We start from the raw sequence: 129285 nt of genomic DNA on the forward strand, positions 1-129285 counted from the left end.
GGGTTTTTAGATTTTACCTGAGTTACAGAAAGTTAAATGTTTTCATATAGTTTGTTTTCATATAGTTTCTTTCCCCCAATTATCCAATTTCAGGACTTCTAAAGTAGTTTGATAAATAATAACAGCAGTGGCAGCCAACATTTATTGAGTCTTGTGCCCGGAAAAAGTCTTATCTTGATATCCTTATGAAGTATATATGCCTTATTATTACTCCCATTGCAAAGATTAAGTAAATTGAGGTCAGAGAGATTTAAGAACTTCAATGAGATCTGATCTGGACTCAGGTGTACTTTTTTCCATTGTTGGTACTCTTTTTTTTTTAACATTTATTTATTTTTGAGAGACAGAGAGAGACAGGGCATGAGTGGGGGAGAGGCAGAGAGAGGGGGAGACACAGAATCGGAAGCAGGCTCCACGCTCTGAGCTGTCCGCACAGAGCCCAACGCGGGACTCGAACTCACGAACCGTGAGATCATCACCTGGGCCAAAGTTGGACGCTCAACGAACTGAGCTACCCAGGCACCCCCCATTGTTGGTACTCTTAACCTCAACGCTATAGTGTCTTGACACAGCATTTCAAAACATGCTTCTGATTCCCTGGGGTAGAATTTCAAAAGAGATTTGCTTTGTTTTTAGGGGGGAAGGTTCTGAAATTGTTTCTCATTGTAGTTTGAGACCCTAACTGTTAAGATTTATATTTTAATAACAACAATATGTTCCAGAAGATAAGAGCATTCAAAATTTTATTGTAAAAACAATATAACATTAAATTATTGAAAAAAACACCATTCATAATCCCAACACCTTCACGAATAGTTTCATTTTTATTTCCTTGCAGATTTTCTCTATATGCCTCACACATATGCCTAACACATCCATACGGACAGGGGACACTCACTTTGCTTTCTGGCAACAGCAAATGGACTCTTCAAAATCATTTCGACCAACGGGGGCTTTCATTTGGCTTCTTTACCTTTGTCACATAAGCCTAGGTTTTAAACCTAAACGCCAACCAACAAGGATGGCCAAGAGCTCAGAGGAGTGCCGTGAAAACACCCAGAATCGTCTGTGGAATGAGATGAAAATAAGTGAAAGAAGGGGAGAGAGCCATCTTGTCCTCACAGACAGAGGGCAGCGGCCTGCGGCCACTTCCTGCACCTTTGGTCAGTTCTTAAGAGCCAAAGAACTAGTATTTGAATGACTTTATCTGTGTTGGCCGCAGCAAAGATCATTCATGCAGAGATCTTATTCTTCCCGGATTCCCTTCTGCATTATAGGATGAGTATAATCATACTGTACAGAAGCAGTTGGAAATTTATAATTCTGGGGTATTTCTACATATCTCTTTATATGTAATGAAATCTGTGAAGGGTAAGAATGTTGATCAGGACATTCACTTCAAATGTGCATAAAAAAGATTAAGAATATATATATATATATTTAAAATCATAAAAGTTGATAGCTGAATCATTTGAGGGTGCCTATTTTTTTAAATACTCTTCTTAACGTTTATTCACCTTTTGAGAGGTGGAGACAGTGTGAGCAGGGCAGGGGCAGAGAGAGAGGGAGACACAGGATCCGAAGCAGGCTCCAGGCTCTGAGCTGTCAGCACTGAGCCCGATGTGGGGCTTGAACTCACGAACCGTGAGATCGTGACCTGAGCCGAAGTCAGACGCTTAACTGACTGAGCCACCCAAGCACCCCTTGAAGGTTCCTTTAATGACTAAGTTATAAATGCTTCACATTACCTATTTTACTTAATTAACAATTTTCATTAGATCATCATTCTAACAGTTGACATGAAGCCTTTAATTCCACGTGGATCTGATGCCTCGTACAAAGCAACCCCTGCTGTGCTCACATTTCACATCAGGTGGCCAATGCAGTTACAGTGCTGAGGGCACCAGGTTACTTACAGAACAGGATTTTCCCAGCCTCCCTGATAAGTGACAGGGTTTCACATCTGTCACGTCGCAGAATCAGGTTAGGTGGCCTGACTGCTGGGTAAAACAAAGTGTTTAATATATAAATAACTAGGCTTTCTTGGACTCAGGCTTATAGTCGGAATTTAAATTCCGAATCTAATTTAAATAGTATACATAAGTAGCATTTACACGAATTTACTTTCAAGTCCAGCCACTAATCCTGATAGGCAGGAAAACAACTGTAAGCTCAGTTCATTCTGATTTTTAAAATGTCTAGGGAATTTTACCAATAGACTAATTTTAGAAAATAACCACCACACTGTGATATTTTGTTTTAATGTGTAGGGAAACCAACAACAACCCGAATCCCCAAACAAAGTAACGCTTTCTTGTTGAACTTCATTCTGTTAAATGTTTTAAACTCTGGGAGAGACCTTTGCAACAATCGGTCAGGACTCCCCCAATTTCTCCATTGAGGGAACTGAGGCACAGGGAGGTCAGCGACTTATCTGAGGTACTTGGAGAGAGAGGCAGAGCCCCTGCCCATCACAGCTGGTCTGGCCTTGAGGGAGGAGGCAGTCCCCAAAGGAAGACAAAGGCCAGTCCTTCAGTTTCTTTACTTAGGCTGACATAGGGGCTCACACTTTGGGGCTCGCACCTTGAACAAGCATTCATTACAGAAAGGACAGGTGCATCTGAAAAGCTAACGGCACAGCTAAAAATGTATCCATATGCAGGTTGCAAAGGAAAATGCAGCATTACCAGGATCTTCACGCAAACCCAAACTCTCTAACCAAAACTACTTGTCATTTGACATCATACATGTCTTACGTAGCTTACTGTAAACCTTGTAGGTAAACCTACTGTAAATCGTGCAGGTTATACTCTGAATTTTACTTGCCAAAAATATTTCCCTTGCAGCATTTAAAAGCCTAAGTTCTTAGAATACATAAGAAAGAATTTTCCAGGCGTTTTTTCTTTCCTACAAACATTCCTGTTTTTTTAAACTACTAACAATAGTTCAAAGTTTCCGTAAGTGCCATGACATTCCAATTGTCTTCTCAGTCAGATAAAACTGTACTGTTTTCCCAAAAGAGAAGTCAGTGATATTTTCTCTTTACAGGTATTTATCATAAACATTTAACTCTGGAAATAAAGATCTATCCTTTAAGTTGTACCTGTAATTTGGGAAACTAGCTGTTTTTTGCCATAGTTTCTAGCACTGACCTCATCATGCATACCCTATATTAAACATTTTGAATTTGGGTTTTTTTTTCCCCTACGCTTGTATCATGGTATGAAATACCAAATGTTTTTAGAAAATTAATGACTTTGATATCATACATCTAAATTGAATCAGGCTTCTATCAGAAAGCGATGTCTTGAATTATATACATAGAAAAGAGAGCAGAGAGCTATAGTGAGAGCAGCCTATAGCTCAAACAGAAAGTGATTTTGCTTGCCTCACATAGCAAAAGTTCTAGTAGGCAATGTTTTAACTCCAAATAATACCAAATATTCCTAATGCTTAAAACTTCCAAACTCAGAATTGTTTAGGCTAACAGGTCCATTCAGCTTTTTTTGTGTGTGCAGATGCAACATTTAATCACTGATTTCAGTGAGCAGAGGACTCTCAGAATTAGGTACACATCTGATTGCACATATAAATACCCAAGGATCTGCCAAGTGAAAGGCCCACAGACCATGGCAAGAACAAAGAAACGTGTCCTAGTTGCTTTCTATGGATTACACAATGTCTGATGGATTTTGTTCTCCAATAGGTTCTGCTGAACAATTTTTTTGTTGTTGTCATGAAGCAAAACAGTTTGGTAAGAACAGAAGAGTTACTGTATTAGAAACAGAAGAATATACTCAGGGCGTGGTTTTAAAGGATAATTTCCAACATTGGGTCACAGAATGCCCCAGCCTCCTCTTGTCTGGGAGAACTGAGAGTTTGGGGAAGGTAATAGAGATTCCATGTTGCCGTTGTGTATGGGAGGAGCGGGAGGGTACTTAGGAAACTTTTTGTGTTGTCTCTGAAGGTACCCTGAACCTTCAGATGCAAAAGAATTTGAGCTGGCCCCTATTCAGATGAGGCAGAAGGTGTTCCTTTTATTAGTTAAGGTCATAAAACTTTTAATCGGCTTAAGACCTTGTGGGTGTTTTAAAACCATTATCACAGACACGCACACAAACAGATCCCATACTTTCACTGTGAGGTACTGGAATCTGTGTGCTCAGGAAGGGTGGGAGGAAGTTGGGCTGGGAGGGTGGCCCTTAGGACCGCCAAGGCTGTAATACTTGTATCTGCCCCTACTCCTTGGGCCTCCAAGCTGTCCTTGTGAAACTGTCAATTCCCTTCTCTGGTCCCCTTTCCCACCTTTAGGGTACAAAAGAAAAAAAAAAAAAAATCCTTGTCAGTTTTCAGCCAAACCAAAGTCTTGGGTTTTATTCCAAATTACCCTTGGAGAGTTAAATGCGTGCGTTTTCTCAGCCTTATTTCCCCAACGATGTTCTCTCTGCACCACAGGCAGAGGTGGTGGCACTGCTCAGCTAAATTCCAGCCTGGGTCCCAGGGTTTTCCACGTTCTTTATTGAGCGAAAGAAGCAGGGGCCACTCAGCTTCTGTTACCCACACCGTGGTTCCGGTAGTTTATGCTATAAACTGCCTTCGAGAAGGTCTATTTTAATAATAGACGTAGATTTACTAACTTAAGCATGTAAGTAAAGACCACGATGTTTGACTCATTGGCACGTATGGATTTGTGGCCAAATGTCCTTTACCAAAAAACCCAGCTTTGATAAGACAGAACAAATGTCATATGGTTTTTCTTTCAAATGGTTATTGTTTTTAAAAAGCTGCTGAAATTCTGAGCCGAAGCTTTTGCATTCTAACCCAGTCTCAGGGCTAACTGGCTCAAACTGACATGAGACAGTGAGGTTTCCCCTCTCAGGGTCAGTGTGAGGGTCAGGGAGCTATGCAGCTTCCTCCAGAGCCAGCTCTCCTACTGGCTAGCAGGCAAATTCCAAGGGATAGATAGGATTAAGGGCTCCAAAGAGGATTCTGCAGCCCTCCCCCAAAGGAGGATCAAACACTGGTCTAGTTTTGGAACAAAAAATAAACCCCAGCAAAGGAAAAAGTGCCTCTTTAAACAGCATGTGTCCCTTCCCAAAGCTCGTGCCCCTTCCAGGCTGGCTGGGGAGAGCCCTTTTTAATAGGCAAGTGTGTGCAATGGATCCAAGCATGTGAGGGCAGGCTCCACATGCCTTCTCTGGTTTCCTAAGTAGGGTCATAACTTGGGGGGAGGTCAGCATCCCAAACCTCTTCCCGCTGCTTTTGGTAACTAATGGATAAACTCTGCCAAGAAGCTCAATCGTGCACCATAGAGATAGCACTTTGCATGAATGTCTCTGCACACTCTCCTAAGCTTAGGCCCCAAAGGATTAAGGTAATAAAACCTGCTTACATCTTCTTACAGTTTTGTCCAGGAAACAAAGTCACCACCCACACAGAGCAAAACAACCCCACCCCCACTCATTTCACCTCACCCCCCTTTCAAACTGCCCCCCTCTGCGCGGACAGTGGGAATCGCTGGTAGAGGTGGGGTAATCCGACTCAGACTCCGTTGTAAACGCGCCCCAGCTGCACAAACGGTAACCCATTAACTTGGAATCTAGGGTCACTGTGGACGGTTTTCTATTAATAGGGGATAAAGCTGCTGCATACATTAGCGGTAATGCCCTGGCCGCCCGCGCAAAATTAACTCCTCACAGGCCAGCACCAGGCAACCACGTTCTGCCCAGGCAGATGTGTTCACACACACACACACACACACACACACACACACACACACACACACACACGGCTTTAGAACCCCTTCCCTTAAACATGCCAGATCCCACTCCCATCCAGAGTGCAGGCAGTGTCAGTCGTTCCTGAAGGATGTCTTCGGGGAGGGAGCGGCGGCGGCGGCGGGTAGAGTCTTCTGTCGGTCAGCTCAGCTTCGCCACGCAGATGGCCAGGGCCACGGCCGCCAGCAGCACGGCGCTGAAAATGGTGGCGGCCAGGGCCTTGCTCACGTCGCAAGGCCCGGTGCGCTCCTGTACAGACACGACGCCCACCGAAGAGGCGCCGACGCTGGACAGGAGCTCGGCGCCCGCCGTTTGGCGGGCCTGCACGGTCCAGCGGGGCACGTTGACCTTCATCTCCATGTCGTTGACCATCTCGCTCACTTGAAGGATCTCCCGCTCCAGCTCGCGCAGGTCGTCCACGTCGAAGTCGCGCTCCGCCTCGTGCCGCAGGCTGCGGGCGCTCAGGGCGCGCGCCGCTACGCCCGCGGAGCCGCCCGCTACGCCGGTGCGCACCAGCGGCCGCCGCGGCGCGTGCAGCGGGAACGCGGTGCCCAGGGCCAGCGCACGCCGCATGTCGGCTTCCAGCAGGTCCAGGCAGCCAGAGAAAGCCACCCAGAGGCGCTCGAACTCCGCGCGCTCCTCGGCGCCCAGGCCCCGGTCGCGTAGCGCGGCCGTCAGCTGGGCGCGGATGGCCACCGCCAGCTCCTGCGCCTTCTGGCGCGTCTTCTGCAACTCCTCACGCAGGTTCTGCGAGTCTGCCGAGCCGCCGACGGTCAGCACCAGGTGGTGGTAGCATGCGGTCGTCTTGTTGAGAGCGTCCAGCAGCGCCTTGCACTCCTCCCTTGCCATGGCGGTGCGCTCGGGCGCAGCCCGGCCGCCCACACCCTTCTTCGCCCCCAAGCTCTCAGCGCGGCAGGACGCGGCCGGCCACGAGGGCAGCCTGGGGCCGGGCGGTCCGCGCGCTTCTCATGGCCCGAGACAAGCTCGGCGCTGCCGCTGTAGACAGAACCTCTCCAGCCCCACGACGTGCGCCTCCGCGGACCGGACGCAGAGACAGAGCCCCGTTAGCTATCTCTCATCCCCTCGTCCATCATTTCCTGATGCACTCCAAGTCACACGCCGAGTCTCTGCACCGCCCTCGCCTCCACGATGGTCCTCTGCGAAGCCCGGGTTGCGGTCCCCATCCTTCTCCCGTGCCGTCGCCAGCGCTAGCGGCCGCCGAGCCGCGCGCGGCGCCTTAGCCACAGCCAAGGGCTGCGGGGTCGGGTTTCTTAGGATCCGCCCACCCCCGCCCGTCCTCGCGGAGCGCTTGCAACTCTTGGATCTGGGATAGGCGGGGCCCCGCGCGGGGAGGTCACGTGTAGGTCCCCCATCTCCCCCTCCTCTGCACCCCATTACAGATTTGGAGACTAGCCCTCGGCAGTTCCAACCCTCCAGTATCGTAAAGATGGGGAAACCGAGGCACAGGTAAAAGGGAGCCTAGATCACGCGACGTCCGTACAAGTGGGGGAACCAGAACCCAGGGACCGTAACTCCTAGACCCCTTCACTGACGTAGTGGTGTCCCTTGTAGGACAGGAGGACTTCGTCCTCCGAAGCTAGCAGTAAAGGGCGATCCATAGGGCGAGACGACTCCCTGATGCTCCCTATCCAGATCCCGCCCGCTTTCTAGGGACCAAGCTTGGACCCCACCTCTAGTGTCAGATCAGCTTTCGGCCCCACCCCCTCCCGTTCCGGGCACGCGCAGTCCGCGGCTCCAGGCTAGTCCCGCCTGAGTAGGAAGCACTGTGCGCCGCCTGAGCCCCACCCCGGCTGGGCGGGCTCAGTGATTGCTCTGTGCACACGTCACTCTGGGTAAGGACTGTCGCTCATTGGCCTGACCAGGCGCGGCTCCGCCCAACGGCGGAGTAAAGGGGTGGGCGGTGGAGCTGAACTGCTGCGGTGAGGTGGTGGGCACCGAGGTCCGAGTCGAGGGCCCGGGAGGTGTCGCCGCCGCTCCTGGAAGGGCAGGGAGTGAAACTATGTAGCCTTTTAAGTAAGTGTCCTCCCTCCTGTCTCCTTCCGCGCCTCCCTTCCTCCGGGACGGCTGCGCCTCGGGGCCTAGTGGCCGGGCGGGGCCCCAGAGCTGGAAGGGGGAGGGGCTCTTTTCTCACCGCCGCGGGAGCCCCGCGGCGCCCCAGGCTGGGCTGGCTGCCCCTGGACGGCCACCCCAAGACCCCAGTCCCTCGCTAGCTGGGCCGCCCGCCCGCGCTCTCCGGGTCCGATCGGCAGCCGGGCTCTCTCTGCCCTTCGTGTGCGGAGTGGGGGATGGCGAAGAATGCGCCCTCTGATCCCCATGACTACGGGACGGGTCAGCGGGTGCGGGGACTGTGAGCTCGGACTTGGGGGCAGTGGGCGGGGCCGTCGCCCCAGCGCTGAGTGTCCTCGGTGGTTTGCTTACTGCCTGACCCGGCGGCTGGAGGGGGAGGATGTGGGTGGGGGTCCGGAGCCTCTGGCCTTGTGGTCCCGGGGGAGTGGGGGGGGGGGGCGGTGAAGGGGCAGGGAAGGAGTAGGGAATCCCTGTCAGTCAGTCGTCTTTCATCCTGCTGGGTAAAATTTACTCCAGGAAAACTTAAGCACCAAGAGATGTTCCAGATTCTGGGTCTGTTCAGTTCTTTTCGTTGAACATAGACTACTGTGGGCTCTTGAGCCAGGCATGGCCCCTGGAGATGTTGGGGACTTGGGCACTGGAAACCGAAGCCTGTGCTGGGCCATCACGGAGCAAGTGACCCGTCTTCCTTGAGAATTTAGGACATACAGGGAGGGAGGGGCTGGCGAGACTGGAGGGACTACTAGTTTGCATGCGAACTGGCGTTTTCCAAGTTTATGGGTTTCGTGGGGGAGAGTACCCTATTTTGATTAGCGTAAGCCTCCCTCAAGCCCCAGAGAAGAGCAGGGAATCTTGGTGAGATATTAGCGTTTTGAGTCTGCCTCCCCCAGCATGGTATTGAGGCAGTCCAGAGGATCCGGAGCGCTTCACCCCAGGGTTCCCTCTCACTGAGCTCTCTGTCCTTTTATCTATTGATTTGGGGCCATTTGGGGCCAGGGCTTGGATGATCCAGGCCGTGGCCATTCTCTGCTGTGTGGCTCTTAGCCGCCCACTGGCCACATGGGGCCATGGCAAGGGAAGAGTAGTTTTCAAGACAAAATGGACAGGAGGGAGAACCCATCACTTTGGGGAGCTGTGGGGACAGTGGAGGGAGGTGAGGCTACTGAGATCGGTGGAAGGCCAGAATGAGAGGTCCTTAATGCCAGGTGGAGAAATTGAGAGTTGGTCTAGTAGGGAGTTCAAGTATGTAAGTCCTTGAAGAATATAGTAGCCCTCTTTAATCTGTGGGGGATGTTTTCCAAGATCCTTACTGGATGCCAGAAACTTTGGATAGTACCAAATCCTATACCTACATACCTATGATGAGTTTAATATATAAATTAGGCACAGTAAGAGATTAACAAAAATAACTAATAAAAAAGAACACTTATTCATGAGGCACTGTGATAAAAGTTATGTAAATGTGGTCTCTCTCAAAATAACTTACGGTACCGTACTCATTCTTCCTGTGATGATGTGAGATGATAAAATGCCCACGTGATGAAATGAAGTGAGGGGACCAGATACAGGTTATTATGATACTGTGTTAGCTACTGTTGACTTTCTGACCGTATGTCAGAAGGAGGATCTTCTGTTTCCGGACTCCAGTTGACCATGGGGAACCAAAACTGGAAGATGAAACTAAGGGTAAGGGGGACTACTGTACCATACAGACCTCAGTGTTGCAAAGATCACTTTGTTATCTTTTCATGTGGACCAGTGTGAGTAAGGTCAGGAGGCAGAAGCCCCTGAGGGAGAAGTGCAGGATGGGAGCAGGGACAGACACTTGTGACTAGCCCCAGCGACAGGAAAGCAGTCGGGGCTCTGAAGTGGAGAAGCTACCGGGGTGAGCTCTCTTGACTTTGGCTTGCCATCTGAAATCATCCTGCCTGGCAGCATTGCCGGGAGAGCAAGCAGTAGTGTCTGCGGTCAAGGTCTTCTTGATTGTGTCTCCTTGTGGCTCTTGGACTGCATTGCCCTCGTGAGGGCAACCGCTGGGTCTGTGCACCGTTAGTGTTTCTGTGGGGGCTCTCCCTCCATTTGTGAATTGTCAGAATTAGATTGGTGGCCAGTAACTTAATCCTCTCCTAGAGGAGCTGAGGAATGTGGCCATGTGATGATAGATACCAGACCTCGAAAGGATTCAGACCCAAATCCAAACCTTCTACGTCTGCGAGACACCGAGACGCGGCCCTCGGAACTCCCGCCTTTCTGCTCAGGATTCTGGCAGGGGTTGGGTGCTGGTGCCTCCTCCGGTAACTTCTGGAGCGGGGTGATGGAGTGGTGTTCTGAGGGGCGGTTTTGCTCCTCCGAACTCTCCTGCTTAGTGGTCACACCCCTCTTCCAGCTCTGAGGCCTTCTCTCCCTGTGTGGCCCTCCACATTCCAGCTGTCACTGCGTATGGCCAGCTCTGAGCACAGTTTGTTTCTGGCTTTTTGCCAGTGCCTGCATAGCTAGCTGCCTGGGGCCAGCTCCTCACCCTCCCCTGGATATGGGCAGTGGACTTTCAGCTCCTATGAGAGATGACGCCTCCCGGGGAGCTTGAGCTTCCTCTAACACCCCGCTATCATTTTGTTCAAGTGGACGACACAGATACAGCATGCCTACGGAGAGCCAGCTGGCCACAAACAGGCTGGAAGCTTTGAAGGAGAGCTTTGAGAAAAGTATAGATAGGATCCACAGATGTTACAGGCCGGAAGGACATAAGTGACTGTAATGCCATACGTTACACCATCCAGCTGCTTCCATTTGCTATTAAATATAGATGAATTAGAAAGTTTTGCCCTTTTGCCTTTCCCTTCTGAATCACAGATGAAACTAGTTGGAGAATATTGCTCATCATTTGGAAAATATGCCTGATCAAGACCTTTGGTGAGGGCCCTGTAAGGGTGGGAGCAGCCAGAGCAGTGACATTTCAGCCGGGAGTTTATCTCTGGGAGGCACAGACATTCCCGTGTTGGATTCTGCTGAGCGAAGCTGCACGCTGTCATCAGATGGTCCCTGACCACCCAGCCTCATCTAGGCTGATGGGACGGTTGAAGACCACAAAACCACAAGTGTGCACACCACATCTTGAAATGTCCGGTGCTAGTTTGAGACCTTGCCTGGCTCTCCTGTTCATAGGGTCACCTCAGATAACTCATGTTCAGGGGTATTTGTTATCTGTGACTAATTTCACATTGGAATTGCTGTAAATCATCCCATCATTTGAGCTTCGTCAGGGGTGGAATTTTTTTCTTAAAGGAGTTTTATAAGAGGATTTACTCCTCTTTCCAGTTTTATGAGGAAGAATCCATTTACTTTGCACGTTATTTTAAAATCTAAAGCTAATTCTTGCAAGTAAACTTGTTCAGGGTGTTAACCTACTTTAAGTATTTACCTCTGTATGAGAATTCCATTCTGGCATTAAGCACCAGACCGCATCAGATTATTATGTGTTTTTAACACTGGGAGGAAAAGGTGGACAACAGTTCTGGACAGAGCTCTTGGAATCCTTACTCCTGGACAGAGGGTTCAGTCCTTGGCAACCAGGAGGAATGATGTCCAAGAGAAAACAGATGACTTGGGACTGAAACACAGCGAGCTCTGTCCCATTCACCAGCAATGCTTGCTCAGTCTTGTGTGTTTCGTGCATTTGAATGGAATGCTTTTCTTTTTATAAATGTTTTTTTCATTTTATTTCTTTTTAGAGAGAGAGAACACACAAGTGGGAGAGAGGGGCAGAGGGGGAGAGAGAGAGAGAGAGAGAGAGAGAGAGAGAGAGAGAGAATCTCAAGTAGGCTCCACGCTCAGCACAGAGCCCAACGTGGGGCTCGATCCTATGATGTTGGGATCATGACCTAAGCCGAAATCAAAGTTGGACGCTTAACCGACTGAGCCACCCAGGTGCCCCTGAATGGAATGTTTTGATGTGGCCTTCAGGGGCCTTCCTTTACCTTGCTGCCCCTCTCTGACTGGCACTATTTGGATTCTTGTATTTCCCTGGACTCACTCATCTGTCAAGAGAAGTTTACTCTTGGGTTTCTGTTCCTGCTTGTCTTACTCTGGTCCTTGCCAGGGAGGCCTTCTCTGCTCCCCACCCCACCCCCTTTCTTTGCTTCTCCCTTCTCTTGTCTGGTCCTTACCTGCCGCAGCGCTGCTCTGGGTTGGTTTTACTCTGCTGATATACATTCCTTGCCTCCCAGCCAGGTAGTCACTTCCTCCATCAGAGTTTGCCCTTGTCGCCTCCATCTTGGGCATGGAGGTGTGGACGCTGAGCCGGCACCTTGTCTGAAAAGCAGAAGGAGTGTCCCTTCCCAGCTTCATTCTGCCCAAATCTCATCCTGTCTCTCATGCGGTTTCTGTCCAAGGGGTGTTTACTTTTGCACTCTGCTGTGTAGAACCAATTGTGTCAGAAACCAGGAAGAATTTTTGTTTTCTTGTGACTCTGTCCCAGCAAAGTCACATTATCCAGTCGTTCTGGTAGGGACTTGGTAGGGACTCGTAAAAGGATTATTTGGACTCTGGTAATAATTGAATTCAACAATTCAGATACCTGAATTGTTCAGGTATCTGAATTGTTGCAGAGCCGTCTCTGGGGTCCAGGAAGGGATTATATGTAGCCTTTTTCATGCTAGGCTCTTCCCCTATGAGGATTTGCAGGGAACTCAGGCAGTCCCCAGGGTGGAGCTGTCCCCTGAGGCAGTCCCCAGGAGGGTCTGTAGCAGAGACTGTTCTGGCTGGACTAGACCGGGGGAGTTCAGCGTAGGGCCTGTGTGGCTTTCTGTCATGGTGACTTTTCCTTTGGGGGAATCTGTGCATCTGTGACTCATGAAATAACCCTTAATCCAGGCTTATTTATTTTACACGATGAGTGTAGTTGTTGAAGGGGTGCATGTTGGAATAAATTCTGACATGTGTGTAACCTCGAATGGGCCAAACGTGCCTCAATGTCTTCATCTGCAGCATATGGGGGCTAATGATACCAACAGTTGTTTTGAGCATTAATTATAGTTAGTTACCTATAGTTATTACGAACATTAAAATGGGATGAAGATACATAGAAGTTATCACAGTGCCTGAACGAAAGAGGCTTTCAAATAGTTGCTGTTTTTGTTTTTTAATGTTTGTTTATTTTTGAGAACGTGCAGGCAGGGGAGGGACAGAGAGAAGGAGACAGAGGACCTGAAGCGGGCTCTGTGCTGACAGCAGAGAGCCCGATGTGGGGCTCACACTCATGAACTGCGAGATCATGCCCTGAGCCAAAGTCACTCAACCTACAGAGCCCCGCAGGTGCCCCATCAAATAGTTGCTATTTTTATCATTAGCGGAAACTGATAGAATTCATAATGTATGTACTTATGTCTACTGTCCTGGTATTTTCCCAAGAAGGCATTTTGGAATATTGTTATATAGTAAGAAAGTAATTCAGTTTTTCATTCCTATTTCATTCATCTTATTGTATCAGGGTAAGTTACTTGATGTTCTTTGATAGTTGCTAATTCTCCCTTTTCAGTGAAGGGGTCTCAGGCTCGGGTTCAGAGTGTTTGGCAGGTAGTGGTATTTAGCAAGGTTTTAACGTCAATTGTTTTTATAATTTTTAAGATTACATATTTTATAGGAGTGATACTGTTTTTATATTTAAAGTTGTAATAAGGGTTCTTTTTAAAATAAATTTTAGAGGCGCGTAGGTGGCTCATTTAAGCGTCCAAGTCTTGATTTTGCTTGGGTCATGATCTCACTGTTAGTGGGATCGAGCCCCACATTGGGCTCTATGCCAACAGCAAGGAGCCTGCTTTGGATTCTCTCGCCTCTCTCTGCCCCTCCCCTGCTTGTGCTTTTCTCTTTCTCTTTCTCTCTCAAAATAAATAAATAAACTTAATAAAAATAAATAAAATAAAAAAAAATTTTAAACGTTTATTTATTATTAAGAGACAGAGAGAGACAGAACATCAGCATCGGAGGGGCAGAGAGAGGAGGAGACACAGAATCCAAAGCAGACTCCAGGCTCTGAGCTGTCAGCACAGAGCCCGACGCGGGGCTCAAACTCACAAACCGCGAGATCATGACCTGAGCTGAAGTCAGACGCTCAACCGACTGAGCCACCCAGGCGCCCCTAAATAAAATAAAATTGAAAAGACAGTAGGTGTTTAAAGGAATATGTCAAACATTAGCAGTAGAGTCATTGTGTATAATTATGCAGATTATTTACTACACAGGTGCCCTGCCTAGGGGAGGGAGATATTGGCAAACTGGGGCTGATAAATAGCCTGTGAGCTACTTACCAAGCCATGTGCCCTGGCATAGGACTGTACCCACTGAGAGGATGGGGTCCCTTTTTCTGATTCTCACAAAGACACCACATGGGCCAGCAGTAGGTGGTGGTATACTGGTATGCAGTATGGCAAAAATACTGAAAGCGGCATGTAAATGGGAATCCTGCAAGACAGGTGTTTATATTCTTCATTGCACTGCCTGAGATGGAGGCTCAGATTCTTTTTCTGTACCCATTTTTCATATTCCTCTCTGATAGCTCAGAGACACCACACGGATGTATGGTAAATGGAGCAGACAGGGGCAATGGAAGCTCCATTCACAACAGGAGAAAATCTATACAGAATATACAAATAATGTTTAATAAAAGTTGTATATAATCTATGATTTTGATGGAGAAAATTTAATTGGAGGGCATAGAAGAAGACATACAGGGAAAGACATACCATGTCCATGGATGATGAGATTCATTATCATAAAGATGTTGACTTTCCAGTCCATAAATTTAGTGCATTTCTAATAAAAATCCCAAGGGGATTTTTCGTGGAATTGATGAACTGATTTTAATTTATGTGATATTGCAAAAAGTTAAGAAGAACCAGACAATTTTGGAGAACAAGGAGGGAGGCCTTTATGAGACAGCAAGGCTTATTATGAAGCTATAGTCATGTAAAACAATGTGGTGTAGCCCTACTCTGTCCAATATAATAGCCACTAGCCATATGTGGCTATGGAGCACTTGAATGTGGCTAATATGAATTGAGAAGTGAATGTAAAGTACACACCAAATTTTGAAGATTTAGTAAGAGTAAAAAAGAATGTAAAATGTGTCATTAATAGTTTTAAAAATTGATCACATGTTGAAAATATAATATTTTGGATATATTAGGATAAATATATTATTAAAATTAATTTCACTTTATATTAAAAAAATTTTTAATGTTTATTTTTGAGAGAGGGAGAGAGAGAGTGAAAGCAGGGGAGGAGCAGAGAGAGAGACACAGAATCCAAAGCAGACAACAGGCTCTGGGCTGTCGGCACAGAGCCCGATGTGGGGCTTGAACCCATGAACTGCGAGATCATGACCTGAGCCAAAGTTGGATGCTTAACTGACTAAGCCACCCAGGTGCCCCTCATCTGTTTCTTTAAAAAACAATTAAAAACAACTTTTTTAATGTTTATTTTTGAGAGAGAGAGAGCAAGCAGGGGAGGGGCAGAGAGAGAGGGAGACACAGAATCCAAAGCAGGCTCCAGGCTCTGAGCTGTGAACATGGAGCCCAGTGTGGGGCCCGAATTCATGAACCGTGAGATCATGACAAGAACAAAAGTCAGATGCTTAACCCACTGAGCCACCTAGGCGCCCTGAAAAAGTAAATTTTTTTTAACGTTTATTTATTTTAAAGAGAGAGAGAGAGAGAGAGACAGAATGCGAGAGGGGGAGGGCAGAGAGGGAAACACAGAATTGGAAGCAGGCTTCAGGCTCTGAGCTGTCAGCACAGAGCCTGATGCGGGGATCGAACTCACAAGCTATGAGATCATGACCTGAGCCGAAGTCAGATGCTCAACCAACTGAGCCACCCAGGTGCCCCTGTTTCTTTTTTAATGTGACTACCAGAAAATTTTAAGTTATATGTGTTTATGCATAGTGTGTATGTAATTACATTTCTCAAGTGTTGGATGGCACTGGTTAGACTGTTGAAATAGTGTAGAGCTCAGAAACCAGCTAAACATATATAGGGACTTGGAATATAGCAAAGGTAGCATTATTGGCCAGTGTGAAAGTGATCGACTATTCAAAAAAGCATGATGGGACAGTTGGCTTATGCTATGGACTGAATTTTTGTGCCCCCTCCCTGCCATTCATATGTTGAAATCCTAATCCTTAATGTGATGGTATTTGGGGGTCAGGCGTTGAGATTCATAGAGGTTAGATTAGGTCATGGGGCCCTCGTGATGGAATGAACAGTCTTGTAAAAAGAGGAAAAGACAGGAGAACTCTTGCCATGTGAGGACCCAGTGAGGTGGTGGCAGTCTACAAACTAGGAAGTGGGTCATCAAGAACCAAATCTGCCAGGACCTTGTTCTTGGGCTTCCAGCCTCCAGAACTATGAGAAGTAAATTTAAGCCTCCCAGTCTGTACTTTTTGTGTTAGTAGCCCAAACAGCCCAAGATAGCTTACCATAGAGGAAAGAAATTAAATTAGATGCCTAATTTATAGTATATATAAAAACGAAGATTCTTAGGAATTATAGTGATTATATTTATGGTTTTGGAGTTGAAAGGATATGATTTCAAGTAGTCTGTGTTGCATAGTAAACCAGCCCAAAACTTAGTGGCTTAAAACTGCCACGATTTATCGTTTCCTACTATTCATGGGCTGGCAGACTGATTCTTCTGCTAGTCTCACCTGGACTCACATGGCTGCATTCAGCTGGTGGGTGGGCTGGCTGGCTGTACTCACTGGACCACATGGGCCTCTCTTCCCCTCATGGTCCTTCATCCCACGGGCTGCTGCTGCTTCTTCTTCTTCTTCTTCTTCTTCTTCTTCTTCTTCTTCTTCTTTTAATTTTTAAAATGTTTTTATTTATTTTTGAGAGAGGCAGAGCATGAATGGGAGAGGGGCAGAGAGAGAGAAGGAGACACAGAATCTGAAGCAGGCTCCAGGCTCCGAGCTGTCTGCACAGACCCTGACACAGGGCTCGAACCCACAAACCGTGAGATCATGATCTTAGCCAAAGTCAGATGTTTAACTGACTGAGCCACCCAGGCGCCCCTCACAGGCTTCTTCATAGCATGGTGGTCTTAGGGTGCCAAGAGAAAGGGTGTGGAATCTGCAGTCTCTTGAGGCTGACACTCTAAAATCCCAGAGCATCACTTCTGTCTGTTGGTTGGCTAACGCAGTCACAGGGCTGGCTCAGATTCACAGGGGTGGGGAGGTAGACTCCACCTTCTGAAAGGGAGAATGATGAAGTCACTTTGCAGAAAGGTACTCCAGATGATAGGATTTCCTAAGAACCACAAGGCACTGACCATTAAGGCAAGGGTTGACAGGTTCAGCCACATTAAAATCAAACACCTCTATTTCTGAAGACATCCATTTGAAAAAATGAGGAGACAGGTCACAGATCGGGAGAAGATATTTGCAAGACCTTTTAGTATCCAGATGCATAAAGAACTATAAATGGTAGGAAAAAGGCCAACAACCCATGTAAAAAGTGGGCGAAAGACGTGATAAGGCAATTTATAGAACATAAGGAAATGACGTTCAATTTCTTTTTCTTTTTCTTTTTTTGTTTAAGTGTATTTAGAGAGACAGCGTGGGCAGGGAAGGGGCAGAGAGAGAGGGAGAGAGAGAATCCCGAGCAGGTGCTGCACTGTCAGCGCAGAGCCCGATGTGGGGCTTGAGCCCATGAACGGCGAGGTCATGACCTGAGCCGAAACCAAGAGTCAGACGCTCAACCAACTGAGCCGCTCAGGAGTCCCGATGTTCAATTTCATTAGAGAAATGAAAATTAAAAACAGCAAAATACTATTTTATACTCCCAGACTGGCAGAAATGAGATAATTGGACGATACTAAAAAGGGTTGGCTAGGATGTGGTGTGAGGGAGGGGTGCACCCATGCTCTTTTCATGGAAGTAGAAAGCAGGTGGGTGTACCTTAGACTGGCTCTCCTAGGGACGTTCCCACATATGTGCTCAGGCTATACACATAAGGGCATAAGCGAGTTCACTCCAGCATTGTTTGTAATCCCGAAAATGTGGATGCAATATAGGATATCAGATAAATAAATTGTGTCATGTTCCATTAAAAGAATACTAGACATCAGAAGTTAGTGAAGGAACGTCTGATCTGTATGGATCAGCATAGCTAGGATTTGAAAACTTGATTGGAAGAGGAGTGTTCCAGGATACTTGCAGCGTGAAGCCAAGTATGGAAATTCTGAAGCTCCTAAAAGAATATTTTATATTACTTATGAATGCACGTGTATTAAAGGAATAGAAACGTGAACAAGAATAGTGGTTGGTTCTGAAAGAGGAGGAGGGAATGGGATCAGAGGGGCATAGGGGGATTCCAGTCTATTCTGATAGACTTCTTAAAAGAAACTCTGAAGCAAATACGCAGTGTTAAATTTGGTAATCCGGGGTGGCAGGTTTCCATTGTTCCTGTAGGCTTAAAGTGTTTCATTCAGAATACACACATATATTTAAAATGTCATAATTTTGGTCACAGAGGATGTTCTAAAAATAGCCATTTTTATTTTTTGCAATGATTTGGAGCTTAAGATTTTCAGGATGTAATGTATACAGTTAGCTAGTAAAACAACTCATCTTGGAATTGGTGGGCTATCTTTGATATTTCCTGATGGGGTGTTAAGTCTGTAGAGTAGAATAATATGTGTCAGAGATGCTTTTTAGAAGTTGCCAGAACAGGACTTTTCTGTGTTATATAAATCTGAAAGTGGTCATTTACTGCTTTTTCTTTCCTTGTCCCAGGAGACGGTCCCTGCCCCATCTGAAGTCCATATGGCTCTATATGACGAAGATCTCCTGAAAAATCCTTTCTATCTGGCTCTTCAGAAGTGGCGTCCTGACTTATGCAACAAGGTGGCCCAAATCCATGGCATTGTAAGTGCCTCAAGCCTGAGGGTTATCCTTCTCCGTTAGGCATGGACCAGGCAGCGCCGACGAGGCCAGACATACTGTCGAATTTGGTTAAGCATAGAGGGAGTCAGTTACAAACTTGCTCAGTATAACAGGCCCCTGGCCATGCTCAGTATGTGAACAAACAGAGAGGGACCACCACGAGCTGCCTCCTCCAGGAAGCCTCCTGGTGTTGCACCAGCCTCGGGTGTAATCCTTTCTCTGATGACATTATTCACAGCCCCTGATGACGTTGATCTCATGGTATTCACCTCTGTTTCTCTTGTCTCCATGTTGACCATGAGGGCCTCTGGGGGCAGACGTCATATTTCCCTCAGGGCCTCAGGCTCCTTGTCTGTGAGGTGTGTGCTCACTTGCATGGAATAAGGGAGCTGTAAACGCATTCGTACGTTGCTGTGGAAGGCATTTCCTAAAGGGGAGGACCTGGTGGAATAATCGAGGCATCCAGATTGCAGGAGGAGGGAAGCGCATAAGAGAAACCACGGTTTGTCGCTGGGGCGCCTGCTGCCTGCAGGGAGGCAGGCCCCGCAGCGCAGACCTTTCCGGTGCTCGGGTGGTGACGGCCGCGGCCTCTTGTGTACACGGCCTTGCGCCACACAGAATGCTCGGTGCCTTCGGGCTGCTTCCTGCTCGTTTTCTTGCCTTTGTGCTTCTTCATGTGTGTTGCCCTCTTCTCAGACCGGGTTCCTGCTTTGCGGCCAAGGATTTGAGCTGGAGGAGAAGGCAGCTTACTCGGGTTCACTGCACGTTCATTGTTGGCTGCCTTGTCTGGGAAATGGGAGCTGACTTTCACCTTCCCCTTTCTGTCCCGCGGCCACCACAGCCTGCTTTCCCCAAGTTCCTCCCCGGTTTTAGGGTCCACTTTGTGATTCATAGATTTGTCCCAGAGTTACTTTACTTCGGTTTGAAGAAGTCACAAAGTTCATTATGTATAACGTATACATGTGTGTGTGTCTATATATGTATGTTCGCGCGTGCACACACACACACACACACACACACACACACAAAAGCAACTGAAGACTATAGCTGTTTCCAAGAAGAAAATAAGAAGCTTCTAAAGTTCACCAGAGACACTATCATCTGTTCATTTCACGGCAGTTATTAAATGCTACTCTGAGCAAGGTACCATGTTTAATGCTGAGGGTTCAACAATAAATAGGATTATATAGGAATATGTTTTCGCCGTCTTTACCCTTATGGAGCTTAAATTCTAGTGGGGGAGATGGCAAATACGTACTAATTACAGCTGTGGTTCATGTCACAGGGAAGAAGTACAGGACACAAAGCAGTCGTGTTAACTGACCGAATATGGGATGTATGTCCTCCCCATCTCTGTCCTATATTTGAAAAAATACTGTCTAGATAAGAGCATACTACGTGTAACTTTCTCTTGCTCTTTAAGAACGCCATGCTGTGAATACCCTGTGGGACCCGTCTGTCTTGCCAGATTGTGTTGCCAGCACGTAGCACGGTTCCTGTCCCCAGGTAGATGCTTTTCCGGCTGCCAGCAGTGGACTCCCCCTCGAGCTCAGTGCAGCGAAAGGGAAATCCTGAATGTGAACTCTGGCATCTTGGTCACCTTCCTTCTGGCTACCCCAAGGAACGGGAGATTCTTCATAAACTGTGTCATCCCGAGCTCCCGGTGGCCCCCAGGTCCTTACTCCAGCCGCTCCTGAGATCTGCAGGGTCCGGCAGCAGCTGTCTGGGGCCCACATTTCGCAGCACTGACTTTCTGGCCTTCAGTAGATGGGAGAGAATCAGTGAGGCCAGCTTGCCAGCAGAAGTCACAGCGGGAAGGAGCTAACCGCCGCTGTCTGCCTCAGCCTGGTCACATGTTGATGGCTCGTTCCTGCCCCTCTCAGCTGTGTGATGGGCTAACCCATAGTAGTATTCCGTCCACTTCTGTTGGTGGAATGAGAAAAGAATATTCCAGTAGCCTCTGGAAGAGTACTTAATTGTTTCTGCCGCCGCTCAGGGATCCCTGCCGCCCCAGTGGGTGAAAGCTGAATTTCTTCCCATGGGGTTTGGCCATCGGGCCCAGTTTGGCTGTCCCTGAATCAGCCCTGGGCATCAGCGTTGTTTATTGGGCTCTAAAAAACTGTGATCATCACTTTTGAACATGTGTTCCCCCCACCCAGGTTTACCTGCCCCTCACACTCCTTTCTAAAGCACAGCTGGTTGGCCGCCTCATCCTCCTGTGACAATGTGTGGCAGCTGAGGGTGCACCTGACTGCCCTCCTCCCCTGCCCCCTCCCTCCTTGAGTTTGACTCCTTTCAAAGCCTTCCCATGATTCAGATGCCTGCATCCAGGCAGGCGCCTCCTGCCATCACCTGCTCTCTGACTGGACAGGAAGCTCTTACTCCCCGTGTTTCCCAGATTCCAACCCCAGAGGCCTGTGACACCCCACACTGCTTCTATTTAATTAGCACCTAGCTAATTATATACTGTGGATTCTTCAGAGTGGGCTGGGCAGGCCCGCTGCTTCCCTGGGGCTCTTGTCCGTGGGGTATCAAGGATTCCCAGGTGGATTAGGGGTGGGGCCATTTGCCTACAGGAAAAACACAAATTTCAAAGGGAGATTAAATTTGTTCCTCTCCTTGCGATCTTTTAATTATGGGGTATGTAGGCTTTTGAGGGCCCGCCTGGGAACCTGTCAGCATGTCTTCCGAGTTCCAAAGAACTGACTTCCAAGTAAAATACCTAGACAGGCCAGCTGAGGGCACTGAGGTCTGTATTCCAGTTCTCAGCTCTTGTTTAGTGTAGATCCAGCCAACAAACTTTTATTGAGCACCCACTACGTGCCTGGAAACATGCTGGGTTTCCAGGATTACACAGGTGGGTGGGGAGCACGGCATGCCTTCAGGGAATTCCAGAAGCAGGCCGTTGGTAGCTCAGAGGAATGAGTGTCAGGACAGAGGTCATCCTGGGCTCCCGTGGAGTGCCTAACGTGGCCTGGAGAGGAGTCCGGAGTGTACCCTGGAGTAGCAGCACGCTAATGCTGATTCTTGCTTTTATTCTACTGTCCTTTATTTAATTACTGTTGTATAAAAATTCTTTATAAAGGGGCTAGAGTAAAAAGTTTTATTGTTAATCTTTGAAATAAGCAGGTCCCCAACCTAGGGTCTACTCAGAGACTCTAAACTTTGTGGCCTCCATGTAGACTGTAATCTCCATGAGGTCTGCTCCAGAAGTCTCAAGCTCTGTCTTGGGAGGGCCCCTGAGGCACTTGCACTTGACCCCGCGTCCTGTGGGCAGCTTCACTACTGCTCCTCGTCTCTGCCCTCCAGGGGCTGGCTTCCTTACCCCCCTCTCAGCCAGGGAGCCCGGCTCCTGCCTTCTGCCTGTAATGAAATGCTCCAGGCAGCATCATCTACCTGAAACTGGGGGGCCCTTGATGTTAGAGGACCCCTGCTCACTCAACAAACATTCATTGGGTGCCTACTGTATTGTCGAACAGTGAGCAGGAATGGGGATCCAGTACAGCAGGAGCCGGTCGCGCTTTATTCAAATCAGGGAGGCAGAGAAGGCGCACGTAAACAGGCAAATAGAGTGGAATCACAGTTGGGGTGAGGCTCTCCGAGGCACCTCAGAAGTTCCTGGTCTCTCACGTGGGACTGTGGGACTCCTTCATCCATGGAGCGGGCATGGGACCATCTGTGGGCCTCCCTGAGTTTGGGCGATAAACAGTCCCCCTCCTGGTTCATGGTGTTCTCTTGCCTGTGCCAGCTCTCAGGTCCCCAGGCTCTTCTTTCTGTGCTCCCTGCGACCATGAGGTTGTTTCTCAATTCATGCTTCTATCTGATGGCCTCCCGTTTCTTTCTTTAAGTTTTACTTGTATTAAAATTTAAAATTATATGTGTTTTAAAAATACCTTTTGTTAAGTAATCTCAGTGCCCAACGTGGGGCTCAAACTCATGACCCTGAGATCAAGAGTCACATGCTCTATGGGGTGCCTGGGTGGCTCAGTCGTTTGAGCGTCTGACTGTGGCTCAGGTCATGATCTTGTGGTTTGTGAGATCGAGCCCCGCGTTGGGTTCTTGCTGAGAGCTAAGAGCCTGGAGCCTGCTTCAGATTCTGACGCTCCCTCTCTCTGCCCCTTCCCCACTCACACTCTGTCTCTCTCTCTTCCTGTCAAAAATAACACACATTAAAAAAAAGTCACATGCTCTACCAACTAAGCTTAATATCAAACATTTGATAAGAGAAGAAAGAGTAATATAAAGAGCCCCATGCATCTGTCACCCAGCTTCAGGAGTGATCAGTTCAGTGGCTGGTCACATGCCATTTCTGCTCCCTCCTGCCCTCTGCTCTCAGCTACTAGATTCTTTTGAAGCAAATCCGAGAAAAATTGTGTCAGGTTGTCATGTGGTTTTGTCTGCAGATATTTAGGGATGTGTTTTTAAATGATAAGGACTCTTAAAAAATGTAATCACAATGCCATTATCACAGCTAAAAAGTTTCCTTAATGATTCTTCAGTGTTGTCAACTATCTAGTCAAATTTCCCAAACCATCTCGTAATTGTTTGTCTGTTTGTCTGTTTTGCAGTGGGTTTGTTCAGATCAGGATCCAGAGGAGGTCCACAAGTTATGTTGGATTGAGGAGTCTTTAAGTCTGTCTTTTCTCCTCACTGCTGAGCTAAACTGGAGCACGCAGAGCCACACATACTGCGTGTGTGAGATGCGGTCAGTTTTGACATTTGTGTAGCCTTCTGAAACCATCACCACAGCTTTGTGTGTCTTTTTAGTTTTATCTTCCCCTTTCTTGTTTTCTTTCTCTTCCTTCCTTCTTCCTTCCTTCCTTCCTTCCTTCCTTCCTTCCTTCCTTCCTTCCTTCTTTCCTTCCTTCTCCTTTCCTTTCCTTTCCTTTCCTTTCCTTTCCTTTCCTTTCCTTTCCTTTCCTTTCCTTTCCTTTCCTGTCCTTCCTTTCCTTCCTTTCTTTCCTTTCTTTCTTTGAGATTCATTCCCCTGGGTCATTCACCTTGTAGTTTTCTGCATTTTGACTTTTGCCAGTGGCAGTCCCATGGTGGTGTTGACAGTGGTCCTCTGTTTCCTGCGTTTCCTGAAATTGGTAGTTAAATCTAGACGTTGATCTGATTCAGTCTTGATTTTTTTAGGAGGGGTGAGCCACTTCATCGACAGGGCTGTGTTCTTTTGTCAACAAGTGCCTCCTTTTTCTGCTGCGAAGAGTTGGCGTGTCCCCCATGGGGGGCGAGGCCATGCTGCTCTTTCTACCCTGCCTGAGGAAGCCCCTGATGACAGCCGCTTTCGACGGCTGCAGAGTTTTACAGTGTCTTTGCAGGGGGACGTCCAGCCAGCCCTGGGCTGAGCTCCCAGCACTGGCTCCAAGAAGTGACAGGACTTTGAGTCATGGCACCGCCACTCACTGGCTGTGTGACCCTGGACAGTTTCCTCAGCTCCCTTGAGCCTCAGTTTCCTTGGGCATGTATGTATGATGGGGATATGTGCAGAAGCCGTTTGCTTTGTGCTGGGTTGCTTTAGGAGAGGGGGCTCTGAGGGACTAGGCCGTCATCTTCCTTCTGGGTACACTTGAGTTTGAGAGAGTCCCTGAGCCATGCAGACTCGCTTGGTGGTGCCCAGTCGGCGTGGTGGCCACGGTCGGGCCAAAGTTCACATCTCATGTCGAGCCTGCCCCAAAGACAGAGTCTGGCACGCCAAGGCACCTTGGTGACGGTGAGAGTCTACACAGGAAGTTGTGTTTCTGCGGCTCACATTACAAACTATGATCATGACTAGGCTTAAAAAAAAAAAAAGGCAGGGAAAAAAGACAGGAAGGAAGCTGTCTTTGAGGTGCAGGGTTTCTCGTTCAGGTGGTGGGACTACATGTGCCTTTTTAGTTTCACTTTCCCAAACTACCCCGTCTTCATCTGGAACCATCCCTGAGCCTGCTGAGAATACAGTGGGGCACCTGGCACTGGCCATGGGGCAGGACCCAGGGCGCCTGTGACCGCCTGCCCCTTTTCCCAGGTGGGGAGCGCAGCTTTGTCACCAGGACTTCATCACCCCCGTCACTCGGCTCCGTCAGCCAGTAGGTCCCCACAGCTGGATGCAGCCCGTCCTGCCAAAGCTGTACGTGGCCCATCTCTTAGCATTCACCCTCGTTGTTTTTTCCAGGTCCTGGTGCCCTGCAAGGGAAGCTTGTCAAGCAATGTTCAGTCTACATGTCAGTTTGAGTCCTATATTTTGGTACCAGTGGAAGAACACTTTCAGACCTTGAATGGAAAGGTATTCATCTCTTTTTGGGTCACCCTGAGTCACTCTCTCAGTGCTTGGGAGGTGGGGGTGGGGGGTGGGGAGGAGGGCAGGGAGACCTGCTTCTCACCCTGTCCCATCTGTGTTAAGTGATGGCTCTGACACACACAGACAGCAGCAGCCCTGTGGGGTGGGAGGAGATACTAGTCACGAGCAGGGCCTGGCTAGACCTCTGCCTGGGACAGGGAGGGTGGGGTGAGGGGTGGGGAGGGCGGGCGTCTCTCCCTCAGCCCGTGGGCCTCCTGCTGATAAGTGCTCCTGAGAGCTCATTGGTTTCTGGGCCACAAACTGGACATCAGGGATGAATTTTAAATCTTTAAAAAACACGGTTTTGAAATTTTCTCAAACCTACAGGAAGTTTCAGTAAAGTACAAGGAACTCTCATATACTCTTCCCCCAGCTAGCTCAACTGTTAGCATTTTGGCCCCATTTGTTTCGTCTGTCCCTCTCTCCCATCCCCCACACACTATCATTACTTTTTCTGAACCTTTTTCAGAAAAAGTAAGTGTGAGTTACAGACACCACGTCCCTTTATTCTAAAACGTGGATTTCCTGCATCATTACAGCAGAGTGATCACGATCCAGAAATTTAATAATAGGATACTGTTCAATATTTACCATCAATAGGATACTGTCCTCATACAAACTGTGCTAATGATACAAATAGTTATTCCCTTTTATAGAAAAAACATTTTTTTTTTCTTTTTAGATCCAGGATCATGCAGTGCATTCAGTTGTTGGTCTTTTTAGTTTTCTTCGATTTGGAACAGTCCTCAGGCTGTCTTTGTCTTTCGTGACATTGACAGTTATGTTTTGCTTTGTAGACTGTTCCTCAGCATGGGGTTCTCAGAGGTTTCCTCATGGTGAGAAGGGTATTTCATCTTTCTCAGTGTATCGTGACAGGAGACACGTTGTGTGTCTCATTGTTGATGTTTAACTTTGGGGTCTATGTTTTCGTTCATTATTTATTTTGAGAGAGAGAGATTGAAAGGCAGAGGGGGAGAGGGGATCCTAAGCAGGTTCTATCCTGTCAGCGCAGAGCCCGACGTGGGGTTCAACCCCACCAACCGTGAGACACGACCTGGGCCGAAATCAAGAGTCGGATGCTAAACCAACTGAGCCACCCAAATGCCCTGCATTTTCTTATTTTTTAGGTTGAGATAGAAAGATTCTGAGACAGGGAGGTCCGTTCCTCGCCAGGCCTGGCGTGGGTCCAGGTGCACTGGTGTTGGTGCTGTGGCTTCGTCCCTCGGACCCGGCAGCCAGGGCTCGTCAGCCCTGTGGTGGGAGGGGAGGGACGGGACACAGGGTCACCGGTGCACCAGCCCAGGGTCGGCAGCCCTGTTAGCCCTGCTGGTCACTGTGAGTTTGTTGTCTTTGAGGAACCCAAATCCACACAGAGAACATGGGAGTCAGGCTTATGGCTTGTCTGCCTGGGCACCCCGGCCACGGCCAGAGTGGTGAATGTGGGCAGGACTGCCGCATGCATGCTGGATCATTCTAGAAGAGCCTTCTTCCTTCCTCCTTTCCCAGAGGCACTGGTTTTCTTCTGCTCTGAGAGCAGCATGTTTCTCTGCCACAATATTTAAAAAGGATCAGAGTACTAAGGAGCCGCAGCTACAGGGTGAGCAAAGGGGAAAGAAAACAGTTTTGTATCAAAAAGCAAAACAGAAGAGTATTCATGCGTGCCACCCCCCCCCCCCCCCCCCCCCGCCGGCCCCACTGCAAACCCCACACTGGAGTGAAGGCGGGAAGGTTAGAAGTGCGCTGTAGGGGCCAGGCTGAGAGCGGATGGACGGGCACCACCGGCTGTGGGTGCAGGGACGCCTTTCTTGTTCCAGGATGTCTTTATACAAGGAAACAGGATCAAATTAGGAGCCGGCTTCGCCTGTCTTCTCTCAGTGCCCATTCTCTTTGAAGAAACTTTCTACAATGAGAAAGAAGAAAGTTTCAGCATACTGTGTATAGCCCACCCTTTGGAAAAGAGAGAGAGTTCAGGTATTCTGGGAGAAAACCCCTTTCTCCTGATTTGGAGAATTGTGTTTCTTGAACTTCCTCCTGACAAAGCTGTTATTAACATCCTATAAACTATTCAAGAGCCCACTGGAAACCTGCATAACGTTATAGTAACTCCCCCAGGACTTAATCAAAAAGTCATCCAGAGCCAAGACAATGTGGCTTGGGTCTGCCATGTATGGTTGCACAGGTTGGATGTTACACAACTCCAGGAGGCAATATTGATGTAGATCTCTGTGTGAATGTTGCCCCCTGGAGTTGTGCAGAACGGGAGTCCTGGCTTTGACTGGGCCTCAGCTTTAGAGCTGCTCTTTACTGTTATTGCCCTCCAGCTTCACTATTGTGCCTCTCTGAGAGTCATTAAAAAAAAAATTTTTTTTGAATGTTTATTTATTTCTGAGACAGAGAGAAAAAGAGCATGAGTGGGGGAGGGGCAGAGAGGGAGGGAGACACAGAATCCGAAGCAGGCTCCAGGCTCTGAGCTGTCAGCACAGAGCCTGACGTGGGGCTTGAACTCACGGACCGTGAGATCATGACCTGAGCCAAAGTCGGTCGCTCAACCAACTGAGCCACCCAGGCACCCCAAGAGAGCTAATTATTTTTAATAAATAATAATTCTTCAGTTGTTCCAGGAAATCGAGATAACAGTGTGCCAGATGTGCTCTGAGGCCTTTATTGTTAGGAGTCAGGGCTTCCTCACCAAGAGCCTCATGGGTCATGCCCATGGTCCCAAATTGTTTTGTCCAAGGAAAGGGCTTCAAGAGGACCGGGCTCTCTGGACCCTGAGCTATCCTGTAACTGGGCTGCTCTTGGGTAGAATCTTGAAATAATTCCTATCCTCCTCTGGGAGATGGGGCTCCAGATCCTGGGGAAGCAGGGCAAAGGATGTGGTACTTGCCCCATTAGGAAACTGTGAAGGCTTCAGCCATTCTGACCCTCTGTTTCTTTTTCAGAAGAGCCTTCAACATCTTCAGATCCCTTTTCCCTGAAAACCATCGAAGATGTGAGAGAGTTTTTGGGAAGACACGCGGAGAGATTTGATAGGAGCATTGCCTCTTTCCAGCGAACATTCCGGGAATGTGAAAGAAAGAGCCTGCGTCATCACATAGTCAGTAGCTGTGTCTTGCTTTGCCAGACATGCTCTGTTTCAGGCCAGTTCAAGAGCACGGGGATCCCTCTCAGTTCACTCTGAAACTTTGCTGCCTCCGCTGTTGGAAGTTTTGTTTAAATGTTTCTCTCTAACTGTAAAAGTAGTACAAGCCACCGGAGAACGCTTGAACATGACAAATATAAAGATGAATATTATTATCACCTATGTTAACCCCAAAGGAAATTTTCTCCTGCCCTTCATGCATATACAGCTAAAAAAAAAAAATTGAAAAAAAAATCACATAATTTATTTGATAAGCTTGTATTAGGACTTCAATACAGGAAATACATCTTGCGAGATGTTCTCACTCCGGGACACATTACACGTTCTGGGTTTTGTGTCGTGGCCTCAGACTGTGAGAGTGACCGGTTTCTCTGTGTTGCACAGGACTCGGTGAATGCTCTCTACACCAAATGCCTCCAGCAGCTTCTGAGGGACTCTCACCTGGTAAGCAGCAGGACCTCCGAGAGAGAGAGAACTACGGTTTGCCCACATGCCGATCTAAGCCCTTTAACGGTGGTACCTTCTTGTTCCGCAGAAAATGCTTGCCAAGCAGGAGGCCCAGATGAACCTGCTGAAGCAGGCAGTGGAGGTAAGAGGTCAGGGCGGTGAGGGGCGAGAAGGCAGCGGTGCCAGGGGGCGCTCCTTGTCACCTCTGCACACCCCAAACGGGGGTCTGTTCGTTGATTCCACAGATGTACGTCCAGCATGATATTTATGACCTGATCTTTAAATATGTGGGGACCATGGAGGCAAGCGAGGTAGGTTCTAAATCGCTGTCATCCCGGTTGGAAGCCGCCTTCGAAACTTTTTAAGAAATCTGAAGCCTCGTTAAAAATCTGTTGTTAGGATGCTGCCTTTAACAAAATCACAAGAAGCCTTCAGGATCTTCAGCAGAAGGATATTGGTGTGAAACCTGAGTGCAGGTAAGGGTATGTGCTGCAGGAACTCGGCGTCCTCAGCGGCGGGGGCTGCTTCTTCTGGAAGCAGGGCTCTCAGTGGCAGGGGCCACACGCTGGTTTGACTTAATTCATACTGAGGAGCAGTGCGGGGTATTTGTGACCAGAGATAAAGGGCCGAGGTTGGCAGATGAGTGTTTTGTGGCTGTCACCCTCCTGCACCTGTCATGCCAGCTGGTTGGGAGCTCCAGGGTGGGATTTGGCACAGCTGGTCTCTTGGCAGGCCCACTGCTCGCCCAGGTGGGTCCTGTGTGCGGGCGTCTCTCCTCACCTGCCTGTCTGAGGGAGGCCTGCCAGAGAGGCACTGGCTTTTGAGTTAATTTACGTTCCATTAGGAAACAAAACTATCTAAAGTGGTTATGTTTAAGCTGTTTTAACCCCTTGGAGCTATTTCACTCTGGGGCTAAGGACTTTTTTTTTCCCCCCTGATTTTTCTGGTGCAGCTATAATATCATTTTGCATACTGAGTGGGACATTCAGAGGTGTTGAGTTTTGCCACTGACCTGAGTCAGATTGCTTCTGAGTTTCTGTGCATATTTTTCGTTACTTACAGTTTGTGGGAAGCAGTGTAATAGGCCAGGGAAGAAGGGCCCTTACACTGTGGTCTTAAGTTGTCACTTTCCAAATTTTTTCACAGCTTCAACATACCTCGTGCAAAGAGAGAGCTGGCTCAGCTGAACAAATGCACCTCTCCGCAGCAGAAGCTGGTTTGTTTGAGGAAGGTGGTACAGCTAATTACACAGTCTCCCAGCCAGAGAGGTTTGTGCTTGGGGCAGGGGGCCGGCCGGGGCGTAGATACATCCACATGCAGATCTGTCAAGGAGCAGTGTTCTCTTATTTGTTTTTAAATTTATTTTAATGTTTATTCATTTTTTGAGAGGGGGGTGGAGAGAGAATGCGCTGGGGAGGGGCAGAGAGAGAGGGAGACACAGAATCCGAAGCAGGCTCCAGGCTCTGAGCTGTCAGCACAGAGCCCGATGCAGGGCTTGAACCCACGAACCATGAGATCATGACCTGAGGCGAAGTCAGCCACTTAACCGACTGAGCCACCCAGGCACCCTGGAGCAGTGTTATCTTAAAGGATCATACAGATGGGCTCACGTGCAGCAGACTGTTCCAGCATGAGCCCCCTGGAGTCTGCTCTGATGCGTGGGTGCCTAGTAATGGGAGTGAAGAGGTAGGTGAGGTATGATTCGGGTAAGAAAATGGTGGCAGAGAAGCAGCGACCTCAGAAATGAGCCAGGCTGCCCCACACCTGCATGGACATCATGCAGCTGATATATAAATCAGAATCCAAGCTGCGTAGGTCCTTTGAGAACCTGACTTTGCGAAGTGAATGACACTGTCTGCTCGAGTCTGAACTTGCCTGGGTGCAGGAGCGTGTATGATTGACTTTAAACTTTCTATTGTGTGTTCTCTTGAACCTGTCACAGCACTGGGGCGGGGAGGGGGGGGTGGGTATTTGTTTGGTCCAGTGCCGAATTGTCCACTGGCCCCTTCTGCAGTTGTGTTCCAGTCTGACAATGTTTGGTTGATAACATTCCTTGGCTAAAATTAAACACCTTTAATCTTGAAGAAAAATGAGCCAAGCTGGTGATGGGTACATGGGGGTTCGACTGTTCATTAGACCGCTCTTCCTAATTTTGTGTATGCTTAACATTTTCCATTATAAAAAGTAAAGCAAAATAAGCTAAGACGAAAAAAGGAAAGGGGAGTCATATCTGTGTGCCCAGATAGGGGATGCTTTTCAAAGCACATCGAGTGAAATAAATGGGAGTGTATATGGTGCACTTCTAACAGCATTCCAGAAAAAGGAGGCGGCTGTATGTGCACGACAGCGAGTTCCTAGACTGTCTCTGGAGAGGCAGGTGGGAAGCCACAGCAGTAGCGTCTGGGGGAAGAAGACTGCCTGGCAGGGATGGGAGAGACAGTCACAGATTGCTCTTTTGCGCTATTCGAGTTTTTAGAATGATTAGTGAATGGAGTCCTTAAAATTTCGAAGGGGGAAAAAATGGAAACAGGCTAAGTGTGAGCATTAGGATCTGCAATACATAAAATGGAAATAATCTCAGGAGGGAAGAGGCTTTTCGAGGTGGCTCTGGGCACACCTCTGCCCACCTTCACTGACTCTAACCATCCTGGAAGGTGGCGAGGGGTAGTCTGCTGGGAACCCCCTTCTTTTGCACGTGTTCTGAGAATGCTAGGCATTCCCCTCAAATGTGACGTCTATTTAGGACACTGTAAAGAAAATCATAGAGTTGAACCGCTCCCTGAGGCGTAGCCTTACTGGATTGTGGTTTTGTGGGCTGGATGATGATGGGGAGTTGATATGCTTGTTGTTCTGTTTGAATCTCATGCTGGCTTCGAACATGTGTTTCCTTCCTGCAGTTAACTTGGAGACCATGTGTGCTGATGATCTGCTATCAGTCCTGTTATATTTGCTTGTGAAAACGGAGATCCCTAATTGGTAATATTTTCTGTTGAAATACTTTTTGAAAATGGCAAAATGGTTTTAGTCTAACTGCAGGAGATTGAGCGCCCCTTGTGAGTCCGTTGCTGTGCCTGCCCTACACCCGTTCCGGGGGGTGGCTATCATTCCACTTCCAGATGGGGAAACTGAGGCCCACAGAGCTTATGTTTCTTGTTCTGGAAGACACAGCTAGTCAGTGATGGAACAGGAAGCTGGCTTCAGTTCCGACTCCAAAGCCCATCCTCTTCCGATGGGAGCCCCTGGTTCGCTTTACAGTAATCAGCTTTTTAAAAACTAGCATACTCCAGGAAAGGACCAGGCAGTTTTACTTATTTTCCTAATTGCACATGCGCTAGAGGTTAAGGGGGTAGCAGTCATAGGTCCCCGGAGCTAACGGACTTCAGTCACTCACGCCAGCTTGAGTGACTGCATTGTTTGTGGAGAGGTGTGAATGGGACATACAACAATGAAACTTTTTTCTTCCTTTTGATAGGATGGCAAACCTGAGTTATATCAAAAACTTCAGATTTAGCAGCTCAGCAAAAGATGAATTGGGATACTGCCTGACCTCCATTGAGGCTGCGATCGAATATATTCGGCAAGGAAGCCTCTCCGTTAAGCCGCCTGTAAGATCCCTCCTGCCTGGCCTTTCTTTGTGGGTGTCAGGGCATGTTCGACAGGGTTCTGAGGTTGGGGGGTGAGGAAGGGGATTCTTAAATGTCCCCCAAGAATGAGGCCTCTGTTGTCTAAGGGCTGTGAGACTTGACAGTCACCTAGCAGACCGAAGTGCTAAAATTGGTTGTGGAAGTGGCAGATTACGACCGGGATTCACGTGGTTAAAATCCTGCTTCGTTAATCGTCACCATCCTCAAAAGCGTAGGCAGGAGGGGGAAGCTAGAAACCATGAGTTTGGGTATGTAGGCAAGAGATGAGGTTATTAATAAATGCAATTTTAGGACTCAGTGGTCTTATTATTTTCTTGGCGAGCTTTGCTTAGGGGAAGTGATTATATTTCTACGTGAAATATGAGAATCTTAAACCAGGGTTGCATTGCTGGCCTGTTTTCACCAGCCAGCAAAATGTGACCATACCCCCAGAAATCACAAAGTTGAAATTGGTAAAGTGAAGAGATTCCTGTATTACACACGAGGAGTCCTGAGGATTGAACACTCCCTTGATCTTAATTTTCTGCTGATGTCAGAATCTCCCAAAGTAATGATAAGTTAATATATCTGGAAAATACTCATAGGCCTGCCCAGACAGGTGCACTTGGGTAAAAACAGTTCCCCTGACTTCATTCACTGTTAACATGTGTATGTGCTTTCCTGTCTTCCCATCCGTGTATACTTCACATAATTTATATCATATATGGCATTTTACACTGTTTTTCCCCAAAACAGTGGTCGTATTTTTTTCTGATGAGAAAACCAATACTTGCTTACAAACAATATTTGCAATATACAGTTGACCCTTGAACAACGCAGGGATTAGAGTTGCTGACCCCCCGCGTGGTTGGAAATTGGTATATACCTTACGACTCCTCAAAAACTTAACTACGAGTAGTCTACTGTTGACCAGAAGCCTTACCAATAATATAAACGGTCAATTAAGACATATTTGGGGGACACCTGGGTGGCTCAGTCAGTTAAGAGTCCGACTTCGGCTCAGGTCAGGATCTCAGGGTTCACGAGTTCAAGCCCCGCGTCCAGCTCTGTGCTGACAGCTCGGAGCCTGGAGCCTGCTTCGGATTCTGTGTCTCCCATTCTCTCTGCCCCTCCCCTGCTCGTGCGCGCTCTCTCTCTCTCTCTCTCTCAAATAAATAAATAATTAAAAACCTAAAAAAAAAAAAAAAAGAAAGAAAGAAACACCCTAAAAAAAAAAAGACGTATTTTGTATGTTGTACATATTCTATACCATATCCTTAAAGTAAGCTGGAGAAGAGAAAGCATTATTAAGAAAAACACAAGGCCAAGAAAATACATTTAGAGTACTGTGCTGTGTCTGTTGCCATATAAGCGGACCCATACACTTCGAACCTGTGTTGTTCAAGGGCCAGGCCAGCTGTATAAAGTTGCAGTGAAGAGAATAAATACCTCTCATAAACTCACTAGCTGGAGATGACTTACTAACCTTTTGGTACGTATCTTTTTTCTGTGCCTATGCAATTATATTTTTAAGGAAAATTTGAGATTATGCTCCTCTTGTTGGCACGTAGGCTGATGGTGGGAATTGCCTGACGTCCCTCGTGGGGTCAGGGGTGCTCCTGGTCACCTGGAGGGAGATGCCCACCTCCTGAGGGTGCAGCTTTCCCCTTGCCGTCCCTGTCCTGCACCATGGCCACCCTGATTGCTTACTTTCTGTGGTGTGTAGGCAGGAAGCGCAACGCTTGAAGCCTTTGACCAGAGTGTAAGGAGGTGGCTGACCACAGAGCAGCAGTCAGCTTCCCACATCCACTTTGACTTCATACAATGTCCCAAGTGGGATCGGGAGAGGTTTTTGTTTGTTTGTTTTTTTGATTTTTATTTATTTAAGATTTTATTTTTAAGTAATCTCTACATCCAACACAGGGCTTGAACTCACAATCCCGAGATCCAGAGTCGCATGCTCCACCGACAGAGCCAGCCAGGCGCCCCTGGACTGGGGGGGCGTGTTGAGGGGTGGCCCTTCTTGTGCTGGTGTTGGCTTGAGCCTGATAACTTGTGTTTGCCCTGGGCAAGGCTGTCTCTCTAAGTTTATGTCCATTTCTTGTCTACACTGAAGACGATGTGTATGTTTGACCTCTTGCTGGGAGTTTACGAGAAACAAATAGGGTATTTGAAAGTGGCTTTGTGAAGCAGAAGATGATCCTGGTGCCCTTAACTTGCTCTTCCAACACCCCTGCATCCGGGCATCTCTGTTTCCTGGTCCTCTGGTGCATCCTGCATGGATGGCCCCAAGGAAGGCCATTAGTTTGGGTGGGCAAGGTAGGGACACAGCCCAGTGTGCCCCTCTTGTCCGGGTGTCTGACCTTGGTCCTGGTCCTGCCTTCCTGGGTGGGGGGTGGTTGGTCCTGTCAGATGTCGGGACAAGGTGTGCATCATCCTTACAGCTGGCCTTGAAGCCAGTCCCTTGGGTCTTGAGTGGGTCAGGCCTGAGAGATCCTTACCTTTATTGACAGAGCAGGTAGTGTGGCTTCCTTGTCTTTTGTGACGCCGGCACTGAGATTCTCCCGGTGGCGTTGCCTCGGCCTTAGCTGCTGACTGGATTCTTGTCAGCAGTGCAGTTCCATCTTGGAATGTGGGAGGCCACTGCCCTGTGTTGGTGTCCTTTCCTGGGGAAGGAGCTTAAGTGTATCCGCACACGGCGGGTGAGGTTTCTGAAAAGCATTAAGGACTAAGTATTAGTAAATCAAATTATGTTTTACTATTCCTTCTTTATATAACATGATGTTGGTTCACAGAAAGTTTACCCCCCAAGATATCATTGTACTTGAGGTGACCTTATATATATTCTTTAAGCATAAAGACTTAAAATTCTCGTAAATAAAGACTAGCTTCTTGCAAATGAGCATTACTGAGATGACTCTAGTTTAACCTTTGTAGACCAGAAAACGGGGAGCACTCTGTTCCAGCTCTGTGGGCTTCTGGTCTTTGTCTCTTTATTGAGCTTCTAATAAATAGTATTTACCCCTTTCCCAAATAGATCTGAGCTGATATGTGGTCTCTTCTGGTAGCTCATTTCTCCTTGAAGATTCAGGACCTCAGGGCTTGCCTGTCTTCATCACTGCCATTCATGTAGTTACCCAGAGTCGAGGAAGGGACCCCAGATTTACCTGAGCAACAATGTCTTGGACATTTCTCTGACATTAAGCTGCGTGGCCTATAAATCACTGAATAAAAACAGGTTGTTAGAGCCTTATATCTCCGATGGTAGGTGGGAGCAAAATGGCTCTCACCCTGAGGGGTGGGTGTGTGTTTACTGGGTTAACCTTTTCAGGGCAGCTGGTGTGAGGGACCCTGTCTGACAGAGGACCCCAGAAATGGGCCATCCCTTGAGGTGCTGTTGGCTCTGTCTTTAGCTGGATCTCTAAAGTCAGAACTTATAGGGCCATCAAGGGCCTTCTCCCATAATTTTGTCAGGGTTTGGGGAGTTCTAGCAGCAACTGGCTGGGGAAGACATCTCCCTTTACTTCCCACTGAAACTTCTGAGGAAGTTAATTTGTCGTTAGTCAATTTGCAGGTGCTCTGGTGAGCATTGAAGTGTCTTGCTAGGGATTATTTCATAAAGTAAGGATGCAGTTTTAGGTTTTTGTAGCTAGGTAGATATTACCTGCAATACGAAGACCTGAGTTTATTATTTGGGGTGGACCCCGGTATGTTCTAGGATTTGGGAACAGTGGCCATATTGTCTGCTATTTTCCGAAGTATGTTAGAAAGGCAAGACCCCTCTCTCTCCTGCTGGTTGACACTGGGAAGCGCAGAACAGCCTGTCAAATGGGTTTCTCGTCTGTATGCCCAGATAAAGTGGCAGGGGATAGGGCTAGGCAGGCGTTAGGACAGCAGTTTGAGAGGAGGAGGAGGAGGACAGGACAATCCAGGCTTCGATCTGGAGGGTGATGGTGTGTGCATGCTACATTCCACACTTAGCGAGGACACATTCCACACACAGGTGTGCATCGGCAGCGTGCCGCCCCTCGCCCACGTCCCCACCGGGAAGGGACCATCACAGCTGCCGCTTCCTGTGGGGACAGACGGGAAGCGCTTCTCCCAGCCGGATGCGGATCTGCTGTCTGGCTCAGGGAGAGAGGCACTGCCGATCCTGTTCTGTGCAAAGTAGCAAGGACTGCTCCCGGGCTCTCCATTTTGAAGGATCTGCACTGACATCTTGTGACAAGTTGATAAAACAGATTGTTGGGTTTTTCCTGCAGGAGTCTGAAGGATTCGGTGACAGGCTGTTCCTGAAGCAGAGAATGAGCTTACTGTCTCAGATGACTTCAACTCCCATTGATTGTCTGTTTAAGGTAAGACACCCAAGACATCTTTGTGGGCGCAGGTGTGTGAGGAACGTTTCATCTTTCCGCATCTCTGGGGTCTCTGCAGAATCTGTCAGGGCGGTCTGCTTGGTGAAACACCACGGTTCCTTTTGTGCTCCGGGTGGGTGGCCGGAATACTGAGCTTTTATGTCTGTCTACCTCCCCCCAGGTGTGCTGTGCCACAGCCAGGAGGGGCCAACACACCAAGGGCACCGGGCCTCGCCGACAGCCCTCTGCCCGGCTGTCCTCTCTCCCCTCGGCAAAATACGACTTGTTCTCCATGGTCTGCTCTGTGGAGCCTCACTGGTGGCCTCTGCAGAGCTGACAACTCTCCTGGGCTCCAGGAGCCCCATGTCGCCAGTATTTGTGGGAGCTCGCCCCAGGCTGGGAGCTCAGCGCCCGGTGGTGGTTTCATCACTCATGCATTGAGCCCTGGGAGGCTGACAAGGTGCCCTGCTGGGTAGTTGGCGAGGGCTGAGTGAAGGCACACCTCCGGGAGCCTGTGGGTGCTTCTGGCTACCCAGAACCACACTGTGTTGGTGGAGCACCCCTGAGCCTCCCCGGGGGCAACGTTCTCCCAAGAACATCTCATCTCCTGAGAGGGGCACATCCAGGAATCGCAGGGGTGAGCCCTGTAGGCCTGTTGGTTGATGGATCTCTTGCTAACTGCGGCCGTTCCCTTTCCCTCCAGACCAAGGCTCTGTTAGAATACAAGGGGACAGCACCGAGGGGTGTGCTAGTGAGGAGTCAGCGTCCACACTGAGGTTCAGGAGGTGTGATCCTCCCCCACCGTTGGTTTGGGAATTTTGTCACGTCGTTGTTGTTTTCAATTACAGAAGATTTGTAACATTTCCAAAAGTGAACAGAGTATAAATGCACACCCATGGGGCTATCTTCATCTTTTTTTGTCTCCACCCCCACCCGCTTGCCCTGTCCTCCAGGTTATTTTGAAACACATCCCAAAGAGCAAGTCGTGTCATTTATCTGTACAGAGATCCTGGCTTCTGTAAGGAAGCTCCAAAAATTCACGCCTTAAAAAGCAAGTAATTCCTTAAGATTGAAACTATTTTTGATGTCACTTTTTAGCACATTGCCTCAGGTAACCAGAAAGAAGTGGAAAGACTTCTGAGCCAAGGTGACCAAGATAAAGATGCCGTCCAAAGGATGTGTCATCCTCTGTGCTTCTGCGATGACTGTGAGAAACTGGTCTCCGGGTAAGAAGGTCCCCGGGGAGGCCAGCAAGTGGCAGGGCAGGGCTTTCACACTAGTTGTGCAGTTTTGAATAAAGACCTTCCCCTCGCTGCACTCCGCTTCTGCTGCTGTAAAGTGGAGACAAAAACACCCGCCTCTTTGGAGAATCAGATGGGATAAAGTTCGTAAAAATACTTGGCACTCTGCTGGGCGGGATGCCAGAGTAGGCAGGCACAGAGCCTGCCAAGCCTCAGAAAGTAGATCTTAGGATGGGAGGGATGTCAGTTTCTCCCAGTAACCCTTTGCGTTTCTCTTCCCTTCGTCAGGCTGTTTCCAGGCTGTGTCGCTGGATGTCATGGCCTAGAGGGGGTGGGTGGGGGGAGGGAGTCTACCAGCCACCTCACCCTGCAGGAGGTCAAGCAGGGACTGGATGATCTCTGGGAAGCTCTTAAAGAGACCCAGCTTGGCTCACACCCTGAGATCTGTCTGCTAGCCCCAGGACCCTGGCATGTCCAGCATGGTAGGGAGAGGCTTTGCCCTTCTGTTCCAAGGATATATTTTTCTGTATCTTCCTCTTTTAGGAGGCTGAACGATCCCTCCATTGTCACTCCATTTTCCAGAGACGACAGGGGTCATACACCACTCCATGTGGCCGCCCTCTGTGGTATGTGGTTTTGCGTTGGCCTTTGGTTGGGCTTTTAAGGCAGAGGGATGGAGTAGGGGGTGGTTCAGCAGAGGCCTGACGGACAGGGCGGTGGACTTGGGGGTGGAAGGGGCCGTGCCATGGGCCACTTCACCACCTTCTGTTGCTGAGGGGTGGACTGGAGCTGAGCCCCCTCCAGATACCCTACAGTGTCCTGAATCTGTAGAGTGTGACTTGATGTTAGCTCTGGTTCCTCTCGAGCAGAAAAACACTTCCTGGCATGTCTCCTGCCAGAGAAGAGAGTAAAATAACGGGGCTTCACATTTAGGGTTTGGAGAGCCTCTGCTCTTTCCTTCTCTGTGGTGCAATCCTTCTGTTCCCCAGGGCAGGCATCCCTCATTGACCTCCTGGTTTCCAAAGGCGCGGTGGTAAACGCCACGGACTATCACGGGTCTGCCCCGCTTCATCTTGCGTGCCAGAAGGGCTATCAGAGCGTGACGGTGAGCAGGGGAGCCACCCCCGGCTCAGCGTGCTGACCTCGTGGTCATGCGCCTGTGTCGCACCCTGGGTCTGCTGCAGCCTCAGGGAAGGGCTGTGCGTCTGAGCCTCAGGGGTCTCCCTGTGGGTCCATGGGACAAGACCCTTCAGTGTAGACCTGACACAACAGGACGGCTTCGGGGAAGGAGGGTGGGGCTCTAGGCCTTTTCCTTGAATGTCTCAGCGCTTCGCAGGGAAGGCTGGGAGTGATGGATCATTTTAACTGTAGTGTAGGGAGATGTGGTTGCTGTTGGAAACGGGCCACTTCCCCATGGGGCTCCAGGCTATGCCTCCTGAGGGAAGCGTGCACCTGCAGCGGCCAGGGGGGCTGGGGCTCACCCGATCTCTCCTCTCCTTTGGAAGCTGCTGCTGTTGCACTACAAAGCCAGCCCCGAGGTGCAGGACAACAACGGCAACACGCCTCTCCACCTGGCCTGCACCTACGGCCACGAAGACGTAAGTGGCTCTTCCCGCTCCCAGAGTAGCTGTTCTTTCCCTTTCTCGCTCCTGGAGAGAGGTGCACTTCCGATTGGTTTAACATCGTTAGTTTATGTCGATCGTTATTGGAACATTTGGCGCGCAATTTCTTTTTAATTAAAAACATCTTAAATTTATTGCAGATGTTCTACTGAAATAACAGAAATCTACACTTTAATTGCCCGTTAGCTTATCCTGAAATTAAATCATTGTCACTCATCCCCACGGCCATCTGGTTCTTACCTTTGTTCGTATTCAGTTTTTATGTTTTGGTGTTTGGAACAATAGCAAAAATTCTATCATTTCTGTCTCCACTTAACATTTAACTGTGTGTGTGTGTTTTTGCCATAGCCACTCTGTCTCCGTCTTCTCTGTGTGGTAACGCAGGGGTGGGTTTATACAGGTTGAGGCCGGATTAGGTGGTTGATGTGCAAAAACAAGATCATACCCTACACGTCTTATGCAACTTTTTCTTTTTTAAGTTTGTTTATTTTGAGAGAGGGCAGGGGGAGGGGGGAAAAAAGAGAGGGAGAGAGAGAATCCAAGCGGGCTCTGCACTGACAGTGCGGAGCCCGACGCGGGACTCGAACTCACGAACCATGAGATCGTGACCTGAGCTGAAATCAAGAGTCAGATGCTTAACCAACTGAGCCACCCAGGTGCCCCTATGCAACTTACATCATTACCAGTGTATCATGGAAATCCTGTAGGTCAGTAAATGCAGATCCAGCCCGTTCTTTAATCACTACCCAGTGACCTGTTACATGTGTGGTGTCTGTGTCCCCAAGACCGCCCCTTGGTTCAGTACTTTGCTAGGACGACTGAGAGGACTCAGCATATGGTCATATTGCTATGACTGATTATAGCAAAAGGACACAAAGCACAGTCACCACAGGGAAATGTGAGTGGGTGAAGTCTGGAGGACCCCAGGTGCAGGCTTCAAAGCGTCCTGTCTCCAGGGAGACACGCAGGACATACTTGGTTCATCCAGCCGTGAGTTACAACAGCAAATATGAAGTGCTGTCTACCAGGAAAGCTCATTAGGGACTCTAGGCCCAAGGTTTTATTGGAAGCCAGTCAGGTGAATACCCTCTGCCTGGCACATACCTGAATTCCAGACTCCTGGAAGGAAAGCAGGTGTTCAGCATAAACCACATTGTTGCACGATTTAGACGCAGTGAGCCACTCTTACGCATTAGGGGACTGGGAACACTCCCCAAATCCAAGCCCTCCAGGAACGTTGCAAGTCAAGGGCCAACGTTGCAAGCATTCAAGGGATAGCGGTCTCGTGCCTGCTATGGTCACTCCTCTCTGCACATGGACACATCACAATTTATTCAGCCTTTTCGTACTGATTGGCAGTTGGGTTCTTTAGAAAAAACGATGTGTCCTGATGAGGTAACCCGGAAGGAACCTTTGAGGTCTGTCTGTTCCCGCACACTTGCTTGGTGAGCGGAGCCCAGATTCCCCTGGGACGTGGACTGAGGCTGTGGAATCCACAGACGTCGCCCGAGGCTCAGCGTGTGACTTAACGGTGGCATTTCCCGCTTTCTTTGCAGTGTGTGAAGGCTCTGGTCTACTATGACGTGCAGTCATGCAGACTGGATATTGGTAACGAGAAAGGAGACACCCCACTCCACATAGCTGCACGTTGGGGCTACCAAGGCATCATAGAGACATTGCTACAAAATGGAGCATCCACAGAGATCCAGAACAGACTGAAAGAAACACCCCTCAAGTGTGCCCTAAACTCAAAGGTAGCTTTTTTCATCTCCGAGCATCAATATGACTTTAAAACAAAAAAACATCAATGTCCAGAGATTAGCTCTTGGCCGCGCTGGACAAACTGCACGCTAGTGCCTGAGAACAGAGCTTGGCCTGCACCCTCTCTGCTGCATTTGGGGCCTGGTGGCTAATGGGTCTTACTTATTTATATTGTTTTGAGCGTCACTCGCGTATTTTGTCCATATCGTTCCAAGAGCTGCTCGCTGCAGAGTCTGCCCCGACCCCTGAGTGCTGTGGGTTTATGAGCAGACAGAGCGGGGGGAATAGGACAATGGCTCTGGCCGAGAGAAGCAGGGATGGGGCCCGGGGCATGGAGGCAGTGAGCGTCGGAGCTCTGTCTTCCTGTTACTTCATCCTAACAGCTTTATTCTCTTTTGGCCAGTTTTGAACATCGTTGGGTATGGTTTCTTTCCTCAGTGGCTCACGAATGAGCGAATCCTTTCCTGTTAGTAATTTCTGGGAACACGGAGTGTGGTCAGAGTGCTCAGCTCGTGGGCGGGTGGGGAACGAGGGATGTACAGAGGCCGGCTCTCTGTGCCTCTCCTCTCGCAGCCGCTCTGGCTGAAGAGACACCTTCAGAGAAGCACGGTTGGCCCGCTGGCCAGGGCAGCAGAAGGCTGAGGCCGTCACACTGCACCCAGAACATCACGGATTTGCAGTCATGTCAGCGATTCTGTGTTAATATGGGTCTCCAGCCACTTCCCTTTGCCCAGGCTCTGCTCTCTGCCCCTTAACGTTTCACTGGCTTCTTACACAATTGCCATCTGTCTTCCAGGGTGTTCTCTCAGTGTTCGGTCTTTTTCTAGGGGAACGGTTTTTGTTTTTCAGCCACTTTATTGAGGTACAATTGACATACAAAAAGCTGAACTTCTTTAATATATACAATTCAGTGGGGTACACACAGACCGGCTCTGTAACCCATGCCATGGACGTACTCATCACCTCCAGATCATTCCTCCCGCCCTCTTTATTTGTCGTTACTATTGTCATTATTTTGTGTGTGTCATAAAAACACAACATAAGATCAGGAGCAGTTTTTGAAGGTTTAAATCCCCACTCCTCACCCCAGGGGGCCTCAGCCATGCTTCCTGTGCACTCGCGGGGCTCGGGCTCTGTAGCGGCCAGAGCTGATGGGATGGGCGATGCCACCCTTGGCCTGAGGTGTCCGTGAGCAGCAGAGAGCTCTCCCACCACTGTACTCCCTTCTAGAAGGATATGTGTAGAGAGAAGGGCAGACCGCCTTCTTGGCTCAGCTGTGATCGGTTCCTGCCCGAGACCCGGGGGTGCCAGTGGGAAGGTCACACTTTGTGTCTGTGGACAAACAGCCCAGGGGCCCCTTCTGTTCCTGGGCTTCTCTTGTCCTCTGAGCCCATTCATGGAAAGCCCCAGCTGGTAGACAGCAGGAACAGAGGGGTGGCAGCAGGAAGCCCATGCTTAGTCAGTGTGATCTTGAGTGAGCTCCTGCCTATTCAGGCTGTGGTTTCTCTGTCCCTCCAAGGGTGTGGTTGGGCCGCATGACCTTCCGAGGGGATGGGCAGGCAGCAGGGCATATGGGTGATGATGCTCTGGCAGCCTTCCTCGTTCAGTATCTTCCATATCCCCTTCTCCTCCTAGATTCTGTCAATAATGGAAGCCCGTCATTTGTCCTTCGAGAAGAGGAGGAAGTCATCCGAGGTGAGTGGACAGGGCTGGGCTTGGTGGCCCTCTCTGAGCCCAGGGCCTGCTCTGGCCCTCACGAGGCCCTTCTCCTGTCGGTCCCCCTGGCTGCAGGTCCCAGTGCAACCCGCTCAGCGCCCTGTGGATTCCATCAGCCAGGCCTCCTCTACCTCCAGCTTCTCCTCTGTGTTGGCACGCTCCGTACAGGAGCCCAAGAAGGACTACAGAGAGGTGAGGCTCCCAGACGGGAGGGTGGACGGGATGGTGGCCCTGTGTCACGGCTGCTACTTAAAGAGCCACGGCGTGATGAGAGCTGCCTAGCGGGCCACCACCGGCACTACTGGGCCAACTTGTCTGCCGTGGCCTGGAGGGAGCCCAGCCAATTCTTGCCTTGCTTCTTGCATGGTCAGCTCCTGAAACAGCTCTTCGCCTTAGGGATTGTGTGTGTGTGTGTGTGTGTGTGTGTGTGTGTGTGTGCGCGCGCGCGCGCGCGCATGCGCGCGGCAAAGGGAGAGAAGAAGGAGCCTTCTAGGAAAAGTCCCAAGTCAAGTACCCTGTCGGTCCACAGATTTAAGACCATTTTACAAACTAAATTCTCTCCCCTTACGACCCACTCCATAAGCATCCTTGTCAACCTGATGCGTCATTTCTGACTTCTTGTGAACACATTGTGTTCTGTAAAAGGTGGTTTATAGCCTGTTTTTTTTTTCTCCACTTAATCTACCCGAGAACTTGTCCAGCGTCAGCCCCCAGAGCAGACCATCCCATGCATGTGCCACGACTCCTTCCCCTCTTCCCCTGTGGATGGGAACCTCACTGTGTCCACCCAGGGCACCTATCCCCTGCCGCCCCCATGCCGTGATCTGCTCTTGGAAGGCCCAATAAGCTTAGCTCGAGTCGATAGCACAGCAGCACAAGCCAAGAGACACATTCCAAAGTCTAACGGAGACCTGAAGTTGTTCCTGGGAGGGGTGTGCCCCCTGGTGTCCCCTCAGCTGTCAGATGCTGAGGGCTGAATACGTGTGGTTCTAGAAGGTGGCTGGGCTCCTAGGAAGCACCATCATGTCACTTGGCCATGTCACTAGCAGAGACCTTTCAGAGAGCTCGGGTGGTGGTGGCTTCGGTGCATGCTGGCGCCCTCCCGGACATCCTACTGGGGCAGTCTCAGGGACGTTTGAAAGAAACTGAATGAGATGTTAAAACTCCAATAGACCAACAGACCAACCAGAACTCCTAGGTTTTCAGACTTGGTTACTATTTCTTTTTTTTTTTTTTAATTTTTTTTTTTTTAACATTTATTTATCGTTGAGAGACAGAGACAGACAGAGCATGAGCAGGGAAGGAGCAGAGAAAGACGCAGACACAGAATCAGAAGCAGGCTCCAGGCTCTGAGCCATCAGCCACAGAGCCTGATGCAGGGCTCAAACTCAAACCACAAGACCACGACCTGAGCCGAAGTCAGACGTTTAACCGACTGAGCCACCCAGGCGCCCACCCAGGCGTTATTTCTTTTATTGCTTTATTATTGAAATCATTTTCTAACACTCTTTTTCCTTTAATTAAGGTAGACAAACTTTTAAGAGCGGTTGCTGATGGAGATCTAGAAATGGTGAGTTTTGAGAAGCGCATCTGAAAAAGCTTGCTCTCGGTCGAAAAGAGCTGTATGGGTGTTTCTTGTCTGTGGTTCCTCCAGGAGCCGAGTTCTGTTCACTTTCACTCGGAAGGGCTGCGTTGAATGACTGTGGTAATGGAGATGTTAGCAGTTTCCCTTCATGTGACAAGCAGGTGGATGTAAAGTCGCATAGCGAGCCTTTTAGATATTCACGTTCCCGGAGGCTGGTGAGGTGTTGGCCAGCCCTCCCGTGTGCAGGAGCTCAGAGTGTGGAGCCTGGCCCGCTATCAGGGAACAGGATGTGTGGGCAGGGCTGGCAGAGAGGAGGGGTGGAGGATGGAGGGCCGGAGCCCAGAGGTGCCGGTGTGGCCCTGTGGAAGTTGTGGGTGGCTCTGGCGCCTGGGCAGGAGGCTGAAGTCTGAGGCTTGGGGCTCCAAGGAGTCACAGGCAGGTGTCCCAAATAGGTGGTGCTGGCTGCTCTGGGCTGCATGGGGAGGGGACGGCCCTGCTGGGAGAAGGTGTCTGCCCCGAGCCTCACTGTCAGGTGACAGAGAACATCTGACGACGTCACTGGAGGGTGGACACAGCCTTCCTCAGATTCCCACGGGCAGTGTTCCCTAGCTTGCCTCTGGCTTCCTGAAAGGAACTTGTTATGTCTTCTGCTTTAAAAGGAGGAGTAAATTGGGTGCTTACCAAATTAGGAGCTCTGAGGAGATCGTATTACGAGAGAGTTTTGCAGTGACGTGTTTCAGGAGTGCCTTTTGCTGATGGTCGAGTTTGAGGTGGCGCACAGAGTTTACGGGGATCTGATTATAACCAGCTCGGGATGTTAAGAATCTGAATGTATGGGCGCCTGGGTGGCTCAGTTGGTTAAGCGTCCAACTTCAGCTCAGGTCACGATCTCGCGGTCCGTGAGTTCAAGCCCTGCGTCGGGCTCCGGGCTGATGGCTCAGAGCCTGGAGCCTGCTTCCGATTCTGTGTCTCCCTCTCTCTCTGCCCCCCCCTGTTCATGCTCTGTCTCTCTCTGTCTCAAAAAAAAAAAAAAAAAAAAAGTTAAAAAAAAAATTAAGAATCTGAATGTAGTTACTGGTGTATTAGCTTCTATCCAGAGACCACTGCTAATCCATCAGACTGGCACACGGTTCCTCTGGGGGGCAGGACATGGTGTCCGTATCTCTGTCTGTCCTCTTGTGAGACTGGCCCCAGGAGAACCCAGCATTCTTTGGAGGAAGCAAAGTAGGACTTCTTCAGGCACCCTGGGAGCCATGGTGTGAGCCGGTGACATAGTCTGTGTGGAGAAGAGAGGATGGCCGTCCCTGCATCATGATACACCCACTCCTCTTCCTCCTGTGGGTAGGTGACGGGGCTGAGGCCGTTCGTGAAGGAGGTGAGCAGAGGCAGACTGGCCAGTGTCTTGGGTTCAGCACCCAAACTAATCTACACGCGTGACAGCCTCTGACCCCCTGCCCAAGGCACCTGCCCCTCCACTCCCCCCCGTTCTTGTCACCGGCCCTCATCTGTCTCTGTTAGGTGGCCTGTTAGGTGAGGCCCCTGAGTCGACACCTTTGGTGTTTCCACCCTGTGGAGTATCTGCTGTCAGGATGTGGAAGGGACCTGAAGGAAAGACGTTTGGGCTGAAAGGGGGTCTTCTTGGAACCCTTGTCACTCCCTGCATGCACGTGCTTAGAGTGCTCAGAACTAGGCCTAGAAATGTACTTCCATTGTTTCCGTTTTTCAGATTTAATATCCTAGACACCAGTTTTTACTGGAGCATAAATTTGACCTCTTGGTGGTCTTCAGTACTGTCACCTACGGGCTAGCGCGTGGTCATGGAAGGGACGCTGGCGTGGAGTGAGGGAGCCTGTGTGGAGGTTCCGACCACCACTTCCTAGTTGTGTGGCCCTGGACAGGTTGTTCCCTCTCTGAGTTTTCTCCCAGCTTAGAAGGGACGGCTGGGTGTTGAGAGTGTGCAATTAGGTGACACCAGGCAAGGTGCTCAGTAAATGCTCCGGGACCAGGGTGTGACAGCGGCACCATTCTTCCCTTTCTAAGATGAACGAATGCCTGACACAAGCCAGAGAAATGGTAGCGTAAGTTCTCTGGTTCCCTGGAAAAAGGACTGAGAAAGGTTTGCGTGCTGTGAACCCAGTCGTGTGTCGGTCACGGTGGTGGTTGAGGACGTGTTGGCCCTGATTTGGGAGCAGCTGTGTGTGTGTGTGTGTGTGTGTATGTGTACGTGGGACAGAAGGAGGGAGGGGGCGATACTGTAGCTTGTAAAGGAACCAAGGATGAGTCTTAAGTCCTGTTCTCCTTCCTGCCCAACACCAGGTGCGTTACCTTTTGGAGTGGACAGAGGAGGACCTGGACGAGGTGGAGGACACCGTCAGTGCAGAAGATGTTGACTTTTGTCACCCCTTGTGCCAGTGCCCGAAGTGTGCTCCGGCTCAAAAGGTTTGGCCTTGCTTCTCTTGGTGGCGGTGAGGGTGGGGAGGCAGATTCTTCTCTTTCCCCTTAGGAAAGTTGTCTGCTTCTCAGCCAGCTAGTTACTGAGTGGCTGGAAGTTGGTATCCCTGAGATGTGGTGGGGATTCGTTATTTAGTTCCGGGAGGAGAAAAGCCAACACCAGGGTGGATCTGGCTTGGGCGGCCTGCCTTCTGAACGAGCAGGGCAGTGAGCAGGGACATGCTCACGTGCTCAAATGTTTCAACTGCTCTCTGGGCCCCCGAGTCACAAGGTAAGAGTTCATGAACAGACGCGCCTGAGGGTGTCTGTCCACCTGGCTGCCGGTCCCCTGAGGAAGCTGCATTCGAGATCCATGGCCCACTGTCTTTGCTCAAGTTGGTACCCCCTGTGGGAGGATCCTCCCTCCAAGTACAGAGGATTCCCTGTGCCCTTTACCCAGTCTCCCCCAGTGCTAACAGCTTGCAGAGCCATAGAACAGTATCCCAACCAGGATATAGATATAGAAACCATCCCCACATCTTATCCACATTTCTCCGATTTTGCTTGTACCCACGTGTGCACGCGTGTTCACTTTGATCACACGCATAGCTTTGTGCATCCACAGTGAAGGTGCCAACCAGCTCCCTTGCCACAGGAAGAGCCACCCGTGCTGCCCTTTCCCACACCCACCTGTTTCCCTGCCATCCCATAACCCCTGAGCTAATTTTTTACAAGGTGAGAGATTTAGGTTGAGGTTCCCTTTTTTGTCTACGGATGTCCACCCGTTCCACACCCCTTGTTGAAAAGACCATCCTTTCTCCAAAGACTTGCTGCTCTACCTCAGATAATGTATGCTGTGGGTCTATCTCTGGACTCTGTGTTCTGTTCCGTGGATCTGTGTGTCTGTCCCTTCATCAGTTCCACACTGTCTTGATTACTGTAGCTATAGGAAGCCTCAGTAGTGGGTAGAGTGATTCTCCCTAACTGACTCTTCTTTGCCAGGATCACTTTAGCTATTCTATGGCCTATGCCTTTCCGTATATATTTTAGAATAAGTTTGTTTATGACTACCAAAAATCTTATTAGGATTTTGGTAGGAAATGCATTAAAATTGTAGATCGAGTTGGGAAGAAACGACATCTTTACTGTGTTGTGTTTTCATGAACATGGTATATCTCTCCAAATACTTAGTCCTTCTTCGATTTCTTCATCATTTTGTGATTTTTAGCATAGAGATCCTGTCCATATTTTCTTAAGTGTACACTTAAATATTTCATCTTCTTTTGAGCAATTGTAGATGGTATTGTGCATCTAGTATGCACTTGTGTGCTAGTTATTTAACTTGATTGTGTATGTCCCATACTGAGAAAATTAATTTGACTCTACAAAACATGTATAGTGGTGTTGTCCTTTGTATTATAAGATAATGTTGCCTTATTTAAAAAAGCTTCACTGTGGGTTATTTTTTTTTTTAATTTTTCTTTTTTAATGTTTATTTATTTTCGAGAGAGAGAAAGAGAGACAGAGTGTGAGTGGGGGAGGGGCAGAGAGAGAAGGAGACACAGAATCTGAAGCAGGCTCCAGGCTCTGAGCTGTCAGCCCAGAGCCCGATGTGGGGCTTGAACTCACGAACCGTGAGATCATGACCTGAGCCACAGTCAGATACCTAAGCGACTGAGCCCCCCAGGTGCCTCTTCAGTGTGGGTTATTTTAACCCAATGATATTGAAAAGATTAAACTTTCATTCACATGTAACTTTTCATCTAGCTGCAGGGTCATGTGCACATTGGGAATGTGCAACTTCTCTCCTGTCCCCATGCTGCTGGATATATACAGCCCAGAGAATGATTCCCCCTCTACAGACTGCTATGAAAATAAAAAAGGCGGACGGTGTTTCAGAGAATATGATGTGAGGTGACAATACTTCAGGCCCGGTCAGTGACTGTGTGTGGCTAGAGGCAGTTACTGCATCCGTCCCTGTTCTTGCCATTTTCCTACACTCTCTTCTTCCCCGCCTCATGGTTCGCTAGTTGTAACAAGAAACTGAATTACACATTAAAATAACTGCTGGATTTATCGAATAAAATCTTACGTTCTCTGCTTTTTGAAAACCTCTTACCTTTTTCTCATTTTGAAATGTCTCAAAAAGACGCAGAAGACATAAGAAATACATTTATATGGGAGTTGCTCCCCGTCTGTGATTTAGTTAACCACCCCTGGACCCCACCATCTTCTAGCCCACTGGTGTGTTTAGGGTGTTTCTTTAAAAAACCTTTATTGAGGGGCACCTGGGTGGCTTAGTCGGTTAAGCATCTGACTTCGGCGCAGGTCATGATCTCACGGGTCATGAGTTTGAGCGCCACATCAGCCTCTCTGCTGTCAGCGCACAGCCCGCTTCAGATCCTCTGAACCCATCTCTCTCTCTCTCTCTCTCTCAAAAATAAATAAACATTAAAAAAAAAACCCTAAAAACCTTTACTACAGCAAGATACAGAACATGACCATCACTTCTGAGGGTTTTCTTGGGCTGCTTTGAAACTCTTGCTTTCCCCCTTCCTCCCCTGTCCCAGGCACCACCGGTCTGCTGTCCATCATGACAGGCTCATTGGCATTTTCTAGAATTTAGTGTGAATGGAACCAGACAGTACACACTCTTTTGAGTCTGGCTTCCTTCACTCAGCAGAGTGTTTTGAGATCCATGTTGGATCAGCGGTTCATTTCATTTTATTGCTGGGTAGTGTTTTGTTGACTATACAACAATTTATCTAATCACCCCTTGATGAACATTTGAGTAGTTCCCTGCTCTGGGCTTTGTGAAGAAAGCTAGTGTAAACATTTGTGAACAAGTCTTTGTATAAATATGCATTTACTTGGGTATATACCTCAGGTTATAATTGCTGGCTTTTGTAGTAAGTGCATGTGTAACTTCATAAGAAACTGCCATTTTTCCAGAGTGATTATGGCATTTTCCATTCCTGCCACCGGTGTGTGAGAGTTCTGGTTGCTCCATGTCCTTGTGACTTTTTAACTGTAGTTGCTCCTGTAGGTATGCAGTGGTATTTCATTGCGTTTTTTCTCCCTGTTCCTTCATTTGTTTGTTTTTTAGTTTTTGGTTTTTTTTTTCCGACGTTTATTTATTTTTAGGACAGAGAGAGACAGAGCATGAACGGGGGAGGGGCAGAGAGAGAGGGAGACACAGAATCGGAAACAGGCTCCAGGCTCTGAACCATCAGCCCAGAGCCCGACGCGGGGCTCGAACTCACGGACCGCGAGATCGTGACCTGGCTGAAGTCGGACGCTTAACCGACTGCGCCACCCAGGCGCCCCTGTTTTTTAGTTTTGAGGTACAATTTACATGCAGCAAAATTCACCCCTCTAACTTTGCATGCAGTTTTTCTGAGAGAGAACCTTCTTAATCAGCAAAAAGTGAACTAAATAACCAGTTTTAATTCTTGGCCAGTCATGTAAAATGCTGACATAATGATTTTATTATCAAAATGTATGATTTGATATCTTAATTTAATGTTTGTTTTCGGTTATATGGTTTATAAATGTTTGTCCTTTTTTTTTTTTTTTAATTTTTTTTTTTTTTTTAACGTTTATTTATTTTTGAGACAGAGACAGAGCATGAACGGGGGAGGGGCAGAGAGAGAGGGAGACACAGAACCAGAAGCAGGCTCCAGGCTCTGAGCCATCAGCCCAGAGCCCGACACGGGGCTCGAACTCACGGTCAGTGAGATCGTGACCTGAACCGAAGTCAGACGCTCAACCGACTGAGCCACCCAGGCGCCCCTATCCTTTTTTTTTTTTTTTTTAATGTTTATTTATTTTGAGAGAGAGAGAGAGACGGAGCATGAGCAGGGGGAGGGGCCGAGAGAGAGAGGGAGACACAGAATCAGAAGCAGACTCCAGGCTCTGAGCTGTCAGCACAGAGCCCGACATGGGGCTCAAACTCACGAACCCTGAGATCATGACCTGAGCTGAAGTCGGACGCTCAACCAACTGAGCCACTCAGGCACCCCTTGTTTGTCCTTCTAATTATTGATTGAGGGGCTCCTGGGTGGCTGAATCAGTTAAGTGTCCAACTCTTGATTTTGGCTCAGGTCATGGTCTCACGGTTCGTGGGACGGAGCCCTACATCAGTCTCTACACTGACAACATGGAGCCTGCTTGGGATCCTCTCTCTCCCTCCTTATCTGTCCCTCCCCTGCATGTGTGCATGCACGCTCTCTCTCTCTCTCAAGAAGAAATTACTAGTTGATTGTCCGTACATTGGCATGATTGATTTTAAAACCGTTGCGACTCGTAAGGTAGTTTCGTGATAAAAATGACGAACGATGGAGCTAAGCAGCAAACAGCTCTATGAGGCTTGACAAACACGTGGTCGTGTAACCACCGGCACAGTGCACAGTATCTCCATGATACAAATACAGATTTTCTGCCCCCAGATCTTTTGCCTATTTTTTTTCTTAACGTCGGATTGTCCAATTGCGTTGTAAGAACCTGTTGTTTTAAAATTCTGGTGGGGCGCACCTCTTTCATCAGACCTACATAACGCAGATATTTTCTCCCACTCTGTGACTTGCCTCTTCATTTTCTTAATTGTGTCTTTCCAAGAAGAACCACTGAATACCAGCTTGTCAAACTCTTCCTCTATGGTTTTTTGCTTTTTGTGTCTTCCCTAAGAGATCTTTGCTCATCCCAGTGTTGCAAGGATTTCCTCGTGCATGTGACCAGGGAAGTGAAGTACGACACAGTCGTGGCTCTCACATCTAGGTCTACGAGGCGTTTATAGTTCTTGTGTGGTGGAGTAAGGGCTGATGTGCACTTTCTCCGTATGTGGGGATCCAGTAGTTCGGCGCCGTTTGTTGAACAGACTGTTTCCCGTTGAACTGCCTTGGCATAAATAAGGTATCATTTCAGGGGGGTTGGTCTCTTGAAAATAGAAGTTACTCCTTTGGGATATCTTACCTTTCTCCAGTTGTAGGAATTCACCTGTGGGCCACCTGATTCTGGATCCCACCGTGACCCCAGATTTTGCACAGGGACGGTGGGGTGGGGGGGGCGCCTGGCTTCAATTCCTTCAGCCCAGTTTCTTAAATACTGATGACATCTCTGACTCCATCCTCCGCTTTTACTAGAAGCTGGCAAAGATCCCTGCCAGTGGGCTCGGTGTGAATGTGACCAACCAGGACGGCTTCTCCCCACTGCACGTGGCTGCCCTGCACGGTCGGGCGGACCTCGTCCCCCTCCTGTTGAAGCATGGTGCCAACGCAGGTGCCAGAAATGTGAACCACGCCGTCCCGCTCCACCTGGCCTGCCAGAAGGGCCACTTTCAGGTACGGCTTCTGGCTCCTGGGCACAGGCTGCTTGGCGGGAATGCTGCAGGGGGCAGGTTTGGGGGCCGGCCCGGAGGACAGACACGTTTCCTTCCCCCCTGCTCTGGGATTCTGAGAGGCACATGGCAGGATGGCTCAGCAACAGAACACGGAGCTCTGGTGCTTCTGGGTGAGGACCCTCTCCCTTCCCCCGTCCCTCCTCCCCGCCACACCGCCGGCATTCACATCCCAGTGGCACGGAGGCCCATGTTCTGATTCCGACCCCACCAGGAGCTGGCTCTGGTGTGTGGGTGTGGGTCATTGAGGGCTCTGCCTGCGATTAGCACCTTTCACCCCCACAGCCCGTGGTCTGTGTCAGCAGCTTAGTACTTTACAGAGAATGGCCTTATGGAGGAGGTGCAGGAGACCATTGTGAAATGCTTGACTTTTTCAAAGTCCTGTATTTCTTTTTGAGAATTATCTATTTAAAAACAAAAAAAAGTCTCCCTGTGAGCTCTACTCTAAGATTTTAATTTTTTAATTTTTTAAAAAAAGTTCATTTATTTATTTTGAGAGAGAGAGAGAGTACACAAGCGGGGAAGGGGCAGAGAGAGGGAGAGAATCCCAAGCAGGCTCCACACTGTCAGCACAGGGCCTGTTGTGGGGCTCAGTCTCATGGACTGTGAGATCACTCACCCAACTGAGCCACCCCGGGACCCTAGCTCCACTTAAATAAAATAAGCTTTTATTTTTTTAATTATTATTTTTTTAATCATTATTTTTGAAAGAGAGACAGAGACAGAGCACGAGCAGGGGAAAGGCAGAGAGAGAGGGACACACAGAACCCAAAGCAGGCTCCAGGCTCCGCGCTGTCACCACAGAGCCTGACGCGGGGCTTGAACCCATGAACCGTGAGATCACGACCTGATCCTGCGTCAGGCGCTTAACTGACTGAGCCACCCAGGCACCCCTGTAAGCTTTTAAAGGCCAGGAATCAGGGGCACCTGGCTGGCTCATTCAGGGCTGTGAGTTCAAGCCCCATATTGGGTATAGAGCTTACTTAAAAAGATAACAAAAAATAAATAGGGGTGCCCGCCTGGCTCAGTCAGTGGCACTTCCGACTCTTGATCCCGGGGTTGTGAGTTCAAGCTCCATGTTGGGCATGGAGCCTACTTAAAAAAAAAGCATAAAAATAAAGAATAAAAGACAGGAACCACCTCAGGCCTTCCATGTCTCTTGTAGCACCTAGCATAGCACTCCAAACATCAGTTTCCTAATCTGTTAAGACTGGAGTAATAATTCGGCCCTCCATAGGGTGGGCCTAACCATGAAATGGGAAAAATCGCGCCTAGCACATTGCCGGGCAGAGGAGACCCCACTTCCGTTGGTCTGTCCCCTCCCAAGAGTCAGACACGTGTGGGAAGAGCCTTCTAAATACACTTAGAGAAAAGTCCAAAGGATATCAAGTTACAGGATCTCTCTCCACAAATTTAATTACGGTTGAAAAATTTGCCTTCTCTGCGCTAGGTGGTGAAGTATCTCTTGGATTCTAACGCAAAACCCAATAAAAAGGACATAAGTGGAAACACACCGCTCATTTACGCCTGTTCCAACGGCCACCACGAAGTCGCGGCGCTGCTGTTACAGGTGAGCTGCCGATCCCCGGTCCGGGGCGGGCTTCGCATCGCCTGGAGTCTGCGTCACTGTGGTCTGCCCTTCCTTTCGACCGCACCGTCTCTCCTTCCAGCACGGGGCGTCCATTAACGTCTGTAACAACAAGGGCAACACGGCGCTGCACGAGGCTGTGATCGAAAAGCACGTCTTCGTGGTGGAGCTGCTTCTCCTTCACGGGGCATCGGTTCAGGTCTTGAACAAGAGGCAGTGCACAGCTCTAGACTGTGCTGAACAGGTGAGCGGGGGGGCCCCCTCGCAGCTCCCTCTGGGTCCCCTGTGGTTACACCGCACCTGAAATAGCTATAGCCGACCTTGGAATCGCCGTGCTGGGCTGGGTGGCTGTGCCAGAAGATGGCCAGTGTGGTCAGATGTCCGGTCCTTGGTCCCCTGGTCAGGTGTCCGTCCGGTCCTGCCTGGGGAGCTGGGAGTCAGTCCTTCAGGGCTCGCTTTCCATGGGCTGAGTAGAGGTGCTCCCTCAGCAACTGCGGGTGTCGGTGCCCTGGGGTGGCCTGGGCACAAGCCATCACGTGCTCACAGGGAAGTTCGGGGCTCACCCTGCCTGCAGTGGTCTTCACGGCACCATGGAGAAAGTTTGGTCAATTGGCGGTTCTAAGACTCTTTGAGTGGTGCGAGGGGAACTGTGGGGACCAGTTCACCCCTCCTTCCAGTGCCGTGGGTGTTGGCACGGGGCAGTGGTGAGGAAAAGGCTTCCTCTCGTCTCCTAGGAGAAGCAAGCTGTCTATTCCTGTTTTCCTGTTGAATCTTTTCATTTTTGACTCTGGGTAGACAGCCAGTAGGCTGTTAAATGACACTGGTGTCGCATAAAAGTCACTATAAACCCAATGTACTCATGGGCTTATCGTATTAATTTTCAGTGGCATTTCTTAACAGAATTGAAACATTTTATTTTATTTATTATGTATTATTTATTATTTATTTGTTTTTATTTTAGAGAGAGGTAGAGAGAGCAAGAGTGAGCAAGCGGGAGAGGGAGGCAGAGGGAGAGAGAGCCTCCCCAATAGGCTCCACACTCAGTGCGGAGTCTGATGTGGGGTTCATCTCACAACCCTGGGATCATGACCTGAGCCAAAATCAAAATTGGGTCACTCAGCCAACTGAGCCACCCAGGCACCCCTGGAATTGAAATATTTTAAACCTTCAGTTAGCACTCTCTCCGATGATGATAAGGATGAGTGTTTTTTATCTCGTAGTCACTATGTGCTGGGCCATCCATGACCTCATGATAACTGTGCAATAACAGAGCCCGTGATGGGCAACCCAGCGCACGGAGCAGCAGTACCTGGGAGAGGAGGAGCCGGGCTCCGAGCGCTGGGCTGCCCAGAAGCACGAGGCTCTGTGGCGTCACAGTCCCGTCTGTGGCTGCTCCTTGCTTCTCTGTCCAGGCTCACCAATATGGACAGTTACATCAAAAACAAGCAAGAACCTGCTAAGAATGAAAACTGTTCCTGTAACCTTTTCCCTTTCAAATTGTAGAATTCAAAAATAATGGAATTACTTCAGGTGGTACCGAGCTGTGTGGCCATGTCAGGCGATGCTGGCGAGACGGACCACAAGGAGTACGTTACTGTTAAGATCCGGAAAAAATGTGAGAACTTAACATTCTCTCTGTAATTCTCAGCATGGGCCTCTTTGGGAATCCATGAGTAGTTGCTGGTGTTCGTTTAATTTTAAATGTAGAATGTCATCATACCGGTGACTGGGGCAGGGATATGGGCACCAAAGAAATGGACGATACAGCTTAACACGTCGGCTTGTTTTGCTACTGATTTTCTGGCTGATCGGGATGATGCTTCCTACCGAAGTGAGGTGGCCTCTCTCAGCCTCACCTTGAAGGCTCGGGCCTCCCCTCCGCCAGCTGGAGAGGAGGAGCAGCCGCTGGGAAATTCTTTCCTGCCGCCTGTCCCCAATCCAGGCCTTTTTAAAAGCGTTTCCTGGACCTCTGGGGCTGTGTTTCCTGCTAACTTTAAAGGTTTTTTGTTTGTTTGTTTTTAATTTGCACGTATACAGAATTTATTGGTAATTAGAACAATAGTTGCCAATCATGGGTGGGGCTGAAGTAATTTTTTTTTACCGTTGTTATGGTCTAGGTAGGTCCCATGTTCTACTCTTTACTTTTATTTTTTTAAAGATTTTATTTTATTATTTTTTTTAATGTTTATTTTTGAGAGAGACAGAGAGACAGAGACAGAGCATGAGTGGGAGAGGGGGAGGGGGAGAGGGAGACACAGAATCCGAAGCAGGCTCCAGGCTCTGAGCTGTCAGCACAGAGCCTGACGTGGGACTTAAACCCACAAACTGTGAAATCATGACCTGAGACGAAGTCGGATGCTCAACTGACTGAGCCACCCACATGCCTCAGATTTTATTGTTTTTAAAGTAATTTCTGTATCCAACATGGGGCTCAAAGTCACAGCCCTGAGATCAAGATTCACTCGCTGTACTAAGTGAGCCAGCTAGGCGCCCCTCTATTCTTGTTTAAAATTACAGTATAGTTTGTAGTGTAATAATGTGAGTAAGCCCATTTCCATGTCTGGATAATCCTGAGTCTGTCTCACAAAGTGTCCTGTGTGTCAATAAGGATGCATCTTTCTTCTTTTCCATGGGGGCTTACCGGTAATAAACAGATAGCTACTAATATGTCTCTTTAAGCAAATGCAGTGTGTAATTTTCTCAATTTTGTTAAACTAAGAAAATGGAAAGGTTGCATCTGTGCTACAACTTTAAAAATCCTTAAAACTACTTCAGAAGTTCTCAAATGTTTATCCTTTTTTATCTACAGGGAACTCAAAAATGTATGATCTACCAGATGAACCTTTTACAAGACAGTTTTACTTTGTCCACTCAGGTGGTCAGTTTAAGTGAGTATAAAATTTGCGTTGATTTCTGTGCTGTGACCCGACTTTTACTTACAACTAAAGCCAGGTATGTGCCCCTTTGATGGGTTACAGAAAAATCTGCGCTCGTCAAATGCTGCCACCTTGTGGCCAACCAGAGTGTTCGACACCACTGTCCCAAACACTGATGTCACTTTGGTTTGGGTTTCAGGGGAAGGACTTCAAGGGAGATTATGGCGAGGGAGAGAAGTGTCCCTAATTTTGCTGAAGACTGTTTGCGTGAGGTGAGTCATGAAACGCTGGCTTATCATCATATTTCTTTTTTTGTTTTTCATTTATTTTTGAGAGAGAGCTAGCAGGGGAGGCGCAGAGAGAGGGGGAGAGGGAGAATCTAAAGCAGGCTCCACACCATCAGTGCAGAGCCCGACAGGGGGCTGGATCCCACAAACTGTGAGATCATGACCTGAGCCGAGACCAAGAGTCGGACACTTAACTGACTGAGCCACCCAGGCGCCCCTCATCGTATTCTTAAAGCCTGGCTTTTCCAAAACGAACCCGCGGTGAACACGTTTCTCATGTCATGATCCCCTTCTTTTCTAGAGTCAGTAACAACTAAGATGAGTTCGTTAGCGGCACAGCCAAGGGCACAGACTTCGTTTACTGAGAAAGGAGAGCGAGGGGACAGTGGGAACAGGGGTGGGCGCGGAGAGCCCCTGCAGCTTGTGGCGTGTGTGCTCAGTGAGATAGCTCAGGTTACGCCATCTAGGATTCACTAGCGTGTGAATCACCGATGTCAGGAAGAAACCAAATTTGTGTCCGGATGGGTTCAACAAAAGCCTTCTCCGAATACGGTCGGAAGCTGCTCACGTGGACAGATCCGCGTGTGGCCGCCTTCCGACAGCCTGTTCACTCACTCAGTTACAAAAGGGAGGCTGCTTTGGGTGCGGTGGTGCAATGGTGCCTCTTCCCAGAAACCCGACTTTCCTGCCTGCTCCTGGCAGTATGACTGTGGATGGGTACACTTGCCGGCACGTGCGGTGGCACAGGCTTGTCGAAGCACGTCTGCGCAGGCGCTAAGTCTTTGCTTTAGAGAACTGAAGTGATTTTTGTCAACCTGGCTGATTTCAGCCTCCGACGCAATCTTCCGTGACTTGCTGACGGACCGTCCCGCCGCTGCGTGGGAAACCCACAGACTGAAATCTGCTTGGGTTCAGTCGGGTGCCAGCTCTTCCCCTGTGAGCGACGGGGACTTAGGCAGGTTGCTTCCACTTGCTGACCCTGTGCCTCAGCCATGCACGGTGTAGCCATCAGGGCGTACTTGTTATAAAGATTAGATGTGAGATCAGGTAGAGCCCTGACGTTGCGTCTGACACACAGAGTATCAGTGGCACCCATGCTGTCCCACAGGGATGTCAGAGCTGAAGTTATGCCCAGAGAGTAGCGAGCACGTTGGGTGACACACAGAAGCACCCAAGGACGCCGTTCTTGTGTGGTTCTTGTTTTACACGCAGTGTGAACGAACTGCTTGAATTGTACCGTTTCTTCAGCCAGGGAGGCAAAAGGTTACACGGGAGCAGAACAGCCTGCCAGACCAGGGCGGACCTGAGACTGCGGGCAGAGGAAGCAGCAGTCAGCCCGAGAGGCCCGGGCTGAAACAAAGCGTTCCTGCGAGCCGGCGGATGCTGCGCAGACACACCGTCGAGGACACGGTCGCAGCTAAGAGCCCTGGGACTGCCGGAGACCCAGCTGCTCCCCGAGAGGCTACTATTACTTCCCAGTCTTAACAGTGGTAAGCGGTTGTTAAGTCGGCTGCCAGGAGGTGAGTCCTCAACAAGAAGGTGCCGAGCAGGAACCCAGCTGAGAACTGACCTGTACTTTGCGTTTGGGTTGAGAGTAAGGCAGAAATTTCCTGAAAGCTTTTCTGTGGCCGAGGGAAAGAATGCAACAAAGAAAACCACCACCATCTCTCTCCTCTTCGGAGCTCATGAATGCACTGGAAAAGGAATACACACAGTTTCCAGTGGTGTCCCGATCCCCGAGACCGGGTGTGGGCTTCTTCTGAAGCAGCAGGCCACCTGGCTGCAGAGATGGCTTTCATCACCGGGTTCTGTCCTCCCACCGCAAGGTGCTAACCTCTGCCGTGTGTACAGATTAGCAAACCACCGGCTAAAGAACCCCGCCCTCTGGGATAGGCTGCGGAGAAGCAGCGTGGGCTCCAGGGCGCCGTGGAGGCCGGCCGGGCGGACAGGACGCGCTGGCCTGGAGAGGAGAGGGCCTGGAAAATATTCCTTTGCAAAGCAGCACTCGAGCCCAAAGATGTTCCCGTGCCAGTGTGGCGTTCATTTTAGTGAAAAGGACATTTATGACCTGTTCTGCACTATGTATGTGGGGAAGGTTGGGTGTAATTTTTCTTCCAACAAAGTAAGTACAGGTGTTTGATCACCGCACATACGCACCCGTATCAGTGTCTCTCGAAACCTCCCCTCCCGTTAAAAACCTCCCTTGGATGTCACACCTGCCGGATGGTTCCTGAGCTAGAGAGATTTGGCACATCTTTCCTTAGTCTTTTGATTCAGATTCAAAACTTACAGCACAAACCAGGTCAGAGTTACTTTCGGTTAGAATTTATTGCCATTTATTCCTTTTTATAAATTTCTATAGATTATACTTATTTTTTTATGTTACTAATTGGCCTACAGCTGCAAACATGGGTTTGTCCTGAGTACATTTTCAAATAACTTTGTAATAGGGACATGGTTTTGTGCATGTTCTTGGAAATACTTGTGTATGTATAGAAGGGAGGGACTGATTATTTTTCTACAAAGTAATTTATGATTTCTAATTTTCTAATGTGCCTTGGATCTGTGCCAAATGATGGGAAAGAAAACAGTAAACTCTATGATTCTTGAGCGTGTCATGGTACACTTCTTTAGTTGGTATTTTGCTCTGGAGAGATGTGTGTTTGTCTTGCTCTCCGCTATAAACGTGTGCTTTGTGTATGGAAAGATCTTCCCCCATTGGATGGATACACACTTCTCACTGAAATATGTAAACCGGATCATTCAAAGCAGACCCTCACCCATTCGCCTCCCTAGGACTGACTGAGGCTAGCAGGTGCAATGCCCAGAAAAAGGTTTTAATTTTTTAAAAAACCAGAAGTGAATGCAATATAGCTTTTTAGCCCAAACAGGAAATATGCCCTGTTGCTTTGCAAATTTCTTTATTCAGGTTTATTTTTCCTCCTTTTCCACAGTATTAAACAAAACGACCTCACTGACGTAAGTCGCGGTCTGCTGCCCTCCTAATTAAGAAATCGTGTCCTGTGCAGTTTGTCAGCCAAGCTGCAAATACACGCATTTGATATCCCCATTTTTTGGGTGGTACGATAGAATTTTGAAAACTATTTAATTCTAACAGTCGCCCCGACTGGTAGAATTGTCAAATGTTGAAATAGGTTCAGAGAAAGAAGGGTGATTTGCTGGCACTATCAGATCTGGGGTCACAGCCTGCTTGGTGCTGTCATCTGAACTGGCAGTTTCCAGTGAGGTGTGTCTTCTGGAGATGTAAGTACCTTGAATGAGATGGTCGATTTTAGGGGAGAAGCTTCTTCCTGAGCTACTCTGCGATTAGCAGGGTGAGCTGTCTGAAGTGACTACCTCAATTATTTTTTAAAACACTTGTTTTTCTCCAATTCTTTCCCACTTAAAACTTCATTTGACCACTCAGAAATTGGTAATGCCCAAATTTCTATACTGTGTGAGAATGCTTTGAATTCAGAGTATTGTCAATTAAATTAGAAAGCTTAGAATAACCACGCCCCATTTCCTAGGCTGCCTTGCAGAACTTTTATCCTTGTGTACAGAACGACTTTCCATCCTCAAGTGTCCTTGGAGGACAGGACAGATGCCGTCAGGACAGTGGTTATTCTGTAGGAGGAAGCATGTAACAAAACTTGCAGAGAATCATCTAGTCTCCTTCCAGCATTTTTATGTAAATAAGACCTAAAGCAAAGTTTACCTATAACTGGGATGTGCTTTTTTCTCCCCCCCAAAATCCCTGAGCAAAACTTATATTTGACTAATTGTTCCTTTTTAAAAATTTTGATGTTAAAAGTTCTACTCATTAGTTTGTTTATTCAGGAATGCTAGATGCTCCAACATGGACTTTATTGGCCACAGTTCCAAATTTCAAGTTCCCAAATGAGTAACATCTCAAATACACAGTTTAGATATAGATCAGCAGTATGCTCATTAGAGAGACTGGGATTCTAAACCATTTTTCCTGTTACTTTCCTGTCACCGATCCTATTCCCTTCATATTAAACGTAATGAACTTACTCCTGGGCTGAGGCCTCTAAAAGGTTACACCAAACAGCTCACTTGAGAAGTAAATTTATGAGTAAAGGTTTCAAAATCTAGTGGGAGGAAAGCACAATAGATGACATGTGCTTTAAATTACCTGCAATTTTATCGGTGAAGAACTCCCAACAATTCTACCAAAATGTTTAACTGCTAAAGTTAGAAGGCACTTACTTTGTTTCCAACATGTTGGTTATCGTTCCAGTATTACTATCAGTGTCTCCTAGTTATTTTGGTAATTTTCTGCAATGCAAGTACCACTGTCTTGGATTGGAGTAATATTTGTTAAGATAATATAGTCTCAGTGCCTTTGAAAAGCAGGTTATAAATGAAACCAAAGCAAGGAATTTCCTTACCTTAAACATACAGATTATCTTCAGGAAGAAAAATAGTGTACCTGCTTTCAGAACCTAGATTTTGGAAATATTAGATGTTAAACATTAAAAGTTGATTCCTCTCAATCCATGGGTTTTAACTACCATGTTACTGGATGCTATTTCCTTCTTACTGAAAAGTAAGCCAGCGTCTATTTCTGCAAAGGCCATTTTCCTAACACTAATGTCACAGTTACAAAGAATATATTCATGCTGCTACACGTTTATAAACTTTTGGTATGAAAGAAAAAATGCCAAACACAGATCTGTTCATTCGGCTATGGTACAAAAAAAACTTTGCCCAAATTGTTTTATTTTGCATAACAAGTTTATTTTTTTAAAAGGCATATAGACAATAAACAAAGTAAACAATCAGATCTTTACTTCCACCAAGTGTTATCTGTCCTAGAACTGTTCCATTAAGTTCCAGTCTCTAAACATCTTAAACTCAATAATCATCCTCTTCATCAGAGTCCATGACTTTTCTTCTGTTGAACTGGGGGGAAAGTAAAGGAGTGTCATAACAGGTTTAATAAAGCAGAACTCAGACTTTCTGACAAGAACAAGGTCTACTACTACAAGACATTAGACCTTTGAAACAACTTAGGGTGTTGTATCAACTGGGGTGGGGGGAACAGAAGAGCCTTAATAATAAGACCCCTCAACAAGTGCAGCCTTTCTCCCCCAATTTTCACCTGTTACAAATGGAAAATGTTTATGGGCTGAAACATGTTTTGATACAGCAGATAAATACAGGATATTTAACACTTATCATTAAAATCTTTTTCTTTTGCCATGGGCATTTGGGGAAACTTACTTTAACTGTGGTTTTCTTTTCTGTTTGTTGGCTTACTTTTTCAAGGATTTCTATTAAACCTTGTTCTGATACCTAGGATAACCAGAAAGAAAAACAGTACTTTTTTTAAACAAAGAGTTTATACCTCAGCAGACTGAATGGTTTTCATCTTTCTGGGGGCACGGGGGCAGAGGTCAAGAGGCAAGGAAGGAGAGGCAAGACAGGAGGTTCTAACTACTGGTTTAAGTTCCAAATCAATTTTGCTCTGCTAGCCTCATTTGAGGAGAGGGGAAGGTATCCATTGATTAGCTCTCTCAGGAAAATTCCACGTTAAGAGTACTTAAGAACACCTTTAGCACCACTAACAGACAATGACAACCACCTACACCTGTGTTGGAGACACACAGCCTCTGCTCTCGAAGAGCTTAAAGGAAGGAGAGAAGTCACTCAAAATAGATGAACAGTCATTGTCTCTTCCACACACGCTCTTAGTGTAAGGGGTTCAAGCACAGGCCTGAGCCCCGCAGGCTATGGAGGCCAACAGCCAGCTTCCAGTGCAGGTGGGGCTCATCTTGAAGGAAGGATCTTGAAGGAAGGTCACGCTCACCAGAGCTCATCAGGGCATCACAGCCCCAGGAATAACCAGGAATTTCAGCACCTCCTCCTTTGCAAAACACACTTAACTTCTACGTACATGGGTAGTATTTTATTTGGTATCATTGACAAACCTGTTTCCAGTGTAGAAGCAATTAGATGCTGACCCTAATAGTCCCTGGATCACACACACACATCAAGGTTCCATAGCAACATCAAAGAGGAAAGCAGCAGAGGATTTTAGAGGAAAGGCAATTAGTTATCTTTTAGGATTTATGGTAGACACAAGTATTCTTGCCTTTATAAATTGCTTCACTGAAATAGTCAACAAGAACTTCTGAACCAGAAGATAAAACTGACCTTTTGAAAATACGTTTTGATGAAGTCAATAACAACAGGTAAAATGGCCTCAAGACAGTCCAAGCTTACCTTCCCACTTAGTTGCCCATATCTTGCCATCTGTATGAGGTAATTCTCTACTGCTTTAGTTTTTTTCAGGCTTTACAAGTGCTAAGTTACTTACTAAAAAGAAAAAGAAGGAGTCAAAACTAAATGCACACTTAGAGAACTTAAAACTATTCACACACACCAACATTTCCAAAGCACTTCACAGACCTGTGTTTTGAGACTAGCAAAGTAGGCAGGTACGGCAGATTGTACAACAGCCCGTCTTAAAAATGAGGAAACTCAAGTGCAGCCATGTCGAGCTCAGTCAACACCACACAGAGGTAGTGGGAGAGCCAAGATTCAACTTGGGTCCTCAGATTCTAAGCCTGAGGTCTTCTGTTTTTATTATTATTATTTTTTAATGATTTCCACTTAAATGGAAAGCAATTTCTGTATGACCACACATATATAATTGTTGATCCATCTAAGAAACCTGCCTCTTCTAAGCCGGGCTTCAAGTTACAATACAAAACATACTAGCTCATTTGGATTGGCTTATTAGTTTTTTCTATATGTTTTGGAATTTACTGTGAAAAATTATGAACATACACTAAAACAGAGACAATAAACCTCCCAAATCCCCATCACCCACATAAACTACCAGCAACATTTTGTGATTGACTCGATTAAAGAGTGGTTTCCTATAAACTTGACCTACAATGCACTTGGAGATCATCTCTTTGGTAAGCGAGAACTGAGCTGGTATTTTTAGCAACGGTTTAATTACATTTCTTTAGGTTTATTAACTTCACATTTCTTACAACTTTATCTGCATCACGTTTTTATGTTAAATATTTAACCCAGAGACAGCAACGATATCCTAGATCCCTTGCCCTATTCCAGTAGCTCAGGTCCATTTTATGGAAATAAGTTAGAGGAAACTAAAGATGCTTACGGCGGGCCCGGGCTGACTGATCCAGGACTTGGGCTAAGATACTGTTTCTCATTTCTGCTTCCCTACGACACAAACAGATCAGCACAATTAGAACCATGCTGTCAGCATTCCTACTGAACACACAACTCCCGTGTTTCCCAAGATGGAAGCCTGCCGCACACACAGACTGCGCTATGGCAGGCGCCGCGCGGGCAGCAGTTCCCATACTCAAGTAGGAGTCCAGGCCCGCCCTCAAAAGTTAGCTTTATTTTATGTGGGTACTAGCCTACCAGGTTTAAAGGTAAAACTTTAGATTTTCATAATTCAGGGTGGAGTTTTAGTTCCGCCACTATTACCAACATACATAAAGTACCCAGTGTGTGAGAGGTTCTAGAAATTGGTAGTTAAGATTCCAGGCAATTAAAGGACCAAATGATTAATCTGTGATTTTTCTCAGAGATGAAGCTGAGACCTAGGAAGGCTATGTTATGGGGACACAGGTAAACCTGGCCAAGCTGGAACCAGACCCCATGGTTCAAGACTCTCAGTTCTGCTTTTTGAGTGGGGAGGGGGAGTGAAATTATAACCTTGCAACCATCCTTGCATCTTTCTACCGATTCAAGTGGGAACTAGTTCTCAGGACAGTGGTTTCGAACTTTTATTTAAGCAGCAAAAAAAAAAATGTTTTTCCCAAATGAAATCCTTTAGGGAACTTACTACACAACACAGACAAAAGCAGATCCTCCGGCTGAATCAGAAGGGGAGCTGGGGCTGGTTGTGCCTACGGGCCACCCCCAGCTGAGGTGGCTAAGCACACGGCGGTGCACAGCCCACCTCCACAGGCCATTTCCTTATTGCCCCTGAGTACTTCAACCCTGTTATTTACTGTGACTAGATTTCACTGAATCAAAGAATGCCATCAATTGTAAGATGCGCCATAGTTTATGTACCTCCAAGAACAAAATGGGCGAGTCTAATAAGAGATCCCTACTCAAAGCTGGGTATCAAAGAGTAACACCCACAGTACAAGGTAAACAAAAAATAAACCTGCCATGCAGAAAGGGACAGAAAGGATGCATGCCATCAGCCTTGGTCCCGAGTGAAGGAAGAAAAAAGTTCCTGTCAGAGTCTGAACTTCAAGCTTTAGTCTTACAGGTTTTCTGTCTGAATTTACACTGCTTGGGGGTGAGTGAAATCTCAAGCACAGAATTTTTTTTAAGTTTATTTATTTTGAGAGAGAGGTAGAGAGTAGGGGAGGGTCGAGGAGGGGCAGAAAGAGAGAATCCCAAGCAGGCTCCACACTGCTAGTGCGGAGCATGACAAGGGGCTCGAACCCTCAAACCACGAGATCATGACCTGAGAAAAATCAAGAGTCAGACGGTCAACTGACTGAGCCACCCAGATGCCCCTCAAGCACAGAATTTAATTTTAAAAGGTCTCAGGTTAGAAATGTACCCAAGTTATGGCAGAAGCAAAAATAAATCCTCTCTGGAAGAATCCAGGACAAGAGTGATCCATTATGAGACAGATCTAATCTCTGTTAAATGTGAAAAAATACATGTCTTACAATCAATGAAATTCATGTCGTAGTTTTATTTTCTTCTCAGCACCATTCTTCTCCCACTAATAAGCCCCAGAGGGACGGAACCTTTTCTGCCTTGCCGATTTCTCTAGACCCAGCACAGTGCCTGATTCGGACCTGGTGCTCAATAAATACTTGCTGAATGAATGAATGAGTTAAATGGCAGCATGATGGGGAGAGGGGAAAATGCTGTTCAACAGGTACGGAGTTTCCGTCTTGCAAGATGAAAAGGTTCTAGAGATCTGTTGCATAATAATAACACTACAGTAAACACGAATGAGCTGCACACTTAAAAATATTTACTACGGTAAATTTTATGCGTGTGTGTGTGTGTCTAAATCACCGTTAGGAAAAAAAGGTAGCATGGTGAAGTAACTGGGTGTTCATTCACTGAATCTGCTATGTGTGAGGTGCCCAGCCACGTGCTGGGATAAAATAAGAGGAGTTTAACAGTTAATGTGCAGAGAAATTTATTAAATGTGAAGCACTGTACCTACCTAATCCTTACAACATCCTCATGAGGTAGCCCTATTATTAGGCTCATTTTTTTTTTTTTCAACGTTTATTTATTTTTTTCTGGGACAGAGAGAGACAGAGCATGAACGGGGGAGGGGCAGAGAGAGAGGGAGACACAGAATCGGAAACAGGCTCCAGGCTCTGAACCATCAGCCCAGAGCCCGACGCGGGGCTCGAACTCACGGACCGCGAGATCGTGACCTGGCTGAAGTCGGACGCTTAGCCGACTGCGCCACCCAGGCGCCCCTAGGCTCATTTTCAAGGTAATCACAGTTTAGCAGAGAAGCAACATCAACCAGCAATTACAAGGGAAGTATGCGGAGTTCCATACACCTTTCTTTAATTAGCAAATTAATAACGAAAATACCCTGATTATTTATGGGAAAATCTCTATGCCAGGAAAAACTTTAAGATGGACACATCTATTAAATAACTAAACTAGGGGTGCCTGGGCTGGCTCAGCTGGAAGAGCATGTGGCTTTTTTTCTTTTAAACGTTTATTTTTGAGAAAGAGAACCGGAGCACAAATGGGGAAGGGGCAGAGAGAGACGGCAACAGATCTGAAGCGCGCTCCTGCTGACAGAACCCCGGAGTCCGGAGTCAAGTCAGATGCTCAGAGACTGAGCCACCCAGGCGCCCCAGGGCATGCAACTCTAGATCTCAGGTTTTGAGTGTGAGCCCCACCATGGGTATAGTGATTACTTAAAAAAAAATAATAATAATATAATAACTAAATTTTAAAAACCATTTGGTGGTTTTTTACCATTTTGAACCATCCTTCAAAAAGTTCAGAATTCCAGCCCATACCTGTGCTTTGCTTCCTGTTGTGCTGCATCGCCAGGATCCTGGGGGGGGGTAAAAATTGTATCTTTTAGTCAATTTCACTTAAGAAGAAAGTAGGAACTACTTTCTTGTTTCTGATACCTAATAGGCTCCAGCAGTGGTAAGAATCAAATTATCACCAAATAACTACAAGCTGGGCCTCACAGAAATCAATAGGATAGTTTCCACTTACTACAATGTTTTGACAAGCTTCTAAATTCACAATCTAGTAGAATGTTTTAAACACAAACAACCATGAGGGAGGGGAGTCCCTGTTCTACGAAACCGGAGTTTAAGAGGTCATAATAATATTTGCTTCGGTATTGGGGACGCGGATTCAAAGGGCGCTTCCTTGGGGACCTTCCCGCTCCAGCCCTATCACGGTGGTCCCTTGGCAGTCTTTAACTTGAGCACTTTATCTACGGGATTAGTGTTGGGCGCGTGGCTCCTCCCCGGGACCCGCAACTCCGCCAGAGAGGATGTTCCCCACTGTACCCGCAGCACCTCGCACACAGCAGACCCTCAAACAATGTCGACTACTTGGGTCGGAACACCCTAATTTTAGGAAATAATTCGGCCAGAAAGCTAAGGGGACGGAGAGAACCGAGGAGCTGAGCACTTTGTCCTGGAGAGACGCCGGCCCGGCGAGGCCCAGCGCCTGCCCGCCCGGGGGCCGCACGCGGTCGGCCTCCGCGGCCCAGCGCCCACGCGCCCGGAGAGGGGCCCAGGCCGGCCTCGGGGGCCAGCGACGGGGTCCTGGGCCCGCGCGGGGCGAGCTCCAGCCGCGGTGCCTGAACCTCCGCCTGGGGCCGCACCCTCCACCCCGGGCGAGGGCGGTGCCCGCCAGGAACGGGCCGGGCGGGGGCGCTCACCCCGTGCTTCGCCTGCAGCTCCGCCAGCCTCTGCTTCCTCAGCGCCTCCAGCTCCTCCTCCGCCATGGTGCGGCGGTTCTGAGTCCAGCAACCGCAGCCAAGCTCCGAGGACTCTCCAGCGGCGCCCGGGCGCGAGGGCGACCCTCCCCACTGCGCAGGCGCCCGCAGCGCCCAGGCATCACCAATCCAGCCCGGAGCCGCGCCGCCAGTCGCAGCCAGGGCGCCGGGAGAGGCCCGATTGCTCGATCGCAGGCGGTAGGGTGCCCCGCGGCGTTTGGGCATAACCCCACGCAAGTCTTCGCGAATCCCACCTCCCCGCCCACGCTGGACGCGCTGCTCAGGCGAGCGCGGCGGGCTGTGACCGCACTGCCAGAGGAAAAGGATAGTAGTCTACAAAACGGCAGTCATCAACAAGCATAATAATAGTATGTAAACTCTGCTGGTGGCCGATCCGTGCTAGGCTCATGTTATTTCCATTTACAGTTGAGAACGCAGGGGCTCAGGAAAGCCACGTGGGCTGCGGGAAAGTTCTAAAACTGGATTGCAGTGATGGTCGCACCACTCTTGCATTTGCTAAAAAGACCCTGAATTGTACACTTAAAATGAGTCGGGGGTCGGGGAGTTGGGGACAAAGTCCCTGCCACTGGGCCATTAAGAAGCCAAGTTAAAGCAAACTTGGACGACGAGACTCAGCCCACTTGGCCCAGACAGGCCTTTGCTCAGAGGTTGGAGCTGGGGTGTGGGGCGTGGTGTAAACTTCTAGACAACTACCCCTCACCCTACCCCAGCCTGGCCCGCATAGACACCACCCCAGCCCCCAAAGACTTCCCCACCTCACCCAGACACCCCCTCCTACCCCCCATAGACACTCCCACCCACCCCCACTCCACAGGCACACGAGGGCCTGTGGGAGAATTTTCGGGGGCAGATATGCTGGGTGAACTCCCTGGCGGGTGGCCTTTAGAATAGAAGCTTTGTGTGTGAAGGGGGAGGCGGTGTAATGCTCAGTCCCTAACCCCCCGGGTTATCCACCTGCTGTTTTTTTTCAGTTGTGACAAACTATAACATTTACCATTTTAACCATTATTTGGTTCAATAATGTTAAATACATTAACATTGTTGTGCACCTAATCTCTAGAACTCCTTTCGTCTAGTAAAACTGAAACTATACCCATTCAATAACAGCTCCCCAATTTCTACTTTCTATCTTAAGATTTTGACTACCTTAGGTAAGTGGAATCTTACAGTATTTGTCTTTCCACTTCATTTAGCATTCTGTGTTCAGGGTTCATCCATTTGTAGCCTGTGGTGTGTTAGAATTTCCTTACTTCTTAGGGCTGAAAAAAATTCCATTATACACACACACACACACACACACACACACACCATATTTTGTTCATCCACTCATCTGTCAGTGGACACTTGGGTTGTTTCCACTTTTGGGATATTGTGAATAATGCTGCTGTAAACATTATTAGCGTATAAATATTTCAATTTAGGTACAGAGAATCTATGTCTTTTGAATTAGACATTTATTAGACATTTTGAATTTCAACATTAATGATCCTCTTCTCTAATATGTAAGCAAGCATGATTTAAGGGGGGAAAGGGGTGCCTGGCTGTCCCAGTCGGTGGAGTGTGGGGATTGTGAGTTTGAGCCCCACATTGGGTGTAGAGATAACTTAAATATAAAATCTTAAAAAAAAAAGATTTGGGGCACCTGGGTGGCTTAGTTGGTTAAGCTTCTGACTCTTGATTTTGGCTCAGGTCATGATCTCATGGTTCTTGAGTTCGAGCCACTCTGTGCTGACAGTGCAGAGCCTGCTTGGGATTCTCTCTCCCTCTCTCTCTGCCCCTCCTCTAGTGCTCTCTTTCTCTCTCAAAATAAATAAATAAACTTTAAGAAAAAGTTGTAAGAGGGATAGTTTATAAACATGGTAGTCTGGAGTTTTGAGGGAGTCACAGTGGAGACCCTTTGTGGACCATCTGTGAGCTACTCACTTCTCAAGGCTAGAGAGGACGCGGCCCTAGCTGGGCTGGTGCCTGAGTGGCCCTCACCCACAAGGAAATCAGGAAACCAGAATCAACTGATAGGGATTCTCACCTCATTCCTTAAATCTAAATGCATTCCCCATGGATCAGATATTTAAAGTTTGAAAAAACACATCACAGAGTTACGATAACTTCTTTCTGTAGTTATGTGACAACTGGAGAGCAGAAGTGAAACGATTCTCCATAAAAAGATCTGAGTCGGGCCCCTCTTTTAAATATATCATTTTGGCAGCTTTTCATTTTCTTCTAGGGTCATCAGTCTGCTCAAGTTTTCTGTTTCTTCTCAAGATAATTTTAATTTCTAGAGAACCATTCATCAGGGCTTCACATTTTAAAAATGTATGGCTGTCACATCTGTGTCTGTGGTTCCATCCCTTTAAGGATTGTTGATGTGTTTGTTTACATTATTATTTTTCTCGATTATACTTTCCAGCCATTTTAATATTTCGCTGTTTTTTTTTTCCACAAAGAAATCACATTTATCAGTATTCTTTTGTAATTGATTACATTCTATTTTTATATTTATTTCTACCTCTTTTTAATATTTTCATTGTTATATTCTCTCTGGTTCCTTCAGTGCTCTATTGTTTATTTTTATTGTTTTTTAATAATAAAAACGTTAAAGGAATGAATTTGTTTGTGGGCGAAGTTTTGGTTGCATCCCAAATATAGTGTATTCAGTGTTCTTATTTTTTCTTGTTCACAGTGTCCTAAAACATTTTTCTGTTGTTTTGAAGTAATAATAGTTTCTTTAAACCTTGATCAAATTGTGTGTGTATATATGTATATATATATATATATATTTTTTTTTAATGTCAGTGGTATATAGGAAGAGGCAACTATTCTTGGTCCACTCCTACACAACCCAGTCTCAGATCCTCAAAGGTGAAAACTTTTGCCTCTAGCTTGGCTTCTGAGGTGTCTTTCTAGTATTGCCCTCATTTATTCCTTTTTTTTTTTTTTTTTGAGAGAGAGAGAGGGAGCATGTGTGAATGGGGGAGGGGGCAGAAGGAGAGAGAGAGAACCTTAGCAGGCTCCATGCTGAATGTGAAGCCCAACATGGGGCTCAATCCCATGACCCTGGGCAGGGTGGGGGTGGTGGATCATGACTTGAGCGGAAATCAAGAGTCTGACACTCAACTGACTGAGCTACCCAGGTGCCCGATTTATTCTTTTAATAACTACGGCACAGGCAGAATCAGGACACGAGTTAAAAGGCTATCTATTTAGACGTGCCTGGGTGCCTCCTATGTGCCAAGCACCTGTTCTAAGCACCAATATATACAGAGAGGAATACAAATGGGTAAGCATTGGGGCGCCTGGGTGACTCAGTCGGTTGAGCATCTGGCTCTTTTTTTTTTTTTTTTAATGTTTGTTTATTTTTGAGAGAGAGACAGAGCACAAGTGGGGGAGGGGCAGAGAGAGAGGGAGGCACAGGATCTGAGCAGGCTTCAGGCTCTGAGCTGTCTGTACAGAGCCCCATGCAGAGCTCAATACTCGCGAACTATTGAGATCATGACTTGAGCTGAAGTGGGACACTTAGCCAACTGAGCCACCGAGGTGTCCTCCTCTTAATTTCTTAATACACGTATTACTGTTTTTAGTTCTAAAGTTGGTTATTGTTGTATCTTTAAGCAATATCCTTACACTTTCTATTTCTCATTCTATCAAGGACAGATGGTGTCTCTTCACTCTCAGATTGAAAAGATAAAGATATTAGCATCTCTACCCTACGGTAAGCTCATATCTTTTTTTGTACATTCTCAGCTTCTATTATCTGTGCGTATATTTCTATATCTTACTGATATTCTGATTTGCAATGATAATTAAGTCTTTTTGCTTTGTATGTAGGTTGATTCTAAAAGTTAAAAATAAATAGCTTTTCCAGTTCTTTTGCTCTTTTATAATCGCGGTAAAAGATACATAGCATAAAAGTTACCATTTTAACCATTTGTAAGCATTAAGTACATTCAGACTGTTGTGCTGTCTTCACCACTGTTAACCTTAACAATAAACGGGGGTTAGTTATTTTACCAGCAAAAGTGGGTTTATTCAGGACTGACAGAATCTCAATTCGAGACCAATAAGCTATGGCAAAACCATAGACAAGTCCAGGAAACAAAGGAGAGGAATCTTATTTGATAGAGAAGAAGGATAAAGTGTAGATGTGTTGTTTTGAACAAAAGATCATGAGTCCAGGGTGATGATGGTTTCTCTTTGGCTGAATTATAGGGGGTTGATTTCTAACAGGAGACGCCATGTACATCTTTTCGAGTTGATGCCTGCAATTAATGATTCTTTTCTGTTGAGGGTTCTTCTGCTGGGTTCCTTAACTGACAGTTCTTCCTATAATTGATGTTTAGTGGTAAGACTTCCCATTGTACCACCCCCCACCCCCCACCCCGCCATCTAGCCTCCCTGCTGCATTTTAGTGAGGTTTCCCATTCTTAATTTTTGCACCACCATCCATCTTCAGAACGTTTTCATCTTTCTTGACTGAAACCCGACACTCACGAAACACTAACTCTCCATTCCCTCCTTCCCCCAGCCCCTGGCAACTACCATTCTGCTTTCTGTCTCTATGAATTTGACTACTCCAGATACCTCCTATAGGTGGAATCATACATTTGTGACTGGCTTATTTCACTTAGCATGATGCCATGTTGTAGCATATGTCAGAATTCCCTTCCTTTTTAAGGCCAAATAAAATTCCATTTGAGTTATCCATTCATCTGTCAGTGGACACTTGTATTGGTTATTATCCATCTTTTGGTTATTGTGATTAATGCTGCTGATACGGCATACAAATATCTGTTAAGAGTCCCTGCTTTCACTTCTTTGGGTATACATCCAGAAAAGGAATTGCTGAATCATATGGTAATTTTATATTTAGTTTTTTTCTGAGAAATCACTGTACAATTTCCCACAGTGGCTGTGCTATTTTCCATTTCCACCAGCAATTCACAGGCATTCCAGTTTCTCCACATTCTTGCCAACACTTGTTATTTTTTGGTTTTGGATAAGAGCTATCTAACTGAAGTTGTATCTCATTGTGGTTTTGATAGGCATTTAAATTAGTGATGCTGAACATCTTTTCATGTGCTTTTGGCCATTTGTATATCTTCAGAAATGTTTATTCAAGTCTTTTGCCCATTTTATATACTGGGTTGTTTCTTTTTTTGTTGTCGAGTTGTAGGGGTTCTTTATATATTTATATGTAAACATATGATTTGGAAATATTTTCTCCCAATATATGGGTTGCCTTTTCCCTCTTGTTGATAGTGTTGTCTGATGCACACAACATCTTCTCCTCCAACTTCTCCTCCTCCTCCTCCTTCCTGCTTGTGGATATCCAGTTTTCCCAACCCCATGTGTTGAAAAGACTATCCTTTCCCCATTGAATGGTGTTGGCACCCTTGTATAAAGTTATTTATACATGTATATAATACATACATTTATATATATACTTGTATATGTATAAATATATACATATTTATATACACAAGTATATATATAAATATATACATTTATATGTATACTTGTATAAAGTTATTTGTACATTTAAACTCTCATGTATGTGAGAGTTTATTTCAGTGCTCTGCTTTAGTCCACTGCTCTATTTGTCTGTGTTTGTGCCAGTACTACGCTGTTTTGAATACTGTAGCTTTGTAGTGAATTTTGTAATCAGCAAGTGTGAGACCTTCAACTTTGTTCTTTTTCATGATTGTTTTGGCTACTCAAGGTCCCCTTAGATTCTATATGACTTTTAGAATAAATTTTTCTGTTTTTGAAAAAACACGTCATTGGGATTTTGAGCGATACTACATTGAATCTGTAGGTCACTTTGGGGAGTATTGATATCTTGACTATATTAAGTCTTCCAATCCATGAACATGGGATGTCTTTCCATTTATTTGTGTTTCCTTTCATTTATTTTGGCAACATTTTAAAGTTTCAGTGTACAAGTCGTTTGCCTCCTTGGTTTAATTAATATCTAAGTATTTTATTCTTTTTTAATGCTAACATAAGTGGAATTATTTTTCTTAATTTACTTTTCTGGTGGTTCACTGTTAATGAATAGAAATGCAACTAATTTTTGTGTTGATTTTGCATCCTGCAACTTTGCTGACTTTGTCCATTAGTTCTACCAGTTTTTTAAAAAAATGGATTCTTTAGGCTTTTCTACAGACAAGATTATATTGTTTGTGGACAGAGATCATTTTACTTCTTCTTTTCAAATTTGGATGTCTTTTATTTCTTTTTATTGCACAATGGCTCTGGCTAGGTCTTCCAGTACTAAGTTAGATACAGTAAAAGCAAACATTCTTGTCTTATTCCTGATCTTAGAGGAAAAGCTTTCAGTCTTTCACCATTGAGTATGTTAGCTGTGGGTTTTTCATATATGTCCTTCATTATGTGAAGGTAGTTTCCGTCTGTTCCTAATTTGTTGAGTATTTTTATCATGAAAGGGTGTTGAATTTTGTCAAATGCTTTTTATGCATCAATTAGGATAATGATGTGGGTTTTTCCCCTTCATTCTTTTGCTGTGGTATATGGTACTTTGATTTTCATATGCTGAAACATCCTTGTATTCTAGGAATAAAACCCTCTTGGTTATAGTGTATAATCCTTTTAATACGCTTTTGAGTTCTGTTTGCTAGTATTTTGTTGGTGATTTTTGCATCAGTGTTCATAAGGGATATTTGTAGTTTTCTGTTTGTTTTTCTTTTGGTGTGGCAAAGTCAGACAAATGACTTTGGTTTCAGGATAATGTTGGCCTCATAGAATGAGTTAGGAAGTGTTCTCTCCAAAAGTGTTTTTGGAAGAGTTTGGGAAGGATTTGTTAACAATTCTTCTTTTTTTTTTTTTTTTTTTTTTTAATTTTTTTTTTCAACGTTTATTTATTTTTGGGACAGAGAGAGACAGAGCATGAACGGGGGAGGGGCAGAGAGAGAGGGAGACACAGAATCGGAAACAGGCTCCAGGCTCTGAGCCATCAGCCCAGAGCCCGACGCGGGGCTCGAACTCACGGACCGCGAGATCGTGACCTGGCTGAAGTCGGACGCTTAACCGACTGCGCCACCCAGGCGCCCCGGCAATTCTTCTTTAAGTATCTGTCAGAATTCACCATGTGGTCCTGGACTTTTCTTTGTTGGGAGCTTTTTAATTACGGATTCAATCTCCCCACTGGTTATTGTTCTGTTCAGATTTTATCTTTCTTCATGATTCAGTATTTGGTAGGTTGTGTGTTTCTAGGAATTTAAACATTTCCTCTAAGTTATCCATTTTGTTCGTGTACAGTTGTTCATAGTACTCTCTTATAATCCTTTTTATTTCTGTAAAATCACTAGATATGTCCCCTCTTCCATTTCTGACTTTAGTTATTTGAATCTTTAAGTTAGTTAATCTAGCTAATGGTTTTTAAATTTTGATCTTTTCAAAGACCAAGCTGTTGGTTTTGTTGATCTTCTCTACTGTTTTTCTGTTCTCTATTTTGTTTACGTTTGCTGTAATCTTTATTATCTCCTAACTGTTGCTAGCTTTGGGGTTAGTTTGTTCTTTTTCTACTTCATTGAGGTGTTGATTTGAGACGTTTCTTATTTAAAAAAATTTTTTTTTTTCAACGTTTATTTATTTTTGGGACAGAGAGAGACACAGCATGAACGGGGGAGGGGCAGAGAGAGAGGGAGACACAGAATTGGAAACAGGCTCCAGGCTCTGAGTCATCAGCCCAGAGCCCGACGCGGGCTCGAACTCACGGACCGCGAGATCGTGACCTGGCTGAAGTCGGACGCTTAACCGACTGCGCCACCCAGGCGCCCCGTTTCTTATTTTTAAATGTGTTTATGGCTGTAAATTTCCATCTTAGCACTGCTTTTCTTTTTCTTATTTATTTATTTATTAAATATAATTAAAACATTTTTTAACATTTATTTATTTTTGAGAGACAGAGTGCCAGTGGGGGAGGGGCAGGGAGAGGGGGAGACACAGAATCTGAAGAAGGCTCCAGGTTCTGAGCTGTCAGCACAGAGCCCTATGCGGGGCTTGAACCCACAAATGGTGAGATCATGACCCAAGCCAAAGTCGAATGCTCAACAGACTGAACCAGCCAGGTGCCCCTGTTAAATATAATTTTTTGTCAAGTTAGCTAACATACAGGGTGCTCTTGGCTTCGGGAGTAGATTCCTGTGGTTCATCGCTTACATACAACACCCAGTGCTCATCCCAACAAGTGCCCTCCTCAATGCCCATCACCCATTTCCCCCTCTTCCCCGCCCTCCCCAACAACCCTCAGTTTGTTCTTTTTATTTAAGAGTCTCTTACAGTTTGACTCCCTCTCTGAGACTATTTTTTCCCCTTTCCTTCCCCCATGGTCCTCTGTTAAGTTTCTCAAATTCCACATATGATTGAAAACATATAATATCTGTCTTTCTCTGACTGACTTATTTCACTTAGCATAATACCCTCCAGTTCCGTCCATGTGGTTGCAAATGGCAAGATTTCATTCCTTCTCAGCACTGCTTTTCTTGCATCCCGTAAGTTTTGGTTTTCATTTTGATTTTTCTGAAGATATTTTCTACTTTGCGATTTCTTCTTTGCCCTATTGGTTGCTTAATGATGCATTGTTTGAGGGGCGCCTGGGTGGCTCAGTCGGTTAAGTGTCTGACTTCGGCTTGGGTCATGATCTCACAGTTTGTGAGTTCGAGCCCCACGTTGGGCTCTGTACTGACAGCACAGAGCCTGGAGCCTGCTTTGGATTCTGTGTCTCCCTCTCTCTCTGCCCCTCCCGCCCCCCACTCGTGCTCTGTCTGTCTCTGTCTCTTTTTCTCTCTCAATAAATAAAAACATTAAAAAACAAAAGAGAGAATGCATTGTTTGGGGTGCCTGGGTGGCTCAGTCAGTTGAGCATCCAACTCTTGATTTTGGCTCAGTTCATGATCCCAGGGTCCTGGGATCGAGTGCTGTGTTGGGCTCCAAACTGAGTGTGGAGCCTGCTTAAGATTCTCTTTCTCTGCCCCTCTTCCCTGCTCACACACACGCTCCCTCTCTAAAAAAATGTGTTGTTTAATTTCCACATATCTGTGGACTTTCCAGTTTTCCTTCTGCTGTTGATTTCTAGTTTCATTCTATTGTGATCAGAAAAGATATTTTGTATTATGTCAGTCTTTTGAATGTATTAAGACTTGTTTTGTGGCCTAACATATGGTCTATCCTGAGAATGTCCTGGGTGCACTTGAGAAGAATGTGTTCTCTGCTCTTACTGGCTAGAGTATTCTGTATCTCTCTGTTAGGTCCAGCTGGTCTGTAGTGTTGTTCAGGTACTCTATTTTCTTATTGATCTTCTGTCTGACTGTTACTTCCATTATGCAGAATGGGATATTGAAGTCGACCATTCTTGTAGAGCTATCTCCCTTCAATTCTGTCAATGTGGGCTTCAAATATTCAGGAGCTCTCGGGTTTGACACATGTATTTTTATAATTGTTATTTCTTCTTGGTGAACTGACCCTTTTATCATCGTATTATGCCCTTCTCTGTCTCTTATAACAGTTTTTGACTTCAAGTCTATTTTGTCTGATAGCCACTCCTGTTCCTTTTTGGTTACTATTTATATGGGATGTATTTTTTCATCATTTCATTTTCAACCTGTTTATGTTCTCAGCTCTAAAGTGACTCTCTTACAGGTAGCATATAGTTGAATCCTGCTTTTTATTTAGCACTTACTTTTACATTTTATTTGTTTCATGTATGTTTTACAACATTTTTGTTTCTTATTTTCTCCATGACTGCTTTCCTTTGTGTTTAGTTGATTTTTTTTGTAGTAACACATTTTGTTTCCCTCAGTTATGATTTTAAAATATTATTCAACACAGAGCCAAGTAGTGTACTATTTTTCTTGTTCAAATTTTTGCATTTGCTAGAGTTTCTAATTGTGTCTATTTTCCTTTTCTTTTTTTAAGCTTTGCCTATTATTTTTTTTAAGTTTATTTATTTTGAGAGAGACAGAGCAAGTGGGGGGGGGGCAGGGAGAGAGGGGAATTAATTAATAATTAAAAATGAGTTATTTGATATTTTCCTTTCCATATTTGTTATGTATTGGTAGTATTTTTTAAATTCCCTACTTTTCTGGGTAATGAAAAAGTGCCTGGATGGCTCAGTTGATTAAGTGTCTGACTTTGGCTCGGGTCATGATCTCATGGTTTGTGCATTCAAGCCTTGCATCAGGCTCTCTACTGCTCTGTCTCTCTCTTTCTCTCTCTGTCTCTCTCTCTTTCTCTGACAGCCCGGAGCCCTCTTTGGATCCTCTGTCTCCCTCTCTCTCTGCCCCTTCCTTGCTCACTCTTCCTGTCTCTCTCTTCCTCAAAAATAAACACTTAAAAATTAAATAAAAGTCCTTACTTTTTTGTTTGAAAAATATCAAATCTGTAAAAAATGGAAGGAGTGATACAAAGAAAACTTATGTATCTGTCACATAGATTCACTAATCTGTAAGATTAAGGTTTTACCAAATTTCTTTATCTTTTTCTGTCTACACACACGAGTGCATTTGTGTGCGCGTGTACACACACACACACACACACACACACACAGTTTTTCTGCACCATTTAAACGTATCTAGCAGGGGGTGCCTGGGTGGCTCAGTTGGTTAAGCATCTGACTCTTGATTTTAGCTCAGATCATGATCTCACTGTTTGTGAGTTCAAGTCCCATGTTGGGCTCTGCGCTGGCAGTGTGGGGCCTGTTTGAAATTCTTTCTCTCTTTCTCTTTCTGCTCTCTCCCCCCCCCCCACCCCACCCCCTGCCTTCTTTCTCTCTCCAAAATAAATAAATTAAAAAAAAAAAAAAGGAACTGGAGCCCCTGAGTGGCTCAGTCGGTTGAACATCTGACTTTGGCTCAGATCATGATGTCATTGGTTCATGGGTTTCGGCCCCATGTCAGCTGTGCTGACAGCTCAGAGCCTGGAGCCTGCTTCAGATTCTGTGACTCCCTCTCTCCCTCCCCCTCCCCTGTTCACGCTCTGTCTCTGTCTCTCTCAAAAATAAACATAAAAAAAAAAACCCACTACCTTGCAGATCTCATGTCACGTCACTCCTGTGTATGCATATCCCAAAAACAAAGACATCTCATACATAACTAAAGTACAATTATTGTAGCCAGTAAATCAATATAGATAAAACAATATCTTCTACTTGGTGTACAACCCACCTTCATATCTCTCCGGTTGTTCAAGTGGCCTTCACGAGAGGTGTTTCTTTTCTTGTCAATCCATGACTCAGTGGTGTGCGGCAGTCAGTTCCCCTGAAGTATGAAAGTATGGCTCCTCTGTTTTCTAACAGTTGGTGTTGGTGATAAAAGACAACCTGATGTATGTTCCTTCAGAAGTGGTGTTTTTTTCTTGAGTTGTTAGGATCCTTTCCTTTTTTCCCAATGTTCTAAAATTTTACAAAGATACGGGTCTACTACAAGTACTTAGACTGTTTGCTTGGTGGGTCTTTTAAACCTGGACCTTTTGCAAGGGCGCCTGGGTGACTTGGTCGGTTAAGCGTCCGACTTTGGCTCAGGTCATGATCTCACGGTCCGTGAGTTCGAGCCCCGTGTCGGGCTCTGTGCTAACAGCTCAGAGCCTGGAGCCTGTTTCAGATTCTGTGTCTCCCTCTCTCTCTGCTCCTCCCCTGTTCATGCTCTGTCTCTCTCTGTCTCAAAAATAAATAAACGTTAAAAAAAAAAATTAAAAAAAAAAAAACCTGGACCTTTGCAGAATTTTGTCATATTGTTCATCTGATGATTTTCTTTTTTCTTTCTTTCTTTCTTTCTTTCTTTCTTTCTTTCTTTCTTTTTTTTTTTTTTTTTTGTTTATTTATTTTTGAGAGAGACAGAGTGTGAGTGGGGGAAGAGCAGAGAGAGAGGGAGACACAGAATCGGAAGCAGGCTCCAGGCTCTGGGCTGTCAGCCAGAGCCCGATGCAGGGCTCGAACTCAAACGGTGAGATCATGACCTGAACCAAACAAAGTCAGACGCTTAACTGACTGAGCCACTCAGGCGCCCCTTCTTCTTTCTGATTTCCGCTTTTCTGGAGCGCTTGTCAAACTGGACCTCCGGGATAGATCTTCTGTGTCTCTTTTCTTTCATGTCTTCCGTCTCTTGGTCTCTACATTCTGGCAGATTTCTGCTGCTTTATCTTCTGAACCTTCTGGTCAATTTATTTCAGCATATTTTTATTTTATAAGAGCCCTTTCCTGTTTTCTGCACCATTTCCAGAGTGTTTTATTCTTGATTTTGAATGCAATAACATTGAATATAGTTACAATAATAATTGGAAAATATGTTTATTTTATTTATTATTTTATGTATTATTATGCCATTTCTTGAGTAAGTTCTCTTTCCTTAGTTGAATTTGTTTTTGCTTTTAGTGGAACTGTTTTTTATGGCACTCCTTATTAAACTAATACACATTTGTCTGTTTCTCTTTTTCCTTCTCCCTTCTTTCCTCTCCTCCACCTTTTTCCTTTTCTTCTCCTTTTTTCTTGAGTTATTACATTTCCTCATGGAGGGACTCTCTGATGTTTCATGGCCCTGCATTCTGAACAAGGGGAGGAGGGGACGGGACTGGACTGTTGAAGGCAGTCTTTCAAGTAACCCCCATATTTCTGACCCGGTGTCTTGTACCCCGTGTCTTGTGCTTCTCCAGAATTCCATAGGGAAGATCAGCAAACCCCTCCGCGGTGTTTCATCTGTTGTCCCTTCTGTATCAGCCTGACGTGGTCTCAGAAACTTCTTTTAAGCTCCTTCCACAGATTGACAACTTTCTGTTATTCTTTGTCATTACGGATGTTATTTCCGTTTTAGTTCTTTACCACCATCTGTGTAGGGTCCGAGGAGGGAGAAGGGAAAAATCGAGTGGTCAGTCCATCGTTTTGAAAATAGCACCAATTTTCTAGTCTCTTGCTCACAGTTTTGATGTTCTTGGCTGAGGGCTCACTTAGGAGGCCCGTTATCAGTTGGGACGGGCTGGCTATGCTGTAGTGACAAAACTCTCAAAATCCGAATGGCTTAAAACAGTAGAAGTTTCTTTCTTGCTCATTCTGTCTGTGCACCGACATTGGCTGGGGGCTCTGCTCCACGTCCCCCCACTCTGAGACCCTGGCCAACCGAGCGGCTGTATCGTGGTGATACCGGTTGCTGTGGTGGAGACAGCCTGGGGAACGGCTCACTGTCCCCTTCAGGCTCCGCCCCAAATGATGTCCATGATTTTTTTTCGCTCCACGTTTCATTGACCAAATCATTAGACGGTGCCCATGAAAGGGGGGTAACATGCAGTCCTACTCTGTGCCTGGAAAATGGAAAGCTGGGAATGTTTGTTGAAAAATACTATGGCCCACGAGAAGATTTCAAGGGACTGAATTCTTTTAACTCTTGGGTTGTTTTTTTTAAATGGCATTGGAGTCAGAGAATGTAAGCTTGTATAAAATCCTGAGGGTGTTTTTTTCCCACTATCTTATTTATCATTAATTTTGATGAATGTTTTATGGGATTGAATGTTCTATGGGATTGGAAAACAAGAAGGATTCTTTTATTGGTTGTGGACAGGTTTGATACAAAATAGGAAGCTATTTATATCTTCTATATATCTATTAATTTTTAATTACTAGATCTATCAAAGACTAAAGAAGTAGGAAGTACTGAAAATTCTTACGATAGAGTTGTGTTTCTATAGATTTCTCCTTGTTTTTTTTATTAATTTTTTTAATGTTTATTTTTAAGAGAGAGAGACAATGTGAGCGGGGGGGGGGGGGGGGGCGGGTGCAGAGAGAGGGAGACACAGAATCTGAAGCAGGCTCCAGGCTCTGTGCTGTCAGCACAGTGTGCAATGCCGGGCTTGAACTCACGGACCCTGAGATCATGACCTGAGCGGAAGTCAGACAGACACTTAAGCGACTGAGCCACTCAGGCACCCCTCTCCTTGTTTTTATAAATAGTTTTATACCTTTTTTACTTTGTAACAGTTCATAGTAGATGTGCATTTTCTATTTTGTTTAAATAACCTTCTTTGTCCCAATTAATAGGACTTAAAAAATGTTTGTTCCATTGACTACGTGCCTTCTGTACTCTATTAGCATCTCCAACTGCTTCTTCATTATTTTTCTGGATTCTGCAGCAGCTAATTTTCAGAGCAATGGATGAACTAACTGTTGATACTCTTACTTAGACCAATCCCTCCCCCTGACTTGAATGTGTTAAAGAAAAAATAATTCTGATACTTGTTAAAATGGTAAGGACTTTATTATTGCAAATTCGAGCTCAACCCTGAATACAACAAAGACTAGTGGGGATTTATAGCCAAGGAGCAGTGTGAGGAGGTCAATGGATGGGAATTCTTAAGAGGAAACATTGAGGGTGGGGGATTTTTACTAAACTGGCCTGACAGGATTCTGGCTAAGTGCAGGTCAAGGGCTTAGACAGCAAGGATGGGAGATGAGGAATTTGATAAGATAGGTAAGTGATGACTTAGCAGGATTTTTTGCTAAGACTGGGCTGGGCAGGTCAAAGACAGGAAGGGGGCCAAGCTCAAGACCTAGTCAAAAAGAGGGCTCAGAGGAGCCTGACTAACACGTGCTCAGGGAGAGAGTCTTTTTTTTTTTTTTTTTTTGAGAGTCTTTGTTAAACGCTGCATTGCATCCTCTCTCACCCACTCCAGCCACTCCATGGCTCAGGTCATGATCTCACAGTTGGTGAGTTTGAGCCCTCCATCGGGCTCTGTGCTGACAGCTTGGAGCCTGGAGCCTGCTTTGGATTCTGTGTCTCCCCCTCTCTCTCTCTGCCCCTCCACCCCTCCACCCCTCCCTGCCCCTTTCAAAAATAAACTTAAAAAAGTTAAAAAAAAAAAAAAAAAAAGCAAAAGCGCGCCTGGGTGGCTCAGTCAGTTAAGTGTCCGACCTTGGCTCAGGTCATGATCTCACGGTTCATGAGTTTGAGACCCGCATTGGGCTCTCGGCTGTCAGTGTAGAGCCCAGTTCATATCCTCTGTCTCCCTCTCTCTCTGCCCCTCCCCCCTTCTCTCTCCCCCCCCTCCAACCAAAACCTATCTTTACCTTACTCCAGATAACAAAAACTAACTCAAAATTCATCCAAGAACCAAACATAAGAGTTAAAACTATAGAACTTTTAGAAGAAAACTTAGGGGGAAAGCTGCAGGATATTGGATTTGATAATGATTTCTTAGATCTGACACCAAAAGCATAGCCAACAAAAGTAAAAATAGATACACTGGACTTCATCAAAATTAAAATCTGTGCATCAAGGGGCGCCTGGGTGGCTCAGTCGGTTGGGCATCCGGCTTCGGCTCAGGTCATGATCTCATGGTTTGTGGGTTCAAGCCCTGCGTCGGGCTCTGTGCTGACAGCTCAGAGCCTGGAGCCTGTTTCAGATTCTGTGTCTCCCTCTCTCTCTGCTCCTCCCCTGCTCATGCTCTGTCTGTCTCTCTCTCAAAAATAAATAAACATTAAAAAAAATTTTTTTTAAATCTGTGCATCAAAGGACACTATCAACAGAATGAAAAGACAGCCTGCAGAATGGGAGAAAATGTTTGCAAATCATATGTCAGATGAGAGGTTGATGTCTAGACTTCAGAAGGAACTGTAACTCAACAGCAAAAAAAAAACCAAACAACCCAGTTCCAAAATGGGCAAAGTACTTGAATAGGCATTTCTACAAAGATATGCAAATAGCCAACAAACACATGGGAAGATGCTCAGTATCACTAATCATTAGGGAAATGCAAATCAAAACTGTAATAAGATACCATCTCACACCCATTGGGATGGCTGCTATGAAAACAAACAAATAACAAAACCCAGAAGATAACAAGTGTCGGTGAGAATGTGGAAAAATTGGAACCCTTGTGTACTGTTGGTAGGAACGTAAAATGCTGCTGCTGCTATGGAAAGCAGCTATGGACAAAATTAAACACAGGATTAGCATATGATCCAGCAACTCACTTTTGCGTATATTCCCAAAAGAATTGAAAGCAGGGTCTCAAAAAGATATCTGTACGCCCATGTTAATAGGAACATTATTCATAATAGCCAAAAATGGAAGCAATGCAAGTGTCCATTGATGAACGAATGGGTAAACAAAATGTGCTATGTACATGCAATGGAGTATATTTAGTTGTAAAAAGGAAAGGAATTCTGACACGTGCTACAATATGGATGAACCTTGAGGACATTATGCGGAGTGAAATAAATTAGTCACAAAAAGACAAATACAGGATGATACCGCTTATAAAAGATGTTATGGACTGAATTGTGTCCCCCTTGAATTCATATGTGGAAGTGCAATCCTCAATATGACCATATGTGGAGATAGGTTCTTTAAAGAGGTAATTAAGATTAACCGAGGTCTTATTGGTGGGGACCTAATCCAGTATGATGAACGTCCTTCTTTTTTTTTTTTTTTCTTTTTTTTTTTTTTTTTTAATTTTTTTTTTTCACCGTTTATTTATTTTTGGGACAGAGAGAGAGACAGAGCATGAACGGGGGAGGAGCAGAGAGAGAGGGAGACACAGAATCGGAAACAGGCTCCAGGCTCCGAGCCATCAGCCCAGAGCCCGACGCGGGGCTCGAACTCCCGGACCGCGAGATCGTGACCTGGCTGAAGTCGGACGCTCAACCGACTGCGCCACCCAGGCGCCCCATGAACGTCCTTCTAATAAGAAGAGACACTGAAGAGGCATACACACAGAGGGAAGACCGTGTGAGGCCACAGCAAGAAGGCAGCCAAGGGAGAGACCTCAGGAGAACCCAACAAACACTGCAAACACCTTGATTGTGGACTTGTTGCCTTCAGAACTATTAGATAATGAATTTCTATTGTTTAAGCACCCCCCCCCCCCCCCCCCCGCCGCCAGCCTGTGGTAATTTGTTATGGCAGCGTGAGCAGACTCATACACTAGAGTAGTCGAATTTCTAGAGACAGAAAGTAGAATGCTGGTTTTCAGGGGCTGAGGGGAGAAAGGAATGGGAGCTGTTTAGGGGGTATTTAAGTTTTGCAAGACGAAAAGAGTTCTGGACATTGATTGCCCAACCATGCAAATGTACTTAACACTATAGAACTGTACGTTTAAAAATGGTTAAGATTGTACATTTTATGTATGTTTTACCACAGTTAAAACAAAACACCGCCCTTGATGCGACACACCCCTCCTACCGTGGCACTATTCTTCCGCCCTGCTTGAGAGCAAAACTCCTGGAAAGAGTAGTTTGTTTGCTGTCTCTACTTCTCCACTTCTCATTTTTTCCTTGAATCCATTCCAGTCAGGATTTTCTGAAACTGCTGTGTTGTGAGTCATTGCCGAAACTCCAACCCATCAGCATTTTTTTGGATCCCTCGTTTCTCGAAATACTTGCCCCTTGGCTTCTTGATTTTCCTCTTGCTTCTGCCTTGTTGGTTGTGGTTTGCTCTTCCTCCTGATTCTGTCTGTGAGATACCCCAGGCCTCTGCCTCGGACTTTGCACACTCACTCTGTGGCAGCCTCACCCAGCGCCAGCTGTACCCTGGTGAGTTTCAAGTCCCATCTCCAGCCCCACCCGCCTTTGGAACTTAATGCTGGGACAGCCACCTGCCCACTCAACATTGTCATGAGGATGTCTAACCGGCATCCAAAAGTTAGCATGCCCAAAGTAAACCCTTGACTTCTTTAGAATCTGCCACGTCCATTGTTCGCTCTCTCGGTAAATGGCACCACCTTGCAGCCAGGTCAAAAAGTAGGCACCCCCATCATTGCACACCTGACTCCTCTCTTCCCATCTCACCCCACATCCAACTCACTTGAATATCCTGTGTTCTCTCTCTTTAAAAATCTCTCCAGTATCCTACCCCTCCTCACCTCCTCCTGCGTTACCTGCCTTGGCCAAGCCACCTTCTTCTCTCTTCTGGATGATTGTGGTGGCTTCCTTACTAAATAAACAAATGAATAAATGCTATAGGTGTTGGAATTAATGATACAAGATATAAATGTACATTCCTGAGGACACCATCAGCAATGTAATTGAACATTTTTCTATGCAGGTGAGAAAAGGTGTCATATGTGTCAGCATATATATGTGTATACACACACACACACACACAAATATGTATGTATATATATATATATATATACACACACACATGCAAATATGTATGTGTATATACATATATTTATGTATATGTGTGTGTGTATATATATGTGTACATATATATATATGCACAGGTTATATATGTCAGCATATATACCCCAGAGAACTAGCCAGTATCTCTGCTCCCCTGTCACCCAGCATCTAATTATGCCCAGTAAAATAGTGCTGGTATCACCAGGAAGTCTGCAAACACACATGGCATCTCTACTGACTAACTGAAAGGAAATTAGCATGGCCATTATAAGAGGGAAGTCAGAGAATTCGAGATACCGACCATGCAAATAACCAACTATCAGAGAAGTAGCCGTTTTGCTTAGGATGGTTGACAGTTCTCGGAGGAGCGAGCGTGGTCCTGTTTCAAAGGGTATGTCTGCCCCCACCCCTGAGCGCATCCACTTACCCCACGCCAGTCCATCTCCTGGGGTCAGGGTTTATGATCTGTCACTTACCTCGTGCTGATAGGAACAGCTGGAATTTAAGCGTTTATTTTTGGTTTGGCCAAAACGGACACATCAAAGGTGTGGCATTAAAATGTTTCTGACCCACAGGGGCGCCTGGCTGGCTTAGTCGGTGGAGCATGCAACTCTTGATCCCCGGGTCGTGAGTTGGAGCCCCATGTTGGGTGGATGGATTACTTGAAATTAATTAATTAATTAAAAAAAATAACACGTTTCTGCTCTCCTGGGGTTACTGATGCATTAAAGTGTCCTGTTGCCAAGGGGCGCCTGGCTGGCTCCGTCGGAGGAACACACGACTCTTAATCTCGGGGTCATCAGTTCGAGCCCCACATTGGGGCTTTAGTGTTTAAATAAGACATTAAAACAAATAAAAATCGTGTTGCTGAGAAGCGACCATTGAAGTGGAACCATGGTGGGGGCTGGGAGAGAGCGGGCCAGGCTCTCTGGGACACATCCCCTGCTGCTGCGTGGAAGGCGATGAACCTGGGTGGTGCAGTCTCCTTGGTGCAGTGAGACAGTCCTCCTCGGACAAAGCAGAATGCAGGGAACTAGCAAAGGTATCGGCAGCAGTCTGAAACGGAACCGGAGGGGCTCCTGGTAAGGCCGTGTGGAGAGACAAGAAGAGAGAGAGAGAACGGGATAGAGGGGCCACCCTGGCTGGGTACCATGTCATCACTTCTGTGCCACATTTCACTAGGGTCACAGGTGATGTGGTCAGTACAGCTGATGGCTCCTTTGTGTTTTTCTGTTGTGCCCGCTTCTTGCTCCTCCTTGCGGGAGCTGCACCGATAGTGCTGATCTCCCATTGAATGGAGTCTGTCCCTCCGCAACGTTCAGCCCCCTCCTTTCTCCTGCCAGGACAGGCCACCTGCTCTGCTGCAGTCCCCAAGGATTCCCCGTGTGCCTGGAGTCCTGGTGTCTCCTGTCAGCAGCAGAGGGAGCCCACACTCTACGGAAAGGGATTGAGTTCCTCATCATAATACAAAGCAGAAAATACAATAATTGTTGTTTTTTTGCCACGCAGTATGTCCTTACAGATGATGCTTTAATCTCCCTCGTACATCTCTGTTGCTGTAAATTCATGCTCCATTATGGCACCATATGCCCGGATTCGCTTGGAGAAAGCCACAGCGAGCTTGACGGCAAGCTTGGGCTCCAGAGCTGTTTATGCCTCATGTTGGATTGCACATTGTTACTCACACATTTAAGGGTTATGTCTTAATAAGTTCTTTTATACCAGTGTATTAGCCACGATCCTACAGTTGATTAGTTATATCATGGGACGGTACCACCAGACTCACTGACAATTACAAGATGCCAGAGGCAGAAGGAAAGTGGGGCCCATTAAAAAAAATCTAAAGGCACGAAACACAACAGAGTGGGGTTTCGTCTCATTGCCTAGCAGCTGCCGATTTGCCTTCTCATCTGTTTCTAAGTAATAGATATTGATGCTTCTTTGCTCAGCGCAGGCCTATTTTACATACAATTGCATGTGGTACATGGAATGGCATTTTTTCAGACCCCTTTCGGGGGAACTGTTAAAGCTAGGCTTGATGTCAGAAATCAGGATTCGGGGTTATTGCTGTAGCCAAGCCAAGCAGCGGGTGTTCCTCACACTGTGCTCTTCCTGGGCAAAGGAAAACGTTCGCTTTTTTAATGAAACACTCCTGCCACTTCATCTCCTTCCCAGAATGACGGGCCAAGTTCTGAAAGCACTCTTAGGAGGGGAAAAAAAAAACAACAAAAAACCCTCAGCTCCTGTATCCTGAGCCACAGGGCAGCTGTGGCCATACCTGGTGGGGACGGGGGGCGGGGGTGGGCAACAGGAAATGTTTAGAAAAGCATTTCTCATCTAAAGCCTGTTGTAGAGCCCTTTCCTGCAGGAGTGGGTCCCCCTCAGGCTTTTGTGACCACTTGCTGAATGGCAGCTTCCTTCTTAGCAGGAAACCTCTGTGCTGGAGGCCTCGGCTGTGTCACCCTATCTAGGACGCTCTTCATAGCTGGAAAGCTAAAAGGCACAGGACCAATCTAAGAGCCTCCTGGGCCCCAGGGGCTTTTACTTTGGGACATAAAATGTCAAAAATGTAGAAATGCACTGCCATCCCACAGCAAGATGGTGATATATGCGTGAATAATAGGTGACAATACATGGGTGTGGAAACTAGTTGACATATTATGTGTCATCAAGTGCCTTCATCTTGACGTTGAATTCTTTTCTCTGTGGTTCTGCCCCAGTACATTATTTACTCCCAGGCTGTGTATACCCCCTTGGGTCTTTGGAGAGCTCTGGGTTCTGGGTCCTACTTCTTGGGGATTTGATGCAGATGGTGGGGCCTGAATGGTCGGAGGCCCTAGTCCTCACCTCTCTGATCCAGAATGAACCAACCTTAGAGGAAATGAAGAAAACCCTTACCTGCCCTTCAGTAAACCGGAAGGAATCTCACCTGTGTGCAAAAACGTACTGAGAAGGAGATTCCTTTTCTTTCTCTGTCAGCAAGCTCACTCACTCATTGACTCACTCATTCAAGAAACATTTCATTGAAAAACTACCAAGTGCTAGTTATAGTGCTGGGCATTCAAGAAACAAAGGCAGATAGGACATAGTGCCTCCCCTGAGGAGCCCAGAGTCCCTCAGTCCCTCTCTCCCAGAGCTGGCTGCTCTCAGTCAGCCCTCAGGATCCCACCTATGCCTCCAGAGTCTTCTCGGGGACCCTTAGCTATTGGCTGATTTGTATCCTCCAGAAATTCATATGTTTGAGTCCTAACTCCCAGTACCTCAGAATGTGACTGTATTTGGAAATAGGGCCTTTAAAGAGATAATTATGGTGGGGCGCCTGGGTGGCTCAGTCGGTTAAGCTCCCGACTTCGGCTCAGGTCATGATCTTGAGCTCCATGAGTTCTAGCCCCACGTCGGGCTCTGTGCTGACAGCTCAGAGCCCAGAGCCTGCTTCGGATTCTGTGTCTCCCTCTCTCTCTGGCCCCCCCCCCCCCCCCCCCCCCCCCGTTCATGCTCTGTCTCTCTCTGTCTCAAAAATAAACGTTAAAAAAAAATTAAAAAAAAAAGATAATTAAGGTTAAATAACGTCATCACGTGGCCCCTAATCTAACAAACGTGGTGTCCTTAGGAGGAGAAATTAGGACAGACCCATCTACAAACCAAAGAGAGACCTCAGAAGGAAGGCATCCTGTGGACACGTTGATCTTAGATTTGTAGACTTCAGAATCGTGAGAAGTAAATTTCTGTTACTGAAACCACTTGGCCTGTGGTGCTCACAACAGTGAGTTGCCTCACACACCAGCCCACTCGGAGGCCCAGAAGACACTGGGGTGTTTCTCAAGAGAAGGAGGAGGATGCTCAGCCAGCTCCCCCTCCATCTGGCAAGAGCTTCTGCCGGAAGGCAACCCCATGGTGCCCTTGCCCACACCTTCTTCAGCCTCATTCCTTCTCTGTCTGCTTCCTGCAGGTGTAGACAGACAGATTAGTAGTGCCTGGGGGATTTTGCTGAGGATACTGGGTTGGGTCCGGATACCCTTTCCTTGGCGACAGTCATGGTTCTCTCTAGAGCTTCCTCTTTGTTATTCCTTGAGGGGAGGGGGCTGCCCTCCCCTGCAGCTGAGGCTGGGGGGAACTTTCACTTCTCATTTTCCTTGACCCCCCAGGCAGTGCTCGGGTCCTGTAAAGCTCTCAGGCTGGCTCCTGCCCTTTGCTGCCTCTTGCTGCTCCAAGGGTCTGTTCAGACCGTCCCCTCTGCTATGAGTGTCCTCTGGCGTTCACCAGCCTATCAGCTGCTCAGCCAGCGCCTGTCCCATGAGAGATACGCCTAAGGCCCAACAGGCTGGTGGATGTGTGACAAAGGCTCTTCAAAAAACCAAGCAAAATAAAACCCCAAGTTGTCTCCTTTGGCACTTTTCATGGTGTAAATACACCCATCGTGGCCAATGTGAGGTCACTGAATGGGGAGCTGAATTGGGAAGAGAAGTCTAGTAGCTGCGACAACAGTCATAAGTGGCCTCAAGAGGAAAGGACTTCGTGAAACATGGTAACTAGGGATGATGTTTGGGGTCTTTCTTACCTTTGTATTTTAATACAATTTAATTGTACGCTCATATGAGCGTATTAATTTAAAAAAAAAATTTTTTTTTTTCAATGTTTATTTATTTTTGGGACAGAGAGAGACAGAGCATGAACGGGGGAGGGGCAGAGAGAGAGGGAGACACAGAATCGGAAACAGGCTCCAGGCTCTGAGCCATCAGCCCAGAGCCCGACACGGGGCTCGAACTCCCGGACCGCGAGATCGTGACCTGGCTGAAGTCGGACGCTTAACCGACTGCGCCACCCAGGCGCCCCGAGCGTATTAATTTTTAATAATGACCATGTTTAACAACCAGCTCGTAAACTTTCCAGAAATTTAACAGTTGACTCTTCCAAGCCAGTAGGGGCTGGGTCCAGCACTCAGCTAGGGGAACAGCCCTCTGGGTGAAATAGAATGGTATGTGGATGCAGCAGAAGGGGCGGGTATGGTGAGCAAATGACCCTGGTCTGTAAGACTGTGCGTTGTGAATAAACAAACGAACCATCTGGAAGCTTCCAGTGGGACAGAGTGAGGAGACAGTGCCAGGGATATGAAACAGTTGCTGGGTTGTTTTTTTTTTATTATTATTATTTTTTTAATGTTTATTTTTGTAAGAGAGAAAGAGAGACAGAGACAGAGCACGAGTGGGGGGGACAGAGAGAGGGAGACACAGAATCTAAAGCAGGCTCCAGGCTCTAAGCTGTCAGCACAGAGCCGGATGAAGGGCTCAAACTCACGAACCACGAGATCACGAACCGAGCTAAGTCCGACACTTCACCGACTGAGCCACTCAGGCACCCCAACAGTGGCTGTTTTGAACGAGCCCTATGGCCACAGCCTGATACCTAGACAGCTCTAAGCCCTGTCACCATGCCCTGATGGTGCGTTTTTCCGCGTAGTTCTAGGTGGACTCCCCGGGTGCACGTCTCTATCCAGGTGGCCATAGGACAGCCTGGGCTTTGTCCGGGGCCTGTGTGAGTTTACGGGCCCAGGGAACACATGGGACACTGTGCAGGACTGGTTTTGAACCACAAGGAGCAGCAACGCTCTGTGCTAGGCTCTCCCACTCTCCTGTGTGATGCCACAGAGCAGGGTCACTTCCGGACTGACTTGTCTCCCAGCAGTCCACCCATCTGCTTCTTCCCGGGCTTGCATTAAAATGCTTTATTCAGGATAAATCTATCCCTTATTCCTTACATAACAGAGCATTTACTAAAATTGGCTATTGTAAATTCACCAAATTCATAATTGTATATTAAATCATTACTATTAATTAAAAATATAAAGATTCCCTTTGTGATAGAATTGTGTCACAGTGAAAATCCAAAGAGCAGCCCGTAATTAAAATGTATATATATGTATATATAAACCAGTCTTAGCCAGTATGTATTAATAGCAATAAAGCCACAATTTCAAGGCCCGTACTTCTGCTGGGTCTAGAAAAGAAATATGATGGAAACAATAGGCTGGGATTACCTGCGTCAATTAAAGAAACACAAAGCCATAAATGCCCATCTTTCCAGGAAGGCATCATAAACATGTAGCCTGTATTCTATAAATGCCTGCTCATTGATTAACTGATAATAAACCTCAAGCCTCTCAGCTTGGGCTGCTGGGGACAAGTGTAGGATTTTAATTCACAGGGACCGTGGGCAAACCAATTTGTCTTCTTTCCCAACAAGCATTTATCTTGATACGTATGCTTACACGTATGATATGGATCGTATGTATGCTTACATACATATGTGTATGACGTATAGGTCACATATGTACAAACATGTAGGACAGAGGGTTGGGGGCAGTGAAATATCTGGCTGAAAAAAGGAAAGCTTCAGTGAGCCGACTCTTGACAAACACACTGTGAACGTTTCACTTCGTGAAGACAGAGCATCCAGATCTGTGGCTTTGACTTTCAGACTCAGCTTTCCTGTCCGTGCGGTGGCCACGGCACCTCCATGGTGAACGGGCTCGTGCCTGTTCACCCCCTGCACCATGTGCTGGGACCAAAGGGCCGCACTGTGGGTGATTCATAAAGCCCCAGATAAAAGAGGCTTTGGAAAGTGCAACACACACATTTCCTTTACTCCCAGCTCCTGCAAAGGCATTCCTCTCAGGTGTTATTTTATTTTTTATTTTTTATTCCGGTATTCTTTTAATAGACGAGTGAGTTCCTGGATATTTCCAGAGGATGAGGCAAAGGTGTGCTGGGCCGGACCAAATGACCCAGGGTCCCAGCAACGTGTAGGCCTCGGGACCAGTAGGTGGTGGGAGGAGCAGTTTCCAACTCTTGTCTCTTCTTTTTTTTTTTTTTTTTTTCTAAATGTTTGTTTATTTTTGAAAGAGAGTGCCAGCAGAGGAGGGGCGGAGAAAGAGGGGGACAGAGGATCCGAAGCAGGCTCTGCGCTGATAGCAGAGAGCCAGCTACTGGGTTCGAACTCACAAACCGGGAGATCGTGACCTGAGCTGCAGTCAGACGCTAAACCGACTGAGCCACCCAGGCGCCCCTTGACTTTTGTCTCTTCTAGGCATCAAGTTAAGAAATAAAGTGTGTTATGACCCCTGAAATGTTTTCTCAAGGACCAGCTACTATGGAATTCGCTGAGGTTCATGAGTTTATCAGTCGGTAGTCCTCATTTTGTGTTACTTTTCAAGAATCAAATTTATTGAGGTACAATTTACATACAATAAAATGGACACTTTTTTTTTTTTTTTTTTTTTAGTTTTTATTTAAGTTGCAGTTATTTAACAGAGTGTGATATTAGTTTCAGGTGTACGATACAGTGATTCAGCACTTCCCTCCAGTGCTCATCACAGAAGTGCACTCCTTAATCCCTGTCACCTAATTTACCCATCCCCCCACCCACCTCCTCTCTGGTTGGAACCATCAGTTCTGTATAGTTAAGAGTCCGTTTCTTGGTTTGCCTCTCTCTTGCTTCCCCCCACCCCCCCATGATTGTTTGTTTTGTTTCTTAAATTTCACATATGAGTGGGCGCCTGGGTGGCTCAGTCATTAAGCATCTGACTTTGGCTCAGGTCATGATCTCATGGTTCATGAGTTCGAGTCCCACATACCCCACTTGGGGTGAGCTGGAGCCCCACTTTGGGTGAGCACGAGCCCCGCTTCTCTCTCTCTCCCTCCCTCTTTCTCTGTCCCTCACTTAGTTGCACGCTCTCTCTCTCAAAAAAAATTCCACCTATGACTGAAATAAATCATATGGCATTTGTCTTTCCGTGACTTATTTCACTTGCCGTTATACCGTCTAGCTCCATCCATGTCGTTGCAAATGGCAAGATTTCATTCTCTTTTATGGCTGAATAATATTCCATTGTACACACACCACATCTTTATCCATTCATCTATCGGTGAACACTTGAGCTGTTTCCATAGTTTCGCTATTGTAGACACTGCTGGTATAAACATTGGGGTACATGTATCCCTTCGTATTAGTGTTTTTGTATTCTTTGGGTAAATACCTAGAGGTGCAATTGCTGGGTCGTAGGGTAGTTTCATCTTTAACTTTTTGAGGGAACTGTATACTGTTTTCCAGAGTGGCTGCACCAGTTTGAAAATGCACACATTTGAAATACATGGTTCGGTGAGTTTTGGCAAATGCATCTACCATGAAACCATCACTCTAATCAATATATAGATCACTTCCATCGCCTAAAATATGCCTTGCGTCCAGTGGTATACTGGTAAATATTTAACAGCAGGCTCTGGGAAAAAATGTTTTATTTTAACATCTATTTCTCTAACATAAATAATTGAACATACTAAAAGTATAAACTTCACTGATGTAGAGGATGTTTGTTACATAATTGATAAATAGTAATAAACTGTATGATATTCTTTATTGTAAATTGTACGTATTCAGTTGATTATCACAAACTGTTTTCACTGAGTTTTGCCAGAGTCTTGTATCTCTAGCCAACCAGTGGTTGCAGGGAACTGGTGTAGTTGCTACTTTCATTTACTTTGAGGAGGAGTAAGACAAAAGGGAAACACAACATTTGTTGGAAAAATCGCTTGTCTGTCAATGACATAAGCAACTTCTTTGCCGAATCAGATTATAAGTTCTGAATGTTGGAAGACTATTTTCTCAATTTTGTGGTGCAAGTTGCAATGTAACAGCTATACACACTACTCACTTTTAAGTTCAAATGGCACGGTTAGCATTTTTCCCATCGCTTTGTTTGGTCTAGACACTTTTAAAAATTAAATCAAGGCATGATTTGTAAAGCTTGCCCGTTTCCAGGCAGAGAGATTTCTGTGTATCAGAAATCTTTGCCTACTCCATGGTCCCAAAGGTTCTTCCTGTATTTTCTTCTAGAAACTTTCTAGTTTCAGCTTTTACATGCAGGTCTCTGATGCGTTTCAAGTCAGTTTTTATGGACAATGTGAGGTAAGGATAGAGCTTCAGATACCCAATTTTATCAACATCATGTGGGTCTATGTCTGGATTTCTGTTATGTTCCATTTATCTATACATCTATCTTTATGCCTCCATAAATCCTCCAACTTTGTTCTTTTTCAAAATTATTTTGTCTCTTCTAGATCCTTTGAATATCCACATAAATTTTTTAATCAGCTTATAAATTTCTACATAAAGGCCCTGTTGGGGTTTTGACTTGGATTGCATGAGTCTGTAAATCAATTTGGGCAGAATGGACATCTTAACAAATATTGGGTCTCCCCATCCATTAGAGGTAGGGATTTCTGCATGTATTCCAATCTTCTTTAAACGTTGCAGTTTTCAATGTAGGTGTCCAGCACAAATTTCATTCCTAAGTATTTTATGTTATCTTGATCTGATTTCTGTCACTATAGATTATTTTTGATGCTATTTTAAAATATCGTTTCCCAGTTATTTGTTGTTAGGTCCTAGAATGGGACATGGTGACGGTAAGAAAAGAGAGAGTCATATTCACCTTTGTGGGTTTCCGTTAAGCACGTTTCCATTATTGGATGGCAATAATGTCTGTAAAGCGAGTTAAATTCTGCTCCTGTGTGTATGCGTGTGTCAGACACGTTCTCTGATTTCAAGAATTTTGTTCGGTAAGACTGCTTATAAAGAGTGACTTTCCAAGAAAGTGGATCCTCTCTCTTTTCATTCTCCTCTTTCCTGAAGGCAAGAGATGCTTGGATGGATCCAGTTCTTCTGTCCCTTGATCTGTTTCTGAGCAAAATGAATGTGAATGGAGTATTACAAAGAAAAACCGGGATATTCTCAGTTGAACCAGAGCACTGGAAATATGCACAGACTTTTCTTTATCCTGTGTTTTTCTGATAGGCTCCGAGTCTTATTCCAGGAACTCAGCCTAGCAGGACAGCCAGCTTTCAGAGGGTTTTCTCTGGCCCTTGCCTGAGGTCATTGGATATCCTACCATTTGAGCACATTATGTGATAAAATCTTTCAGGAGCGATAGTTCACATCTATCACCTGGAACCCTTTCTGTCTGCCTTAGTGGAGGCTCCAGGATGTGTTTACCCTTTGTTATGGTTTCCAATATGCAGGGAGGTCAGTGCTCTGTGTGCCTGGAATGCTGGGCTGGTGTTCTCAGAACATCTTGAAGACACTGGAGAGTCATCCCAGGATAAGAACTTGATTAGGGGTTGGAGATAGTCCAGGAAGCTTCCCAGGTACCAGTCCAAAAGCAATGGGAAGATATCACTGAAACACATCAGAGATGTGCTGCCAGCGAACTTAATTCTTCACATTACTGGCAACATGTAAATTGCTTCTGTCGTGGAGGGAATCCGCCTGATGCAGGGGCAGCCTCCCATTATGCAGCTGTCGGTGCAGAGCCTCCTGAGGCCAGCTGGACGGTGCCTGCACTCATCTGGGATCATGCCAGATGGGGCCCCTTTCGCTGGAAACAAATGAGTTATTTATGATCCACATTTTAATTGGTATAATAAGCCTCCAAAGAAGTTGTGTGGTTTGGACATAGACATGAACTTATTTCTGTTTCTACAGAAATTTCGTATTTTTTATTTCAAAATCAGAGAGGGCTCCTGGGCGGCTCAGTCAGTTGAGCATCCAACTCTTGATTTCGGCTCAGGGCATGATCCCAGGGTCATGGGATCGAGCTCCATGTGGGGTTCTGTGCTGAGTGTGGAGGCTGCTTAAGATCCTTTCTCTCTCTCTCTCTCTCTCTCTCTCTCTCTCCCTCTCCCTCTCCCTCCCTCCCTCCCTCCCTCCTCCACTGCCCCTCTGTCCTGCTCCCACGCTCTCTAAAAATAAAAAATAATAAAAGTAAAAGAGTATCAGTTTGGAAAGCTACCTATTTTTCCACCACGCCCAGGTGCTCAAGAAAGGTGACGTCTGGTGTGGGTCTCCTGCCTGCCCTAGTCTTCAGGTCCCCGAAAAGGGAAGCGGTAGGTTACACGGCCAAAGGGGTGGGTCCTGAGGAGTCACCACAGTCTTTCTCACTGTCCACCTCTGCCTGGAGGCCCCCTCTTGTCTTCCCTTCGCCTCCCACCCACTGACAACAGGGAAGCAAGTGCTGAATGAGGGACAAAAGGTCTCAGATCCTTGGCTCTCCTGCTTTCTGGCTGCTGGACAGGAGAGCTCAGTGCATGCCAGGCCAGAGACCCCACTGGGAGTTAGTTTCCTCTGTGGTAAGGACTCTTTCCCCCAGGGGTCACATGGTATTGGGCAGGGGTGGTGCCTAGCTATTCCCTGGACTCTGCCCAGGGCACGTAGGTGTGTGGTCTAGGACCCTGGCGAGGCCTGGAAGAGGGAAGGGGCCGGGACCCTTGGCCAGGTGCTGGAAGTGGTGGGATGTGGACTGAGGGGACTGGGAACAAGCAGACACCCCCCAAGTTGCACAGTGACATAAAGCGCTGGTGTCACTTACCTGGAAGGCACGCTCAGCACTTCTCTTTACCAGCCATTTATGGGATTAATTTTGTAACAGAGGCATTGGCACAGTAGACAGCACGTTGGGGGGCACCTGGGTGGCTCAGGCGGTTAAGTGTCTGACTTTTGATTTCGGCTCAGGTCATGATCTCAAGGTTTGTGGGTTTGAGCCCTGCCTCGGGCTCTGCACTGAAGCCTGAAACCTGCTTGGGATTCTCTCTCTCTCCCTGTCTCTCTGCCCCTCCCCCGCTTGTTCTCCAAACAAACAAACAAACAAACAAACGTTGGGGGGAGGGAGGGAGAAAGCACATTAAGTTTTATGTAGCACCTGTCACTCTCCCAAGTCATAAGATCCGAAATGTCCAGTGGTTAATCCAGACCTCTTAAATGAACTGGGGTTAACAAACACTCTGCGGACAGAATCTCCAGAATGTGGGTGGTGCTCAGTTTTCCGTGTTCAGCCCTCCCTCTGCCAAGTGGGGGTCAGAGGTTTTGCACAATGCCCCCTCCCTCCAGTGGGAACCCCAGCTCACCAAGTTGGGGAGCCAGGCTCTGTGGGTGCCACCCCGATTCTGTCCTGGGCTCAGCATCCGCAGTTCTCTGCAGGAACGGGCAGGAGAGGCTAGAGACCTTAACACACTGAAATGTCCAAAGGTCTGTCTTTGTTTAAATAATTTTTAAAAATTTATTTGTTATTGAGAGAGAGAGAGAGAGGGAGAACAAGCTGGGGAGGGGCAGAGAAGAGGGAGACACAGAATCCTAAACGGCTCCAGGCTCTGAGCTGTCAGCACAGAGCCCAACCCAGGACTGGAACCCACAAACCAAGAGATCGTGACCTGAGCCGAAGTTGGACGCTTAACTGACTGAGCCACCCTGGTGCCCCCAAAGGTCTCTCTTTAACATCGGGGCTAACCTTCTCTGGCCAAACTCTTGTTTCTGAGTTGCCCTCAGAATTATGGCTCCTTCCAGTCTTTCTTCTTCTCCAGGCTTCTGCTGTGGTCGGGGAAGCAGAGGCTGGGCAGGTGAGTGGGTGCCCCCCTCCCACAGCCCTGCCGCACACAGGGGGACCATCTTCTTGCTCTTTGAGGAGCCTTCAGCCATATGGGGCACAGGCTTGTCTGTAAGGAGACTCAGACAGGGAGGAAACCCAGAGAGAGGCAGTATTATTTGGCTTCTTGGTAGCTACATAAGCATCCTTTTCGGAAGGAAAAAGAAAAGAAAAAGACAAAAGTATTTTTCCCGGTACATCCGCATTTTAGAGATAGCAGATATTTGTCTAGGAATTGTTTTACCAGAAGTGGAGTGATGCCATCCACCATGTAAGTCCCGTGTCCCAGCCCCCAGAGAGGTAAAAGTCAGGGACGCGTTGAAAGGGACCTCCTTGTTGCCTGGAAAACCAACAAAGTGTTTTCCAGGTAGTAAGATCATATAGATAAATAATACGTGGTGAAAATGTATAGACCTAAAACTCAGTAAAATGGAGCAGCGAGGCTGGGAGGGGGAGCCTTACCACTCAACATCAATTACAGGAAGAATTGTCAATTATAGAGCCCTACAGAAAAATCCTCAACAGGAAAGAATGATCAATTACAGGTCCCATCAGGGAAAGACGTACATGGCATCTCTTACAGATTCTATTATTCCCAAATAAACCCATTTTTTTTTTCGCTAGTAAAATAACTGTTCTTATTTATTTATTTAGCCTATTTCACTATTAAGGTCAACTACTTGATGGGCTGTGAGCTAAGAACTCCACCCTCAACTCCAGGAGTGCACAGACCCTAGGACTGAGCTAGCCTGCAGGTGTCCAGGCCACAGGGACCCTCCTGGGGCCAAGGAGGAAAGGTGAGTCTTTCCTGAACTTGGGAGGGCTGCACCTGCTGCAGCCCTCTTGCCCTAAGGTGAAGCCAGATGCTAGGAAGTGTCCAGAAAAGTTTCGGGATTCACTGGTTGGACCAACTTGGGTTATTGGCCAAAACAGCAGATGTCCACCGTAATTATTTTATGCTTAGTTGGAATCTCCATAATTTATAATAGAAACAGTTCTCACTTGTTTATGGCTGTAAAACTTACGGCTTGAACTTCAATAGTTTATTATGTCTTATAATTTTTTACGTTGACTACTTGGTACTTTCGCTGATTTCACTTGAGATCATTTATGGGGCTGTATTCAGCTGGTGAGTCAGGTGTGCTGAGGGCCAGCAGGTGTGAGGCAGTTAGTGCTGGCCCCTCGGTTCTTTTCCAGTGGCCCCATCCAGTGGCTTGTCTTTCTTAAGTGGCAGTGTTGAAACTACCTTCCAGGAGAACAAATATTGAAATTGCTGTGCTCAAGAATCACACAATGTCCCTCCCACACATTCTATTAGCCAAAGTAAGTTAGAGGACAGCCCAGGTATTAAGAGCTGAGCAAATGAACACTACCTCTTTATGGAAGGAGGTATAAAATATTGTGGCCTTGCTTTTAGTCTGGACAGCTATTTTTTTCGAAGTATAGCTTTGTTCCCAAATTTTGACATATAATGCTCTTACTGTCCTCTCTTTATAGCTGATGACTTTTGTTGATTTCCAGTTGGACCAGGGAAGTGACTGTTTACAGGTTACTGGTATTTTTGTTGGTTTAACTAATCATTTTGCTATTTTTTTTTTCATAGTGGTAAGAGCATGAGCCCTGTTATTTGGGGGAATTAATTTAGGTGTTTTTGTTTTTGTTTTTGGTGCCATAGTATATGGTTATTTTTTGTCTATTACCATGGACTTTTGAAAAGATTGTAGGTCTTTTGTTGTTGTTGAAGAGATAAGGAAATTGATAGATTTATCACTTTGTATTTTTCAAATATCCTATATCTACTTGTCTAGTGTATCCTGGCACTTTCCTACAGGACTCTTGGGATGCATTATGTCGGGTAGGTGAGGAGGAGCTAAAAGAAATCAAGAAATGGTTTCCATTTGGGGATGGAGGAGGATCTCTAGAGTAGAGGGGAGGTACGTGTGTTTTATACTCTTAACAATGATCACAACCGGGGCACCTGGGTGGCTTAGTCGATTAAGCGTCCGACTTCGGCTCAAGGCATGATCTCACGGTTCGTGGGTTCGAGCCCCGCGGTGGGCTCTGTGCTGACAGCTCAGAGCCTGAAGCCTGTGTCAGATTCTGTGTCTCCCTCTCTCTCTGCCCCTCCCCCACTCATGCTCTGTCTCTCTCTGTCTCAAAAATAAACATTAAAAAAATTTTTTTTTTAAAAACAGTGATCACAACCAGTGTAATAGGAGGGCTTATTTCCAAAGAGATAAGCTGGGTGGCTCAGTTGGGCATCCGACTCTTGGTTTTAGCCCAGGTCATGATCTCCTGGTTCATGGGATCGAGTCCCATATTGGGCTCCATGCTGATGTTGAGGAGCCTGCTTGGGATTCTCTGTCTCCCTCCCTCTGCTTCCCCCCTGCTGATGCACACACTCTTTGAAAAGAAAGAAAAGGAGGGAGGGAGGGAGGGAAGGAAGGAAGGAACGGACCCAACAGTCATTTGTAACATACTGCTCTAAGTAGAAAAAACAGTTTATGAATGACTGGTAGAAAGAATTTCAATGTCAAACTTAGAGCTGCCTTAAAAAAATCCGCATTGAGACAGTGAGTTGATGCAAACATTCTGTATCTGGGAAAAATACTCTTCTTGTGACTTCTAACACTCAACAAAATAAAATTGTGCTTTTGAGAGGGACCATCCTGTGCTGTGACTTGTGCCAAGGTTCGGGTTAGGTTGACTGCAGGGAGGGCTTCAGGCAGGAGAAGGAATGGGACTTAGAAGTGGGATAACTTGGCAAATGCTACAGGCAACGAGACCTTGTTGGGAGCACAGTTACATACCAGAATAGTAGGCATTCTTAAGGGTGAGCTACTATATTGTGTGGACAATGGAATGCTGGTGACTTTTTCAAAAGCAGAACCACTTTTTTATAATGAATAGTGTTAGTTCAAATATTTGGCCAGATAATACCTCTTCAGCATCACATGGGCCTTCAGGTCTATATCTCAAGTATTCATAAGAAAGAGTGAGGAATCATTTCTAATTCTTTCTTATTATTATTTCTTAGATTTCTTCACATTATAAGAAAAATTCTTTTTCAGATGTTGCTCGCCTTTCTAGATTAAATACGTAGGCAATACTGCAGCTGCAGGAGAAACCAAGGGATTGCTTCCCACATAAGCCGAGTGGGACGAAAACCTATAACGATCTGCTACGCACTGCAAGGCAAAAAACCAAAGAGCGCCGTGCACGGTACCCTCACTAAGTGAAGCGTAAGGTGTCATTACCCACTTGACATTCCCACTACGTCATGAGAGCAATTCAAGTTTGGGGAAAATAGTTTAATGTATTGCTCAGAAACAAAAGTTGTTTCTATCTTCCCATCTCCAACCAGGCGGTGGCTCTGAGGTCCAGCGCCGCCATGCAGCCTCCATTCTGTCCCACACTCACGAGAGAGGGTCCAGAGCGGGCCGGGCGTCCAGGGTGGTGAACTGGTAGTCCTGTTTGACCTCACCGCCATCGCAGTAGCCGATGACCTATCTGACTTCTGGCCCACAAGGGTGGATGTTCCAATCGTGCCTGTCAAAAGGCAACTTGTACCCCATCCAGGAATGAATTCTTGCCCTTGGTGAATACTCTTTCTCTTTACCTCCGAACCGGATGAGTGATGGAGCACGAAGGATGTTCGGCGGCATGAATGGCTTCCTACTTCCGCATCTCCTTCCGGGCTTGCTCGTTATTCTGATTGTGAATTCTGATGATATTATGCTATCTTTCTGACTAATATCCTCATCCTTCCATTTCCACCCTTCCCGTACCATCGCATTCCAGAGCATCTGTTCTGAAGGATAAACCCACTTATTCTCTGAATCTGCTCTCAGAATGGATGAGTCCTCTCTCACAGTAAACAGTGCAAATGGCTGATCGGTGGGCCGGGGGGGGGGGGGGGGGGGGGGGCAGCGTCCGATCAGGTGGTGGCATCAGATGAGAATCTAGGTGCTCCTTATTCTCGGCCACAGCGCCCGTAACAGGACATCCCATGGACTCACACACGCAATCCTGCCCTGATGAGCAGGCACAGGGCTCATTTTGTTCTCACAAGATGGGTCACATGCTCTGCACTGGACAGCCTTTCATTTTCCCTTCATGCATGGGACATCCTGATGGTGGGGACGCCATCCGATGATCTGAAGCATGTGAGGTCTGAACTGTAACAGTGGGGGTAGATGCAGACAAATCCACGATTGGAACCGTGGCGCTGAATCCAAACAATTCTGACTCCTGTCCTGGGCCGCTGTCGGGAGCCTCTAACCGCCTTCTCTCTCGGTCACCGTTGTCGCAGTCACCGCTGGCGCTCGAGTACACCTCTCCAGAGTTTAGTTTTCACAGGAGAGGGACCGCATGGCTTGTCCTTGGTCCTGTGTCATGATTTCTGTGGTGTCCCCGGACTCTTCATGAGTGAAGAACCTTTTATGGAAACACTGGCGCACCGCTCCAGTTGTGGCAAACCGTAATTCGTTTTTTTGTTTTCTGAAAATGTTGGCTCATTGATGGTTCAATTTGACCTGTTTACTTGCCAGAGAGATGCAAATCTTAGGCCGCTTAAGAATTCAAGAATGAATTCCCTGGGGGATGTCTTTCTGTGGTCAAGGTAATGACCAGTTCAATAAAGGGCCAAGCATAATCATGATGTAGAATAAAATGCATTATGCAGGGTGGTCCAAACCCTGAGAAGGTCTTGAACTACTGTGCACATCTTGATTGCTAATTGGAAAAAGGTGTTTCAGCCCAGAAACCATTGAAATATGCAAACTGAGGGGCATCGGTTATGGAAATTAAAATCAAAGGCATCGAGCTTCACATTTCTGATTACATATTCAAACCACAAAATTACAGTGTATAAAATCAATTTTTATTATAGTCATAAGTAGTAATTAGACATAGACTTTTAAAATTCAAATCATATTTGTATTAGATGAAATTTCTCCACTTCTTTACCCCCATGCAGAAAAAGATCTGAATGGGAAACGGCTGCCAGAGGCTGCTTATCTTACAGGTAGTCCTTAAAATAGCTCAGCTGTAACCCACTCAGTTTGATGGGGACACACTGGGGAAAAAAAATGAAGAGGTTGTCTCCCCTCAAATATTGTACCATTTATGTTCGCAGCTGCTAGTTTTTCGAGCTTCCGATGTTTCGTCAAGGAACTGATGCCAGAGAAAGGGGAAAAGAAAATGAGGGTGGGGTAGAGAAGGGGTAGACAGGTAAAACAGCAAAGACCAGTTCTTCACCAGAGTAAGTAAGAGGGGCCGGGAAGCAGTGAAAACCCTAGCACCCAGATTGTGGTCTCTAAATACCATTCCCTACCTAAAGGAAACAAGGCTACTTGGAAAATAGTGGATTCCAGGTCTGGAGCAGAAAAGGTACAAACAAAACCTGGAATGTCTTGTTCCCAAATGCAAGGACATGCCCCAGGATTGACGGGAACATGGCAAAAGGACACAGGAACTAGCTTTGGAGACATCCCCACTGGGCAGATCTGGGGGTTGTAACACATTGGATGAAAAATAGTTTGAGTCATACTAATACTGATCCTCATGCCCCTAAAATGAATGACAATGAATAAATGTAGAAGAAATGGTAAAACTAGAAAATCACTCTTTTGCAACATTTTTGTCATAATTGATTCATAGAAAACTTAGTGATGCTAAACTTAAGTGGATGCTAAACCACTGAGTTTAGAGGGGGAGAGAGAGAGAGAGAAAGAGAAAGGGAGAGAGAGAATCCCAAGGAGGCTCCACAGCCAGAGCCAGCGTGAGGCCTGAAGCAGGGCTTGATCCTATGAGCCTGGGATCATGACCGGAGCCGAAATCAAAAGTCACATGCTCAACTGTCCTTTGTTCTTAGGATTCATAGGCTGAAGTCCTTAGGAGTAAAGGGTCGTGGATGTCTGCAACTCATATTGGATACTTTAGCCTCCCTAAAGTATCTAGGTGCTCCTTATTCTCGGCCACAGCGCCCGTAACAGGACGTCCCACGGACTCACACACGCGATCCTGCCCTGGCGAGCAGGCACAGGGCTCATTTTGTTCTCACAAGATGAGAGAGTGATGAAGCAAATGTAAAACATTAACAAGTGGTGAACCTAAGCGAAGGATATGTGGCTGATCATGGTACTATTATTTCGATTTTCTGAAGGTTTGAAGATGGTTAAAAGTAAAGATTGAGGGAGAAAAGTGAGCCGAATCAGTGGGATTCTATGTTAGATGAGTTTTAAGTAAAAAGAATGAATTTCGTGGCGCCTGGGTGGCTCAGTCGGTTAAGCGACCGACTTCAGCTCGGGTCGTGATCTCACAGTTTGTGAGTTTGAGCCCCACGTCGGGCTCTGTGCTGCTTCAGATTCTGTGTCTCCTTCTCTCTCTCTGCCCCTCCCCCACTTGTGCTCTGTCTCTCAAAAATAAATAAATGTAAAAAAATTAAAAAAAAAGAATGAATTTAGGTGCAGTCACATTTTTAAACTAATGTCAATAGGATTGCAATTCATTCTTATTTTTCTTAAATGAACAAATTTTTAGGCGTGTTAAATTAAAAAAAAATTTTTTGTAACTTTATTTTTGAGAGAGAGAGAGAGAGGGCAGCAGAGGGAGCGGGAGACAGGATCCAAAGCAGGGTCTGCACTGTCAGCAGGGAGCCCAACGCAGGGCTCAAACCCACGAACCCTGTGATCATGACCTGAGCCATAGCTGGATGCTTACCTGACTGAGCCACTCAGGCGTCTCTAGGCATGTTAAATTTGGGGGCAAAAATATGCTCACCTGATTTACAAAAAGATATTCCTTCCATCCTTACCCCCAACTCCTCTGTTTCTGCCTCAGTTGCCCCTCTACCTTTGGTTTCTTATGAACCCTTTTAGAGATTGGGTATACATAAATACGAAACATAGATTTTGCTTTTCTTCCTTTGCTGTTCAGGATAGCTCGTTCTACGTATAGTTCTGGATCTTGCCCCTCACCTAACGGTATCTTAGATATTGGGGAACCTGAGTGGCTCAGTCAGTTAAATGTCTGACTTTGGCTCAGGTCGTGATCTCACGGGGTTTGTGAGTTCAAGCCCCACGTGGGGCTCTGTGCTGACAGCTCAGAGCCTGGAGCCTGCTTCGGATTCTGTGTCTCCCTCTCTCTCTGCCCCTCCCCCACTTGTGCTCTATCTCTGTCTCTCGCTCTCAAAAATAAATAAACATTAAAAAAATTTGTTTAGATCTTAGATATCATTCCGTGTAAATACAGAGAGCTTTGTCATCTGCATCTTTTACTGTAGCTGCGTATTATCTACTGTACGAACATACTGTCATCTGTTTCGCTCTTGACCGACTCTAGATGGCTTCTTGTCTTGTGTCATTTCAAACAATACTACAGTCAGCACCGGTGCACGGACACCTTTTCACACACACTTGCTGGCACGAATATCCGCAGAAGGAAACAATCAGATGGGAACTGGCAAAGGATGTGCTGTTGCAACTTTGGTGGCTGTCGCTAACGGAGACACGGCGCTCCTTCACGTACGGTTCCACCCCCAGTGCAGAAAATTGCCTTCCCCGCAGCCTTGTCAACAGCCTGTGCTGCCAAAGCTGTGGAGTTTGGCCAGTTGGATGGAGGAAAAATGTATCTCAGGGAAACGTTCATTTGCCTTGCTGTAAGGTTGAGCATCGTGTCCTGTGTGGAAGAAGCACTTGGCAGTACCTTTTCTGTGAGCTGTTTGCTCGCATCTTTTGCCTCTTTGTTATCTGATTATATTTTATGGGAACGAGGAGTTTATTAGAGGAATTAGAACTTCCTCAAATGTGTGAGAAGATAAAGGCCTGGACCAGAGGTGTTGAAAGCCTCTAATGGCGACAGGCAGAAACGCTGGTGCAGCCAGGGGATCAGAGCCTGCGGGAAAGTGCTTGGAGCTGGGTGTGTGAAGGAGGAGGTCTGAGAGAGCCAGGCTGTGCGGGCACTGTAGCCCAGAACTCTGCAGTGGTTCCCGAAACCGGCAAGTGTTTCACCAACGACACCTTTCAAGGGAAATGGCGTCTGCTTCACTTCCGTCCTTCTGAACCTCTCTTGGCCACCTTTAACCCTGGGCCATGCAGGAAACTGGTTTCCCAGCCTTAGACCAGACCGGTGGTTTCAAGTTGAGAATATCCAGCACGTTCCGCCCCTTTGTCATCTTGGCATCCATACGCACTTCCTTTCCCTAAAGTCTCAAAGAGGAACAGAACCACAGTCACCCAGCAACTATCCCTCGTGTACCCATCTTTAGGTGATGTTCGTTCCTCTTCTCTGAGTCACAATCCACCTTTGGTGCCCTGTAACTGAAGTACTGAGATACAAGGTTCACTGCTTATTGTAGTCAGTTCCTGCTGCTCTAATGGAATATTCATAGATGGGGTGGCTTAAACAACACACGTTTATTTCCCATATTCTAGAGGCTGGAAGGCCAGGATCAAGGCACTGGCAGATCTGGTGCCTGGTGAGGCCCCTCTTCCTGGTTTATAGATGACTGCCTTCATGCCGTGTCCTCAAGTGGTGGAGAGAAAGGGGCAGAGAACCAGAGCGGGAGGGGGATAGAAGGGAGAGGAGGAGGGAGAAGGAGAAGAGGGAGGGGAGGGGAAGGGGAGGGGGAGGGAGAGGGAGCCTGGAAGAGCTTGGTGTCTCTTCTTACATAATCCTATTCATGAGGGTGGAGCCTCGCAAAGTCTCCACCTCCAAATACCGTCACACTGGGCATGGAGTTTCAGCATAGGAATTTTGGTGGGACCCACTCTGAAAAGTCTAAAGGTCTGGCTTTCTCTTGGGAATCTGTAGTTCATTTATAGTTCTTTCTAGTCCAGATGCAGTTTACCCACCAGGGATCATTCTTATCGTAAGCAATGTTGCCTAGAAGCATAGTTAACAGACCATCATATCAGGCTTCCTCAGCGAATCAGTTATAATGAACCACCCCCAAATGTGGTGGCTTAGAACAACAACCTTTTATTTGCTCATGATTCTGTGGATTAGCAACTGGGCTGGCCTCCCCTGTGTGGTTCTTCTGTGGGTCACTCAAGTGGTTGTAGTTATCTGGTGTTCCACTGAGGCCGGATGGTCTAAGATGACCTCGTTCTCGCATAGCTGGTAAGTGCTTATTGAATTCTTATAGTTTTCAGTGAATTCCCTTGAAATTTCCAATTATACCATCTACAAATAGTGATAGTATACATCTTCCTTTCTAACTTTTATACTTCAGATTTCTTTCTCTTAACTAATTGCATTGGCTAGTACTGCCAAGACAATGCTATGTGACAGCAGTGATGGTATATTCTTCGTGATTCTAGTGGGAATGTTCTCAGTGCATCTGCACTATGTTGATACTTGGGTTGGCTTTGGGTTGAGATTTTAAAAAAATCACTTTGGAAGTAGATGGATATCCCCTTGTTTCAGTGTGTATTAAGAATGGCATTCATTGAATGTATCTTTTGAGCATTTAGGAAACAATCATAATTTCTCCTTAGGTTCAATAACATGAAAACAATTCCCATAGTCAGAAATCTATTCACAGAATTCAAATCAATTTCCCAGTTGATATTGGCTATAGAGTATCTTCTAGGGAGCTAAGTCCAGGGTGTCCAGGATCAGGATAATAGGAGAAATAGATGACTTTGAGTTACATTTTGGAAATAAAACCAATGATGGATTCAGTGTGACAATGTGGGGTGTGAAGGATAAGGAGGAACTAAGGATGATTCCTGGGTTTGTTCTTGAGAAATGGCTCAGGCTGAGGTCCCCACCTTTCTCACCTTGCCCGACACCTGAGATCTGTGAGTCCGCTGACCACTGTCTCCACTTTCTGTTCTGCAACCTTAGGGCCTCTTCCTTCACTGTTTCTTCTCTGTCTCTTGGTGGGCTCTTCTCGACCTGCTTTCACCTGGATGCCCAGGTGGAAACCCCCACCTTGGCTCTGTTCTTAGCTGCCTTCTCTCCCTGAACAGACTTGGAAAATCTCATCTCTAACGCAGAGTATTGCCTATGATGTACCACTTGTGATGCTGATGGCTTCCACACCTGTGCCTGTAGCTCTGTCTTGCTCCTGGTTCCCAGCTGAAGATCCACTTGCCTGTGGGACTTCTCTCTACATGGATCTTCTGCAGGTGTCTCAAAGCCTTCAAGTCTAAAACCACATTCCTTACCTGCTCCGATTCTTGTACTGGTTCTGATGTGCGTTTTTGTCCACACCACCAAGCAATTCTTCGACACCAGCTGAGTGTCCTAAAATTCAACTCCATTCAGACACTGTCTACCTGGACACAGCATCAGACCCCACAGGTTAAGGGCTCAGTCCCACAAGACTGCCTCCTGACTCCTTCAGACACAATCAAGAGTTCAGGGTGTCACCTGTGCTTCTGACTGGCTGTAGATCAGAGGTCCCACGCCCCCCCCTCCTTGGGTTTGATTAACTTACCACAGTGGCTCACGGAATGCAGAGAAGCATTTTACTTAACGAATTACCAAACTCAGGAACAGCCAGATGGAGGAGACGCATAGGGCAAGGTATGGGGATAGGTGTGCCGCTCTCCCCAAATCTCCACTTGTTCACCAACCCAGAAGCTTCCTGAACCCCATCCTTTTAGGGTTTTTATGGAGGCTTCATTACATAGGCAAGATTGGTGAAATCATTGACCATTGGGTATTGATTCGACACCCAGCCCCGCCCCTTCCTCTCCCGGAAGGTCAGAGGGTGGGGCTGAAAGTTCCAACCCTCTCACCAGAGTGGTTCCCTTGGCAACCAGCTTCCAGCCTCAGGCGTTTCCCCCAAATTGCCTCATTAGCATAACAAAAGACACCTTGATTTCTCTCAGCACTTAGGAAATTCTAAGAGTTTTAGGAGCTCTGAGGCAGAAAAGGGAAGAAGACCAGTATGTTTTCCTTATTACAAATCACAGTATCACATCTACCTTTCCCCAGACATGATGTGGGGGCTCGGTGTATCCTAGGTTCCTTTCCCTCCTTCCTTTTTCCTGATCACGAAACAGTCCTGAAGATTCTACCATCTGTGATCTGTTCCTTCCAGCTTCTTAGTCCTGGTCATCTGTGTTGGGACGCCCCTGACAGCATCCTCCGTGCCCTCTCCACTCCCTTCCTGCATTCCTAACTTCTTTGTTTTCCTCAAGTGTCTTTAAAAAATCTGTTCAGAGGAGCACCTGGGTGGATTAGTGGGTTGAGTATCTGACTCTTGATTTTGGCTAAGGTCATGATCTCACGGTTTGTGGGTTCGAGCCCCACATCGGGCTCTGCTCTGACAGTGTGGAGCCTGCTTGGAATTCTCTCTTCCTGTCTGCCCCTTACCCTCTCTCTCTAACTGAAAATAAACATAAATAAACTTAAAAAAAAGAAGCATATTCCATACATTTATAATATATAGTATTACATAATATATTCATACATATTATATATATGTGTGTGTATATACTTATATATGTGTATATGTACTTATATATATGTGTATATGTATGTATACATATACATGTATACATATATATGTATATATATACCTATATACTTTATATATACATATATACACTATATACGTATATATACATATGTATATATGTATATGTATGTATATGTATATATATATATATACTTTACCAGTCTAGAATGATTCAATACACATTTTTTTTCCTATTTGTATATTCATAGAAGATACCTAACGTTTATTGAAGGCTCTGTGGGCCTTCTGTGTGGTGTGCTTCCGGAGCCTTTATTTCCTTAATCCTATCACAGTCCCATTTTACAGATGAGGAAGTGGAGTCCAGAGAGGCTGAGCAGCTGGCGATAGGAGAAGCTGGTATTGCCTCTAGGGGCTGAGATGTTTACAGCTCCTCTGGACAAAGAGCAGTGGCTGATGTTTCCCTAGTTGTGCAGGTTATGCAGGGGTACTTTTGACAGTCCTGTTCAGTTTCTGATGGTGATGAGTTTGGAAAAAAAAATGATTCACGGAGGCGGCCGATTGCTCTCCAGTCCTTGCTGCTTATGTTGTACGTGGGGCTGTGAAGGTGAAGCCTGTTGAGCAGGTGGCCAGACAGTAAGTAGGTTACAGACATTTTAAAATAAGGTGTTCAATCCGGTGTGAGACACGACATCCTCACCCCTCCAAGGAACTTCTGATTAAACTCACTTGAATCAGCTCTTGATAGGAAGCCAATAGCCACATCTTTTTCTCTCCATCAGTGAGCTGGAATTAGGAAATGGGACTTAAAATCACTAGTGAACCTTATAAGATTTTAATGTCTGAGAATCCAAATTAGCATGTCTCTGTCCAAAGGGTATGAAAAACTAATCTGAGCATAATTATCATATAATGTGGTACCTGGGCAGGGACCTGCTGCCAGCTCCCTGAGATCTGGAGTTATTAACGAGGAGGGGGCGTGGATGCCTCCTGACTCCCATCAGTCGGACCCCACCTGCAGCCACTTAACAGAGCAGCTCAAGGGTGACCCCTGCAAGGTCTGAGGGTTCGAGGCCGCTGAAGGTTGACATCCTTAGAGCAGGGCCACAGAGTGGTTGTGTGCTTGGAGTCCTGGAAGAAAATGCACATTTAAAATTCAGATTTGGGAGGCTGTCAGGGGGAACGTGCTTGTACACAGGAGGGGAGGGGCTGTGCACGGTGGGTGGAATGATACCTGCCTCCCTTCCATTTGATTCTAAGGGGTGGGGCCACTTCTAATAGGGCATCAATAAAGCTTCAGGATAATTGAGTGCCCAATTGAGTGTCTAAATTCAGCTGAAGCAATTCGTTCGGAATTGTGCCGTGTCTGCGATGCATTGATGTCTAAGAAGTCACATTTTTTATTTTTTATTTCGTTTCTTAAATTCCTTCAATATGATTGTGGCTGCCTTGTGCATATTTATGACATTGGGTAGTTTGCTGTGGCCACACCGTGCAAGTCAACAAATAAATGCGGTAGAAAAATAATATGGAAAATCTGAAAGGTAAACAATGAGAAATGAGTTTAGACAAGAGCCCCAGAAATTCCTTTAAGGAAAATTCACTCAGAGAAGTGACAGTGTATTTGGATTATTGACACTCACTCCTGCCAGGGAACCCTTGGCTTTTTGCTAGAAATGATGTAGATTTTTTTTATGGCTTTTCTCGACGGACCTCTTCTTTCACCTCTGGGAGAATGTTACTGCCTTTCTTCAGTATCTGCGCTTTGGGTTCCCATCCCCTCTGGCAAAACATTTATTAAGTGCCTACTGTATGCACTGTTGCACCCTGGTTCTTGCTCCCAAATTTTGCCCCTCACCCTCTCCTATTTCTTCTTTTTCCTCTCCTCACCCAGAGAGGCATACTGGCCCTACACAGCCAGCCAGGCAGACAAGTGAATCACCCTAGGGGTAGGGGTGAGGTGGGGGGACTTGGGCTATTTCAGGAGGCTCCTTGGAGCTTTGGTCTCTGTTCCGCATTATCCAAGAGCCAGAGTACTGCCAGTGAAGCCCACACTTCAAGCCTTCAGTTCAGAAATTTATGTGCAAATCCCTCAGAAGGGGAGAATCTGCCCCAATTAGGGCTTTATCTTAAAACCCAGCATTATTTATTTATTTATTTATTTATTTATTTATTTATTTATCTATTTATTTTGAAAGAGAGAGAGAGCATGCCTGCAAGCAGGGGAGAGGCAGAGAGAGAGAGAGGGAGAGAGAGAATCCCAAGCAGGCTCTGCACTGTCAGTGCAGAGCCTGACGTGTGACAGTGCAGAGCCTGACGTGGGGCTTGATCCCAAGAATCTGAGCCAAAATCAAGACTTGGACATTCAACCAACTGAACCACCCAGGTGCCCCTATTATTATTATTATTATTTTTAAATTTTGGAGATAGTGCAAGTGAGAGACGGGGGCAGAGGGAAAGAGAAAGAATCTTAAGCAGGCTCCACATTCAGTGCAGAGCCCAACACAGGGCTCAATTCCATGACCCTGGGATCATGACCTGAGCCAAAATGGAAATCAAGATTCGGATGCTTAACTGACTGAACCACCCAGGAGCCCCTCGAGCATTATATTAAAAAAACCTTTTTTCATGTTTATTAATTTATTTTGAGAGAGGGAGATACAGAACATGAGCAGCTAAGGGGCAGAGAGAGAAGAGAGAGAATCCCAAGCAGGCTCTGCACTGACAGCTGCCTGCTGTTTGGGCTCGAACCCACAAACCGTGAGATCATGACCTGAACAGAAATCAAGAGTAGGACACTTAATTGACTGAGCCATTGAGGTGCCCCCTCCAAGCATTATTATTTTTTTAATGTTTATTTATTTTTGAGAGAGAGAGAGAGGGAATACAGAGTCCAAAGCAGGCTCCAGTCTCTGAGCTGTCAGCACAGAGCCCGACACGGGGCTTGAACCCAAGAACTGCGAGATCATGACCTGAGCCGAAGTTGGATGCTTAACTGACTGAGCCACCCAAGTGCCCCTATATTTTTTAATAAGAAGTATAAAATGTGAAGATGTGTCTGATGCTCAGTGTACATATGCCTATTCTGTGTCTGTCTGTAACATGGGAGATTTCACACATACACACAAGTTAAGAAAATAGGATGAGCCCCACATTTCAGTAACTATTAGCTTTCAGCCGGTTTGGTTTCATCTGTACCCTCTTCTCCCTGGATGATTTGGGAGCAATCTCAGACATCATGTAATTTCATCTGTAAGTATTTCAATATGTAATTCTAAAAAAAAGGACTTGTAAACAAAAATTCACAGAACCATCATTCCATTAATCCCCTTCTGCCATTTCTTAAGATCCAATATCTAATTAGCACACGCTCAGATGATTCAAGTGCTTTTTTTAGTTCATCCGTCGTAACTGGTTTCCAGATAAGGTCCATGCGTTGGAGCTCACATTTGAGTACTTCCGATCAGAACGGTGCTAACCACGGTTCCAAGTGTTTTAATGAGTATCAGATTTAATCCTTTGTCCTGTGAAGTGTGTGATATTATTATCCACATGGTACAGAGCTGTGTTGCTCATCCAGGCAGGATCTGAGCCCCTGGACATGCATTCTGAAGGCAACCTTGTACTCAAGGTGACAGCTCCTGCCGAGGACCCCTCACCTACGGCCCGATTCTCATAGGGTTCCAGAAAGACCACTCCCTCCCCTGGCTTCTTCGGGCCCTGGAATAACAGCTTGCTAGTGTTGCTGGTTCCCCATACTTTCACCACCACCCCCCCTTCTCCCCCCGCTGCCCTGCTTGCTCCGCACAACCCAGCTCACACCTCTGTAAAGAGTTCATTACACTGCTTTCCTTAAACTCTTTGAGCCCCCAGCAGGGATTGTGACCAATGCTGTCACGTCTGGGGAGGGCCAGGGCTTGGATTCAGTTTGTTTCTGGCAGGCTCTGCCTGCCTGTTACCCAGAAGTAGATTAAAGACATAAGAAGACAATAGTTGAGAAGCCACAGAAGATGAGGATCAAGAAAGTTTAGGATGGTGTATTTTTTTTTTTTTTTTAAGTTTAGTTATTTAGGGGCGCCTGTGTGGCTCAGTCTGTTGTGTCCGACTTTGGCTCAGGTCATGATCTCACAGTTCATGAGTTCAAGCCCTGCATTGGGCTCTGTGCTGACAGTGCAGAAATAAAAATTAAAAAAATTAAAATAAAATAAAGTTTATTTATTGAGGGGGGGAGAGAGAGTGCATGGGCAGGGGAGGGGCAGAGAGAGGGAGAAAGAGAGAGAGAGAGAGAGAGAGAGAGAGAGAGAGACTCTCAAGCAAGCTTTGCACTAACAGTGCAGAGCCCAACGTGGGGCTTGAACTCATGAACTGTGAGATCGTGACCTGAGTCAAAATCCAGAGTCGGACACTTAGCTGACTGAGCCACCCAGGTGCCCCTAGTTGGGTGTATTTTAATTTAGTATTGAATATCCCCTTGTTTTAAAAAAAGAAAAAAAGTTGTTCTAACATTGTTATAATTATCACACTATTCATTGTGCCATTTTATCTATTACCACTTCATATCAGTGTAGTAAAATAGTTGATCCAAGCAACTATCTTTTTCAAACGGTGTCATAGAACTTTAAGTTCTTGTTGTACCACTGTTGAAGTGTTTTGAAAACCAGCGAGGCTCTCTGTGGCTCCCCCCCGGGGCTGCCAGCTTCAGCCTCCCCATTGGGTTTTTAATTGTCATCACAGAGGAGAATGCTTATTCTCCAGAGTTTAGACAGCTGGTCCATGGTGAGGACATTGTCTTTGAAAGAGTTACCATGACAACCTCCCTCTTCAAGGTAAGCATTTGAGCTTTATCAAAACGAAGGACTTGGCTTTGTGTTAAATTGGTCCCCATGGCAGTGTTCATCACAGCATGCATGCTTTATCAGCCGCCTTTGCTCCTGGGGTATATTTTTCCCAAGATCAGGGGGCTCAGCTCATGACTGGGTGGCCACCTCCTTGCCTGTTTGACTCAGGCCAGAAGCCTGGTGTCTTCCATAAAACAAGAGCTGTCTTCCCTAAATAAAGCTTTCTGTCTGTTGGCTGGGTATGGCTCATTATGTCGTTACCACTTCCCCTTGGACTATATGCTCTTAGAGTGGAAAGAAAATATAATGCACTGGGACAAACAGTTGTTTTTTCCTCTCTTCCTTCTCCTCTCCCCCTTTCTCTGGGAATAGTATTTCACTTCTCTTGGTGGACTGGTCCATTGGTTATTCAGCGGTTTTCTTGGGACAGCTGGTTACCCATTGGGGAGAAGTCATGTCTCTGCTTTCATGTTATTCACAAAAGTCTGTCTGGGTTAAAAATCCAAACATAAAAGAACTAGGGGCACCTGGGTGGCTCAGTCGGTTAAGCATCTGACTGTTGGTTTGGGCTCAGGTCATGATCTCATGGTTTGTGGGTTTGAGCCCTGCATCCATGCTGTGCTGACAGCACGGAGCCTGCTTGGGATTCTCTCTCCCTCTCTGGCCCCCCCCCCCCAATAAATAAACATTTAAACATAAAAGAACTAAAGTAGCCAAAGAAGATCTAGAAGGATGTTTTCATAATCTGAGAGTTGGAAAGAAATCTAGAAGCAACAGAAGAAAAAAAGAGGGGAATCCCATATTTTAAAACTTGTGTACACAACCACGTTATAAAGTTAATAAATAACAAAACTGAAAACATACTTGTGATACTTGGCAACGTAGTAGTATCCATAATGTCTGAAGGGCTTCTTTTTTTTTATTAAAAAAATTTAAAAATATTTATTTATTTTTGAGACAAAGAGTGTGAGCGGGGGAAGGGCAGAGAGAGGGAGACACAGAATCCAAAGCAGGCTCCAGGCTCTAAGCTGTTGGCACTGAGCCCGACGTGGGGCTCGAACTCGTGAACTGTGAGATCGTGACCTCAGCTGAAGCTGGACGCTTGACCGACTGAGCCACCCAGGCACCCCTGAAGGGCTTCTGAATATAGATAAGACAAATATGTGGTAAAAGGTACTTACATTTATGAATCAAATATGAATAAACTAGCAAAAATATGATTGTCACCTCTTGGGCCAGCTTAAATGTCAAAATCTAGAGAATTTCCCATCTTTGGGGATGGTAAATGTGGCAGGTTGTATCCATTTAAAATGCCCCTGACTGTCAACTCCGAAATTCCCTTCCTAATAATACAGGAATCCTCTTACAGATTGGAGTGTGTGAGGATGTGTGAGTGTGTGCGTGCAAGTGTGAATCTAACATCGTTGGTAAATTTGCTCACGAGTCTCTCTCCTCTGCTAGAAGCAGGGACCCTGTTGGTGGCGTTCAGCCCTTTGTCCCCAGCACTAGGTTTGGTGCCTGGCAAATGGTAGGTGCTCAGATATTTGAATGAATGACACTCAGACAGATGCAACTAAAAATAACTGGGATTGTGTTATTAACATGTGATATGGATTTGGATCAATGTCCGAATGATACAGAAGGTATGATTCATGATGACGATCATACCCCTCCCACAGATGTAGCAAAGTACTGAAGTTGAAATACATAAAGCAAAAGTGCAAGAAATTCAAGAATAAATTGTCCTAAGGAAAATCAGAGTGAGACTCTGGAACACACTGTTCTCAGTCTTTGACAGGTCAAACAGGAAAGACAGAAGAGTCAGACGGGCACCCAAGTGGCTCAGTCGGTTGAGCATCTGACTTGATTTTGGCTCAGGTCATGATCCCAGGATCCTGTGATCCCATGCTGAGCATGGAGTCTGCTTGAGATTCTCTCTTTCTCTCTCTCTGTCCCTCTCCCCCGCTCACACTCTCTCTCTCTCTCTCAAAAACAAAACAAAACAAAACAAAACAAAACAAAACAAAACAAAAACAAAAAACAAAAAACCAGAGTCCGAGGCTTCATAATAGTCTGACTTACAGATCCACAGACTTTGTGCCCTGTGCATAATCACCTTCTTGCCTCAGAACCCATGAAACTCCCCAGTTCCACACAGCGGGAGCAGGACAGGGCACATGTTCTCACAACGATGTAATAAAACTAGCAATCAATTACACAAAGTTTATTAAAAAAATTCAAGACCTGGAAGTTAAACAAACAAGGGTTAACCTCTGCCAACAGGCAGTTAAGGGCTCCTATAGAGAAGTTAGGAACATGGAAAGCACGGAGCCCCCAGACCTAGGAGAAGTGCGGCCAACACTTAGCTCTGAGTAAGAGAATGAAAGGTCTCCATTATCAGGCAAGAAAGGGTGAAAATCAATGAACGATTCAACAAAAGCCTAGGAAAGCACTAAAGCCAAGAAGAATACAAAGGTAACTACTGGAGACAAAGTGAGAGAGGGAGAGATTAAAGAACTAGAGTAGAATTTTTTTTTAAGATTTTCTTTATTTTTTCTTTACTTTTTAATTTTAAAGTTTTTTTTTTTAATTTACTTTGAGAGAGACAGAGACAGCGTGAGTGGGGAAGGGCAGAGAGAGGGAGAGAGGGAAGCCCAAGCAGGCTCTGCCCGACGTGGGGCTCAAACACATGAACCGTGAGATCATGACCTGCATTGAAATCAAGAGTCGGACACTCAGAACTGACTGAGCCACCCAGGCGCCCCTAAGATTTTATCTTTTTAAAGCAGTCTCCACACCCAACATGGAGCTTGAACGTACAACCCCGAAATCAAGAGTTGCATGCTCCAGTGACAGAGCCAGCCAGGTGCCCAAGAGTAGAATTTTTAATACAGGCAATGGTTCTCTGGAAAAGATAAAAGGGACTCAAATTTTGGCAATGCTAATCAAGGAAAAGAAAGAGAAAGCACTGTGATTGGTGGAGGGGCATGAACCACAGCAATAAAGGGGAATGAATGGCATTTCAACACAGTCTTGGTCCCTGTCCTCATTCTGTACTCGGGCCTGGCTCTGGCGCATGGGCAGAGAGAGAGAGCTCTGGGGCGCCTCTGCTGCTCTGGGGGGAGGTCCACTCCCGTATGTCATAATGCACAGGCAGGGACAGCAGTGTCCTCATCTTCCAGTCGTCACAGGCCACAGGCTGGAGTAGAACTGGAGAGGACACAGCCTCCCTCCTGGAAGTGAATTTAAGATTCTGTGGCTCGGGTCAGTCTGGGTTCTTCCTGGAAATCGAGAACATGCAAACTGGAGAGCTGTGGATGGCCATTTTCCATAAGGGTGTGGAGGGAGCCATTCTTCCCAGGGGAGACGGCAGCAGGTGTGGGGACCACAGGGAGAGACAGACAGACAGACAGACATGATGTCCCAGAGCGACCCAGACAGAGGCTGCTTCTGGAGGCAGAGTGGTTCCTCCCATCCTTGGGTTGTCTGATACCCATTTTCACCATATGTTAACATATCATTTATGAAAGATCAAATAATAGAATAACAGTAAAAAGAACAGTGTCAAAGATTTTCTTTAACACCTTAGTTAGTGTAGGGACCAGGAAGATGCTAAAAGTGACTCAAAGTGCATTTGAGGAACCAGGTACTTTAGGCATTTTCTTTCTTTCTTTCTCTTTCTTTCTTTTTCTTTCTTTCTCTCTCTTTCCCTCTCTCTCTTTTCTTTTCTTTCTTTTAAGGTAGGCTCCATGCCCAGCGTGGAGCCCAACATAGGGCTTGAACTCACGACCCTGAAATCGAGACCTGAGCTGATCAAGAGTCGGACCGACTCTTAACTGATTGAGCCACCCAGGCTCCCCTGGGCGATTTTAATAACGGAATTAGGGTAGGATTGCTGGTTTAGATAGTTATCTGGTTAATTTCTTACTGGGCCATAGCCATATCACCTGGGATGATTTTTCCACTGGTCAGCAATTATTTGCGTATCTAACTGAGAAAAGTCTCTGAGTTCACATCTGCCCGAGCAGAGCTGTAAAGTAGTCAAGTTCAATAGAAAGGCAATAGAAGGACATCCAGCAAATCTCTTTCATCTATTTTCAAGTTTTGAGTAGCTTGCATAGTGCTTAAAAATAAATCCCCCCTTTAATCTTACCTGAGAGGACTTTGGGTGCTCAGAGCCTACAGGACTGGTGGGACGGAAGGGGAGCCAGCAGCCAAGGCAGCCAGGCACGAAAGACTTTCTGAAGGGAGAGGGATTCTCAGCTGACCCAGCACCAGCCCCAAGAGAACATTCAGACAAATATCAGTGGTTTTTAGGTCATTATAAATTAACCCATCAAAGTATAAGCAACTGGTGTATTTGAGAATGCGCCTCGTGTTTACAGCCAGGTTGGAAGTGCAGTTGGTCCTTGAACAACACGGGGGCAGGGGCTCTGACCCTCATGCGGTTGCAAATCCACGTATGACTTGTGGCTCCCCCGCACGTAACTGCTAATCGCCTACTGTTGACTGGAAGCCTTACCGATGAGGCATAAACAGTCTATGTACACATATTGTGTATGTTACATACTGTATTATGACAATAAGGTGAGCTGAAGAAAATGTTGTTAAGAAAATCATAAAGAACAGAAAGAAAATGCATTTACAGGACTGTACCGTATTTATTTAAAAAAAATCCTGGGGCGCCTGGGTGGTTCAGTCGGTTAAGTGGCCGACTTCAGCTCAGGTCGTGATCTCGCAGTTCGTGGGTTCCAGCCCCACGTCGGGCTCTGTGCCGACAGCTCAGAGCCTGGAGCCCGCTTCGGATTCTGTGTCTCCCTCTCTCCCTGTCCCTCCCCGGCTCGTGCTCTTTCACTGTCTCTCAAAACTGAATGAATGGGGAAAAAAAAAAGAAAGAAAAAAATCCTAGTAGGACGGACCCATGCTGTTCAAATCTGCATTAAGGGTCAACTGTGTACCCGTGTGGAAGTTCTCTAGGACGGCTCTGCAGGACTTCACCAGTGTAAACAAACACCCTGAAATTCATTCTGCACGTATCGCCCGATCCGCAGGCAGCGAATGGCAAGGATGTCGTGGAAATGGACCAGACCTCCACGGTCAGAGGAGTCCACCTGGACTCCGCGGATGATACTTTCTGTGGCCAGTTTGCTACAGGCTCTGTCTCCATCCCCTGGCAGAACGAGATGATGGAACCGGGTTGCTGTAAGGACATCAACGAAAGTGACACTGAAGAGTATGTGGCCTTAGAGCTAGAAAAGAAACTGTGTCACCCAGTTCCCAAACCAAAGAGAGGCTTCTTCTACAGAGTCCTCAGTCGAGGGGCCCCAGGAGCGCGCGCTCGGTGTATGACCCCATCTGTGAACAGCAATAAACATGTGACACCTCATAAACGTAAAAAAAGAAAAAAAAAAGTGTGTTGCTTTGTCCTAGAAATCTTTATAATCATAGAGGTTATTGTAACTTAGGGAGAGAATGAGATACTTTATGAGAACTACCAGCAATAATGACTAGGGCAAAAATAGAAAGAGAAAGAGGCACATTTGTGCTTTCAGAGATTATTCTTTTTAAAATTTTATTTACTTATTTTAAATTTGTTTTACTGTTTATTTTTGAGACAGAGAGGCAGAGCGTGAGCAGGGGAGGGGCAGAGAGAGAGGGAGACAGAATCTGAAGCAGGCTCCAGGCTAAGCTGTCAGCACAGCACCAACCATGAGATCGTGAGCTGAGCCGAAGCGGGGCGCTCAACCACTGAGCCACCCAGGCGCCCCTATTCTTTTTTTTTTTTTTTAAGTTTATTTATTTATTTTGAGAGACAGAGTGAGCGGGGTTGGGGCAGAGAGGGGGCCAGAGGATCCGAAGTGGGCTCTATGCTGACAGAAGAGAGCCCACTATGGGGCTCAGACTCAGGAACCATGCGATCATGACCTGAGCCGAAGTCAGATGTTTAACGGACTGAGCTGCCCATGCGCCCCCATAAATTATTCTTGATAGTCACACCCAGTGTGGTGGTTTCTCCTACCACAGAGACTCTCTCCTGGAAACCGGGCATTATGGGCTGGTGTCAGTTACCAGGGCGGCTTCACAAACCAGCCCCCAACACTATGACTTACTATTTCTCATAGTTCCAGGGGTCGGCTGCGTTCAGAGGGGGGATTCTTCTCCAGGTGTCACCTGGGCTTTCCCACGTGCTATAGTTCTCTGGCAGCTGGAGGGTCCCAGATGGCCTCCTCAGCGGCTGGGGCCTCGGTGTTGGCTGTCAGCGGGGGTCTCGCTCCACTGGGTCCCGTGTCGCTTGGGAGTCTCGTGCAGACTTGCTCACGTGGCAGCAGGAGCGTCCCAAGAATTGAAGAGGAAGCTGCAAGGCATCTCCCCCACCGCCCCCTCCCCCTACAGTTGCTGCATTCCATCAGCCAAGCTTGCAAAACCAGCCTACGTCTCAGTGGTGGAAAAATAGACCCCACCGCTTGATGGGAGGAGCCACGAAGTCACATGGAAAGGGGGCGTGGCCCCAGGGAGGAAGACCCGGTTGTCGGGGTTGGGCGGGGGTCTGATCCGCGCCAGTTGGTGGTTATGGGGTTGAGCATGAACCAGGCATTAGGCACTTAGGCTACTGCTTAATTCAGTCAGGGCCACATATATGGGAGGATTTTAATAAACCTTTACTGTACTGAACCAGACTGAATGAATTTAGACCCAAACCGAGTGTTTCTTCTTGTTTTCTAACCTCCAGAACCTTACCTTGCACCCTCGATGGACCACGAGCCCTGGAAAAGGTATTTAAAGGACTGGGTAAAACCCTTTCCAGAATTTTTCATTCTACTTAATTTTAACAAATAGTATATATCTCAGCTAATGAATATTTCAGTCTTTCACATATGAACCAAAAATGTAATTATGGATTTGATTTTACCCACGTTTGCTGCCTGCAGTAGTCAGTGATCACAAATCGCATTAAATGAAAGGTGAACTCCATTATAGTATCTGCAAAATGGAGCTTAATAAGTTTTGTAATTATGGGGCAAATCTATGCAAATTGCAATTTTTATTAGGCAATTTTCCATCTTCATCTAGACTCTAATAGTCTATTAGACTGGTGGCAGTTCAGTGCTTTTATTAAAGAAGTTCTTTAACTTCCTTTGTGTTTGGTTCCTTATAATGAAGAAATTGCATTTTGGGGTAAAATGGTCACAGGCCTGATTTACTTATCTTTTTCAATCTTATTACAAATAGGAAACTGAATTCTATGTTAATTATTCAGCTAAAACTCTATAGAGCCAATTCAGGTCCATCTTATATAGAGACTAAGAACTTAAGAGAATTTTGTGCCAAAAAGAAAAAAAAAAAAAAAAAAGAAATCTTACAATCAAGGTCTTTTCCATTTATTGTTCCCTGTTGGAATGTTGGCCAAAAGAAAAGGACTTAATTTTAAAATCTTAACCAGGTCAACTTTTTTTGTCTTAAAAGTGCTTCACCTGTTTGGTGATTATGAAGCTGTAAATCCTTTTATAAACTGGAAATTCAAAGTTGACAGATAAAATTCACCATCACACTACCCTTTTCTGTACTACTTTATGGCTATGCTAAGGTTTTATGATACATCAGATCCAGAAATTCTGTGTTTAGCAACTTATCAGGTTTTACTGACCTATGTTTAAAACATTTTTTTCATATGTTTTTAAATCATGATTTGATAGGAAGAAGATGGCCCCATGTCACTAAGTATTAGGAAAAAACCTTGTGGAAGGTTTTTTTCCGGGTTGCTTGGCTATTTCTATGTGCAGTATGGGAGGTGGCTGAGGTAGGACAGGGCTGGGCTCTGTCCCGTGCTCAGTTCAAGATTTAGAGCATGAACCTGGTCTAGAAACAGAGGGCATGACAGATGGGGCTCATACTGAATAACTCCCAATGCCGCAGAGCTCACCTGACTGGGCACATTCATGTGCATACTCTTGGTTTAACTTTAAGATTTTGTGCCAGGGGCCGATGTCTCCGTAGCGCTTTAGGCTTTCAGTATGACTGTCTCATTCAACAGAAGACTGTGCAGACAACCTCTCTCCCTTGGTGATCTGGGCTTCCTTGGGATCCATGATCCAAGAGAATTATTAAATTTACCAGTGTCCATATTGTTCCCTCTTTCAAGCTACGACTCTTGGAAGCTTTTGCTTCCTCCTTCCTGTCCTGTTAAGGTCATAGGGAACATTAATTTAATTGAGACTTAACTCGACGTGTGTTAGTGTATTAGTATTGTGTGTCAGTATCTTTCTTCACTGATGTGTTCGCTAATTTCAGCTGGTCTAAAATTTCACTAGTGAATTCTACCAAACATTTAAGGAAGAGATAATACCAGTTTTCAACAATCTCTTCCAGAATACAGAAGTAGTGGAAACACTGTAATTCATTCTACGAGGCCAGCATTAACTTCATATCAAAACCAGGTCTGTGGAGCCTGGGTGGCTTAGTTGGTTAAGTGTCTGACTCTTGATTTTGCCTCAGATCATGATCTTACAGTTGTGAAACTGAGCCCCAAGTTGGGCTTTGCACTAGGCATGGAGTCTGCTTAAGATTCTCTCTCTCCCTCTCCTTCTGCCCCTCCCCCGCTTGAGCTCATTCGAAAACAAAACAAAATAAACCAGGTGAAACATTACAAAACAGGAAAACCGTAGGCCAATATTTCTCATGCTTATGGACTTAAAAATCCTTAACCAAATATTAGCAAGTCAAATTCAGCGATAAATAAAAAAAGTTATACGGCACAACGAAGGGGGGCTTACTCCAGGTATGCAAGGCTGGTTCCACATTTGAAAGGAAATCAACGGTATTTGCCATATCGAGAGTCTAAAGAAAACAAAATCATGTGATCATATCCACAGATGCAGAAAAAGCATTTCACAAAATCTAACACCCTTTCATGATGAAAATTCTCAGCAAATTAGTAAAGGATAACTCCCTCCCCCTGATGAAAGACATCTACCAAAAAACCTACAGATGACATGATACTTATGACGCTGGAGAAACTGGACACCTGCCCCCTTAAAATGGGGAACAGGGCAAGGGTACCTCATTCATCACTCTTATTCTACAGCGTATTGGAAGTCCTAGCTAGTGCAATAAGACCCAAATGGAAAAAAGGATACAGATTGGAAAGGAAGATATGAGATGATCTTTATTCACACATGATATGATTGTCTATGTAGAAAACCCTACAGGGGCGCCTGGATGGCTCAGTCGGTTAAGCGTCTGACTTCAGCTCAGGTCATGATCTCTGAGTCCGTGAGTTCGAGCCCCGCGTCGGGCTCTGTGCTGACAGCTCAGAGCCTGGAGCCTGCTTCAAATTCTGTGTCTCCCTCTCTCTCTGACCTTCCCCTGTTCATGCTCTGTCTCTCTCTGTCTCAAAAATAAATAAACATTAAAAAAAAAAAAAAGACTGGGGCGCCTGGGTGGCGCAGTCGGTTAAGCGTCCGACTTCAGCCAGGTCACGATCTCGCGGTCCGTGAGTTCGAGCCCCGCGTCGGGCTCTGGGCTGTTGGCTCAGAGCCTGGAGCCTGTTTCTGATTCTGTGTCTCCCTCTCTCTCTGCCCCTCCCCCGTTCATGCTCTGTCTCTCTCTGTCCCAAAAATAAATAAACGTTGAAAAAAAAAAAATTAAAAAAAAAAAAAAAAAAAAAAAAAAAGAAAATCCTACAGAATTTACAAAAAACAAAAACAAAGCAACATAGACCATACGATCCAGTAATCGTGCTGCTAGGTGTGTCCCCAATGACTCGAGAATGGATGCCCGCACAGAGGCTGGCACACTGATGTTTATAGCACACTGTAATCATAATCACTCAAAACTGGAAGCAACCCACTTGGAATACTTTCTGTTCACCAGTAAAAGGGAACGTACTATCCAGCGGACAAAGCTATGGCTGAATCTTAAAGGCTTATCGCTGAGAGAAGACAGTCTGCAAAGGCTACATACTGAATGAGCCCAATTGCGTGACGTTCTGAAAGAAGCAAAGCTATAGAAATGGTGAGCAGATCGGTGGTCGCCAGGGGTTTGAGTGGGGGTTGGACGGGTGAAGCACAGGGGATTTTTAGGGCGTGACACTCTTCCGTGTGACACTGTAATGGTAGTGGGTGGATATATGACACTCTGCATTTATCAAAAACCACCAGGTGGTTTCTGTCCACTTTTAAGTTTGAAAAGTGCAGGTTCACCATGACCCACATCCCCAGAGCGCCCTGCCCCTCTTTTGCAGCCCCAGGACAGAGGGAGAAGGGTCCTGTCCAGCCATCAACTGTCACATCCCTCCAATCCTTGTCACCCCAGTTTGGGTCACTGGCACATCAAGGACAGGAACCCTTCAGGTGATCAGTCTAAAAGCCAACCCGTGCTTTTTAGAGATCTTGCTCAGGCAGGAAGCCGGTTTGCATGTTAGTCCAACTACTCGGAGACCACCGAACGGCCAGAAAGCCCATGAGCCATGTGGAGCCTCTCGGCCACTTGGAGAGAGAAGTGCCCCACCAGCGCCTCGCTGCCGTGGCCATCCTGGCCCAGGTTTGCCAGACACGCGAGTGGAGAAGTCCTCACAAGATGCCAGCCCGAGACATCACCTCATGCAGCAGCGTGGGGCTGGAGGACCAGGCAGCTGAGCTCAGTCAGCCCACAGACTGTGAGACATAGAAATAAATAGTTGTTCACTGCACTTCAGTACTGGGGGGATCTGTAAGGCCGCATCGGATAACCAGGCCAGGGCTCTCAGCCTTTACCGCGTTCTGGGGACACCTGGAGAGTTGCTCTGCTTCCCCCAAAGAGAGAAATGCCTGAAATATCAGAGAGCAGTGGAAAACATCTGCAGGCGGCACTCGCAGGTCACGGCCGACCGTCGCTCCAGGCCGCTCCTCGTCCCCCGCGCCGGTGCTCCGGCAGCGGAAGGAATGAACAGCTATTTCATTGTCAGTGGCCCGTAGCTAGTTCTTCACCTCTCTTTCTTCCGGAAGAGGGAAAACAGTGCTGTGGTTATCGGGGAAAGAAGGGTGACGACGTCATGCGCTTCTGGGGCAGGCGCAGATAGAGCCACCTGTTCGGCGAGGACCAGAAAGGACCCCGCGTGGGACGTAGGCAGGCCTGTTACGAAAATGGGGGCGGGGAGTGCAGATCGAGGACGCACCCCTGAACAGGAATTAGATCACAGGACTGAAGAGACACTGAGATGAAACCTCCCCAAACCCTCCAAGAAATTAAGCAAGGCACACGCGTCTGTGTAGCAGGAGTTCAAACAAGAGAGGGAACAATACAAGAGCATCAAACAGCAGAGAGAGAAGGAAAGCAGATCTTGGAGAATGAGTTGGGAGGGGGGTAGCTTTATGAGGTGAAAACTGCCTCGGGAGCGCCTCGGAATCACATCTGTGCGGCTGCCACGGGGATGCGGGGGAAACCCAGGAAGGGCAAGGGGCCAAGGCGGGGCAGGCGTATGGGTGGCCGGCCTAGAAGCTGATGTGATGAGACAACAGCCCTAGGTTTTCCTGGACAGAGCAGGACACGTGTAGCAAAACCAAACGTACAGATAAGACGGAAGGAAGGAACGTAGTTTGCACACTAGAAAGGATTCTCTTTCTGTAATGAGACAAATCAGCATAAAGCCATCGGGCCCAGCGCAAATTCTATAAGCATCAGGGCAGGATAAGGTCAGCTCGTCGTGGGGAATTTCCGGCGGGCTTCAGACTTCCCTCCGAAACTCAAGATGCCAGAAGAGGATGGAACCGTTGTCTGCAGACTACGGCGGGGCAAGGCCTTCGAGCTGGCAACTCGCAAATGCTCCTTAAACGACATGCTTGCGTTGATGGAATACATATTAGAAGAGGAATCAAAATAAAGAACTTATGAATTTGGAGAATGAAGTTTGTGGTGAGGCTTGAATAGAAATAAACAAAATGACTAGGTTAACATGACTGGCGGTCATGGCCATAAACCGGCGTCTCCTATGAAAATGTTACCAGTTTTACATTCTGTCACTTAATTGAAGAAACAGAAGAGATCACAGAATTCCCTGCTGGTGCCGTCAGGAGTAGTGAAGGAGAGAGAATGGGAAGAGCTTAGCCTCTTTGCTTTTTCTAGGAGGGGAGTGTCTTGTCTGTTTAGGCTGTCATAGCAAAGTACCACATACTGGGTAGTTTATAAACAACAGACATTTTTTTGGTCACGGTTCCGGAGGCTGGAAATCTGAGGTGAGTGCACCAGCATGGTTGGGTGAAGGCTGTCTTCTCTCTGTGTCCGCACATGGTTGGAGGGGCTGGGGAGCTCTCGGATGTCCCTTTGATAAGAACCCCAATCCCACTCATGGGGGCTCCACCCTGATGACTTAATCACCTCCCAAAGTTCTCATCTACTAATACCTTAATTTCAGGGGGCTAGGATTGCAGCACAGGAGTCTGGGAGGACACAAACATTCATGCCAGAGCAGGGAATCCAAAGCTAGTAGTTGGTTTTGAAAGCTAATAAATATGCGTTGACTTTTTCATACCTACCCCTAATTTTATTTTATTAAAACAAAAATTTTTAAAAGATTTTATTTTTAAATAATCTCTGCACCCAACGTGGGGCTCAAACTCACCACCCCGAGATCAAGAGTCACAGGCTCTACCGACTGAGCCAGCCAGGCTCCCCTCAAACCCTAATTTTAGACAATCATAAACTTTAAGAAGTTCCTTCCACATATGTAGAAATAATAGAAGAAAATCACTTCTCCATCTTCATATGCATTTATGTACTCGGCCTGACTGGTTTTGAGAGAGATAAGTTGTCCCTGTCTGCTGCTATCCTCATCGCTCTCCACTGTCTCCTTGTGGATTTTCTTCATACATTCCAATGCTGTTATTTGGTGCCCGAAAGTACATGATGGTGGGGGCGCCTGGGCGGCTCAGTCAGCTAGGTGTCCAGCACTTAACATGGGCTCAGATCATGATCTCGTGGTCTGTAAGATCTAGCTCTGTATCAGGCTCTCCGCTGACGGTACGGAGCCTGCTTGGGATTCTCTTTCTCTCTCTGCCCCTTCCCTGCTTGCTCACTCTCAAAACAAACAAACAAACAAACATTAAAAAAAAATTAAAGTAGAGAGCAGTTCTACTTTTGGGATCATGCTCTTGACGTAGTCAATCATGCTCAAAGAACAAGAAAGTTTTTCAAGCATTATTTGCATGAGCAAAAACATTAGAAAAATGGAAAGATCGGTTAACTGAATTGTGGTATAGCTACCATTTTGATGGCAAGGGGAAGAATTCCAGCTTGAAGGAACTTTAGAAGGAAAGGGTTCACCACCCTGTGGGGGTCCCCAGGTGGGACTGGAACCTGGGTCACAAATGCAGCTAGGATTCTCTCACTCCTCCTCCTCCTCTCTGCATGCTGGCTCTGACTTCTCCCTGGCTTCCTTCCCTTGGACGACAGCGTGGGCTCAGGCAGCACTGGGCTCGTGCCTTCGAAGCCAGCAACCAAGGGCTACGTATGAGGTCCGTCTTCAAAACCGACTTTCTGGTTTGGATCTAGAATTTCCATTTCCCTTTCTACTCATGCCAGTGCGCGCACCTTTGTGGTCATTTTACTCTGCCGGCAACACACCAGTGCTGCCTGTGCTCCCTACATGGGGGCTCTCCGACCGCAAAGAGCAGGAATGTTCCATCTGTGTTCCAGCCGACAGCGAGACCCCTCTGTGAGAGGTCCCAGCGTCCGAGCAGCTTGTCCTGGGTGGAGACAACGGCAGGAAGGAGTAGTAGGGAATGGTGATTCCAATGACAAATCTGTTCCCTTCAAGGCTAAGACGTTCTTCTTATAACAAACATCTCCCCGCTCAAAGACAGCAAGTTTTATTCAGAATTTGTACTCGTAAAGGAATCTCGAAAGATGTAGATGTCCTGCAAAGGCAATGCAGCGTAATGGTTAACGGCGGACTCTGGAGTCAAGCCGCTTGAGCGGGAACCCCAGCCCCAGCCCGGACTAGCTGCGGGACCTTGAACAAATGAAGTGGTTGAGTTTTCTCATCTGAAAATGGGATTTATAATAGCACCTTTGTCATAGAGTTGTGGTGAGGATTAAATCAGTTAATATATGTACGGTGCTTAGAGGGATCCCTGGCAGATAAATGATGCCATGTGAATGTTAAATGCAGTAAATACAACAGAGAAGAGGAAATAGAATTAGTGCCTGAGTGCCCTCCATTTTCCTCCTCCCGGAGGGTGTGTTGATT

General features: G+C 46.5%; 3 protein-coding genes, 1 long non-coding RNA gene and 1 pseudogene across 10 annotated transcripts; 1 reads left to right on the forward strand and 4 right to left on the reverse strand.

Moving 5' to 3' along the window:
* Window positions 1-1794: 1794 nt before the first annotated feature.
* Window positions 1795-7448, reverse strand: LOC123579059 (regulator of G protein signaling 9 binding protein). The gene has a single exon (XM_045442568.1). The coding sequence runs from the start codon at window positions 6624-6626 to the stop codon at window positions 5919-5921; it is 708 nt and encodes a 235-aa protein (XP_045298524.1). The 5' UTR covers window positions 6627-7448; the 3' UTR covers window positions 1795-5918.
* A 221-nt stretch (window positions 7449-7669) lies between these two features.
* On the forward strand, window positions 7670-59796 carry ANKRD27 (ankyrin repeat domain 27). Of its 7 annotated transcripts, none has more exons than XM_045442561.1 (29): window positions 7670-7811; window positions 18652-18783; window positions 24956-25066; window positions 26935-27091; window positions 28063-28217; window positions 28647-28706; window positions 28798-28851; window positions 28955-29020; window positions 29109-29185; window positions 29856-29977; window positions 31607-31685; window positions 32182-32314; window positions 36595-36687; window positions 37786-37913; window positions 38472-38554; window positions 38918-39033; window positions 39434-39526; window positions 41107-41304; window positions 42947-43006; window positions 43103-43219; window positions 44553-44597; window positions 46929-47051; window positions 52184-52381; window positions 53888-54007; window positions 54108-54269; window positions 55529-55640; window positions 56835-56913; window positions 57101-57173; window positions 58437-59796. In XM_045442561.1, exons 2-29 carry the CDS (start codon window positions 18682-18684, stop codon window positions 58671-58673), a joined length of 3153 nt encoding a protein of 1050 aa, XP_045298517.1. In that variant the 5' UTR covers window positions 7670-7811; window positions 18652-18681; the 3' UTR covers window positions 58674-59796. The 7 variants fall into 7 exon arrangements, with proteins under 7 accessions (XP_045298517.1, XP_045298519.1, XP_045298521.1 ...); XM_045442563.1 differs by having other exon boundaries at window positions 7675-7811; window positions 57808-58554; XM_045442565.1 differs by having other exon boundaries at window positions 7676-7811; window positions 58401-59796.
* Window positions 59797-61933: 2137 nt separating this feature from the next.
* PDCD5 (programmed cell death 5) lies at window positions 61934-68297 on the reverse strand. Its single transcript, XM_045442569.1, is given in 7 exon segments — window positions 61934-62117; window positions 62439-62510; window positions 63441-63503; window positions 63505-63533; window positions 64354-64415; window positions 67238-67275; window positions 68125-68297. Coding segments are annotated over 7 exon segments (378 nt in total). The 5' UTR covers window positions 68191-68297; the 3' UTR covers window positions 61934-62069.
* A 33612-nt stretch (window positions 68298-101909) lies between these two features.
* Window positions 101910-109063, reverse strand: LOC123577821 (annotated as a pseudogene).
* Window positions 109064-110445: 1382 nt separating this feature from the next.
* On the reverse strand, window positions 110446-121782 carry LOC123579062. The gene is made up of 3 exons (XR_006702606.1): window positions 121175-121782; window positions 111148-111763; window positions 110446-111012 (listed from the first exon to the last, which is right to left on the reverse strand). It is a non-coding gene; the product is annotated as an uncharacterized LOC123579062 (long non-coding RNA).
* Window positions 121783-129285: the final 7503 nt, after the last annotated feature.

Source organism: Leopardus geoffroyi, chromosome E2 (assembly GCF_018350155.1).
Source record: "Leopardus geoffroyi isolate Oge1 chromosome E2, O.geoffroyi_Oge1_pat1.0, whole genome shotgun sequence".
Lineage (NCBI taxonomy): Eukaryota > Metazoa > Chordata > Mammalia > Carnivora > Felidae > Leopardus > Leopardus geoffroyi.

What these genes read in the sequence shown, in the direction of transcription:
- LOC123579059 (XM_045442568.1), bottom strand. Translation starts at nt 6,626, where the DNA reads ATGGCAAGGGAGGAGTGCAAGGCGCTGCTGGACGCTCTCAACAAGACG.
- ANKRD27 (XM_045442561.1), top strand. Translation starts at nt 18,682, where the DNA reads ATGGCTCTATATGACGAAGATCTCCTGAAAAATCCTTTCTATCTGGCT. An exon ending in GGAAAAGAGAGAGAGTTCAG is followed by an intron (nt 27,092 to 28,062) that starts GTATTCTGGGAG and finishes TTTCTTTTTCAG; the next exon opens with AAGAGCCTTCAACATCTTCA. An exon ending in CTGATGGAGATCTAGAAATG is followed by an intron (nt 44,598 to 46,928) that starts GTGAGTTTTGAG and finishes GCCCAACACCAG; the next exon opens with GTGCGTTACCTTTTGGAGTG.